The sequence below is a fragment of the Budorcas taxicolor genome, chromosome 2, assembly GCF_023091745.1.
Source record: "Budorcas taxicolor isolate Tak-1 chromosome 2, Takin1.1, whole genome shotgun sequence".
Taxonomy (NCBI): domain Eukaryota; kingdom Metazoa; phylum Chordata; class Mammalia; order Artiodactyla; family Bovidae; genus Budorcas; species Budorcas taxicolor.
Window position 1 is genome coordinate 112,670,298 of NC_068911.1, and position 144,179 is coordinate 112,814,476.

Below are 144,179 nucleotides of genomic sequence, written 5' to 3' on the forward strand. Positions count from 1 at the left end.
TCTATTATCCTAGTTATGAACTGCTTCAGCCTGCTTTTCTGTGACTCAGGGAAGGCCTGGAGAGACTACAGATCTTCTACAAACAGGAGACAGGGGACACAGAAGCATTTTTGTACCTGGAAGGGCCCAATGGGGTCCTGCTCGGTTTCACTTTGACCAACATCTCCCAATTTTCCCCACCTTCCACTTCATAGCAACCTGAATTATGCTAAACAGAATAAACCAGACAAAGTATGAGTATCATACAAAATACCATGTAATGGCCAGAGAGTAAGGTCAAGTTCCAAATATGGGCGATTCTCTTCTATCTGTTGTTTTTTTTCTGAGCTAAGCATACCTAGGCATACCCAGACTTATTATTCCTCTTATAATTCTTAACCTACTGACAAGTCACCCATCCCCTAGTATCAGAGTTTAAGTATTTCATGTGTTCACTTTCCTCTAGGTAGATAATTCAAACCAGAGATATAACTGTACATCCACACATCTTAGATTAAGGGCAAAACAGTAAGTATTAGTGTATCAGAGAGTTGTGAGACAAGTAGCACATATAGTGTCAAGTATAATCTTTTGCAGCTTCAGGATACATAAACAATGTATAATCTGGGACTTCCCTGATGGTTCAGTGGTGAAGAATCTGCCTTCTAATGCAGGGGATGCAGGTTTAATCCCTGGTAAGGGAACTAAGATCCCATGCACCTAGACAAAGTTCTCCTTGACACCCTAGTCACCCCTCTGGCCTAACCCCTGAACACATCCCTACCTTGGCCCCATATAAGGAACCAGCTCACCCTCCATGCCACCTTAGGGAGCCATGCAGAAAGCCCATGAGCAGCAACTAAGACCTGACAGAACTAAATAAATATGTTTTAAAAGCAGTGTGTAAAGTCCAAAACAGAAATCACAGGAAAGTTGCAGTTAAACCAAACTGACAAAGGAGACTCTGAAAGCAGTCACTACAGAGTAACTGCTAATAAACTAATAAGGGTGTCAGCCTCTAGTTTCCTCTGACGTGTCATCCTTAAGTGATACCTAAGAAGAATCTTGAAGTAAGAGTAAATCAGCAGGATTTTCCTCCCACAGTATAAACTCTGCTGGCTAGGATGTGGGGGAGGTGATAATGACTCATTTCCATGTCCAGCTTCATGGACTGTAGCCCACAGGACTCCTCTGCCTGCAGAATTCTCCTGACAAGAATACTGGATTGGGTAGACATTCCCTTCTCGAGGGGATATTCCCAACCCAAGGATTGAACCCAGGTCTCCCACATTGCAGGCAGATTCTTTACTGTCTGAGACTTGCATGAGTGCTAAAGTTAAGGAGAAATGCTCAAATTCCTTGGTGGATATTGGTGTACAATAATCATCATGATATGAAACTGCTCATCCAAATTATTAGGGTAATCAAAAAGATAATTTGTCTTTTGCACATGCACAAAAAAATAAACAGAATAAAAAGTCAATTGACAGAATGGGAGAAGATGTTTGCAAATCATACATCAGATAAAGGATTAATAGCCAGAATATATAAATAACTCTCAAAACTCAACAAAAAGTCAAACTGAAAAAAAATAGACAAAGGAATTGAATAGATATATCTTCATAAAAGATATACAATTGGCCCATAAACACATATATAATGTATTTAAAATAAAAATAAAAGGCAAATCACAGCAAGATGCTATATCATACTCATTAGGATGGCTATCAGAAAAATAAATAAATAAGTAAAATAACAAGTGCTTGTGAGAATGTAGAAAAATTGGAACCCTTAGGCATTATTGATGGGAATATAAAATAATGCAGCCACTGTAGAAAACAGTAGAACTAATTCTGAAAAAAATTAAAATTACTATAGGATTCCCTGGTGGCTGATTCCCCGGTGGCTTAGACAGTAAAGAATCTGCCTGCGTTGTGGGAGACCCAGGTTTGATCCCTGGATTGGAAAGATCCCCTGGAAAAGGGAATGGTAACCCACTCCAGTATGCTTGCCTGGAAAACTCCAAGGATAGAGGAGCCTGGCAGGCTACAGTCCATGGGGTCACAAAGAGTCAGACATGACTGAGTGACTAACAAATACACTCATAGGATTCAGCAATCCCACTTCTAAGTATTATTAGAAGGGATAATCTTTTCTTCTACCTCCTTAGATTTGGAGTCTAGGGACTAGCAGTTTAAACTAAAAGAAAGATTAACAAGAGAAAAGACATACAACTTGTATGATTATTTTACAGGCACAGACATTATGCAAAAGAAATGAAGCTCAGAGTAGTTAGATTTGGCCAGTTATTAGAAAATCTATGGGAAATCTAATGAAAGATATGAGATTTTTTAGAAAGGTTTATTTATGCAGACTCATGCTGGTGCTGACTCTGTCTCTATACCTGACTCTGGTATAGGAAAGCAGTGGGTACCTTCAATAAGGAAATTTATGCCTCATTCAAAAAGGGAAACCAGCCCTACTTCAGGCAAATAAAGGGAAAACAGAACTCCTCTGTATCTGCTGATTTTCAGGTTCCTTAATCTCAAAATATTCCTTATGTCAAAGTGTCACCTCCTTAACTGCATTCACTAAATTGTGCAACAAATTTCCAGAACTGTTTTCCACTTGCAAATCTAAAACTCTATGCCCATTACAAAGTAGCTCTTCATTTTCACCCTTTCTCCAACCCCTGGCAATCACCATTCCATTTTTTATATGTCTTAATTTGACTCCTTCTATGAATACAATCATAAAGGATTTGTCTTTTCATGACTGGCTTATTTCAGTTTAGCATGGTGTCCTCAAGCCCCATCCATGTTTTCAGAGTTCCCTTCCTTTTTAATTTGCTTATTCACATTTACCTGCTTGCTGTCATCTCCCAGTGAATATATATATCACATTTTGTTTATCCATTTATCTGTCAGTTAACATGTAGGCTGCTTCTACCTTTTAGGTTATTGTGAATAATGCTACAGTGAACATTAGTCCAAATATCTGTTGGAAAGTCTTCCTTTAATTATTTAGGATATATATATGTATATATGCTACATTAAAGAAGTCAGTCACAAAAGACTGCATATTGTATGAGTCCATCTATATAAAATGTTCAGATTAGGCAAATCAAGACTGATAGAAAGTCTATTTGTGTGTTTCTAGGGCAAGAGGGATGGAGTGGCTGAGGAGACAGATATGGGGTTTATTTGTGGGGGGTGATGAAAATGGTCTAATATTGATTCTGGTGATAATTTGCTTAACTCTGTGAATACAATAAAAATTATTGAATTAGACACCTCAAATGGGTGAATTTTGCCTATATATATATATATATGTATATTTATATATGTAATTTAATTTTCTCTTTCTTTTTTAAATATACACACACAAATATATATATATACATATATATGTACATATATATATATATATATATATATACACACACACACACACACACACACATACATATCATGCTTTCCTGGTGGCTCAGAGAGTAAAGAATCTGCCTGCAATGTAGGAGACCCAGGTTTGATCCTTAGGTCAGGAAGATCCCCTAGAGAAGGGAATGGCTACCTACTCCAGTATTCTTGCTTAAAGAATTTCATGGACAGAGGAGCCTGGCATGCTAAAGTCCATAGGGTCACAAAGAGGTGGATATGACTAAGAAGCTAGTGCACATGTACATACATATATTTGGGTTTTTAAAATGATTTCCTAGCATCCAATGTAAAATACATTACATATATATAGATTTCTGATAATAAATGCCTTACAGCAAAGCTGTCATCAGTGGGTCTTCCTGGGCCCCATGAAACTATAATCAAGGGAGTATGAAGCTAAGTTCCTATTTTCCTTTCATCCTTCTGATTGTAAACTGAGATGTTTCACACTTGCAAATTCTCACTAGTGGGGCTTTCTGAGGTGGCACAGGGTTCAACCAACCACAGGCTGGTTTGAAGACTGGGTTCTGTAGGAAACACATTGCACGTAGCATGCAGTCAAAGTGGCAGTATTTGCTCCTGGAAAGTCATGTTACTACTGAGAATGAAGGTGAAAATTATAACATGGAGAGAGTGCGTGAATCTCCCCTCTTACCACTTACCACATTGTAAGGGTGTGGAGCTGGGAAGCACAGAAGAAAAGAGGAGAGAATGCAGGAGATATTATGGCAATTTGCATTCAATCAAAGTTTGTGGAAAACAATGAACTTTAATAGAAGACACCAGGGCTTTCTCCTATGGCAGGAGCCAAGGATGATAACCAGTTATGGGTCCTGTAGACCCAGCCTAAGGAAAACTTCAGCCTTACCTGGGTGTAATTTTAACTAGGATCCCTTTCATATACTCAGCAGTAAAGAATCTGCCTGCAATGCAGGAGATGCAGATTCGATCCCTGGGTCAGAAAGATCCCCTGGAGGATGAAGTGGCAACCCACTCCAGTATTCTTGCCTGGAAAATTACGTGAACAGATGAGCCCAGCCCGCTGCAACTCATGAGGTCATCAAAGGTCAGACATGATTGAGTGACTGAGCGCTTTCATATAAGAATTATTTTCCAGGGAAACACATAGGATTAGGATTTAGAAATGGAAGCTACCTTGATACTTTCATGAGTCCTTTGCACCATGACTTCATAGCTTGTCACATATTATTTTGCAAAAATGTGCTTCTTCTAAGTGCCTGATGCTTTGTAAATCTAGTTAAAAGTATAGTTAAAAGCTGACATTATTAGGTCAACCCAGGAGAAAAATAGTTATGGCTGGCTGGACTGTAGAATGTCGCCTTCTATAAATTAATGAAGAAAAAAACACTGTGACTTTCTCTAAGCTAATAATTCAGCTGACAAGAGCAAGTCTGACAAGTTTGGTAGTAGAATTTTCCTCTCAGCAGTCATTACTGTCCCTTCAAATCTAGATTGAGGTCCCAGGATAAAAATGGCAAGAAAGATATGAAGATTTTTTTAGGATTTTGGTTGGTGTTCACTTTTGCTTATATATATATTTGCTTAGCTACTACTACAGACAGAAAATTTTATCACAATGAAACTGTGGTTTAATAACAGGTGCTTCTAGAAACTTCACCATCTCTTCACTCATGTAAATTCCTTTATTTTTTAGATTTTTTAAAAATGTGGATCATCTTTTAAAACTTTTATTGAATTTGTTACCATATTACTTCTCTTTTATATTTTGGCTTTTCAGCTGTGAGGCATGTGGGGTCTTAGGTCCCCGAATAGGTGTCAAATCCATACTCTTGCATTGGAAGGTGAAGTCTTAATCACTGGACCACCAGGGAAGAGGGAAGTCCCATAAATGCTTCATCTATTGAAAAAAGAAAATACAAAAACCTTAAGATTCTGTTTTTCATGGAGACTATTACTACCAGCCCTAACAGATCTTCACTTTCTCCGAACATCTTAATATTTGCAATGAAATATTAAGTTGTTATGTGTTCTTTTCTAATGATGTCTTCTCCATGAGTCTGTTTCTGTTTTACCATTGTAATAGAATATCCCTTTATTTTATAAATCTAGATCACTGATGTGCAAATCAGGGAACTAGAATCCTATGAGAGGAAAATGTGTGCATCCCTGTTAACATGTTTAGTTCAGTTCAGTTCAGTTGCTCAGTTGTGCCCGAGTCTTTGAGACCCCATAGACTGCAGCATACCAGGCTTCCCTATCCTTCACCAACTTCTGGAGCTTGCTCAAACTCATGTCCATCCAGTTGGTAATGTCAACAAACCATCTCATCCTCTGTCATCCCCTTCTCCTCCTGCCTTCAATATTTCCCAGCATTAGGGTCTTTTCCAATAAATCAATTCTTCACATCAGGTGGCTAAAGTATTGGAGCTTCCACTTCAGCATCAGTCCTTCCAATGAATATTCAGGACTGATTTCCTTAGTATTGTCTGGTTTGATTTCCTTGCAGTCCAAGGGACTCTCTGGAGTCTTCTCCAACACCGTAGTTCAGATGCATCAATTCTTTGGCGCTCAGCTTTTAAAATCCCATGGACCGAGGAGCCTGGTGGGCTACAGTCCATGGGGTCACAAAGAGTCGGACACGACTGAACGACTTCACTTCATTTCACTTCACTTTCCTTATGATCCAACTCTCATATCCATACATGACTACTAGAAAAACCATAGCTTTAACTAGACAGACCTTTGTTGGCAAAGTAATATCTCTGCTTTTTAATATGCTGTCTATATTGGTCATAGCTTTTCTTTCAAGGAGCAAGTGTTTTAATTTCATGGCTGCAGTCACCATTTGTGGTGACTTTGGAGCCTCCCAAAATAGTTTCTCATTGTTTCCTTTGTTTCCCTATCTATTTGCCATGACGTGATGGGACTAGATGCCATGATCTTAGTTTTCTGAATGTTGAGTTTTAAGCCAACCTTTTCATTCTCTTCTTCACTTTCATCAAGAGGATCTGTATTTCTTCACTTTCTGTCATTTGGGTGGTGTCATCTGCATATCTGTGGTTATTGATATTTTTCCCAGCAATCTTGATTCCAGCTTTTGCTTCATCCAGCCCAGCATTTCACATGATGTACTCTTCATATCAGTGAAATAAGCAGGGTGGCAATATAGAGCCTTGACTTACTCATTTCCTGATTTGAAACCAATCTGTTGTTCCATGTGAGTTCTAACTGTTGCTCGTTGACCTGCATACAGATTTCTCAAGAGGCAGGTCAGGTGGTCTGGAATTCCCATCTCTTTAAGAATTTTCCACAGTTTGTTGTGATCCAAACAGCAAAGGCTTTGGTGTAGTCAACAAAGCAGAAGTAGATTTTTTTTTTTTTTTCTGGAACTCTATTGCTTTTTCAGTGATCCAAAGGATGTTGGTTATTTGATTTCTGGTTCCTTTGTTTTTTCTAAATCCAGCTTGAACATCTGGAAGTTCATGGTTCATGTACTGTTGAAGCCTGGCTTGGAGAATTTTGAGCACTACTTTGCTAGTGTGTGAGATGCGTGCAGTTTTGTGGTAGTTTGTACATTCTTCATCACTGTCTTACTTTGGGATTGGAATGAAAACTGACCTTTTCCAGTCCTGTGGCCACTGCTGAGTTTTACAAATTTGCTGGAAAATTGAATGCAGCACTTTCACAGCATCATCTCTTAGGATCTTAAATAGCTCAACTGGAATTCAATCACCTCTACTAGCTTTGTTCGTATTGATGCTTCCTAAGGCCCACTTGACTTTGCATTCCAGGATGTCTGGCTCTATAGGTGAGTGATCACACCATTGTGGTTATCTGGGTCATGAAGATCATTTTTGTATAGCTTTTCTGTGTATTCTTGACACTTCTTAATATCTTCTGCTTCTGCTCAGTTCAGTTCAGTCACTCAGTCATGTCCTACTCTTTGCAACACCATGGACTGCAGCACATTAGGCTTCCCTGTCCATCACCAACTCCCAGAGGTTGCCATTTCTGTCCTTTATTGTTCCCATCTTTACATTAGCATGGAGGAAAAAAAAAGTGTGTTGTTCTAGTGTTCATCAATTCTGTCACATTTCACCTCCATCTCTATATCTTTATTAACCAGCTTTTAGGTTAATCCCATATTTTAAGTCCTGGGAATCAACTCTTAGACTTAGTTTTATTTTTGTTTTTCAGTTTTATTTTTACCCTAACCACTTTCCCAAAGCTTTTCTTTGTAATCTTTCTTTGTTCTGGGTTGTCTTAGCTATTGTCTAACTTTCAAGCCCTGGTCTTTAGTCCAGTGTCAAGATTGGGTTAATTGACTAGACTTTCTGTCCAAAACAACTTGACTTGTGGCAGGAAAACTTTTATTACATGTATAATCTTCATGCTGCCAACCATAATAATTTTGAGCATATAATGACAACTTGAAATATTTTCATTTAATTAGGTGTTTGAAATTCAATGAAGCAAACCAGGAAACCAAACAAGCAATTTTGTTTGCTAGGCTTCAAAAGTAGTTTTAATAGATTCTTATTCTTCTGATGAGTTGATTGAATTGATCAGTGGCCCTGGTTGTGTGTGGATATAACCTTAATGAACCTGGGTACTTAGTGGATCATTGGCATGGAAAATCCTTTGTTGTCTCTTGAGTGTACAGGAAGAACAAGGAAAGAGCAATAGAACATTGCATACAATGTTGCATCTGCTACTGTAATTACATGTTGTCATGACTGATGCTGGTTTTCGAAGCCTCTGAGAGACTAGGCAAAAAGAATACACATTACTTCAAACTTAATATGTGGTGAGAAGCAAGGTCTCCCCTCTCCAGAGAGCAGCTATTTTTCCTTTCTGTCACTTTTTAGCAAGCATTTTGTATTTCTTTGAGGTAGCAATTGTCATTGTTTGTTTTACACTTACCTACTTGATAATAAAACAAGTGCCCAGCTAGGTATCCTAGCAACACAGTACCTTTTTTATTTCTCTCTGGTGCTTATTTATTAGATCACTGGAGCCTTTTCTCAAGCTATTAAGGGACACATGTGGCTAATCTACAGCAACACACTTCATCTTGGTCTAACTTACTGGAAATCAATATTCATTACCAAGGATTTTCACCTCAAAACGGGACACTCTTGGCCCTGAAAGATATCATGAGGCTGGAAATAACTCCAAAATGGTGTTAACATAGACACCTTGAGGAAAGCAAGGCCAAGTTAGAAAGGGGTGATGTCTCATTCTCTCCAGGGGCCTGCCTCTCATCACCTTGGCTGTAGGTGGCAATCCCAGGTCTAAGGATGTAGGAATCAGTCCAATTAAAATGGCCCCTGCTCTGTCATATTAAAAGATGCTTGTTCCTTGGAAGAAAAGCTAGGACAAACCTAGACAGTGCTTTAAAAGGCTGAGAAAGGTCTGTACAGTTAAGGCAGTGGTTTTTCCAGTACCATGTATGGATGTGAAAATTGGACCATGAAAAAGGCTGAGCACAAAATAATTGATGCTTTGAAACTGTGGTGCTGGAGAAGAGTCTTGAGAGTCTGTTGGACTACAAAGAGATGAAACCAGTCAATCTAAAGGAAATCAACCCTGAATATTCATTGGAAGGACTGATGCTGATGCTGAAGCTCCAATACTTTGGCCACCTGATGTGAAGAGCTGACTTACTGGAAAAGATCCTAATTCTGGGAAAGATTGAAGGCAGCAAGAGAGGGGGATGACAGAGGATGAGATGGTTGGATGGCATCACTGAGTCAATGGACATGAGTTTGAGCAAACTCCAGGAGACAGTGAAGGTCAGGGAAGCCTCATGTGCTGCAGTCCATGGGGCTGCAAAGAGTCAGACACTACTTAGCAACTGAATAGCTCTATCACTAATAAATTCTATGATTTTCAAAAAGTAACTTAAGGTTATCTTAAGTTACAAGTATCTTAAGCTCAGATTATGCATGATTTAGTCCAAGAGAAGGCAGTGTCAGTCATCTGAAGAAACTGACTGGACAGCCTGGCACCCTGTGTATCCTCTGAGGTGTTGACCAAAATCCCAAGACAAAAACAGTCAATGGTAGAGAATATCTATACATAGGACAGATAAATGCAAAATGAAAATGTAAGAATGATAACATCATTTGGCAAAAAGTGCTTGGGCAAGGAGATTTTAGAATGACCCAAATCTCAGGTTCCAGAGAGAATGGTTCTTTTTTCAGTACCAGAGGAAAACAGAGGTAGTCCTAGACTTTGAAAAGTGTAGGAGAGTGGCTGCTATTACTTTATATAAGCGCCACTTGTGAAGTTTTCAGAAATTTTGCTAACTTGTTGTTAAATCTATCATTGTTAAAATTAAATTTTATAAACTTACAGAAAAAATTCATTAGAACATGACACCAAATGCTGTTGAGGATATGGAACATTGCTGGTAAGAATGCAATATAGTGCAGTCAAATTGGAAGACAGTTTGTTTGTTCTTAAAAAATCAAATATACTCTAACCATGAAATCTAACAGTCACACTCCTTGCTATTTAGCCAATGGAGTTGAAAACTTATGTGCCTGTGCTAAGTCACTTTAGTCATGTCTGACTCTTTGTGACCCTATGGACCATAGCCCAAAAGGCTCCTCTGTCCATGGGATTCTCTGGGCAAGAATACTGGAACAGGTTGCCATGCCCTCCTCCAGAGGATATTCCTGACCAACGAATTGAACCAACATCTCCTAAGTTTCCTGAACTGGCAGTGGGTTGTCTACCATTAGTGCCACCTGGGGTGAAAATGTATGACCCCACATAAATCTGCACATGGTTGTTTGCAGCAGCTTTATTCATAATCCCCAAACTCTGGAAGCAATTTAGATGTCCTTCAGTAGGTGAATAAAGAAAATAAGTTGTGGTGCACCCAGTATTCAAAGGAAAGGAGGTATCATGCCATGACAAGCCATGGAGGGGTCTTTAATGTATATCACTAAATGAATGAAGCCAATCTGGAAAGTCTATATATTGCATGATCCCAATCTTATGATGTTCTAGAAAAGACGAAGCTATGGAAACAATAAAAATATCAGTGGTTTCCATTGCTTAGAGAGAAGAGAAAGATAAATAAGCAGGGCACAGAGGATTTTTAGGGCAGTGAAAATACTGTGTACAACACTGTAATGCTGGATACATGTCATTACACATATGTCCAGACCCAAAGAATATACAAGTCTTAGAATGAACCCTAAGATACTAGGGACTTTGGGTAATTATGATGTGGCAATGTAGGTTAATTCTTGGGAACAAATATACCACACTAGTGGGCAATATTGATATTGATAACAGGGGAGGCTATACCAATGAATGAAGACAGGGAGCAGATTGGAAATTTCTGTATTTTCTGCTCAGGGTTGCTATAAACCTAAAACTGCTCTTTAAAAAGTTTAAAAAAAAAATTAAACAAAAGTAACAAATACTCAAACTAATCAGTCCTTTATAATTTTATTTCAATAATATATATGTATTGGTGTTATTTACACTGTGTGTGCTTGTGTGCTACATCACTTCAGTTATGTCCAGCTCTTTGTGACTCTATGGACTGTAGCCCTCCCGACTCTTCTATCCATAGGATTCTCCAAGCCAGAATCCTGGAGAGGGCTGCCGTGTCCTCCTCCAGGGGATCTTCTCAACCAAGAGATTGAACCCATATCTGTTATATCTTCTGCATTGGCAGGTGGGTTCTTTACCACTAGTGCCACCTGGGAAGAAATACTAGAAATCAGGGTTTTGGGAAGACAAAAATGTATTGATTTCAGAGCACTTTTCACACATCTTATTGAAAGGTTGTTGCTGAACCACGAAAGAGGTCAGGATTCTTGGCCTCCTGAGGAGAAGAATTCAATCCAGGGCCAGAGATGAGGCTTGATCACTCAGAGCTTTTGTGTGATAAAGTTTTATTAAAATATAGAAAAGAAAGAGAAAGCTTTTGACATGAACCTCAGAAGGGGGCAGAAAGAGTTTCCCCCTGCTAGTCTTTATCTGGATGTTATATAGCTGCTAGCAATCTGCTAATTAAAGAAAAGAAATGTCTCAAAACTCAGAGAATGGCACCAGTTGAGTCATCCAGGGCCATAAAATGATTGACATGAATCTTGAAGAAAAGCAGATTTCCATACAAATATATAGTTTCATTAACATAGATTAGGAGAACAATGTATGAGTATAACATACTGGTTTGTCAAATTGGTTCTGAGGGTTGTGAGCCTTTAGGTGGAACCAACTTGAAGACAGAGTCTAGTATAAATGCATAGCACATTAACATAGCTTAAGACAAACATTTCCATATGAAAAATGCATCGGTTAGCTCAAGGTTTGAGGAAAGTTAAGTTCATGTGGAACCAGGTGTCATTATGGCAACACAAAATTTTAAGAGAAAACTTTTAAAATTTGTATAGAGACAGGGAAAAATCATAACACTAGTTTGTTTCCTCCTGCCACTTAAGAGAGAGATAAAAAAATGTCTGACACTTACAGCCTATTTCCTCCATTTGGAGACCCCTGGCCTTCCTGCCTGTTATCCTCTCACTGTGAGGCAGTCAGTCGATGTGATGCCCATCATCATCTTATTACTGATGTAGAAGTTAATTTATGTGACTTGTTTGAGTCATATCATAAGCAGCTGCACAGAGATGGAATCCTAAGTCTCCTGATTCTTAGTCCACAAATATAACTTTTCCATGTCACACTCCTTTTGCTTTTCTTTTCAACAGAGACCTAAAAGTAGACCATTGGTGATTTCATGCCACTCATTGAGGTTGTTTAGAAGAATATTATGTTACGTCATCGTCTGCTGCTGCTGTTACTAAAGTGCTTCAGTCGTGTCCAACTCTGTATGACCCCATAGACAGCCCACCAGGCTCCACTGTCCCTGGGATTCTCCAGGCAAGAATAGAGGAGTGGGTTGCCATTTCCTTCTCCAATGCATGAAAGTGAACAGTGAAAGTGAAGTCACTCAATCGTGTCTGACTCTTTGTGACCCCACGGACTGCAGCCCACCAGGCTCCTCCGTCCATGGGATTTCCCAGGCAAGAGTAATGGAGTGGGGTGCCATCACCTTCTCCGTCATCTGAGACATGCCTAATTCTGTGTTACTCTCTGGGTCATATAGTCCACTTTCCTCAAGTGTAATAATATCTCTCCTATCTACCTTACAGGTTGATTGTGAGAAAGAAGTGAGAAATGGACAGGAAAATACTTTGGAATAAATATAGTGCTATTAAAAATTTGGGGGTATTTTTATTAAATGTTCTTGACTTCCATTATCATCTCCCAGCTATAAGAATTACATTACTAATAAAAAGACACAAATGGTATTTATTGCTGGGAGTGAAAAAGAAAAATAAATTGGATACATGAACTTTCTGCCACATTCTGTCTTCCCTCAAAATATTACTCATTTTGCAGGTAGAGTGAGTTTGTTGCTCAAGCTGAAGGAAGTGGTAGAGGTAAACAGAAAAAAAAGTGGGTAATTTGGTCGTTTTTATTAAATTAAATAAGTAATTTAATTGAAGGTTATAACAATAAGAGAAAAAGTGAATAGTAAATTAAGCTGTGACCAATATGGAAGGCAAATGTTTCTTAGCAATATTAATTGTTCCTTAAGGGGAAGCTGTAGGGAAGAGTTCAGAAGAAATATAGTATGTGGTTAAGTTGTCTAGGGCTTGTAAAACTCAAAATTGACCTCCATTAATCTGAATTTCGGTAAGAGGAAAGAAATTGTACCCAAAATACAAAATTTCACCAGGTATCTGTATTATCAGATAAGGGTATCACAGATACAAGAGAAGAAACCTTTACTTTGACTCAACCGTTTCAGTTATCCTGGTTGGATCTGAAAATCAAAGTCACAAAGACAGATTAACAGGAGAAAAACACAGAGTTATTTATGCTTTACATGATACCAGAGGCTTCAAAATAAAATAAAGATCCAAAGATACAATTAGAGCTGAGAAGTTTTTATATGTTGATGAAGCATTGATGGCTGTGAAGGATTTTAACAGCAAAGGACAATGAGGGAAATTTACCAAAACCTCTTTGGATTCTGCTTAGCATCCCTTTGTTTCCAAAGACATGGAAGCATTTTCCTCTGTGTAGGGAGAGCATCTCTTAAATAAGGCTTTTATGAACTGTTTCAGGAGAGAAGGTTAGGGAGGAAGTTCAGAGTAACCTCCTCCTTCTGCTGTTTTCTGAGTTTCTTTCAGTTTAAATTCAGTATGCCAAGGTGCCATATTTCATGGTACTCTGTCTTGAGGCCCATCACAGGCTAAAGCTGAAAAATGTCAATTTAAGCAGAAAAAAAAAATCAGCTTTAGTTCTGATAACCTTCACAAAATTGTGGATTTGGAATAAAGGAGGGAAATTTTTGTTGATAGTTTTCAATATCAAAAGAACATTTTTACATTTCCTTATTGAGCTTTTTCTTTCTTCCCCTACTTTTATGTCCGTTGCATGTATATCTTCATTAACATCTATAGCTTCATATATTGTTAAATACTAGCAAAGTTTTGGGATTCATAAATCAATTTTCAACCTCACATATAGGCAGTATAGATTATAATTGAAGATATAATGGCCAAATTTCCCCTCCCCCAAATTAATAGAAGTCAAGAAAATACATACCCAAGAGACTCAAAGAGTACATCAAAATGAATATAAAAACAGACTCAAATACACACACACACACACACACACACACACACATACACACCCTAGAACTGTCATTGCTAAGGGGCAAAAATAAAAGATAAAGAGAAAAATCATCATTGCAGTCAAAGGTGGGGAAAAAAGAAACACTGCAAGTAGAATAGCAAAATTAAGAATTGCAAAAGTTCCCATCAGAAGAAAATGAAATGACTTTTTTTTTTTTTTATTCTGAAAGAAGGAGAAAAAAATCTATCAACCTTCTAAACTGATAAAAAAAAAAATCTTTAATAAGTGAAAGTGAAATAGTGAATTTTCCAGACAAAAAAAAAGCTGAGAGATATCAGTCTTATCAGAACATTCTTCATGCAGAATGCATATGATACTAGACCAAAATTTAGTTATACACAAAGAAATGAAGAGCACAGGGTATGGTGAAAAATAGGGTTCAGTTCAGTTCAGTCGCTCAGTCGTGTCTGACTCTTTGCGACCCCATGAATCGCAGCACACCAGGCCTCCCTGTCCATAACCATCTCCCGGAGTTCACCCAGACTCACATCCATCGAGTCCGTGATGCCATCCAGCCATCTCATCCTCGGTTCTCCCTTTCTCCTCCTGCCCCCAATCTCTCCCAGAATCAGAGTCTTTTCCAATGAGTCAACTCTTTGCATGAGGTGGCCAAAGTACTGGAGTTTCAGCTTTAGCATCATTCCTTCCAAAGAAATCCCAGGGTTGATCTCCTTCAGAATGGACTGGTTGGATATCCTTGCAGTCCAAGGGACCCTCAAGAGTCTTCTCCAACACCACAGTTCAAAAGCATCAATTATTTGGTGCTCAGCTTTCTTCACATTGATATTTATCCCAGCAATCTTGATTCCAGTATGTGCTTCATCCAACCAAATGTTTCTCTTGATGTTTCTGCATATAAGTTAAATAAACACAGTGACAATACACAGCCTTGATGAGCTCCTTTTCCTATTTGGAAACAGTCTGTCGTTCCATGTCCAGTTCTAACTGATGCTTCCTGACCTGCATACAGATTTCTCAAGAGGCAGGTCAGGTGGTCTGGTATTCCCATCTCTTTCAAAATTTTCCACAGTTTATTGTGATCCACACAGTCAAAGGCTTTGGCATAGTCAATAAAGCAGAAATAGATGTTTTTCTGGAACTCTCTTGCTTTTTCCATGATCCAGCAGATGTTGGCAATTTGATCTCCAGTTCCTCTGCCTTTTCTGAAACCAGCTTGAACATCAGGGAGTTCACAATTCATGCATTGCTGAAGTCTGGCTTGGAGAATTTTGAGCATTACTTTACTAGCATGTGAGATGAATGCAATTGTGTTGTAGTTTGAGCATTCTTTTGCATTGCCTTTCCTCCCTTCATTTTTGCTTTTTGTCACACATTTTATTTAATATACACTAAAAATTCCTCAACATATTATTACTACTTTGGCTTTGTGGAGTCTTTAAAGTCATTACACATAATAATAGAAAAATTGAAATTTGTATATTAACCCTATATTTAAAAATATATATTTTTAAAATATTTACTAGCATATGAGATGAGTGCAATTGTGTGGTAGTTTGAGCATTCTTTGGCATTGCCTTTCTTTGGGATTAGAATGAAAACGGACCTGTGGCCACTGCTGAGTTTTCCAAATTTGCTGGCATATCAAGTGCAACACTTTCACAGCATCATGTTTCAGGATTTGAAATAGCTCTACTGGAATTCCATCAGCTCCACTAGCTTTGTACCCAAGGGAAAGGTAAAGCTACTTCTTTTATGCACATACACTCATGTGTATTTTTGGACAACTTATTGATGAACATTACTCTAACAGAGAATACATAGACACCCAAATCAGTGCATTAGCAGTAACATAAAAATAGCTTCAACAATCCTTTTAATTAGACATCTTCTGATTTTATGGATGAGAATGGGCAAATTTAATTCATAAGACCATTATGTCTACTACTGTGCACAAGAGTCTCATAGAAGAAATGGAGTAGCCCTCATAATCAACCAAAGAGTACAAAATGCAGTAATCAGGTGCAACCTCAAAAATGATAGAATGATCTCAGTTCATTTCCAAGGCAAGTCATTTAATATCACAGTAATTCAATTCAACACTACCACCAATGCTGAAGAAACTGCTGTTGATCAGTACTATGAAGATCTAGAAGACCTCCTAGAACTAACACCAGAAAAAAATGTTCTATTCATCATTGGGGATTGAAATGCAAAAGTAGGAAGTCAAGAGATACCTGGAGTAACAGGCAAGTTTGGCCTTGGAGAACAAAATGCAGCTGAACAAAGGGCGATTTAATTCTGCCAAGAGAATACACTAGTCATAGCAAATATCCTCTTGCAACAATGCAAGAGATGACTTTACACATGGCCATCACTTAATGGTCAATACCAAAATCAAACTGATCACATTTTTTGTAGCTGAAGATGGAGAAGCTGTATACCATCAGCAAAAATAAGACCTGGAGCTGACTGTGGCTGAGATCTTCTGCTTCTCATAGCAAAACTCAGGTTTAAACTAAAGAAAGTGGGCAAAATCACTAGGCCAGCTATGTAAAACTTAAACCAAATGTCCTATGCATTGGAGGTCACAAATAGATTCAAGGGATTAGATCTAGTAAACAGTGTGTCTAAAGAACTTTGGATGGAGGTCCATAATCTTGTACAGGAGGCAACAAACAAAACCATCCCAAAGAAAAAGAAGAGCAACAAGGCAAAGTGGTTATCTGAGGAGGATTTACATATAGCAGAAGAAAGAATAAAAGTGAAAAGAAAGGGAGAAAGGGAAAGGTACATCCAAGTAAATGCAGCATTCCAAAGAATAGCAAGGAGAGACAAGAAGGCCTTCTTTAATGAATAGTGCATAAAAATAGACAAGAAAAAACAGAAAGAGATAGACTAGAGATCTCTTCAGGAAAATTGGAACTATCAAGGGAACATTTCACACAAAGATGGGCACAATAAAGAACAGAAACCATAGAGACCCTAGTAAACTTAGAAGAGATCAAGAAGAGATGGAAAGAATACACAGAAGAACCATACAAAAAAAGATCTTAATGAACCGTATAATTATGATGATGTGGTCTCTCACCAGGTGCCAGACCTGGAGTGTGAAGTCAAGTGGGTCTTAGGAAGCACTGCTGTCAACAAAGCTAGTAGATCCAATGGAATACCAGTAGAGCTTTTCAAAATCCTAAAGGATGATGCTATCAAAGTGCTGCACACAATATGTCAGAAAATCTGGAAGACCCAGCTGTGGCCACAGGGCTGGAAAAGGTCAATCCTCATCCCAGTTCCCAAGAAAAGCAGTACTAAAGAACGTGCTAACCATCAGACAATTGTACTCATCTCCCATGCTAGTAAGGTCATGCCTAAAATCTTGCAGGCTAGGTTTCAGCATTATGCGAAACATGAACTTCCAGATGTCCAAGATGGGTTTAGAAAAGGAAGAACTACAGATCAAATTGCCAACATTTGCTGGATTATAGAGAAAACAAGGGAATTTCAGAAAAACATGTTTCTCTGTTTCACTGACTATGCTATAGCCTTTGACTGTGTGGTTCATAACAACTGTGGAAATATCTTAGAGAGATGAGAATATCAGACCATCTTACCTGTCTCCTAAGAAACCTATATTCAGGTCAAGAAGCAACAGTTAGAACCCTGTGTGGAACAACTGATTGGTTCAAGACTGAGAAAGGAGTATGACAGGGCTGTCTGTTGTTACTCTGTTTACTTAACCTATACACTGAGAACAGCATGGAAAATGCCAGGCTGGATGAGTTACAAGCTGGAATCAGGATAGATGGGAGGAAACGTCAGCAACCTCAGATATGTGGGTGATACCACTCTAATGACAGAAAATGAAAAGGCACTAAAGAACCTCTTGAGAGGGTAAAGGAGGAGAGTGAAAGAGCTGGCTTAAAACTATATATTGAAAACAAACAAACAAACTAAGATCATGTCATCTGGCCCCATTACTTCATGGTGAATAGTGGGGGAGGAAGTCGAAGTAGTGACAGATTTCCTCTTTTTGGGCTCCAAAATCACTGAGGACAGTTACTGCAGCCATGAAATCAGAAGACAATTGCTCCTTGGCAGGAAAGCTGTGACAAACCTAGGCAGTGTGTTGAGAAGAAGAAACATCACTTTGCAGACAAATGTCTGTATAGTCAAGGCTATGTTCTTCCCAGTGACTACGTACAGTTGTGACAGCTGGACCATAAAGAAGGCAGAGCACTAGAAATTGATGCCTTTGAACTGTGGTGCTAGAAAAGACTTCTGAGAGTTACTTGGACAGCAAGCAGATCAAACCAGACCATCTTAAGGGAAATCAACCCTGAATACTCATTAGAAGGACTGATATTGAAGCTGAAGCTCCAGTAATTTGGTCACCTGATGTGAACAGCTGACTCATTGGAAAAGTCCCTGATGCTGGGAAAGACTAAGGGTAGAAGGAGAAGGGCATCAGAGAATGAGATGGCTGGATGGCATCATTGATGTAACACACACGAACTTTAGCAAACTTTAGGAGATTGTGAGGGACAGGGAGACCTGGCTTTCTGCAGTTCATAGGGTTGCAGAAAGTTGGACATGGCTGTGAAACTGAACAATAATCCTTTTAATTATGGTTATACAGTGACAGCTGTACTGGAGAAGACTTAACTCTTAAAATCAAAGTCCTTGCCCAGAGAACATTCAATCAGGCAGACTGTTTACACTATAGAACTTCTATGTTGTTTTGTTTGACCAGAGTGTCCAGTTTTATAAATGTTCTCCATGGAGAGGCAGAATGGGAAAAGGAACAAAACTAAGACTAGCTATGGAACACTGAGTAGAATTGAGAGGCTTTGAATTATAAAGTTGGGAAAAATAAAGTTGGATGGATAAAGTGCATCGTATTGGAACAGATGCTGTTAATGTGCACTTCAAATATCAGGTGATATAGTGAGGAAGAGTGACCATAACAGATAAGATTAGAGAGAATATTTGAGAGAGAAGGATATTATGAGAGAAAAATGTTTGGTTCATTTTTTTATTTATTAATTCACTGAGTCAAGGGAATGAGCTAGATACTCCTCTAAATTCCAGGAATACAAAATTAACACACCACAGAACTTTTCTTTGAGATTTAGGAATGAGACTACTATACTTGACTAGTCATCAGAATTGATTACAATGAAATATATCATTCAGTCTAAAATGATTAAACCCTAAATAAGATTGTTCATCAAATCATATTTTCATCAAGAGTCTATCTTGATGTCTTTTATTTTTTATGTGAATTCTGTAGGAGATTAATTTTTGACATCTGACTCTCTCTTCCCCAGCAGACATTGGAAGAAATGTCTTTGGCTTCAAATAAGACTAATAAAAATGGCATGCAGAAAAATTGTTGCCTCGAGGTCGATTTTGTCCCAGAGATGAAGAACAGTGACCTTATCTTTGTTCTCTATTAGACAGAACAGTCCTGATATGACCACTCCCCACCTCCCCATTTCACCATGAAAGTCAGTGCAAAATATCTGGTTAGAAGTTAAGTTATATTCATGTACTGCAAAATATAAAACACTCCCCAGAAGTATAATAATAAAAATCTATTTTTTAAACAAATGGGAAAAGACTCTTCCTCAGTTGAATTGAATTACCTGCCAGAAAGTTTCAATTAAAAAGTCGTGTTCAATATTTAAAATGAAAAATAAGGACTAGCACTAGAGAATTAATGTTAGGAAATGGAGACCATATAAGACATGCTTTGGTTTTCATGGTGGAATAATCAAATCCTCACAAACAAGGGTCTTCCAATCATTGACTTTCATTCTCATCTTGGTTAAAATTTTCCTTCAAGACTTCATGTGAAGCAGTCACTAACAAAGCTTTCAAAACTATTTTAAAAATTATTTAAACACACACACACACACACACCCAGAGAGAAGAGACTGACAATAAAGCCAGCAGATAGATTGGCAAGAAAACTTATTATCAAGGAAAACTTCTATATAGATGAAGACTCACATTTACCCACATGGAAGAGAAGCTCACTAAAATTATGGAAAAATTTGAATTCAGTCCTAGTCTCTATTTTGGTCAATAACCTCATATATTCTTCACTTAATTTGTGCTACTCCAAGTCGGCTCTTGCTGATGTGAAGTGCTGATGATCAATGGCTTCTTCAATGATTCCTTCATAAACATCTGTACATATGTCCTAAGTCGCTTCAGTTGAGTCTGACTCTTTACAACCCTATAGACTATAGCCCTCCATGCTCCTCAGTCTATGAAACACTCCAGGCAAGAATACTGGAGTAGGTTGCCCTGCCCTCCTCCAGGAGATCTTCCCAAACCAGGAAACAAACTCACATCTCTTATGTCTCCTGCACTGGTAGGCAGGATATTTACCACTAGAGCCACCTGGGAAGCCCTTTATAAACATGCTTCACACTAAAATTGTCAAGTTCCACCCACCCCGCCCCCACTCCAGGGGGTCTCTCCTATAACATAGTAAAACACATTCTGTCTGGTAAAAAAAGAAGAGCAGTGGAGTCAATGGACTAATGTTTGTAATTGCCTACGTTTCATTCTTAAGGGAGATCTTAAATTCAAAGTGATTTATTTTTATTGAGGTGAAATTCCCATGCCACATAATTATCTATTTTGGTATTGTTGAAGGCATGCTATCAAAGGCAGAAGCATTTAATGCATTCATGATGTTGTGCATCCACCATTTCTATCTTGTTCCATGCATTTTCTTTAGCACAAAAGGAAACTTCATTAAGCAGTTGCTTTGAATTATCTCCTAAGCCTAGCCCCTGGCAACACTCAATTTGCATTCTGTCGCTATGGATTTACCTATTCAGAAAATTTTATATAAATGAAATCATACAATATGTCATCCATCTCTGATTTCATTCACTTAATATTTTTGAAGTTCACCCATATTGTAGCATGGGTCAATACTTCATTCTTTTTATGGCTAAATAATATTCATCATTTGTATATACTGTGATTTATTTGTCCATTCTTCAATTGATGGACATTGTCCTGCTTCAGCCCTGTAGCTCTTATGAATTTTGCTGCTGTGAAAAAGTGTGCCCATGTTTTCAAGTATCAGTTTTTAATTATTTGGGGTATATACATAGAAGCATAGCTACTGGGTCGTGTAGTAATTTTAGGGGCTTCTCTGAGGGCTCAGATGGTAAAGAATTTGCCTGCAGTGCAGGAAACCCAGGTTTGATCCCGAGGTCCAGAAGATCCCTGGAGAAGGGAATGGCAACCCACTCCAGTATTCTTGCCTGGAGAATCCCATGAGAGGAGCCTGATGGGCTACAGTCCATAGGGATGCAAATTCCATGTTTAACTTTTGAGAAACTGAAAAACTGTTTTCTACAATGATTATTTTACATTCCCACTATTAACATACCAGGATTCTAATCAATTTCTCCATCACTTTATCAAATCTTGTTACTTGCCTTTTTAAAAATTATAACCAACTCACTGGTTGTGAAGTTTCACCTCCTTGTGGTTTTAATTTGCTTCCCTAATGACTACTGATGTTGAGAATCTTCTTACATGTTCACTTGTCATTGTATATCATTTTCAGAGAAATGTTTATTCAAATTTATCTGTTGTGAATGTCCCAGTTTATATTACTGTTCACTTCTCCTCTCTGAAACTCTTATGATAATGCCTCATCATTTACACATGATCGGTTACTAGCTCCATTCCAGCCCCTCTCCCCTTCCTGAAAGATGGAGGTGGAGTGGCCCAAACTTTTGCACTTCTAATCATGACTTGATCTTTCTGGTGAGGAGGGCCCATCCAGGAGCCCACCAGAAGTCACTTTATTAGAACAAAAGATGCTTTGATCACACAGGAAATTTAAAGAGATTTGAGAGCTCAGTGTAAGTTGCTTTTATCATTCAGAAATTAAAAATGTTTCAGGAGCTATGTGTTAAGAACTGGAGTCAAACACTAAGTGTTAAAACATGATTCTTTAGCTCTGCTACAGGAAATGGAGGTGGCAACTCAAATATACATTTCTCACATCCAGATATATAATGATGTTTAACATTATCATCATTCACAAGTAAGGTAACAGTGTGGGTAGATTTGCCCATGGAAATAGCAGAACGATAAACAAACGTGAGTACTAGATTGAATCCACTCATTAAATACATAGTTCACAAGCAAAATGGCAGAACTCTTAACACCTGGAGATAGGACATTTGTTTCATTAAGGCAGTAGTATCCAAACATGGTAAACCACCTGGTGAGATTTTATTAAGTAAAATCTCCCAGATATATCCCCAGATACACAGTCTTTGGATTTCTATAGAAAGGATTTAAAAACCTGTATTTTAGAGAGCCCTCCAGTTAAGGGCTTCCCTTGTAGCTCAGTTGGTAGAGAATCCTCCTACTATACAGGAGACCTGGGTTTGATTCCTTGGTTGGGAAGATCCCCTAGAGAAGGAAATGGCAACCCACTCCAGTATTCTTGCCTGGAGAATCCCATGGACTGTAGCCTGCCAGGCTCCTCTGTCCATGGGATTGCAAGAGTTGGACACGGTTTAGTGACTAAACCACCAACCAACCACCACCAGTTAAAGCAAACTACCAGGAAGTTGAGTAATGCTCATTATACTCTGATTGGCTACGTTAAAATTTCTGTTAGAACAGAAAGGAATGTCTTCCTCTCTCTTTTAACTCTTCTAACTAGTGACTCACAAAGTCCCTTTAATTATTTAATAATCATAGCCAGAACAACAGTGTAAGCCTATGGAAAGAACTTTATCTGTGTTAGTTTCATTCTCACAACCAAGAAACTGGCTATCAACTTTTTAGTTTACAGATGAGAAAATAAAATTTAAGTGGTTGAGTAGATGTCCAACGTCAAAATGAATACATTTTAGAACCTTAATTCATTGTCTGATGTAGCAGACAGAGATACCCTCCCTTCACTCTCCTTCAAAAGAAGATTTATTGCCACAAGTGATGGGAGTGCTGACAGCAGACAGTATTCAGTTGACAGCTTCAGGGCTTGTCTCAGCTGTGACCCAAGGGCACACTTCTCCTAGAGCTGCCCATATCTGACCATTGATGAAAGCATAAAAGAGACTGATCATTCCGGCAAAAGTTAGACAATGCTCCAGACACTCCAGTGGGATTGGCCAAGGTGTTGATCCCTAATAAGTAGCATTCATGTCAAATTCTGTCCCAGCATCTGTTCTGGAGGTAACGATTGGTTAACACCAGGCAAGCCTGACTTCTGAACCCACTGTTTCAAACTTCATGCCCCTCTTGCTCTTTCACCTTTCTCTTATTCTCCACTGGGCTGACCATAAGTAATTCAGAAATAAACCCTGAGAAATAAATTGGTACCTAGGAGATGTACTAGAAAGTATGCTCAAGATCAACACGTGTATCCTCAAGGGGGAACAGGACTAAGTAGAGAGAGTCATGATAGGCAGTGCAATCACAATAAACTTCAACTGAACCCACAGAGCTCAGGACCTGGAATAATGGATCAGAGTCCTCTGTGTTGAGGAAAAGGGGCCACACCATTAAGATCCCTCAGTAAGAACCACTTTCAGGCTGGTTCACTACCCTGCCTAGAAAGAGAGCAAAAGTTGCTCAAGTCAATTGAGGGTAATTTCCAAAGAGGGCATAAGCTGAGAATTATCAGATCACCAACAGTGCCATCTGCAGGTAGACTACAAGCTTCAGGTCTGTAAGGCGGGGTGGGGTGGAGATCTGGGTGGTCTAGACATGGGCGGTCTATCAAAAGAATGCTCAATAATCCACCCTTACTCTACTTGAATTCACTAGACAGCTTAAGCTATTTTAAGAACAGCTAGTTTTCAGGAGTCTGATAACCTCTTTCATAGGAAAACTTAGAAGAAAAAGTTTAGTGGATCAACTATAGCCCTTTTTCACTGCATTATATATTATTTGCTTATTTGTTTTAAGGAGAAGATTTCACTTTCAGAGGTTTTTATTTCTTAGCTAATTCTCAACATACTTTCTTTTCTACCAATTTTTCATTATCCTCATCATCAGCTAGAAACTCTAACGAGGAGACCCAGACCTTCATCCATTAGGTCAGCATAGCTTTCTCAGGCCATAGCTGCTAAATTTACCTATCTACCATCATAATTAGGCTAGGGAATAGGAAAACCCCCCAGTGTACATCATCTGGATACCAACGATTTTCTTCCCTGCACCTACCAGGTAACAACCTTCTCTTGGTGATCAGGGTTAATTACACCTGCCAGGGTGGTGATTTCTTTCCCTGCTAGATAGTCTCTTGGTACAAGGAGCTCAAAGGGACCAAGTAGAAGCTATGGCTTAAAGTGTAAGAAAGTTCTCCCACTGTGAAACATTTCCTTCTGGAAATTAGGATCTCTAAATTCACAAAGTCCAGAGTTGTGGGGAAAATGCACAGATTCCCCAAGAGTGTCACTGAAATTTATGGTAAATAAAGACATTTCTATTTTTACTCTTTGATCTGCTGACCCATCTATTTTTTTCTATTGTTAACACACCATCATTGATTTAGGATAGATACTGAGACCTGGAGAATGGCAACATATCTACATAAGATAGGATCTCCAGTTGGGTTCTCAGCCATTAGTTAGATTGTACCATGTATCTGTCTAGCTAGCTGCTTCCGAATGATATAACAAGGCAATATCTTATCATACCAGTAGACTCCATTGTCTAAAGTCTATTGCTACACTGTGCTGCCTACTGTGGTTTATTTATTACCTGCTACCCTTCTCTTGTTTGATCTTAGATGTAATATTTTCATCTTAGGTCATGTTAATCGATTCTAACAAAGATATAGCATATCTGTCACAGCAGCTACAATGGGAACTACTAGTAGGTTGCATTTTCAGCAATCCACTGTCAACCTCCAGGCTCATTTAATTTTGGGGAGACAGATTGCTGATGCAAATGGAAACATTGTTATCACTATTTATGCACATTTTGTTTCCAGGTGGCTCAGTTGTAAAGAATCCACGTGCCAGTGCAGGAGAGGCAGGAGACAAGAGTTTAATCCCTGGGTTAGGAAGATCCCTTGGAGTAGGATGGCAACCCACTCCAGTATTCTTGCTTGGAAAATTCCATGGATAGAGGAAAATGGTGGGCTGCAGTCCATGGAGTCACAAAGAGCTGTACACAACTAAGCACGCACATATTATGATGTCAAGGCTAACATCAAATTCAGCCATTCTACCTGGAATGTCGTATATTTTCTGAAGATTGACTATCTAGACTGAAGGGTAGTCAGTTTCATAGGGGAGCTCCTACTTAGCCTTTTCTACTATAATTGTACTCAGTCACTCTTACTACAACTTACATCAATCAGGTTTCAAAAGAAACAGATCTAAAAGACTTTATACACACAAACAAGTTGCAGTATATATTAATATATTGCTATGAAGATTCTAAATTATTGAGTCTCAAATTACATTTTTATTTCCATGTTACCTAGAATACAAGAGAAATATTGCATGGCTTTAAATGAATAAATATGTTTATTTTAAATATAAAGTTATATTCTGTCTGTATATTGACTCATTTATTTTGGGTATTTTTCATTTGATCTCCAAGTCATTAACCTTGCATTTAAAATACCCACCCTCTTACAACATCATTAAGAGGTAATTGTACCACTGGACTTTGGAATGCTCAAAACTTAGCTGATCTTTTAAACCATTTAAGGCCTATTCTTTGAAAGGAGCACTAAAAAGCTAGAGTTAAAATGAGGATACAGGCAAGAATGGTGAAACATCAAACATAATAATCAGAGGAAAGCAATAGGGGCTCATTAGCCTGAAGATATTGCATGTTATTGGGCAAGGGAGGACATGAAAGAAAGATAGGTTTACATCTTTAAAGAGTTCCTTCATGTGTTTTGAAAGAGTAAAACTAGGCTCAAGGGAAAGATGCAGAGAGAAAGCTTGAAGTTTAGAAGGGGAAAACTATCCTAAGGAAAAGCTTAAAATAGAATGGCTGGCTCAAATTTAATTTTCTCATTCATTCATTCTTTAAACGTTTGTATTGATTGCATACTTTGTACTAAGCCTTTGTTAGAAAGACGGGACACAGAAATGAATCAAGTTTGGCTGATTTATACTGTTAAGGTCTTCATAGTCTCTAAGAGTGAAGCATACAGATAAATGATAGCAAGTGAGTACTGTGCATTTAGGGCTTCCCAGGTGGCGTTAGTAGTAAAGAGCCCCACCTGCCAATGCAGGGAAATTAAGAGATGCAGGTTCAACCCTGGGTCAGGAAGATCCCCTGGAAGATCCCTGGAGGAGGACAAGGCAACCCACTGCAGCATTTTTGTGTGGAGAATCCCATGGATAGAAGAGCCTGGTGGGCCACAGTCCCCAGTGTCGCAAAGAGTCAGACACAACTGAACCGACTTAGCATGCTTGCACTGTACATTTAATAATAAGAATTGGGCAAAGTTCATGATATGTGGGTTGGGGATATGAGGTAGGAGTGATTTGCCCACTAAGGAAAAATTTCAGGGGGTGAAATATTTGCAATTAGAGGCAAAATGATTAATTACAGGCAAAACTCCCTTCAGGAGTTATTGAATCAAAGCTGAAAGCAGCCTCTCTAGCCCACTATTTTTTTCCATTTTATTCCTAGAATTGATAACTAAATGAAATTATCTCATACATGTTTATTAATATACTTATTACTATTCCCTTTCCTTGCTAGGAAGCAAGCTTGGTCAGGGCTGAAGCCTCTGGTTCACAGTTCACTCATCAGTGTCCAGATCACTGCCTGGCAAGTATTGGTGCTCAATAAATGCCTGTTGAATGAAAAAATAAGAATCATTTCAGATTTTCCTATGACTAATAGTCTATAATTCTATGGTCTTTTGAAAAAGGTGTATCTATTAATTTTCATAGCAACAGTCAAAAATACAAATTTAAAAACTCCATTCTGAACAGCAGTCACATCAGGGTGTTTAGATTAAAATGTGTCATTTTAATTCAGTGGCAATTAGACTTAAAGCTTGGCAAAGTTGATTAAAGAGCAGCAAACTGCAGCTCTATGGTCATAGCTATTAAGCATTCAAGCCAAGTAGTCATGATTAATTGGAAAACAGCCTGTGGGTCTATGTGTCCTTAGGCTCAACTACTTAGACAGGAATGCAGGTTTTCATAGGGAGGCACGTGTTTCTCTTTTTTTTTTTTTTCAACTCTCAGTGCAACATTTTATTTTCATACCAAGAAGATATGCCACCAAATTAGATTTCTTCCAAAGTCACAAATAAAAGATCTTTCAGCCTAAAGCACCTCCCACAAAGGTATCTGGACAAACTATCCTTCCCTGGGGGTTAGACAATGAAGAATCTTCCTTCAATGCAGGAGACCCCAGGTTCCATCAGTTAGTTGGGAAGATCTCCCGAAGAAGGGAATGGCAATCCACTCCAGTATTCTTTTCTGGAAAATTCCATGGACACAGGAGCCTGGTGGGCTACAGTCCATGGGGCCGCAACTAAGCAACTGAGCACTATGGAATTCAACCAATGAACAACTTGTGGATTTGGAAAATTTGGTGAATGGCACAGAAACTGAGTACTGTCTATAGTTCTCTAAATTCCCTGATAGATCCAGAAGCAGTTTCAAAAGATGGTTTATTTACTTTCTTTAAGAAATATGTATTTTTTAATGATTGGGTAAGTGGGAGTTTCTGATATACTTATGTTCTATGTGTGCCATATGTCTTAATTTACAACTGTTCAAGCACAGAACCTTGGAAATCAGCATTTCCAAGCATACAACACAGCCTGATTGACCTCCTCTGGCTTGGTTCCATGTTGCTAATTATTTGGCTCCCAGAAACAGCATGCAACAACCCCCAAATGAGACTGTATCAGAGGAGGGGGCAGTTCAAGATGGTACCCATACAGTAGTAGCCACGATCTAATTGTATTCTCTCACTGATTTGGGAAGGGGAAAAAAAAAAAAAAAAAAAAACACCTGCCAATGATTACAATTTAAGATTTTCTTCTTTCTAAAAGAGTTCTTACTCAGGACCAGAAATCTCTCTGACAAAGTGTTGATTCAGCAAAGTAGACATGTTTCACAGGTCTATGATTTCTGCATTGGTCCTCTCCTGAAAGTGAGTTATGCAATTTCCTCTTCTATTTCAAACATTCTTCATGGTCATTCTCTTTTTCAAGGAGACCAAAATACTTCTGAATACCTCGTCTCTGTCTGCTCATGTACTACTTGATTCAGTCCTGGCTTTCTACTGAGGTAGTAACTTAGGTCATTTATCTCTTTGATGTATTCCCAGATAAGTATATTAGATCTACATAGTCTACAGGCAAGAGGCTTAGGCGAGAGAGCTTTAATTATCTGTATATTTCTAGTATATGTTTTTTGGAAGCAGCATATTATAGTGAAAATATTATGGGCTTTAGTTTTCAAAATGATTTGAGTTTAAGTTCCACTTCTGCCTTTTTCTAATAGCCCTATGTTGGTTATTTATTTAACCACTTGAGATTTGTTTAGTTTTTCATATAAATTACTATATCCCATATAAAGCATTAGATACACAAACTTAAGTCAAGCATGCTCTTTGTTTTCAAAGCATCCACAATGCAGTGAAAATAAAGACACATAAATATTTTAATATAATAAAATTCTAAGATATTTGCAGGCATTAGGATATAGTAGAATATGGGAAGAATTTTCTAAGTAAGACACTTTTATATAAGCTTAGTTCTTAATTCACAGAATAAAGATGCTCTCTATATGTATTTTCTTTCAATAATATATAGCATCGACTCTTCAAGACTGCAGTATAAGTGTGTTCATCCTTCAAAATGGAGTTACAGTTAACTGTTCACCATGAAATCTATGTGGTCTTTTCTTTCTGCATTTCTAACTCCTTTCTTCCAAAGCCATTAACACCACACCAGCAGTAACTCATGTGAATTTTATCTCTTATTCATATGCTGCATTTGGATTTATGTTAACTGCTCCATCTGTCTTTTCTCTACAATGAAATTAAAAGTTTCTAGAAAGCATAAGCACACATGGAATTCATTTCATCTTCTTCCACTGTACAACAAATAATGGGTCTAGGAAATGCTTATGATAATTAGAAAGAAAATTGGTAAGAAAATAGAGAAGCTGAAAAACATTACAAACCAACTAGCTATAATTGACTGTATATAGTGAACAGTTAGTTACAAACAGCAGAATATATATTCTATTCAATATACATTGAACATCCTCCTGGATAAGCTTTATATTAGGGCACAACACAAGTGTCAATAAATTTAAAACAATTGAAATGAAATGACCTTTCAAATGACAATTAGATGAATGTAGAAAAATAAAAATTAAAATTAAACACAGATGTATGGAAATTAGCCAACACATTTTTAAACTCCAGTGGGTCAAATAAGAAATCATAAAAAGTTATAAAATAGAGAAGAATAAATTAAAATATAGTAAACCATAATTTATGGGATGTAGTGATATCAGTGCTAAGGGAATTTATAGCTATAAAACATAAGAATAAAGAACATCTCAAATTAACTGTACACCTAAAGGAATAAAAAAGAGAAAACAAAACCCAAAATGATTAAAAGAAAAAAAAATAAAAATTAGGGTAGAAGTAAAAGAAATAGACATTATAAAAGTAATAGAAGGGATTTAAAAGTAAAAATCTTGTTCTTTGAAAAAATCACAAGAATTGACCTTTAGCTAGATTGACTGTAAAAATGAAATAAATAAATAAATAAACAAAGTGTAAGTCGAGTGTAAGTTGCTCAGTCCTGTCTGACTCTTTGTGATCCCATGAATTATACAGTCCATGGAATTCTCCAGGCCAGAATACTGGAGTGGGTAGCCTTTCCCTCTAGGCAATCTTCCCAACCCAGGGATGGAACCCAGGTCTCCCACATTGCTGGCAGATTCTTTACCAGCTGAGCCACAAGGGAAGCCCAAGAACACTGGAGTGAGTAGACTATCCCTTCTCCAGGCAATCTTCCCGCCCCAGGAATCAAACCAGAGTCTCCTGCTTGCAGGTAGATTCTTTACCAACCGAGCTATCAGGGAAGCCCTATAAAAATGAAAGGCACCAAATAACTTATTAGAAATGAAAATAGGGTCACTATTACTAATCAGTAATACTGATTATAAGAGAAGACTGTAGATAATTATATGCCAACAAATTAAATAAGCTAGATCAAATGAATAAATTCTTATGAATGTATATTTACCAAAACTGATTCAAGAAGAAATAGAAAATTTTAAATGACCTATTACAGGTAAAGTGATTGAAATGGTAATCAGCAACTTCTTAAAGAGAAAACACAGGATAAGTTGGCTTCACTGGTAAATTCTACCAAACATTTGAAGAAGGAGTAACACTAATCCTTTCCAAATTCATCCATATATATATATATATATATATAAGAGAACCCTTCCTAACCCATTCTGTGAGGTCAATATTACCCTGATACAAAAGCAGAAAATGAAGGAAAGTACAAGAAAACTACAGATTAATATCACTAATAAATTTAGATGCCCAAATCCTCAATTAAAACATTAATTAAACCCTCAATTAAAGCATTAGCAAACTAAATCCAGCAACATATTAAAGCACTATATACTCCATGACTAAATGAAAGTCATAGCAAGAAACAGTATTTTAGTGTTAAAAAATCAATCCATGAAATGATGGGTGGAAGGGAAAGGCACAGGGTTAATTCAGTTGATGCATTAAAAGCATTTGACAAATTATAACACCATTTTGTGCCTAAACACACACATACTGTAAACTAGGAAAAAAAGAAAACTTTCTGAACATCATAAAAAACATTTATGAATTGAAAATCATACACAGTAGTATATGATTAATATACACAATATCTAAATCACATCTAAAATTATACACAGTGGTGAAAGACAGTGCTTTCTCTTTAAAATCAGAAAGCAGTCAAAAATGGCTGCTTTCATCACTGCTATTGACATCAGTATTTAATACTGTATGTAAATACAGTAGGAATAGACATTATTCATTGACTCAAAAATATGGACTTCTACTCACTGAGGCCACACTTGGCTATGGCCTCTGTTCTGACACCAGCAGACACCAGTGCTGAGCACTTGATATGACACCATCCCTGGGGTGATCAGTCAGTTACTGGTGGAAGGTTGGCTATACTGAACCACTTTCATTATGACAGGGACAGCATTTTGTTGTTACTGGAATAGACACTTACTTTGGATATGGACTTATCCTCCTTGCGCTCAATGCTTTCACCAAAACTGCCATCCATTGACTTAACAGTATGGCTTATGTACCACTAGGGCATTCCATACAGCATTGTTTTGAATCAAGGACTTCACTTTACAATAACAGAAGTGCAGCAATGAGCCCATGCTCACAGAATTCAATGATTTTAACATGTACCCCACCATCCTGAAGTAGTGGGACTGTTAGAATAATGAAATACCATTTTGAAGACTTAGTTACAATGCCAGATATGTAGTAATACCTTGCAGGGATGATGCAAGTTTCTCTGGAAAGTTGTATATGCTTTGAATCATCACAATTACAGTAGAATTAAGTTACAAAAGTGAGGGGGCTTCCCTGATAGCTCAGCTGGTAAAAAATCCACCTGTAATGCAGGAAACCCCGGTTAAATTCATGGATTGGGAAGATCCCTTGGAGAAAGGATAGGCTATTCACTCTAGTATTCTTGGGCTTCCCTTGTAGCTCAGCTGGTAAAGAATCTGCCTGCAATGTAGGAGACCTGGATTCGATGCCTGGGTTGCAAAGATCCTGTGGAGAAGGGAACAACTATCCACTCCAATATTCTGCCTTGGAGAATTCCATGAACTGTCTAGTCAATGGGGTCACAAAGAGTCAGACATGACCGAGTGACTTTCACAAAAGTGAGGACTATAATTGTTATGAGGATTTCCTCCTTATCTTGTCACACACCCTGGTGGCTCAGCCAGTAAAGAACCCGCCTGCAATGCAAGAGACCCAGGTTCAAACCCTAGGTCCTGAAAATCCCCTGAAGAAAGGAATGGCAACCCACTCCAGTATTTTTGCTTGGAGAATTCCATGGACAAAGCAGTCTGGTGGGCTACAATCCATGAGGTCGCAAAGAGTCAGACAAGACTGAGCAACTAACACTTTCACTATATACATATTCCCTGGTGGCTCAGAGGTAAAGCCTCTGCCTGCAATGCGGGAGACTCAGGTTTGATTTCTGGGTCAGGTTAAGATCCCCTGGTGAATGAAATGGCAACCAACTCCAGTACTCTTGCCTGGAAAATTCCGTGGGCTAAAATCCATGGGGTCACAAAGAGTTGGACACGACTGGGTGACTTCACTTTCACTTTTCATATGAAAAAGTGAAACTTTTTTGCTTTTACTTTGGGCTTCCCTGGTAGCTCAGCTGGTAAACAATATGCTGGCAATGCAGGAGACCTGTGTTCAATCCCTGGGTTGGGAAGATCCCCTGGAGGAGGACATGGCAACTCACTCCAGTATTCTTGCCTGGAGGATCCCCATGGACAGAAGAGTCAGGCATGCTGCAGACCATGGGGTCGCAAAGAGTCGGACATGACTGACTAAGCACATATGTATATGTCAATTTTATATCAGAGTATCTAACTTATGGGATATCAAGAATAGCAGACATCACTCAAAGACTTGCCTTTACTCCCCCTTCTAGAGAATGAGTTAGTATACTTTTGGTTGGATGCAGGATAGATGTAGTGTATTAGGCAACATTATTGCTATTTCTTTATTTGTAAATTAAGTATGGTTTAAGGAGATACATTAAAAGGACTTCCCAGGTGGTGTTAGTGGTAAAGAATCCACCTGCCAATGCAAGAGACATAAAAGACATGGATTTGATCCCTGAATCAGGAAGATCCTTTGGAGGAAGGCACAGCAACACACTCCAGTATTCTTGCTTGGAGAATCCCACAGACAGAGGAGACTGGAGGACTACAGTCCATGGGGTCACAAAGAGGCAGATAGTACTGAAGCAAATTACCACACATGCATGCAAGGAGATGCATATGGGTGGCAAGTTGACAAGGGGTGGACTTATAATTATTAATTGTATATGTCAACTTGACTGGCCACAAGGTACCCAGATTAAATGTTATTTCTAGGTGTGTCCATGAAGATGTTTCCACATAAGATTACGTTTGAATCAATGAACTCAGTAGATTGCCCTCTTCAACATTGATGAGCATCATTCAGTCCACTAGCACCTTACTAGAACAAAAGGTGTAGGAAGAATTTGATTCTTTTTTTTTTTGTCTTGAGCTGAAACATCTCATCTCATTTTCTCTTTCCCTAGGGTTTGTACTAAATTACACCATCTGTTTTCCTGGGGGTCTCTAGCTTATAGATAATAAATTGTGAGACTTCTCAATCTTCATAAATGTGTGAGTCAATTTCTCCTAATCTCTCTCTTTCATATATATTTGTATATACACATACACGGGGCTTTCCCAAGTAACTCAGTGGTAGAGAATCTGGTGCATACAACAATTTCTTCTACTTCTTTGGCTTTGGAGAACATTAAGATTTTTAATCATTTTAAGTCTGCAATAATTATCACAGTCTCTCCAATCTAATGCAAACAATATATAAATTATGTGTCCATGGATTATAATTACACAATTTATTTAGAGATATTTGATCCAAGATATAGTTTCTCAGATTACAAATATTATTGATGTTCTCTTTAAAGTGCTATTATCTATAGATATTTTAAGCCTAAATATGTCTCTCTCTCTCTCTCTCTTTTATACACACACCCCTTTAGAAAGCCAATGAAATTATGGTATCAATATATAGTAGTAGTATCTTCTCCAATTGTAGAAAAAGTAAAACTACCTACAGAAGGCATTATTCTAGTATAAAGAAATGTGAAGGGAGTTAGCATCAAATGATATGAGGTGAAAATATTTTCACATTCAGCTGAGGAGCTGAAGGGCAAATAACTCCATTTGTGGAATTTGATGAGCCCTAAAATGTGAGTAATTTCCTTTTATCTCTAAAGAGAGCTGTGAAAGTCTCACATAAGTCTAGCTTCCATTTGGTCCTCCTGTCAACATGATTAACTGAAGTCTTTAAGTGGTTATTATGAGTTCTAATAAGGAGTCTGTGAGTGAATATTTTGTCTTTTAGAGTAACACTTCTGCTTACTCAACTCTGAAGCAAACATTACAAGGCAACAGACACAAGATTGCTAGTGAAAGTTAGTTTTCTAAGATATCACAATCCACTCCTTGAACACAGAGTGTGTTATTGAGAGAAGACTGTTTTTGCCTGGAAAATTCCATGGACAAAGGAACCTGGCAGGTTACAGTCCATATGGTCACAAAGAGTCAGATACAACTGAGTGACAAAACACACACACACACACACACCCCTGATACCTTTCATTTGTGGGTGTTTCCTCCCAGGTCAGGAGATTCACGTAAGCAGCTGAAATCTCAAGGGCTCCTACAACCACTTGGGTTACCATGATTCTCAAGGTATGTGTTGCCTTCAAACACTCATTCCCAAAGCCTGCACTGCATCTTGCTGAGTTTATACACCACACATTATTGAAAATAACTGAAAAATAGTAAGCAACTAGTGAAAAATCCAAACTTTAATTTGACCAGCCCAGGGAGTGTTCTGTGTATCTCACCTTCTAAATTGAAATTCCTTATTTTAAAATAATTAGATATCAGTTCACTCTCTTTAAGTTTTTCAAACTTCTTTAGCTAAAACTGAAGGTTCATTCGTTTGTTTCAAAAAGGAATTTGAGTATGTATAGTCTTGCAAATTATAAAATTCCATTTTTATCTTCTATTTTTGCATTAATCTTTTTATCAAATGAATTATATTTAATACTATCATTAAAAATATATTTACACAGATATACACCTACACACATATGCACACACACCCACTACAGATCAACCCAAGAACAGCTGTCATGTTAATTTTCAACTTTATTCCACTCTTAGCTTTGTACTTGAAGCAACTGATTAACATAAGGTGCAATATACTGCAGTGAAACATTGAAATAGTTTTAGGAAAATGATGGCCTCAAAAGAAAGAGTAAAACCAGCATTTGCATATCATAACATTTTAGCATCTTCTTTTCTATATTCTTATGTAAAAAAAGCCTTTTTTTCCTGATGTTTCTTTTAAAATATCTTTTTATTATCTTTTTTGGTAGGTAAACTGATTTACTGGCTTGCTACCTAAGCACTCCAATAATACTTTGGCCACCTGATGCAAAAACCTGACTCGTTGGAAAAGAACCTGATGCTGGGAAAGACTGAAGGTAGGCGGAGAAGGGGATGACAGAGAATGAGATGGTTGGATGGCATCACTGACTCAATGGACGTGAGCTTGAGCAAGCTCCAGGAGTTGGTGATGGACAGGGAAGCCTGACATGATATAGTCCCTGGGGTCACAAAGAGTCAGACACGACTGAGCAACCGAATTGATTGACTAACCTAAGCACTGCTACTGGTGAATGGACCTTATCTATGGCTTAAAATATTGAACAATATTTTCTGTTGTTATCATTCTTTTGTTTTTTACTTTATTTTGATTTTAGACACCTGGATCTCCTTGTCTGTTAATGGGAGTGACAGGAAAACATGAAATACAGAAACTATTTTATACAGATATTTTAGAACTTGTGTATCTTTAGAACACGTATAAAAACATAGTGGAAAGAAGTAAAAAATTTTTTGAAGGAAGGTTTATGATTTTTTTTTTCTATTCAAAACAGAGCAAAGGGAGATTTGACCAATATTTATCCTATCTGATATTATCAGTCTTACCTGATTTCATTATACCATGTATTTCCAATTGCACACATGAATCTGAAGCATTCTATGATTTCCCAAAGTAGAAGCCATATTATGAAATTAAAAGGCTTTCATCAGGTTACCTTTCCTGATAGCTCAATTGGTAAAGAATCTACCTGCAATGCAAGAGGCCCCAGTTCGATTCCTGGGTCAGGGAGATCTTCTGGAGAAGGGATAGTCTACCCACTCCGGTATTCTTCAGCTTCCCTTGTGGCTCAGCTGGTAAAGAATCTGCCTGCAATGGGGGAGACCTGGGTTTGATCCCTGGGTTGGGAAACTCCCTGGAGAATGGAAAGGCTACCCACTCCAGTATTCTGGCCTAGAGAACTCCATGGACTGTATAGTCCATGGGGTCACCAAGAGTTGGACATGACTGAGTGATTTTCACTTTCACTTTCATCAAGTTACTATATCTATCAGTGAACATGCTGAAATAAAATCATTGCTTTCTAAGTGAGGTCAAACCTCACCCTGGCAGGCAAATCACCTTGCCAGATCTGCATCACATAGTACAGATGTTTCAGATGATACCACAGTGAAGAGATGGCATATGGTCTGATCTGCTTTGGTAATGAATTAGCCCAACTCTAGAATGTATTTACAGTCTATACCAGTCTAAGAGACTGTGGATGGTAAATGAGAAAAAAATTGAATTAAAAGAATTTAGTTATGATCTCCAAAGGTCCTTCAATACCTGGGTTATATGATTCTAAAATTCTTGCCAAGAAAACGTCTGATTTAATTGACCAGATAATTTAATTGACCAAATGTATCTGTCTATTCAAATCAAAAGATACAGCAGATGTGAGTCCTGCACTGGAGAATTGATAAGGTTAATTATGTGTGTGTTTTCTTTCCAGACAGATCATAAAGAGAGTTAATCATTAAAAGCTTTTTGAAAGTGGAGGATATGGGATAATACAGCCTAATATTCTACCTAAATCACAGTATTCTTGAATACAATTAATATTAGCTTTTTTCCGTATACCCTCTCATATGATTTCATTAGCCAAACCTGATCAGGATAGAATCCTTCTCATGTTTTTAATCATGTTAAGTTTTAAAAGAAGCATCTATAGTATATAAATAAAGCTTTATATACATTCAATATTTAAGGGTAAAACGACATTAACAATATCTATTTTATATCTAACACCTCTCACTACTTTTGCCTGATGTTTTCAACATCTTTTAAAAATATCTTTTAATCCTTAAATTCTGGTTTCACCCTGCATTTCTCCAAGTAATATATTTGGAGAAGAAAACAAGTAATTTATCCTGTATAGTTTCCTGTAGTCTGGAGATACTAATTTTTACTAAGTACTCAACCAAAATGCTTTTAATACAATGCCATATGTGTATTGCATTGGAGAAGGAAATGGCCACCCACTCCAGTGTTCTTGCCTGGAGAATCCCAGGGACGGAGGAGCCTGGCGGGCTGCCGTCTATGGGGTCGCACAGAGTCAGACACGACTGAAGCGACTTAGCAGCAGCAGCAGCAGCATATGTGCATTGCATGCATGCTCAGTTGTGTCCTACTCTTTGTGACCGCATGGACAGTAGGTTCCATTTAGCATTATATTTCACTTGTTATATTTCCAAAGTTCTTTTATGGGATCTGATTTAATCTGTTTGGTCCATGCATCTCAAGTAAAATTATTAATGAAAATGTCCCCTGTAGGGAACGATAATGAAATACAGGGTTAAAGGAGCCAGGTCAATACATTGGTTTAGATTTATGGCAGGCCTGTCCCCTGGGCCTCTTATAGGGTCCCATGCCAGAGCAAACTGGCCCTGAACCATTGCCTGGCCCTGCCCATAGGCTGCATACACTAGAGTGCTTTGACAGAGGGAAAAAAAGAAAAAGAAAATAAAAAAGTATAAACCAGGTCAGACTGATCACATGTTTACACTGAGTTGCTTAAGGCTGAGTCTAAAGACTGAGTTGCCATCAAGGTGAAACCCCGGGTATCCTTATCAAACTTCAGTGACCATAAGCAAGGCAAAATTATTTTAAACAAAAATTAATATTAAAATTTAAAGCCATAGAAGATGTAATTTCAACAAGATGCAGATTGTGGGAAGATTTTAACAAGCAATTTAGGAGAGGATATAGCCAGTACCAGTATATTAGAAACTTAATTTTATGGGCTATTTCCTCTAAGGCCAAATTTGAAGGTTTATATAAATCATAGTGAACTGAGCCTGAGGGACAGGGAGGCCTGGCATGCTGCACGCCATGAGGTTGCAAAGAGTCAAACATGACAGGGTGACTGAACAACAATAACAATGAACTGGTCACTTATTATATTACCTTGGAAATTCAAGTATTATTGTCTTAATTTTATGAAGAAAGTATTAAGTTCAGATTGATTTTTTACTTGAGTGATTATTTAATTTTAACATTATTTAATTCTTTAACATACTGTTTTTAAATGATCTTACTGTTTTTAACTCTAAAACATCCTATGTTGTCTAGACCAAGAAAAATATTAGTTTCAACAAATAGAAGAATCCCTAATAAAAAGTTTTATACTTACAAAATCAACTAAAATAAAACGTTTTTTTTTTTTTTTTTTATTCTGAGTTTGTTAATCAACCAAGTTGGGAATCCACTGCTTAGCTTATATCACACCAAACCTCACAGTTCTACCTCATTCTGTTTTATTGTTTGTTGACATATTTAAATGATAGAGATCAGAGGTAACAAGATGTACAAGAAATTTTTTTCTCACTTTGGAGTTAACCTCGTTTTTCAACCATGGGCAAATCAGCTTCTTCACCTTTCCTTTTCTTTAAAATAGAAATTTAAATACCCATTTTGAAGATGAATATTAAATTGAATAACATAAGAGATTGGATGATAGAAAATACTCAGTAAATACTACTGTTCATTCTTCTTTTAATCAATGATGCATTGATTTAAAAAACAAGTGCACTAATGGCTACATTAAATACAGGCATAATTTTGCTACAAATTATTTGTAAAAATAAAAGAATCAATGAGTAGATTTATTTTAATTCATTTTTAACATATAGGTCTTGCTGTTGAGTTTATTAATTCATGTATTTATGTTCAGAGTAAATAAACGTCCTCTAGAGAATCAAGGGGTATTTTCTTTATTCAATAATGAATCATATCTAAAAGGGGAACTTAAAAAGCATCTGTAAGCTTTGAAGATTATAACATTTGCTGTTGTGAACATGGGAGGAAACATGTAATATTTATTATAAGTGGCCTGTTGGTCAAAGAAATAAGAGTGCTCCCAGAGGTAAAATAACCATGAGAAGCACAACTAACAGGGAATAAGTAAGGAAAGAATTTTCCATGTCTCTTCTAGTCCCATCTAGTGTATTAATCACTTAGACAATGAGACACACACTGAACAGCTGGTCTGAATATCCTGTGAAGTCCTGGAAATTTTGTAATTGGTATTGGCTCTCAGCACTAGCCCAGGGATATTCAGGATGGCACAGTGAACGTGGAGATGCAAAAGATTTCTCCATTTATCTGACCCTCTGGGGAATCATTTGTTTAGAACTTGGAACCAACTGGGCTTTTCTGTTCTCCAAGTAGCATTTGGGTAATTCAGGCATCCTCAGCATGGGTCGGGCTTGCCAAGGAAAACCACCCTGCTACAAATTCTAAGATTCTCCTTGATACTTAAACTTCACATCTGGTAGCAAATTGGAAGTTTTCCAAACCCTACACAATTTTTTTTTTTTTTTTTCTGGAAAAGGAGACTACTCACCACGTAATTCAAAGTAATATTATCCTTTTCTACAGAATTAATGAGAAACTATAATTGCCAACACTGTTTACCTGCTACTCTGGGAGTATATTTCCAAGGCACATGAATTAGCCATCGCCAGCTTTCTAATTAGCCTGTGACAACTTTAATTCTAAAGGCATGTTTAATCAACAGCAACAGATGGAAATGCGCCTGGTGGTAAGTCATTGCGTTCACCGCTCCTAAGGGCACGTTTGTCCCAATGGCTCTGAATTATAAGCTATTTAGCATAGTAAGTGCTAAATTACTGGTAATGTTCTCCATCTTTTTTAGGCTATCAAAGTTACAATACACGAAAGTAATTATTATCACTGACATATATGAATACTTACTACATACTAAACACTATTATTAATTTAACTTAATGAAGCCTCTAAATTTTAACCCCTCATGTTAGGGAATTTTTATATTCCCATTTTACAGATGAGGGAATTGAGCCTCAGAAAAATCAAAGTGATTCACCAAAATTTACACAGGTCTTAGCAGGAAGGTTGAAATTTAAATTAACCATGATCATGTGGTAATAAAATCTTTGCTGTTCTTAGTCATATGTGGCTCTTTACTGTAGTGGTTTTAGACTTTGCTGACAAAATTTGTTATTCTGTGGATCTTGTGATTATAAGATCCAATTTTTCTAACTTTTCTCCTCAAAAGAATCAGTAATATACACAAAGAGCAGAAGCTGTCTGCTTGGTCCTTTTATTAATTTTACAAATATGTATTAATTCAGAGTGAGTCACTATACAAAGTTTGGACTCACCATTATCTATTTTAAAAACAGCTCAGAAACTTTCAGACAACTCTCTCAGTGATGTTCAGAGGTTCACTGGAGGTACCTTCACCAAGACACCCATAAGTATACACTTGATGACTTTACCTCCAGCACCCATCAGCCAGCCTTTCTAGAATTTCATCACTGCCAGAGAAAGACAATCCAACAGGCTCCGATTGCCTTTTCTTAAAGTTCCTTGATTTAATATATCAAGGTGGGTTGCCATGCCCTCCTCCAGGGGACCTTCCTGCATTTCCAGTGTCTCCTGCATTGGCAGACAGGTTAGTTACTACTAGTGCCATCTGGGAAGCTCAGATGAAGGGAAGAGATGCCAGTTTAGAAATTTGGAACGCCTTGACCTGTTTCTTTCAAAACTCGATTTCTTCTTTGCCTCTCTATCTTAATGGACAGTTTAAACATATCTAGACCTGGTATTTGAGGAATCTAAAATAACTTCAGCATATGTGTCCAAATCGATACTGGTTATTCAAAATGTCTTGAGGTGAGATCTGCACATCTGTCACTGAGAAAATGTCCCATGTAAATGTCATATACAGCTAGGGTTGGGATGTATAGATTTAGACATTCAAGCCTTGACCACCAGATATGAGGAGCCTACTGATTGGTAAAGACTCTAATGCTGGGAAAGAATGAGGGCAAGAGAAGAAGGGGCAACAGAGGATGAGATGGTTGGATGGCATCACCGACTCAATGGACTTTAGTTCGGGCAATCTCAAGGAGATGGTGAAGGACAGGGAAGCCTGGTGTGCTGGGGTTCATAGGGTCACAAAGAATCGGAAATGATTTGTGATTGAACAACAACAATTCAAGCACAGAGGGTTCTTCAATGTTTTTCTAAAGAAAAAAGTTATGGGCTTATATTAAATCCTAAAACTCACTGATAAATTGCCTACACCATTCATTTCTTAGGCACAGAAAGTGGAATCTGGAAAGGTTCTGGCCTCTACAATTGCTGGGAGACAGCATGGGGAATCCCGCCCGTGGCAAAGGTCATGAGGAAGGGGGCCTGACAAAACGCAAAGGTGGGATCAGGTCTCAGGGGTTCCCCCTGGATTTTCTCGAGCATCTACCCCCAGAACCAAAATCTGTCTGCTTTACTATATTATGTCTTTCACCAACTCCTCTGACATTAACAGGGAGCTGTCCCCCCACCACCTTTATCTGGAAAAAGTTAATTTAGAGGTTTTAGATACTAGGTCTCCTGGGTATAATAAGAGTATTTCAATCCAAAAACCCCTCTGATGGCTTTCTAGCCTGCCTGACAGGTTTGTCTGGACTCTTATAGCTGCATATGTGATTGCTTGTGGCCTCCCAACTGCGAGAGGCACAGGAAGTTTAAAACATCCTAGGAATGTAGGGGCTTCCGAGGAGTCAAAATCATTAGAATAGGGCTGATTAAGGGTTTGATTTGTTGAGCCAATACTTGCTGCCAAGTTTTTGTATCTTTTATTTTGTTGATATAGCTTGTATGTAGAACAAACAGGTAGTAGCCCTGGCATTAGCAACATTAGATCTTTGAGTTAAGTACTTTCTTTATTATAACCTACTGCACATTTTTTCTATAGGAATGTAACTTTATTTAGTACTTTGAGGTGATGCAGATTAAGAAAAAACACTTTAAGGGAAAATGAGTTTTCTGGTTGATAGACATTTATCTAGAAAAAGAGCCATAAAAATGTTAACAGGCCCCCTGGCCAGAAGATGATGTAAAACCACCTGAGACCTTTTGTATACGGGAAGGTATGCAAAAGGAAAGCCTAGTCTCAATAAGGGTCAGGACTGCTGCTCCTGCATAACTCTGCATATGCCATTATTTCTTTATGTACAACTTGGGGTATATAAACTGCTTTTGAAAATAAAGTTGTGGGTCTGGCACCAATGCTTGGCTCCCCCATGTCGTCCTTTTCTCCCCTTTTAGGCTGAATTCCCATCTGGAGCACAGAGGCTCTCCATGTCTACTCATTTGCCCTGGCTTCTAAGACCCACGCGAGAGGGAGCCCAAGGAGGGGCACCCTCTGTTATTCAAGTGGGCGCTGGTGGCCTAATGTAGACGGTGCAAGCTCCTTGTCTCGGAGCTTTATTAGTCTCCTGTGTAAACCAAGTTATTCAGCCTCTTTTCTCCACTAATTTTCCTACTACAATATTCTTTCCTAATCTCTCTTTATAAATAAGTCTCTCCTCGCTGTCTCTGTCCCCACTTCGAATTCCCTGGATCCACCAGGGCTGGACCCCAGCATACAATGATTCTGCATTGTTTTGTCCCCTCTAATTTGGAATGTATTATTGTTGGAGAAATGACAACTGTGATATGATCTGAACAGATACCACTTTCATTTCTTTGTAATTAACCCCAGAGAAGACCTTTATTCATTCTGGAAATGTAGAAATATCTAGCTGCCAAATATGGTTTAATCATCTAAGAATTAAAAAAGAATAAATTAGACTTTTTCTGTTCCTCAGTCATCATTGGCTTTTTCTCTTTCATTTGGTTAACAGATAGTAACTAAAAGAGGTTCAGGTCTACTCTTGATCTTTCTTTCCATCCTAAGTGAAATTCTTTAAAACAGGCACACATGCACACACATGTACACACACACACACACAAGCCATACCATGTTAGTAACAAAGGGCCTTTAGAGACCTTTAACTTACAAATGGGGAAAGATCCACTATTATTTCAAATCAAATAGTTATATTCACTCACAGTCACACATATAATAAGAATTTTTCAGTTTAAACTTAATTGGATTGATTCACTGAAAGTCAGGTATATGTTAGTAATACAACCTAAATGCAACTGTCAATGTAGCAGGTAGTCTTCTTGAATTTGAATAATAAAACACCCTATACATTACTAACTGGCCTACGGATTAAATTAGTCTAGTCTAAGATTATAAAATGACTATTTCATCTTAAAAATAAAATATATCATGAAATCACTATTTTGTGCCATGCACTCAACTAATCTGTCCCTGTGAATTAGTTTGCCCAAACTAATTCTATCTGGTCACATGGGATAATGCACAGGCATGCATTTCTTTATCACAAAACACTAAAACTTTTATACAGCTAAAGGAGGAAATAATCACAACTATAACAATAATACAAATAATATTATTTCTACAATGTGTTGTTAGTTTTTTTAAAGGATGAAAGGATAACTTGACTTAGATCTTTTGACATTGATCCTTTCTCTCCAAGGCCCCCTTTATCTCTCTTTACTGCACAGGTCCCTGTACGCCAAAGGGTCCATTCTTGGTTCAATACTCTTCTGTCATCATCTTAAAATTCTTAATATACATAAAGACCTTGTATTGTTATTTTGCATAGTCCCTACAAGTTGTGTAGCCATTCCCCTCCATCCCTGCTGTTTAGTCTTGCAACGAGCAAAGAACAGCTCATGCTGTCTCTGATATTTCTTGGTTAAGCTCAAAGCTTGGTGGCAGAACTTGACTCTTGACTCTCTCAGGTAAGGTCAACACTTATTTTCCCTTGCTCTGTACTCCTGATTGCTCCTGATATTCTCACACCTCACCAACCTCTGGAGACCGGAGGACACAGACCAGAGTCAGGGCTCTGACCTGTAATGTCTGCTGGGTTTGCTCAAACTCACCTTATCACCCACCCAAGCCACTGATAAGATCAAGCCCCCAATTAAAAACTGGAAATTATTCCTTACAAAAATACAGACCGCAAAATCACATCTATCTATTTTCCATGCTTTTCTTTTAAGGCATTACACCTACACTGAATCTTTGTAGTTAGCATCCTTGTTTCTTTGACAATACACCAAGAAGCCATCTCAGAATGAGCCCATTCTGCTCCCTTTAATCTTAATTCTCTTAGTGTCAGTGTCATAAAATGACACGTTCTTGCTTTTTCCTCAAATTCTAGTCAGATACTCTGTTTCCAATGTTACTATACACAGACAGCACACATATGCAGTCACTCTAAAGGTTAAAACATTTTCTCTTTCTATGAAAAGAGGCATTTTTTTTTTTTCTTGTTAAAAAAAGTAATTTCTTGAAAGGCAACCAGCTCTTTGGATTGGGGCAACTGAAGTATCTTTACCCTAACAAAATGACTTACACACACATACACACAGGCACATTCTCCACTTGGAAAATTAATGTAGTCTTTTTAAAAAATCTTTAGCATTTTCAGCCATGCTGACAAACTGAGTTATCAAGGGCAGAGCTGAAAACAAGAAAATCATCCCATAGCACCTTTATTAATATAAAGAAACACTTCAATATGTGAATGGTCCCAATTTCAGAAAGAGTTTGTAAATAATTTTTCAAGGAAATTATTTGAATCCCATGAAGATATGTGTAAGAAATAAGAGTAAATGGCAGAGGATACAGGGTTTCTGTGAATAATATCCAGGTTGCAAGCATGTTCCTATGTCATTGATAATGCATTCAAAGTGAAATTTACTATTCCCAAAATGATTGGCACTTTTTTTCTTGGACTATACACCCTTTTTTTTTTTTTTTCCTCTCATCAAACTGCTAATATCATAAGAATTAAAAAAAAAAAACTTTCTAATGTTATTAAATTGAAAAGCTAGCTTGTATGCAAATAGTTGGGTGTGTCTGAGACCATAAAAGTGGTATCTACAGAGTCAGTTTCTATGGTTTAAAACTCTGAAATTGTATTCATTTGTTTTGTAGTGTATGTGTATATCCTAAGTGCTCATATATTCAAATCCTCTGTTATATTGCACAAGTTTTTATTGCTAAGATGGTCTTATTAAATGATTCAAACAAGCCAAATTCAATTGAAAGACAGCCTTTGAGCACTTCATATTGATGTGGTCAGGAATTAGGACAATTCTCTAGGAAAAGACACTTATCCCCATGTTATAGTCATTGTGTCTCTCAAGTTCACAATTGCTGGCCAGACTCTGAAAACGGGGGAGGAAAATAACATGAATCTAGGTATTGTTTGAATGACAAGATTTTATTAATTTTTAATTGATACATGGACACACAATCAAAGATATGGTCAATCTTACTAACTTGCTTAACTGCCATTTAGCACATTGGTCAAAAGCTATGTTTGAATATTGACTTTAGAAGCAGGATAGTTTAATAAGCCATGTAAGTCAAGGTTTGGAAGAGAGAACCAGAAATGACAGTAACAAAAGTGTTTTTTACTACAAGTCATTATGTTAAGAGGTAAATACATGTTTATTTTTAAGACCTCTGAAAATAAGGTCAACTGGTGTGACTGACATTTACTCTGAATGTGAGAAAGCAAGACAATAACTGTTAATGAAGAATAAAACAGAATCACCAGCTACCTCTTACAGAACAACTGCTTTATCAGTCTACCTTACTTTACATGAAATATTGCCTGTCCAAATATACCATTTTTCCCACTAAGGATTATTTTAATTCATAAAAATAAATAGTGCTAGTATTAAGACCAAGCAACTTTCTAAGTGTTACTGACAATAGTACACTTTTGTTTTTACAAGGAACTTCAGAATTACAGCAGTCTAGTAAAAAAGCATAACTTTTTATAACTTAAATACCTAGGAATTTAAAAAACTAATTCATAAAAATTAAATTCCCCAGAGGAAAAGGTTGTACTTCTGCTATCTTACTTAGCATGTAAGATATTTTTTATGTTGTCCTCATCAGTAGGACAATATTCTCAATATTCTCCTCAATGAATATTGTCATTCATTGGGAAGGATTTACATTGAAAGGATAGCTTGAATTTATGTAAAAGTGTGATGAATATGAAAATGATCAAGCAATAAAATTCTGTTCTCATCTTTAAAATATATATACTTACATAGCATGTGCTGTGCATTTATTATTTTTATTTAAGTTATTAAATCCCATAAGTTTGAAACACAGAAACATGCACACACAAACAGGGTGTCAGAATGCTTTAGGCAAGTTCAACTTATTCTGTATGCTCACCTATTATGCTTATTCACAAAGAAAATGGGAAGAATTACCCTAGAGTAATTTCTGGATTCATTTGTTTACCATGAATCTTCTTAAATTTTACTGTTATTCTAGCAACATGTACTAAATAAGCCAGAATATGTCATAATATGTTAATGAATAATTATAAGGCAGCATGGCAACTGTATAATTTCTTGGTAATAAAGAATGAAAATAATGAAAGCAACAGGAAAACAGAGCAGAAGGAATTTGAAAATATTTCCTTTCTGATAAAACATGGGCCCTTCGCAATTATATACATATTTAAATTCACGTTCTGTTCTCTTATTAGTTCTGAGAACTGTTACAGTTGGATACAGAGTTGAATATACCTGATGAACTTGCAATCAATTAGATAGTGTTAAATAATTTTAAATTGGCTAAAACATTTACATTATAAGTACAGTGTAAACCACGAGGCTATGAGAACTACAGAATGGGTTTAAGGAAAATTCCTTGAATAGATGTGATGTTTTAGCTCCTCTTGTAGAGCAAGTGGGATAAAATAGCTTAAGGATGCATGGATGTTGGTGAATCACAATGTAATTACTTAATATTGGGCTTCTCAACTAGACCCTAAGATCTCCAAGCTGAGGACAGGACAAATATCACTCCTATCCTCTCCTGCTTTCTTAATGCTTGGCAAAGAGTAGATGTTTAATATCATCTGTTGAATGGATAAATGAAATGCAATAGTCTGCATTTTTATGTCAAAAGGGAGAGATTCGGTATAAAATTTTTCTGGAAGCATAAAATTTGATGAAAATCCTGTTGTTTGTGGAATAGAAAGTTTAGAGCCTTTGGTTTCTGAAGGTTAAATTAAATATAACACAGAGATTGGGAGTTGGTGCTACCATTAGTATAAACAGTCAGGAGAAAGGTTTGTCTTGAGTCCATAGGAGAAGAATTTAAGTTAAGGAGGTATCAAATTGAGAAATGCAAAGTATCATATATTACAAACTGTTAGATCAGTAGTTCAAAATGCACTCCTGGATGCCTGAAGAGAGAGCTACCCTTTAAATGATAGATTTTTGGAACTCCAATTGCATACAACTATGATAGATAGAAAGATAGGGATTCAATTCAATTCAATTCAGTCGCTCAGTCATATCCGACACTTTGCGACCCCATGAACCGTAGCACTCCAGGCCTCCCTGTCCAGTACCAACTCCTGGAATCCACCACACCCGTGTCCATTGAGTTGGTGATGCCATCCAGCCATCTCATCTTCTATCATCCCTTTCTCCTCCTGCCCTCAATCTTTCCCAGCATCAGGGTCTTTTCCAATGAATCAACTCTTTGCATCAGGTGGCCAAAGTATTGGAGTTTCAGCTTCGGCATCAGTCCTTCCAAAGAACACCCAGGACTGATGTTCTTTAGGATGGACTGGTTGGATCTCCTTGCAGCCCAAAGGACTCTCAAGAGTCTTCTCCAACACCACTGTTCAAAAGCATCAATTCTTTGGCACTCAGCTTTCTTTATAGTCCAACTCTCTCATCCATACATGACCACAGGAAAAACCATAGCCTTGACTAGATGGACCTTAGTTGGGAAAGTAATGTCTCTGCTTTTGAATATGCTATCTAGGCTGGTCATAACTTTCCTTCCAAGGAGTAAGAGTCTTATAATTTCATAGCTGCAATCACCATCTGCACTGATTTTAGAACCAGAAAAATAAAGTCTGACACTGTTTCCAGTTTCCCCATATTATTGCCATGAAGTGATGGGACCAGATGCCATGATCTTCGTTTCTGAATGTTGAGCTTTAAGCCAAATTTTTCACTCTCCACTTTCACTTTCATCAAGAGCCTCTTTAGTTCTTCTTTACTTTCTGCCATAAGGGTGGTGTTATCTGCATATCTGAGGTTATTGATATTTCTCCTGACAATCTTGATTCCAACTTGTGCTTCTTCCAGCCCAGCGTTTCTCATGATGTACTCTGCATATAATTTAACTAAGCAGGGTGACAATATACAGCCTTGACGTACTCCTTTTCCTATTTGGAACCAGCCTGTTGTTCCATGTCCAGTTCTAACTGTTGCTTCCTGAGCTGCATATAGGTTTCTCAAGAGGCAGATCAGGTGGTCTGGTATTCCCATCTCTTTCAGAATTTTCCACAGTTTACTGTGATCCACACAGTCAAAGGTTTTGGGCATAGTCAATAAAGCAGAAATAGATGTTTTTCTGGAAGTCTCTTGCTTTTTCAATGATCCAGCGGATGTTGGCAATTGATCTCTGGTTCTTCTGCCTTTTCTAAAAATAGCTTGATTATCTGGAAGTTCACAGTTCATGTACACTAAAAGATGAACTCTCCAGGTCGGTAGATAGGGATAGAGATCCAGAAATTATAAACTCAGATTTAGAGGTTGGTATAGGTCTAAATATAGATTTCCATTGATTTAGCTACATATCCCATCACTTCATGGCAAATAGATGGGGAAACAGTGGAAACAGTGAGAGACTTTATTTTTGAGGCCTCCAAAATCACTGCAGATGGTGATTGCAGCCATGAAATTAAAAGACGCTTAATCCTTGGAAGGAAAGTTATGACCAAACTAGACAGAATATTAAAAAGCAGAGACATTACTTTGCCAACAAATGTCTATCTAGTGAAAGCTATGGTTTCTTTAGTAGTCATGTGTGGATGTGAGATTTGGATCATAAGGAAAGCTGAGCACTGAAGAATTGATGCTTTTGAACTGTGGTGTTGGAGAAGACTCTTGAGAGTCCCTTGGACTGTAAGGAGATCCAACCAGTCCATCCTAAAGGACATCAGTCCTGGGTGTTCTTTGGAAGGACTGATGCTGAAGCTGAAACTCCAGTATGTTGGCCACCTGATGCGAAGGGCTGACTCATTGGAAAAGACCCTGATGCTGGGAAAGATTGAGGGCAGGAGGAGAAGGGGATGACAAAGGATGAGTTGGCTGGATGGCATCACTGACTCAGTGGATGTGAGTCTGAGTAAACTACGGGAGTTGGTGATGGACAGTGAGGCCTGGCCTGCTGCAGTCCATGGGGATGCAAAGAGTCAGACACGACTGAGTGACTGAACTGATCCATTTTAAATGTTTAAACACTTCAAATCCACATGCTCAGTCAGTTCAGTTCCATTCATTCACTCAGTCGTGTCCGACCCTTTGCAACCCTATGAATCACAGCACGCCACACCTCCCTGTCCATCACCAACTCCCGGAGTTTACTCAGACTCACGTCCATCAAGTCAGTGATGCCATCCAGCCATCTCATCCTCTGTCGTCCCCTTCTCCTTCTGCCCCCAGTCCCTCCCAGCGTCAGAGTAATGAGTCAATTCTTCGCATGAGGTGGCCAAAGTACTAGAGTTTCAGCTTCAGCATCATTCCCTCCAAAGAAATCCCAGGGCTGATCTAAGAGGTAATAATTAAAACTGATGGAATGAATAAAATTTCTAAATAATAGAAATTATTTGGAATACAATTTATAGTAAAGCCTAATGTTATGATTAAAATAACATAATAATTTAATAAACTATTTTAATATGTGTAAGTAAAAAATGGTATAAAGAACATGCAAGTATCTTATAATCTTATAGAATTAAACACATTTTCCCTATTTTATGAAGTGATTTTTTGTTGTTGTTGTTCTTACCTAAGTCTAAACTAAAAAGTTAATATGATGGAGAAAAACAGAAACTAATTTTTCCTGACAGTGGCAGTTGATATTTTAAATCACCAGCTTTTGATTTATTGATTCAGGTTCACTCAAATTGTTTTGAGCTCATCCTATTAATGAAAGATTAATTGTTTAAGAACACAAATGGCAACGTATATGACTTTTTCATTTCTTTTTTTCCCCTTTATTTAGGAAGTGTCCTTATCAAATAATTTCTTGCAGAAGAGCAGCTCCAACAAGCTAGTGATTATTTTTGCTTTCTACAATAAATTATACTATAAAATGTCACCTCAGGACATAAAAGAGGACTTTAATAACAGTAAACATGCTCCTGTTCTGGATTAGAATATTTACTACTTAAAATTGTTATGTCCACACCAATCAATCTGTGAAGGAAATTCAACTGAAATCAAATTTCTAAAAATGTTTTCCCATTGTTTAACTAGTCAAAATAGTCCTAAAGGTTTGTAAAATAAAAATATTAACATCTTAAGTTGAAATATAAAGGAAAAAGGGACTTGCCCTCTCTTAATTTAGACCATGTACTTACTAAAGTATTATTACATGAATAAAGGAATGAATCAGTTAATTAAAAGAAAAGCCAGGAGAGTTGCAAGATTCTTGGTAAGACCCTTCTGATACAGAGTGCAAAGGGAAGGCCTAAAGATCATGATGTGATATAGAGAAAAATCGTATGGCAATATAGTTCCCACACCAAACATGGGGTATGTAGATAAACGTAAAAGTAGTGGACCTGCGAGGGCAACCACAATAATATTAAACCTCAAACCCAACCCAATTCCCAAAAAAACTTAAAGCAAAGCCCATAAAAAAGGCAAAGGAGATAGAAAGGCATTCTGCCTAATTATTAGGTATAAGATCTATTTACCTTAGTCACTACTGTCCCATTCTAGAGGTCTCCATTTAAAGAACAAAGATTATAAAGCACATGAAAAGACAAAGCAAGAAACAAAACCAACTGAAAAACCCAATAACATACTGCCAAGAGACAAAGTGATCAACTAAACACTCTCATGTCTTATACAAATATTAAGACTCTGACAAGAAATTTAAAATGAAAGATTAAGAGTTTAAGAACAAAAATAGAAAAGTACTTGAGACAAGATCAGATGGGAAATTTTAGCAGACATAACACAACTACATGAAATTATGATTTTTCTTAGGGTAAATGAACAGTAATGGAATTGTTGGGTCACATGACCTTTTTATATGTACCCCAGTGTTCATTGAAACACTATTTACAATAGCCATGGCAGAAAGCAACTTAAATGTCCACTGACAAATGAATGGATAAAGAAGACATGGTACATATATACAATAGAATATTACCCAGCCATTAGAAGAAACAAAATCAGGTCATTTGTAGTGATGCGGATGAACTTCACATCATAAAGGAAATATTTGAAAAAACAAAGAGGAAGAATTCTAAAAAAAAATATAGCCAGATAGATCCAAGAACCTTTAAGTTAAGCAAGCAAGCAAACAAGTTATATGATTTTTGTAAGTTTTATCACTTTGGTATCAGATACATACAATTTTTTTTAGGCTTATATACAACTTCTTACCCTTTTAATGCTGTGACTAAGAATATGCAGATTTCACTTCCCAGACTCCCTTGATACCCGCTTCTTATTAGCTACCACCAATGAGAGGCATTGATGGGAGATCAGATAGCAGTAGCATGAGGGAAGCCACTTTCTTCGTCTCTATTTTGGCTGGCAGCATTTCTAGATGTGTGCATCTGCTAAGAATTTCTAGTTTCAATCACAAGATTTAACTTTTTTTGTTCCACCAAAATGGTAGCTGCACTCTCATAATTCCAAAACTGGCCATGTGTCACCTCCTTCTATGAAAGCTCTCACAACTTGTCATGGGATGTCAACAGCCACTGGGTGTCACTGGTAGGGTTACAGGGGCCAGTTGGCTGCTACTTATCAAGATACTAACATCCAGGTTAATTTGTTGCGCCCTTCTCTCTCTCTCTGAACTTTCAACATGCAACTGATATTCTTTATAGTTGTTTCAGTTTTCCTGACAGAATACTGACTAAAAAAAAGAAAAATCCACAAAAGTATTAGGTAGTTTCCTGCTCTTGCTTGCTCAGTTGTATGTTGTTAAAACCAAATACATGGCTTCCCAAAGGGAGCAGTGGTCTGCCTACCAATGCAGGAGATGCAGGAATGATCCCTGGGTGGGAAAGATCCCCTTGGTAGGAAATGTCAACTCACTTCAGTATTCTTGTCTGGAAAATTCCATGGACAGAAGAGCCTGATAGGATACAGTCCATGGGATCGCAGAGTCAGACATGACTGAACAACTGAGCACTAAAGCCAAATTCAAATATAAGTGATTTCTGAGCAAAAAGCAAATGCTAAAATTAATCATAAATTGAATATGAGTGTGTGCTTCTGTTACAAGGGAGATGTGAGTTAAAATACTTAGTGTGGTACTAAAAGCATATTATCATTGTGTGTTTACAAAAAAGCATGTAGATCTCCACATCTCAGTTTGAGAAGGACTTCCAGACTTATTGGTGGGAAGTACCCTGTGATTCTAAGCCACCCTAAGCAAGTGCTGCAACCGGTGCACTAAGTGCAGCCTAGAGGATCTACCCCACGTCCGAGGTTAGGGGCAGAAGCCAGGAGGATCCCATGCCTGAAGAGCAGCAGCCAAGAGGATTTACCCCATGTCCGAGGTCAGGGCACTGGCCAACAGTGCCAGGCTGCAGTGGCACAGGAACGGCCGAGAGGAGCTACCCCATGTCCAAGGTCAGGGGCGGTGGCCGGGAGGAGCTACCCTGCAACCGAGGTCAGGGGCGGTGGCCAGGAGGAGCCACCCCACATCCAATGAGAAGTGGGCTCAGAAGGGCCTAGAGGAGCTATCCCACATTGAAGGTCATGAAGGGAGGTGGTGAAGAGATATCCTTTGTCCAAGGTAAGGAGCAGTGGCTGCGCTTTGCTGGAGTAGCTGTGAAGACATACCCCACGCCCAAGGTAAGAGAAACCCAAGTAAGATGGTAGGTGTTGCAAGAGGGCATCAGAGGGCAGATACACTAAAACCATGATCACGGAAAACTAGTCAATCTAATCACACTAGGACCACAGCCTTGTCTAACTCAATGAATCTAAACCATGCCTGCGGGGCAACCCAGATGGGCAGGTCATGGTGGAGAGGTCTGACAGAATGTGGTCCACTGGAGAAGGGAGTGGCAAGCCATTTCAGTATTCTTGCCTTGAGAACCCCATGAACAGTATGAAAAGGCAGAATGATAGGATACTGAAAGAGGAATCCCCAGGTCAGTAGGTGCCCAACATACTACTGGAGATCAGTGGAGAAATAACTCCAGAAAGAATGAAGGGATGGAGCCAAAGCAAAAACAATACCCCGCTATGGATGTGACTGGTGAGAGAAGCAAGGTCTGATGCTGTAAAGAGCAATATTGCATAGGAACCTGGAATGTCAGGTCCATGAATCAAGGGAAATTGGAAGTGGTCAAACAAGAGATGGCAAGAGTGAACGTCAACATTCTAGGAATCAGCGAACTAAAATGGACTGGAATGGGTGAATTTAACTCAGATGACCATTATATCTACTACTGCAGGCAGGAATCCCTCAGAAGAAATGGAGTAGCCATCATGGTCAACAAAAGAGTCTGAAATGCAGTACTTGGATGCTGTCTCAAAAATGACATAATGGCCTCTGTTCGTTTCCAAGGCAAACCATTCAATATCACAGTAATTCAAGTCTATGTCCCAACCAGTAACGCTGAAGAAGCTGAAGTTGAACTGTTCTATGAAGACCTACAAGACCTTTTAGAACTAACACCCAAAAAATGATGTCCTTTTCATTATAGGGGGTTGGAATGCAAAAGTAGGAAGTCACGAAACACCTGGAGTAACAGGCAAATTTGGCCTTGGTATGCAGAATGAAGCAGGGCAAAGACTAATAGCGTATTGCCAGGAAAATGCACGGGTCATAGCAAACACCCTCTTCCAACAACACAAGAGAAGACTACACATGGACATCACCAGATGGTCAACAATGAAATCAGATTGATTATATTCTTTGCAGCCAAAGATGGAGAAGCTCTGTACAGTCAACAAAAACAAGACTAGGAGATGACTGTGGCTCAGATCATGAACTCCTTATTACCAAATTCAGACTCAAATTGAAGAAAGTAGGGAAAACTGCTAGACCATTCAGGTATGACCTCAATCAAATCCCTTATGATTATACAGTAGAAGTGAGAAATAGATTTAAGGGCCTAGATCTGATAGATAGAGTGCCTGATGAACTATGGAATGAGGTTCGTGACATTGTACAAGAGACAGGGATCAAGACCATCCCCATGGAAAAGAAATGCAAAAAGGCAAAATGGCTCTCTGGGGAGGGCTTACAAATAGCTGTGAAAAGAAGAGAAGCAAAAAACAAAGGGGAAAAGGAAAGATATATGAATCTGAATGCAGAGTTCCAAAGAATAGCAAGAAGAGATAAGAAAGCTTTCTTTAGTGATCAATGCAAAGAAATAGAGGAAAACAACAGAATGGGAAACACTAGAGATCTCTTCAAGAAAATTAGAGATACCAAGGGAACATTTCATGCAAAGATGGGCTCAATAAAGGACAGAAATGGTCTGGACCTAACAGAAGCAGAAGATATTAAGAAGAGGTGGCAAGAATACACAGAAAAACTGTACAAAAAGGTCTTCATGACCCGGATAATCACGATGGTGTGATCACTCATCTAGAGCCAGACATCCTGGAATGGGAAGTCAAGTGGGCCTTAGAAAGCATCACTACGAACAAAGGTAGTGGAGGTGATGGCATTCCAATTGAGCTATTTCAAATCCTGAAAGATGATGCTGTGAAAGTGCTGAACTCAATATGCCAGCAAATTTGAAAAACTCAGCAGTTTTTCCAGGCCACAGGACTGGAAAAGGTCAGTTTTCATTCCAATTCCAAAGAAAGGCAATGCGAAAGAATGCTCAAACTACCACACAATTGCACTCATCTCACATGCTAGTGAAGTAATGCTCAAAACTCTCCAAGCTAGGCTTCAGCAATATGTGACCCATGAAATTCCTGATGTTCAAGCTGGGTTTAGAAAAGGCAGAGGAACCAAAGATCAAATTGCCAACATCTGCTGAATCATGGAAAAAGCAAGAGAGTTCCAGAAAAACATCTATTTCACCTTCGTTGACTATGCCAAAGCATTTGACTGTATGGATCACAATAAACTGTGAAAAATTCTGAAAGAGATGGGAATACCAAGCCACCTGACCTGCCTCTTGAGAAATCTGTATGCAAGTCATGAAGCAACAGTTAGAACTGAACATGGAACAACAGACTGGTTTCAAATAGGAAAAGGAGTACGTCAAGGCTGTATATTGTCACCCTGCTTATTTAACTTATATGCAGAGTACATCATGAAAAATGCTGGACTGGAAGAAACACAAGCTGGTTTCAAGATTGCTGGGAGAAATATCAATAAGCTCAGATATGCAGATGACACCACCCTTATGGCAGAAAGTGAAGAGGAACTAAAAAGCCTCTTGATGAAATTAAAAGAGGAGAGTGAAAAATTTGGCTTAAAGCTCAACATTCAGAAACGAAGATCATGGCATCTGGTCCCATCACTTCATGGGAAATAGATGGGGAAACAGTGGAAACAGTGTCAGACTTTATGTTTTGGGGCTCCCAAATCACTACAGATGGTGATTGTAGCCATGAAATTAAAAGACCCTTACTCCTTGGAAGAAAAGTTATGACCAACCTAGATAGTATATTCAAAAGCAGAGACATTACTTTGCCTACTAAGGTCCATCTAGTCAATGCTAGAACCCTGTGATAAGCCTTTAGATATTCATACCAGGGGAAATTGGTGGAGGGGGGAAGTCAACTAATTCTAATTGAGTTTTTTTATTTTTACTAGAGTTTCATGCATATTTGATTTAATTGTACCACTCTCTCACATATAAAGAATTATATTCTAATCCTCTTTTGTAGACTTTAATATAATTAAGTGTGTCTCTTCAATGTAACTAGATTCTGCATGACTTCAAATTTCATGTTGCTTCTATTATAACATTGATTTTTGATTAGTTCTATAGCTCTTCTGGCTTTGGATGAACCATTCTGCAGACAAGTAATGTCAAAGATTGTAGAAAACACACACAATAAGATAAAAGGTCTAAAACTGCTCTTTAAACATGGTGAACATGAGTTCCATGTAGCTATTTAGATTTAAAGTGAATTAAATTTGTGTTTGTCTGTGTACATGCTCAGTCATGTCTGACTCTTTGTGACTCCATGGACTGTAGTCTGCCAAGCTCCTTTGTCCATGGAATTTTCCAGGCAAGAATAGAGGAGCAGGTTAACATTCCCTCCTCCAGGGGTCTTCCTAACTCAAGGATGGAACCCTTGAGTCTCCTGCATTGGCAGGCGGATTTGTTCCCACGGATCCACCTAGGAAACCCTAATTAGATTTAGGAAATATGAAAAACTTAGATTCTGATTAGTACTAGTCACATTTCAGGTATTCAGTCGGTACATGTGGCTCTTGACTACCACATTGACTAACAGTACAGTTATACATTTTTTTTCCCATCATCAGAAAATGCTATTGAATAACATTGATTTAGAATATAAGGCACTCAAGGAAAAAATGCAAATACGTCCTGTGTACTTTTTAATGAATTCTACATCAGTTCCAGTGTCGTTCTTCAATACATTTCAAGGGCATGTGACAGAATTTCTAAAATTAATTTTCAAGTGATAAAGTAAAAATAATAAGCTTCTAAGGCCAGATGCCCTCAAAACCTAAAATCCAATATTTCATGAAGTTTTCTTGAACGTATTGACAAATAAACAGATAGAGTAGTCAGGATTCAGATACTATTTCTCACATTGGAAACAATAAATAAAATGCAGAAGAAGGTGAACACATACAAGAAATTATTGTCTAGAATCGGTAAAACATGAAATAGTAATCATTGCCTTAAAGACATAGGAATAAATCATTTAAATCACTTTGATTCCAGAGTAAGAAAACTGTTCTTAAGAATGTTAAAAGTCACCTTCAATCCTAGTAGGTTGGTATCATGCTTAGAATAATCACATTGAAGAATGCTTTTAAAAGACAGATAAACAGTGCTGCGATGAACATTGGGGTACACGTGTCTCTTTCAGTTCTGGTTTCCTTGGTGTGTATCCCCAGCAGTGGGATTGCTGGGTCATAAGGCAATTCTATTGCCAGGTTTTTAAGGAATCTCCACATTTTTCTCCATAGTGGCTGTACTAGTTTTCATTCCCACCAACAGTGTAAGAGGGTTCCCTTTTCTCCACACCCTCTCCAGCATTTATTGCTTGTAGACTTTTGGAACGCAGCCATTCTGACTGGCATGAAATGGTACCTCATTGTGGTTTTGATTTGCATTTCTCTGATAATGAGTGATGTTGAGCATATTTTCATGTGTTTCTTTGCCATCTGTATGTCTTCTTTGGAGAAATGTCTATTTAGTTTTTTGGCTCATGTTTTGATTGGGTCATTTATTTTTCTGGAATTGAGCTGCAGTTGCTTGTATATTTTTGAGATTAGTTGTTTGTCAGTTGCTTCATTTGCTATTATTTTCTCCCATTCTGAAGGCTGTCTTTTCACCTTGCTTATAGCTTCCTTTGTTGTGCAAAAGCTTTTAATTTTAACTAGATCCCACTTATTTATTTTTGCTTTAATTTCCAATATTCTGGGAGGTGGGTCATAGAGGATCCTGCTGTGATATATGTCGGAGAGTGTTTTGCCTATGTTCTCCTCTAGGAGTTTTATAGTTTCTGGTCTTACGTTTAGATCTTTAACCCATTTTGAATTTATTTTTGTGTATGGTGTTAGAAAGTGTTATAATAGCCAGGACATGGAAGCAACCTAGACGTCCATCAGTAGATGAATGGATAAGAAAGCTGTGGTACATATACACAATGGAATATTACTCAGCCATTAAAAAGAATACATTTGAATCAGTTCTAATGAGGTGGATGAAACTGGAGCCTATTATACAGAGTGAAGTAAACCAGAAAGAAGAACACTAATGCAGTATACTAACACATATATTTGGATTTAGAAAGATGGTAAGGATAACCCTGTATGCAAGACAGCAAAAGAGACACAGATGTATAGAACAGTCTTTTGGACTCTGTGCGAGAGGGAGAGGGTGGGATGATTTGGAAGAATGGCATTGAAACAGGAATAATTTCATATATGAAACGAATCACCAGTCCAAGTTTGATGAATGATACTGGATGCTTGGGGCTGGTGCACTGAGATGATCCAGAGGGATGGTATGGGGAAGGAGGAGGGAGGGGGGTTCAAGATGGGGAACACGTGTATACCTGTGGTGGATTCATGTTGATATATGGCAAAACCAATACAATATTGTAAAGTAATTAACCTCCAATTAAAATAAATAAATTAAAATAAATAAATGAATAAAAGACAGATAAATTCTTACCATGAACAACTGAAAAACAGCTGCCACTTTTCTCTAGCAATAAGTATCAATACGTGGATTGACAGCAATATGAAAGATGAGAAAGTTATTAGTCATACCCAAGTTAATAATGGCAGCACCAGGAACTCCCTGGTGGTCTAGTGTTAAAGGGGCTTCCCAGGTGGTGCAGTGGTAAAGAACCCTCATGCCAATGCAGGAGGTACAGGAGATGTGTGTTCAATCCCTGGTTGGGGAAGACCCCTTGGAGGAGGAAATGACAACCTGCTGTAGTATTCTTGCCTGGATAATTCCATGGACAGAGGAGCCTGGCAGGCTACAGACCATGGAACCACAAAGTTTTGGCCATGGCTAAGCAACTGAGCATGCAGGAACAGAAGAGAACCAGTGGTTATAACTCCAGGCTTCTGTTGCAGGAAACATGGGCTCCATCCCTGTTCAGAGATATGATCCCACAAGAGGTATGGCCAAAATATTAATAGTATTAATGGCAGCGCCAAGGGAGGCAGGATGACCACTGCCATCCACACAGTGTGAAGCAAGTGACACTTGATTCCACCTTGAGGGGAGGAGTTCCACCTTGTGGAATATAGCAAAAAGCATAATAATGACTACCAGCAGTCTCAGGATGGTGACCCCACCACAAGGCTTGCAGGTTCAGAGGCTGCCATAACAAAACAGAATTCACACAGTACTGGGTGGGACAATACTTTACTCAGAGAAAAGGCAGAGCAAGATAAACATCTATAGTGAGTTTGGTCCCTCATGGCCAAAAAGTTCCATCCTTCAAGCCAATTCAGGGAGTTGGTCTCAACACACCATTCATGGGCTGCAGGCAAACGGTAACTGTCAGCAACAGATAGATATAGCAGTGGAGTTAGCCCCATGCCATCATAACACAGGCAGAACAAAGACATACACATCAACTGTGATACAGAAAAAAGATGATAATCCCAAACAAGGTAAAATGCCCAGCACAAGCTCTGAAGACTCTTTATATCCACTTAAGAGAATGTTCCAGAGTGGTAGCACAATCTTATGCAATCATACAAGAGTGCCAGGCTCTGTATACTGCCTTTCTCACACACAATCTCGAGTTGCCTGCTTTTCTTCTTTTCCTTAGTTTCTGTATGTGTTTTAGGAAGATAATGCCATATATATATATATCTTAGATTATATGTCTGTGGTGTGTGTGTGTGTGAGAGAGAGAGAGAGAAATCACTTCAGTTGTATCTGACTCTTTGTGACCCTATGGACTCTAGCCAGCCAGCCTCCTTTAGCCATGGGATTCTCCAGGCAAGAATACTGTAGTGGGTTGCCAGCCCTCCTCCAGGATTTTCCTGACCCAGGGGTCAAACCAAGTCTCTTATATCTCCTGCACTGGCAGGTGGATTCTTTACCACTAGCATTAGCTGCTAAGCCGCTTCAGGTGCACCCAACTCTTTGCAACTCTATGAACTGTAACTTGCCAGAATCCTCTGCCCATAGGATTTCCCAGGCAAGAATAATGGACTGGGTTGTCATTTTCCTCTTCCAGGGGATTTTCCTGATCCAGGAATCGAACCAACTTCTCCTGCAGCTCTTGCACTGCAGGCAGATTCTTTACTGCTGAGCCACTGGGGAAGTGTATACACACACACACACACACACACACACACACACACACAGTACAATAAACTCAAATTTTTCAAACCAAGTGATGCCATTTTAAAACAAGCTTTTGTTATGAGTTCAAAGTTTCAATTGGGCAGTTTCTTGTTAAGAATATAAATGTATCAAAAGTAAGGTGGCAATTGAACCTACTCATCACTGACTAATATGTTTACTTTCCTGATTCTTGTCATCCATTGGCAACTTTCTTCCTAGACTAAACCTTCAGATGGATATTACTATCTCTATCATACAATAAGGAATCCTTGCTTTATAATAGTATATATGTACAAAAGACACATACATATCTCACTTCTAATTTCAGGCTCTTTCCAAAAAATTACTGACTCAGGGAAACTGCCTTCATAGATTTAACTACTTCTAGCTATCTCTTCAAATTTTACCAGAGGACCTTGATTATAATTTCCTACTGGAAAAAAAAATGTAGAAAGTTAATTAGCAGGTTTATTTGAGAGAAGCTAAAATCAAAGGAAAAATGAAACTATGATGAAGAAAGTGTACACAAAGCAGATTACTGACGTCAGTGGTAGACAGAAGAAAAAAAAGTAACAAATCTAGATAAATAAGATTGTATCTGATAGGTGAAAAATTTAAATGAAATAAATAAGAGCTTACATTTGGCAATCAATGCTATTTATAAAATGCAATATATGAACTGGTAAGTCTATAAAAAATTGGACAACAGCACTATTTAGAATAAAAATAAAAGTGGCCACTTGCAACTTTTATTTTGAGGATCTATAAAATGGAATTGAAAAGGGGGTTTCAAGCTACAAAAAACACCATCTAACTTTTATAATGTCCATTGCAATTTATGTTGGAGAGAAAATGGTACAGATTCTCTTACCTGATCAAGCTGGAGTTATAGTCACAGTACTCAGTGATGGGGGCCGGGTACGATGTGTGGAGAGAAGGGACAAATTTTGCCCAATATAAAAATACATTGCTTTTCATGGTTACAAGGTAAGATATTTTCCTATTAAATGGTATGGTATTTCAACATGAACTACCTCTTTATGACTTGTTATCAAGGAACACCACAGGAGTACAGTCTTATACACAAAAGGATGAAATAAATTTAGAGAGAAAATTAAATTCTCAGTAGTTTTTGGAGGAAAATGTAGATTTATCTGCTAAAAAAATGTATTACTTTTGTCTTGAAAAATTAAAACAAAATGATTATTCCTTGGAACCATCTCAAAATGAAATATAACATTTTGTAATCTTGAGACTTGTGTTCAATTTTGAAAACCACCCCAACAAGTCCTAAAACTTTGAGCAAATAACCCCTTTAATTCATTACAGCCTGTACTCCAATAGTAGTACCTTAGTGGTCTTTTGAGAAGTTTGTGTGATACAATGTTAAAAGACAGCAACAGCAAGTTTGAAAACTATAAATCATTTGTATATATATCATTATTATTTTCCATTGAAAAACCAGTAGTTGAGGATTACCTTACCTGACGTTTGAAGAATTGGCAAGATTTGCCAGCCAAAGACCCAAGGACCACATCTGGAGTCAATAAAAGCCAAGTTTCCTCAGCTTGCCACAACAAGGGATAGAGGAGGCATGTGGAGCGCACACACTGGGGAACTTTGGGCCATTTTGATAAGATAGAGTTGGGAAACTGAATAATTTTTTAAACAACAGGTTAATTGTATATATGTACCACATCTTCTTTATCCATTCCTCTGTCAGTGGACATTTCAGTTGCTTCCATGTCCTGGCTATTGTAAACAGTGCTGTAGCGGACACAGGTGCACATGTATCTTTTATAGTTATGGTTTTCTCCAGGTCTATATGTCAAGGAGTGGGATTGCTGGGTCCTCAATGGGAAGAAATTCCAAAACAAGAAGGGATATATGTATATGGAGAGATGCTTCACTTTGATGTACAGCAGAAACTGATATACAACATGTAAAGCAACTATACACCAATAAATTTTTTTTAAGTTTTATGTATAGTCTGCTGTTGCTGCTGAGTCTCTTTAGTCTACATATCACAAAATTCACCCTTTTAAGCACACAATTCAGTGATGTTTAGTATATTTAGCAAATTGTGCAACCATCGCTACTCTGCAATTTTAGATCGTCTTCATTACTCCAAAATGTATTAATAACTTAAAAACTATTAGCAGTCAGTCCCTACTTCCCAAGGTACTTAAACCCTGGCAACCATAAATTTGCTTCTGTCTTTATGGATCTACCTATTCTATTCATTTCATGTCAATGTTATCAAACAATATGTGAACTTTTTCTAACTAGATTCTTTCAATTAATAACAGTTTCAAGGTCCATACATGTTATAGTATACTTCATTATATTTTACTGTGAATAATATTCTATTGAGTGGATAAATAACAGTTTGTTGATGTAAACTTGGGTTGTTTCCACTTCTCAGTTCAGTTCAGTTCAGTTGCTCAGTCATGTGCTACCCTTTACAACCCCATAGACTGCAGCACACCAGGCTTCCCTGTCCATGATCAACTCCCAGAGCTTGCTCAACCTCATGTCCATCAAGTCGGTGATACCATCCAGCTATATCATCCTCTGTCATCCCCTTCTTCTCCTGCCGTCAATCTTTCCCAGTATCAGGGTCTTTCCTAACGAGTCAGTTCTTCACTTCAGGCGGCCAAAGTATTGGAGCTTCAGCATCAGTCCTTCCAATGAATAGTCAAGATATCCTTGCAGTCCAAGGGACTCTCAGGAGTCTTCTCCAACACCACAGTTCAAAAGCATCAATTCCTCAGTGCTCAGCTTTCTTTATGATCCAACCCTCATATCCAGACACGACTACTGGTAAAACCATAGCATTGACTATACAGACCATTGTCAGCAATGTGATACCTCTACTTTTTAATATGCTGTCTAGGTTTGTCATAACTTTTGTTCCAAGGAGCAAGTGTATTTTAATTTCATGACTGCACTCACCATCTGCAGTGATTTTGGAGCCCAAGAAAATAAAGTATGTCACTGTTTCCATTGTTTCACCATCTATTTGCCCTGAAGTGATGGGTCCAGATGCCATGATCTTAGTTTTTTGAATGCTGAGTTTTAAGCCAACTTTTTCACTCTCCTCTTTCACTTTCATCAGGAGATGTTTTAGTTCCTCTTTGCTTTATACAACAAGGGTGGTGTCATCTGTATATCTGAGGTTTTTGATATTTCTCTCTGCAATCTTGTGCTTCACCCAGCCTGGCATTTTTCATGAGGTACACTGCATATAAGTTAAATAAACAGGGTAACAAATACAGCCTTGACTTACTCCTTTCCCAATTTGGAATCATTCAGTGTTCCACGTCCACTTCTCTAACTGTTGTTTCTTGACCTGCATACTGATTTCTCAGGAGGAAGGTAAGGTGATCTTGTATTCCCATCTCTTGAAGAATTTTCCATAGTTTGTTGTGATCCACACAGGCAAAGTCTTTAGCGTATTCAATGAAGAAACAGCAGATATTTTTCTGGAACTCTCTTGCTTTTTCTGTGGTCCAACGGGTGTTGGCAATTTGATCTCTGGTTTCTCTGCCTTTTCTAAATCCAGTTTGAACATCTGGAAGTTCTTGGTTCACGTACTGTTGAAGCCTAGCTTGGAGAATTTTGAGCACTACTTTGCTTGTATGCGAGATGAGTGCAATTGTGAGGTACTTTGAACACTCTTTGGCATTGCCTTTCTTTGGGATTGTAATGTAAACTGACCTTTTCCATTCCTGTGGCCACCGCAGAGCTTCCCCTCCTATGCTTTAACAAATACTGTTGCTATTTAACAATCATGTACAATTTTTTTTGTGTGGACATGTCTTCAGTTTTGTGTGTATATGTTTGGACATGTTTTCAGTTTTCCTGAATGAATATCTAGGAGTAGAATTGTAGGTCATATGATAACTCTATGTTTAACATTTTGAGGATTTGCCAAATAGTGAATCATCAGGTTTTCAGTTATCATGCATGTTATATTTCTATTTCAAAAGTAGCTTGTCTTTTAAAGAGTCAGAAAGAGTACCATTTCATAGGTTCTTTTTGAAAAAATGGCCATATGTTCTGAACTATGAAAATTTCTCTGTCAGTAATTTAAGAAAATATGACATTAATTTATTGAAAAAGTTTTCTTACAAAATACTTTCCTCAAATGAATAAATACAATATATGAAACTGAGAAGGTCTCTTAAAAAATATGTGACATATAGACTTTCAAATTAATGAACAATACATCCCCTTGACAGGTAATATGACTCAACAGTCTGCCCTGAAGTCTTGTTAGCATATGCCCAGAAGTTTTTATCTGTGAAAAATACTAAAACATGGAATGATTTTCAGTAGTCATCATAGTAAGTTCAGTTTTTCTTTCTCAGAAAAAATCAGTGTGTGATATTAAGGACTTATATGTTTGGGAAGCCTGAAATGACTAGAATGGACATTTAGCAACTTATCCAATGCATCCTAAATCATTACTTCTGTTTGGAAGTTAACTTATCTTTCCAAATGCCCAGGTTAATATCCAGCCATCTTCACATTAAGAAGAATTGGGAGGTCGGTATGACAACTGATGAAATATACAAGAAGCAAAGCTGATTCAGCAGAACACTGATTGGACAAAGGTTATTGAAAATTGCTTTCCATGGCAATGTTTTCCAAACCAAGCTATTTCTTTAACCTGTAAGCCAGTGTACCTTAGTATATGTATTGCCAATCTGTAGCATAACTAAAACACCAATTAAGCCTTACCATCTCTCATTATTGTATTTTGTAAATAGGTGGCAGCAACAAAGAAGTTATTTGCTAAAACAAGATCTGTTATATTCACCCTTGCCCTCATTTGACCCATATTGCTAACACAATTCTCCTCTCTTTGTTGCCATTTCTTTCATTACACTGTAATTTGATTTAAGCAGGTTCAGTCCCTAGGTTGGGAAGATCCTCTGGAGGATTGCACGGATATCCACTCCAGTATTCTAGACTGGTGAATCTCATGGACAGAGGAGCCTGGTGGGCTATGGTTCATGGGGTCGCAATAGCATGCACACACATACTTGTATCTCATGGTCAAACTGAAGTTCATCACAGTTTATTAGGAATTCTATTAGGCATTACCGCTCTCTCAAGCACTCTTTCTTTTGAACATCTATATATGTTTGATGATGTCTCTCATTTGCTATTTACCAAACAGTGCCAGATAACATTCCATGAACTGTCATTTGATAGTTAAATTTTGTTTATGTGAGCATATAAATTGACACTGAATTCAAAATAAAATTATAAAATGCAAGGAGTTAGAGCCTGTGTTTATTTTTTGTGGTCATATGTTCAATATGAGAAAATTAAGGTCTAGATATATAAATTATTCTGGTTGTAGCACTGAGACTGGAAGAAAAGGAGCAAATGTGGATGTAGGAAAGACCAAATGGAGGTTAATTTATACGATTGTCAATAAATCTTATATCAACAGATTATATATCTAAGATTAATATAAATTCTGGACTAACTAAAGAATTAAATGCAAATGGAACCATAAGAAAAACATGTTAAAGTGTATTCAAGCTAGGTAAATGCACTAAGATACAACATAAATTCCCAGAAAATTTGAGCACCACTTAAAAAACAAAAGCCTAATAAAACACTCTAAATGTAACCATAAAACTTAAATAGGATGACACATTCAAAATGAAAATGTTAATATCCCTGATGAATGGAAAACTTAAAAAATCTACAGTAAAAATACTAAATATCATTAGAGAAAAATTGTCAAAGAATGTGAACAAATGTTATACAATAAAAATATAAATGGCTAATTAACATGTGAAAACATTCAATATCACATATATTAATATTTTTTAAAAAATCATGTTAATATACCAATACTTTACTGATGGGAATAAATTAGTACTAATTGCATGGAAGTTGATTTAGCAAAATCTAACAGAAACCTTCAAAATATTGATATCTTTCCACCCAGTAAATCTACTTCTATGAATTTCTTCTGAGGAAATAGCAGAAATGTGTACAACATTTTAGGATAATAATATTCATATAAGTATTTTTAATCATGGTGGCTTCCCTGGTGGCTTAGCAGTAAAGAATCTCTTTGCCAATACAGGAGACATGGGTTTGGTCTCTGGGTCAAAAGATCCCCTGGAGAAGGAAATGGCTACTCACTCCAGTATTCTTGCCTGGGAAATCCCATAGTAGAGGAGCCTGGTGGGCTTGAAAAGAGTCAAGCATGACTTAGCAACTAAACAGCAATAACATTCTTAATCATAAACAAAAATGTGAAATTTCACTAGTATAAGATCCACAAAACAATCAGTGTATCCATGTGATGGAATGTTACATGTCAGTATAATCATAGTTGAGAGAAATATTTAATGATATGGAAAAATAGGAAATATGAAAAAAATATTGATAATTCAAAATTATAGAGAATATTATCCCAACTGAGTATATGTACTATATTGACAGTGACTTTATTTTTATATTAATCTCTATACTTCTCCTTGTTTCCTAAAACCATTAAATTTAACCTGTTACTTTCATTATGAGGAGTTCAAAAATGTTGATTTGATAGATGAAATCAGTTTTTGTAAATTTATTTTTTTAAATTTTACTTTATTTTACTTTACAATATTGTATTGGTTTTGCCATACATCAACATGAATCTGCCACGGGTGTGCACGTGTCCCCAATCCTGAACACCCCTCCCACCTCCCTCCCCATACCATCTCTCTGGGTGATCCCATTGCACCAGCCCCAAGCATGCTGTATCCTGCATCGAACCTACACTGGCAATTCATTTCTTATATGATATTATACATGTTTCAATGCCTTTCTCCCAAATCATCCCACCCTCTCCCTCTCTCACAGAGTCCAAAAGACTGTTCTATACATCTGTGTCTCTTTTGCTGTCTCGCATACAGGGTTATCGTTACCATCTTTCTAAATCCCATATATATGCGTTCAGTTCAGTTCAGTTCAGTTCAGTTCAGTCGTTCAGTCATATCCGACCCTTTGCAACCCCATGAATCGTAGCACGCAAGGCCTCCCTGTCCATCACCAACTCCTGGAGTACACTCAAACTCACGACATCCAATCGGTGATGCCATCCAGCCATCTCATCCTCTTTCGTCCCCTTCTCATCCTGCCCCCAATCCCTCCCAGCATCACAGTCTTTTCCAATGAGTCAACTCTTCTCATGAGGTGGCCAAAGTACTGGAGTTTCAGCTTTAGCATCATTCCTTCCAAAGAAATCCCAGGGCTGATTTCCTTCAGAATGGACTGGTTGGATCTCCTTGCAGTCCAAGGGACTCTCAAGAGTCTTCTCCAACACCACACTTCAAAAGCATCAATTCTTCAGTGCTCAGCCTTCTTCACAGTCCAACTCTCACATCCATACATGACCACAGGAAAAAACATAGCCTTGACTACATGGACCTTAGTTGGCAAAGTAATGTCTCTGCTTTTGAATATGCTATCTAGGTTGGTCATCACTTTTCTTCCAAGGAGTAAGTGTCTTTTAATTTCATGGCTGCAATCACCATCTGCAGTGATTTTGGAACCCAGAAAAATAAAGTCTGACACTGTTTCCACTGTTACCCCATCTATTTTCCATGAAATGGTGGGACCAGATGCCATGATCTTTGTTTTCTGAATGTTGAGCTTTAAGCCAACTTTTTCACTCTCCACTTTCACTTACCTCAAGAGGCTTTTTAGTTCCTCTTCCTTTCTGCCATAAGGGTGGTGTCATCTGCATATGTGAGGTTATTGATATTTCTCTTGGCAATCTTAATTCCAGCTTACTCCAGTCCAGCATTTCTCATGATGTACTCTGCATATAAGTTAAAGAAGCAGGGTGACAATATACAGCCTTGACGTACTCCTTTTCCTGTGTGTTAGTATACTGTATTGCTGTTTTTTTGTTTTTGTTTTTTTTTTTCTGGCTTACTTCACTCTGTATAATAGGCTCCAGTTTCATCCACCTCATTTGAACTGATTCAAATGTATTCTTTTTAATGTCTGAGTAATACTCCATTGTGTATATGTGCCACAGTTTTCTTATCCATTCTTCTGCTGATGGACATCTAGGTTGCTTTCATGTCCTGCCTATTACAAACAGTGCTGTGATGAACATTGGGGTACATGTGTCTCTTTCAATTCTGGTATCCTCGGTGTGTATGCCCAGCAGTGGGATTGCTGGGTCATAAGGCAGTTCTATTGCCAGGTTTTTAAGGAATCTCCACACTTTCCTCCATAGTGGCTGTACTAGTTTTCATTCCCACCAACAGTGTAAGAGGGTTCACTTTTCTCCACACCCTCTCCAGCATTTATTGCTTGGATTGTAGCCATTCTGACTGGTGTGAAATAGTACCTCATTGTGGTTTTGATTTGCATTTCTCTGATAATTAGTGATGTTGAGCATCTTTTCATGTGTTTGTTAGCCACCTGTGTGTCTACTTTGAAGAAATGTCTATTTATTTCTTTGTCCCATTTTTTGATTGGGTCATTTATTTTTCTGGAATTTAGCTGCAGGAGTTGCTTATATATCTTTGAGATTAGTTGTTTGTCAGTTGCTTATTTGCTATAATTTTCTCCCATTCTGAAAGCTGTCTTTTCACCTTGCTTATAGTTTCCTTTGTTGTGCAGAAGCTTTTAATTTTAATTAGATCCCATTTATTTATTTCTGCTTTTATTTCCAGTATTATGGGAGGTGGGTCATAGAGGACCCTGCTGTGATTTACGCCAGAGAGAGTTTTGCCTATATTCTCCTCTAGGAGTTTTATAGTTTCTCGTCTTACATTTAGATCTTTAATCCATTTTGAGTTTATTTTTGTGTATGGTGTTAGAAAGTGTTCTAGTTTCATTCTTTTACAAGTGGTTGACGAGTTTTCCCAGCACCACTTGTTAAAGAGATTGTTTTTAATCCATTGTATATTCTTGCCTCTTGTCGAAGATAAGGTGTCCATAAGCATGTGGATTTATCTCTGGGCTTTTTATTTTGTTCCATTGATCTATATTTCTGTCTTTATTCCAGTACCATACTGTCTTGATGACTGTGGCTTTGTAGTAGAGCCTGAAGTCAGGCAGTTGATTCCTCCAGTTCCATTCTTCTTTCTCAAGATTGCTTTGGCTATTCAAGGTTTTCTGTATTTCTATACAAATTGTGAAATTATTTGTTCTAGCTCTGTGAAAAATACTGCTGGTAGCTGGATAGGGATTGCATTGAATCTATAGATTGCTTTGGGTAGTATACTCATTTTCACTATATTGATTCTTCCGATCCATGAACATGGTATATTTCTCCATCTATTAGTGTCCTCTTTGATTTCTTTCACCAGTGTTTTATAGTTTTCTATATATAGGTCTTTAGTTTCTTTAGGTAGATATAAAATAGACCAGTTAGACCTAATTGATATCTATAGTACGTTTCACCCCAAAACAATAAATTTCACTTTTTCTCAAGTGCTCACAGAACCTTGTCCAGGATAGATCACAACCTGGGCCATAAATCTAGCCTTGGGAAATTAGAAAAAAAACAAAATTGAAATTATCCCAAGCATCTTTTCTGACCATAATGCAGTAAGATTAAATCTCAATTATAGGAGAAAAACTATTAAAAATTTCAACATATGGAGGCTGAACAACATGCTTCTGAATAACCAACAAATCACAAAAGAAATCAAAATATGCATAGAAACAAATGAAAATGAAAACACTCAAGCCAAAACCTGTGGGACACTGTAAAACAGTGCTAAGGGGAAAGTTCATAGCTATACAGGCATACCTCAAGAAACAAGAAAAAAGTCAAATAAATAACCTAACTGTACACCTAAAGCAACTAGAAAAGGAAGAAATGGAGAACCTCTGGGTTGGTAGAAGGAAAAAAAATCCTAAAAATTAGGACAGAAATAAATGCAAAAGAAACAAGAGAGACCATAGCAAAAATCAACAAAGCAAAAAGCTGGTTCTTTGAAAGGATAAGTAAAATTGACAAACTGTTAGCCAGACTCATCAAGAAACAAGGGGAGAAAAATCAAATTAATAAAATTAGAAATGAAAATGGAGAGATCACAACAGACAACACAGAAATACAAAGGAACATAAGAAACTACTATCAGCAATCATATGCCAAAAAAATGGACAACATGGAAGAAATGGACAAATTCTTAGAAAAGTACAACTTTCAAAACTGAACCAAGAAGAAATAGAAAATCTTAACAGACCCCTCACAAGCATGGAAATTGAAACTGTAATCAGAAATCTTCCAGCAAACAAAAGCCCAGGTCCAGACAGCTTCACAGCTGAATTCTACCAAAAATTTAGAGAAGAGCTAACATCTGTCCTGCTCAAACTCTTCCAGAAAATTGCATAGGAAGTTAAACTTCCAAACTCATTCTATGAGGCCACCATCACCCTAATACCAAAACCTGACAAAGATGCCATAAAAAAAGAAAACTACCGGCCAGTATCACTGATGAACATAGATGCAAAAATCCTTAACAAAATTCTAGCAACCAGAATCCAACAACACATCAAAAAGATCATACACCATGACCAAGTGGGCTTTATCCCAGGGATGCAAGGATTCTTCAATATCTGCAAATCAATCAATGTAATTCACCACATTAACAAAGTGAAAAATAAAAGCCATATGATTATCTCAATAGATGCAGAGAAAGCCTTTGACAAAATTCAACATCTATTTATGATACAAGCTCTCCAGAAAGCAGGAATAGAAGGAACATACCTCAACATAATAAAAGCTATATATGACAAACCCACAGCAAACATTATCCTCAATAGTGAAAAATTAAAAGCATTTCTCCTAAAGTCAGGAACAAGACAAGGGTGCCCACTTTCACCACTACTATTCAAAATAGTTTTGGAAGTTTTGGCCACAGCAATTAGAGCAGAAAAAGAAATAAAAGGAATCCAAATTGGAAAAGAAGTAAAACTCTTACTGTTTGCATATGACATGATCCTCTAATATTTCACCAGAAAATTACTAGAGCTAATCAATGAATATAGTAAAGTTGCAGGATATAAAATCAACACACAGAAATCCCTTGCATTCCTATACACTAATAATGAGAAAGTAGCAAAAGAAATTAAAGAAACAATTCCATTCACCATTGCAACAAAAAGAAAATCAATTTTATTGTTAAAAAATATTTGTGTTTTAACTAAGCTAAACATTTGTTAGTTCTAGCGTAAATATATTATGTAGCTTGAGAGTATATTAGGAAAAAAAAGACAATTGAATGTGCATTTTTTTTTTGAGCTTGCATGTGTATTTTTAAATTTTATTAACATATAGTTGATGTACAGTATGTTAATTTAGTAAATGATTCACGATTTTAAACATTATACTCCATTTATAATTATTATAAAATATTGGTTATATTTCCTGTGCTGTATAATATATCCTTTAGATCATTTATTTTAAACATAATTGTTCGTACTTCTTAATCCTGTATCCTTATCATGCCCTCTCTCTCCTCTCTTCCCACTATACCCACCAGTTCTCTGTATCTGTGAATCTCTTTCCTTTTTGTTATAGTCAATGGTTTGCTTTATTTTTTTATATTCCACATATAAATGATATCTACAGTGTTTGTCTTTGTCTGACTTTTATCACTTAGCATGACACCCTCCAAGTCTATCCATGTTGGTCTTAGATAAATTCTTTCATCCTCTCCTGACTTCCAAATTTCTAGACTCCATAAAAGCAACCATGGTTTGATATATTTTTTTTTTCAGTTTTATTTTTATTTTTACTTTATTTTACTCCACAATACTGCATTGGTTTTGCCATACATTGACATGAATCTACCATGGGTGTACATGATATATTCTTCATTTAGGCAATAACACAATTTATTCTGTCACAAGTTTCTTTAACTACATGCCATGTATGCTAATGAACTGAATTAGAATTTATATTTACCATATTCACATCACTAATTCATTTGTACACCATTTCTTTTTTTTTATTTTTATTTTTACTTTATTTTACTTTACAATACTGTATTGGTTTTGCCATACATTGACATGAATCCACCATGGGTGTACATGCGTTCCCAAACATGAACCCCCCTCCCACCTCCCTCCCCATAACATCCCTCTGGGTCATCCCCGTGCACCAGCCCCAAGCATGCTGTATCCTGCATAGGACATAGACTGGCGATTCGATTCTTACATGATAGTATATATGTTTCAATGCCATTCTCCCAAATCATCCCACCCTCTCCCTCTCCTTCTGAGTCCAAAAGTCCGCTATACACATCCGTGTCTTTTTTGCTGTCTTGCATACAGGGTCATCATTGCCATCTCTCTAAATTCCATATATATGTGTTAGTATACTGTATTGGTGTTTTTCTTTCTGGCTTACTTCACTCTGTATAATCGGCTCAAGTTTCATCCATCTCATCAGAACTGATTCAAATGTATTCTTTTTAATGGCTGAGTAATACTCCATTGTGTATATGTACCACAGCTTTCTTATCCATTCATCTGCTGATGGACATCTAGGTTGTTTCCATGTCCTATACACCATTTCTTAAATTGAGTTACTTTCCTGAGTTGTTACTAAATTTTTGTTGAATTTGTGTTAAATTATCACTGAGAACAATTTTGCATTAAATATTAGGAGAGTTTACTAATTAGATACCAATTCCAACTCCTCTTCCTAACACACCAACTTATTTTTTATCTCAAACAAGGATCAATCTGAGACTCAAGCAAGACTGAGTCTCCTAGATATTGTCCAATGGATTAAGTTATATGAAAAAGTTCCTTTACAATACTAAAATTGAGTCTCCCTTGTGAAAGGCAATATGTATTAGACAAAATGTAAGAGTTTCAAGCTAAATATTTCCTTCACCTTCAATTTAGTATGGACTGCAGACTCCTCTGTCCATGGGATTCTCCAGGCAAGAGTACTGGAGTGGGTTGCCATTTCCTCCTTCAGGGGATCTTACCCACCTGGGGATTGAACCTGTGTCTCTCAGGTTTCCTGCACTTACAGATGTGTTCTTAACCACTAGCGCCAACTGGGAAGCTATAAACTTAAATAACTTAATTAAAATTTAAGTCTCAATTGACTCATTCATTAAGTAGAAATAATACCTCCCTCAATAAGCTGTTAAGAAGTTTAAATCATGTAAAAGCAGTAAGATGTCTAACAGATTTATCTGCTGCATTGCACCTTCATCATTCAGAATACTTACACTAGTTATACCTGTGTAATTAAATTAAAATGACCAAAAGTGGTATGAATAACTAAAAATGTTTCTTTGGATTGTTTGGGAACTTTATATTTAGATGAATATCATTATCACTTTACGCTATATATTGTGTAGAAATTCCCAATTGGTTATAAAAGGTCTCATCATTTTTTGGAGGAAAAAAATAAACATTGAAAAGTGTGGGCTGAAAGAAGCCAGGTATTAGATAAACAGGTCCCTAAAGCAATTTTCACAAAGTGGTGTCACATTCTGACAGGAAAAAACATGCCTCCCTGTTGTCTTGATGTGTATGTCAGACAAGCTTTGTTCCTGCACTGGTACATTTTCAGATCTCTCCATGCCACTCTTAATCACATGAAATCTGCTACAATACTGAGTTATAGTTTAGACCACAAAGTACAAAACAGAACATATAAAATACAGACAACCCAGAAAAAGCAAAATCAAAATCTTACATAGTAAGATTTGTCTTTTTTATAGGTTTCTGGAAAGCATGCTGTAAATCTTCCCAGTAACCAGCCACTGGAGTCATATTTCCAAGCAACATTTATGGAGTAAAAAGTAATGCATGGTAGTTACAGTACACATGAAAGATAACTATTCCATCTCTGCACAATATCATGTTTGTACTATGAGGATAATCAAATTATGACAACATTTGCAGGGTAATGGTGAGTGAGAGCAATAGAACATCAGACAGATTATCAGTGATGCCATAATATGTTTTACAGTGGAGGAAATGTGATAAGATCATAGAAGGAGATAGCTAATTTGCCATGGCAATGCAACTGTCAGTGGATAGGGGATGGGTGGAAGGAGAATGATTTAGGATCAAACTAACAAAGATTCTGTTGCATTCCCATGTGATTTGTTCACACCAAAGAAATTTTGTCCCTCTCAAGTTCCTGATAAAAAAGTAACTTTTCAGAGCCAGACACAAAAGAAAAATCTGGCCTAGATACAATTTAAACTTCTTGGAAAAATGCCTAAGTGCATCTTACTATAAGGGGAAGTTAGAAGACATTTCACATTTCTAAGTATTGGTAATTCACAGATCTAGATATATATATATATATATAGTGTCTGAAGACTCACTAATCTAGTATTCAGTAACTGAAGTGTTATGCTATAATAAGGACCACATCAATCAGGTCATTTGCTCAGTATTTAATTCTTACAGTGAACTTTCTGGCATATCTTCTGTCTACAACAACAGTATTCTAATTTTATTAGATAACTTTCTGCCCATTTACATTTCTCCTACACTGCTCCACTGACTGACAAATATTAATCATTCTTTAAGACTCAGTCCATGTGTCATTTTCTTCATGAAAATCTCCTTAATACCTGCAAAATAAATTACTTACCTCCCTTGTGTGGCTGTGACATCTATCCACACAAGTCTCTGTCTATATCTCCCATGATACTGTAAATCTTCAAGGACAAAAAGGACCACATGTATTAACGTCAGCCCAATGCCTCCTTGCTCTTTGACAAACGCTGTAGCTTAGATAGTAAAGGATCTGACTGCAATGCAGGAGACCTGGGTTTGATTCCTGGGTGGGGAAGACCCCCTGGAGAAGGGAATGGCAGCCCATTCCAGTATTCTTGCCTGGAGAATCCCATGGACAGAGGAGCCTGGCAGGCTACAGTCCATGGGGTCACAAAGAGTCAGACATGACTAAGACTAACACAAGAACAAGTGCTAATAATTAAAAGCTATTTGCTAATAAGAACTGTTATATGTTTCAACTGATCTATCAAATAGTTAAATGGGTAGAATTTTATAAGTTGGAGTCAGAATGAGAGAGTGGCTCCATGATCTACTGAGGTTCTGGGGATCACTCTGACCTCCACACTTTCTGCCCAGCCACCCAGGGAGAGTTCTGATTCCAGGCTCTCAGCAGTCCCAAGTCATCTGAGGAAAAAGAAAGCAGAAAAGGGATGACCTTGAAAATAGAAGCAAAACAAACGGATGAGGAGGAGGAACTTGACAAAGAGGACAGACTTTTGAATAAGTCCAAGAGGGTTTGTAATACTAGCTCAAGGAAATTTAAATCAAACACAGTCCATTCTAACAAAATGTTAGAATCTATATAGGAGATAAACAAAGGCAAGGGAAATAAATAATTGCTATTTTTAAAAATAGGGTAGTGTAAAGTATATCAACTCTTTCTTTTCTTTAAAGAAAAGCCTCCTGGCTTTAGCTGTAATATAAGCATAATGAATGATGACTTGCATCCTTTATCTTATGGAAGAACCTGAGTGGCAGAATGTTTGGGAGATTTGGAGAGAAATGTATATTTAATTTCTAGCTCTTGTAGCAAAATTCCTTTAGGAAATTTACCTATTTTTCCTTATTCTCAATTTAAAATTCTTCAAATTGAGAAATCAGGAGCTGTGTGAGGATTCAGTGACATGTTATGTGAAAGGAGCTCAGCACATGCTGGTGTGTTTTCCAGAGCTAAGATTTTCTGGCTTCCTTGCTCCTCCTTTCCTTTTCACCCCTCCTTCCTTTTGTTTTCTTCTTCCTTCATTTCATCTATTGAAATATTCATTTGTTTGTTTGCTAATTTTACTGACTTGATAGATAAACATGGTTCAGAAAAATGAATGATTAAATTTATTACTACTTAAATAGCTATGTTAGATATTAAAATATTCTGAAATCACATTGTTTGTACCACATTATAAGAAAACATTGGTGATTCATTAAAAGAAATTGGACCAACAGAAAGATTTCTGTAAATATACCTTGACTGTTGCTATGGCTTGGTTTAAACAGAACATCAAATGTTTGAGGCATGTATAATATGTGATTGTTGTTATTCATATAACTTCCATATTGTTGACTCTTGAAGCAGTCCCTTAATAACCACTTTGTTATTTCATATGTCTTTCAAACATTTCACTTGGAAGCATCAGTTTTGAAGATGGTCCTTTTAACATTTCCAGAAGTAAACATATAATCTCCAAAAACATTACCATTTCCAAGTTATCTATTAGAGTATTAAAGTGGTTTCATTCCCTCAGGTTTGACATTGTGGCATCATCTTTGTCTCTTTCTTTTCCTCAGTTCTCATTGAATTTTTCTCCTTAATCACTTTCTGTAACTCACCTTTTTTCTTCTCCAATCAATGACTACTACTAGCCTATGTTCCCAATACTTTTTTTTTAATATGTTCCAATTTTTTTTCATTCACGCCACTTGCCAAATACTGCTTTACTGTTTAGTATATGTCAGATACTCTTCTGATTGTTGAGGAAACAGCAAACAATAAGCTAGACATGATTTCTGCAGTCAAGGAATTGAACTAGAAGGTAAGATTGTAGTGGGAGAGGAAAGACTTTAAATAATGCCGAATGCTGATTCATGCCATAAAACTGGGCTTCCCTGATAGTTCAGTTGGTAAAGAATCTGCCTGTAATGCAGGATACCCCTGTTTGATTCCTGGGTCAGGAAGATCCACTGGAGAAGGGATAGGCTACCCACTCCAGTATTCTTGGGCTTCCCTCATAGCTCAGCTATAAAATCATTGGATAGCAAGTACTTAAGCAGAGGAAGGAGATGGTGGAGAGACAGACAAGGAAAATCTTTGAAGAGATGGGTTCTGAGCTGAGACTTGAAGAAAACGGGCCAGGAAGAGATGATTAGGCTGGGTGAGACTGAGTTGAAGGAGTTGGCCCTCTGGTTCTCTCTAATTGATGTCACCTCAGGCTGGCTGGAGATCCTGCCCCACCATGTCTTCTCATGACTAATGATGATGGCTCTGCTACTGCTATTATCTCCACATTTTTGTACTATCTCTTGTGGTTTCCTCACTCCTCACTCATACCTTTGTAATTAGTCACTTTGTAAATAAAACCTCCTCAAATTATCCTAATTTCAGCATACCATCTGTTTCCTGCTGGCTCCCTGACTGATGCAACAATTTGTATAGAAATGGCCTTGGGAAAGAGGGCCTCAGAATTGGATTCTGGTGTTGTGCTAGTCATATATTAGAGTAATGCAGGATTACAGTCTTGCTGGGTGAGGGAGGAGGTAAATGGGACATAGGTGGGACACAGGTGATCTACAGTATGTTCTGGCTTCAGGATTACTGAAATTGTCACTGCTGGTGGCATGAGATGAAGTGCACATGAGGTCAAAGCCTAGGGAAATCAAAGCTCTGAGTCATTTAGTTGCTACCACACATAGTGATTATGGAATCACCTGGATTTTCATATTATACCTTAAAATGTACATAAGAAGAAAATAATATGAGCCATGAACACAAATTAAGAACACCAGGGAAGAAACACAAGCCCACTATGGCAACTTCAAATCATGTTCTGTATGTAGGACAAATATGAATGAGGTCCAGACCCTGAATCTGTTTGGAACATGAGCAAAGTTGCAGGGCTATTTCAATCCTCAAAACACCAATATTTTTCATGCTAAAGTGAGAAGTGAGCAAGGAATGGGACACTGAGCCATAGAATAAAACTAGTTAGGCATATACAAGGCAGGGCTTCTCTGCCTTGCTGTTGTTTTTCAGCCACTAACTCATGTCTAACTCTTTGTGACCCTATGGACTACAGCACAACGAGTTTTCCTGTCCTTCATTGTATCCTGGAGTTTGCTCAAATTAATGTCCATTGAGTCAGTGATACTATCCAACCATCTCATCCTCTACCAATGCCTTTTCCTCCTGCCCTCAATCTTTCCCAGCATCAGTGTCTTTTCCAATGAGTTGGCTCTTTGCATCAGGTGGTCAAAGTATTGGAGCTTCAGTATCAGTCATTCCAGTTTGGTTTGATCTTTGGTTTGATTTAATTTAAATGGCACACAAGTTATTACTGACCCTTCTCAGAACATAGTACCGCTCATTGCCTCTGAATCTACAAAACACTTGGATATAAAGAAACCTACTTGGGAGTAAATAGTTTATAATCCAAAGAGTTTTTTTTTCTTTCTTTTTAATCTTGCTATTAATATTGGCAAGGACCTAGAAAATAAGTAGAAAGAAGAGTTTATGGATGTTATACCAAGAGAGAAAATAGAAAATTTAATGGGGCCAAATCCATTCATATTGACATGAATATCTTTGTCCAATACTTCTGAAGTGATGGATTGCTTAAGAGCCTGAGAATGAAGCTATGTTGGTGTTATGAACTGAGAGTTGTGTCCCTTCAAAAATGTGTGTTGAAACTCTATGCCTCACTATGATTGGTGTTAGGAGATGGAACCTTTGGAAGCTAATAGGATTAGGTGATTAAGTCATAAAGATGGAGCCCTTAAGAATATGATTTGTGCTCTCATAGGACTCCCAAGTTTTCCCTATCTGACAATGCTGGCACCTTTCTCTGACTTCCAAACCTCCAGACTTGTGAGAAATAAATGTTTGGTGTTTATACCATCCACTCTATGATATTTTTTTTATAGCAGCCTGAATGGACTAAAATGAATAGTAGTATTCTGTACTCAATGACATTCTACAATTAATGGAATCAATATGCTTGAACTTATCTGCCACACTGTATAGGATGGATGTCAAATTTCAGTAAGTGGTGATGCTGGAATAGATCTATTGTGTGAAAGGCTCAAGGAAAAAAAAAAACAAAAACAGTCCTTGCATCACAACATTGAGGCATACAGAAATCACTGGCAAGGGAGCCATCATTGTCCTTGAAGGTGGTCATGGAAGGCTGCAACTACACAGTTAGGTTTCCTGATTTCAATATGAATCATCGCATTCAAGAGCAGGGTGGTTTGTAGCTGTCAGAAACTATGTAGACAATAACTACAATAAACCAGAGGAATGGAATGGTATAAAAATTATTTTAAAGATTCATAAAGATTTGTTGTGAAGACATTTGTTGGGAGGTCACTAGAAATGGAACAGATGGGCAACCTTATAAGGAATTGCTTGTAATATATGGAGGATGGGAGGGGAAAAAATCAATAGCATCTGAGGAGAAGATAACTTGAATTTCCCAAGCAAAATTTTATGGCTTCTTGTGCAAAAGTTCTCAAAGGTAAGTTCATTCTCTGTTCTGAAGTGCCTTTACTAAGGAGTCGATGAGGGTTCTGGGAAAAACCATGCAATGTGGTCACAAGGGTATCTTGTGAATTTCTCCCAGACTATTATTATTTTCCCCCAAGATTTGTCATTATTTTTCATCTTGTCATAATAGAGGAAGCAGAATATTGATCATCTAGGTATCACATATAACATCATGTGGATCTATTACATTAGTCATATTATACCAATTGAAACTGGCACACAGGAAGCAGAAAGCACTTTTGATCCCTTAGTAAAATATTACATGATAGAATGCTAAAAGAAAACTCTATGAAGGCTCAAGAAATAGCACATTAGCGAAATGTCTGAGAATTCAGAAACAAAATATCCAATCTAAAGGGAGATTTATGTCACCGTACTTTGTGCTATCTGTTCCAAACAAAGAGACACAAAGCTTAGTGGACTTCTTTGGATGTGGATGCTTTGAGTGGGACATAGGCCCGTGACTCAGCAACCCAGTGATGCCAGCAGTGACTATTTCTGAAGGGAGAGTTATATAGAATCTATGCTTGACCACAATAGGAAAATCATAACCCTGACCCCACATGTTTTGGCCCCTGAAACAACAAATGGAAATGATACTCTTGGCCTACTGCTAGTCCTGTTAGAAGCTAAATCACACACCATAAGAGATCAAGTGACTATACTACTCAAATTTAACATCATAAACTGTATATCAAAGCTACCAAAATGTTGTAATAATATGTGTATAATAGCATTTCATTATAAAATAGAAACACTGTGTATAAGATATGCTCAAACAAATACAAAAATCACCAGATATCTGTAGAACTTATTTTTATGGCTGTGAGGGAGAAACCACATGATGTTTCTCTCTTAGCCTCTGGTGGTTGCCAGAAATCCAATTGCCTTGACAATCCTTGACTTATAGAGATATCATTTCATTTTCTGTTCCCATCTTCACATCACCTTCTGGGTATGTCTCTGTGTGTCCGTCTCGTCTAAGGATAGTCTCATTCGATGGAGGGCCCACTGTAATCCAATATGATCCTATTTGAACCCTTGACTAATTACATTTATAAGACTTCTATTTTCAAATAACTTCAGTTTGAGAGGTTGGGTGGATGAGAATTTTGAGTAGATGCTATTCAACTTACTATATTAACAAAGGAGGGGACACATTTTATGGCAAAGAAAATGCATCAAATATCTGAATTCCATGGAATTCACTAGGTTTTCATGTTCCCCATCATTCAAGAACATCTGGCTTGATAGAATGGTAGAAGAGTGTCACAGAGATGGCTAATAAGTAACACTCCATCCATTGAAGGTATTACCCACAAGATTTGCTATATATTGCCTCTCATATACAGAGAAGGCAATGGCACCCCTCTCCAGTACTCTTGCCTGGAAAATCCCATGGGTGGAGGAACCTGGTGGGCCATGGAGTTGCTAAAACTCAGATACGACTGAGCGACTTCACTTTCACTTTTCACTTTCATGCATTGGAGAAGGAAATGGCAACCCACTTCAGTGTTCTTGCCTGGAGAATCCCAGGGATGGGGGAGATTGGTGGGCTGTCATCTATGGGGTCGCACAGAGTCAAACAAGACTGAAGCAACTTAGCAGCAGTAGCAGCCTCTCATATAAACAGAGAACATAGGCCTGGGAAACAAGAACCTTGTAAGTATTATACTTAGTTACCCAACAGATAGATACTTGATTCATATCTCTGTGACTTTGGGCTAAATGCATTTTTATCATTTTGAGTCTGAGGCAAGAATGATTTTAACAGAGGCCATAGAAATGAATTAAAAATTAAGATTGCCACATGATCTTTTTAGACTTTTTAAGCTTCTTCACTGATAGGTACAGAAAGAAATTATTGTCATGGTGACTGAGTCCAATTTCCAGAAGGAAATTGGGTTTCTCAGGAATTTGTATAAATTCAGGGGATTCTCTGGGACACAGCCAGGATTACTTCTTATGGTTGATCTTGTGTGTCCACTTTACTTGGCCATGGGGCCCCAGATACTTGGTTGAACAGTCTGGGTGTGTCTGTAAGGATCTTTGTGGTGAGATTAACATCTGAATCTGTAGACTGAGTAAAGCCTTCCCCATTGTGAGTGGGCCCCATTCAATCCATTGAGAGGCCCAAATAAAATTAAAAAGTGAATAAAAGTTTTTTTTTAATTTTTATTTTTTGTCTCTGCATGCCTGTCTCTGACCTAGTACATCAGCATTCCCCTGCCTTTAGACTCAAACTGGAACTTAACAGCATTAACTCTCTTGGTTCTCAGGCCTTTGGACTCAGACAAGATTATTTGCTGTCCTGGGTCTCTAGCTTGCCTTAATTCAAATGTTGGATTTCTCTGTCTCCATAATTGTATAAGCCAATTTCTTAAAAACAAAACAAAACAAAAACAAAAACAAGACTATATGTCTATACATCTTTGTGTCTGCATCTCTATATCGATATCTAAGGTTTACCAATAGAAAACAGGTAATGTTAGAAGCATAGATATAGGTATAGCTATAGATATCTCCTATTTGTTCTGTTTTTCTTTAGAATCTAGATTAACACTTTCATATCATATCATTCAAATATAACAAAAATGTTTAATAATCCAAGAAAGATAAAGACAAGACAACCAAGGAGACAGATCCTGTAGGAATGAAGATTTTTTTTTTTTTTTAGATGAGGGGCTCATAGAAGGCTCAGTAACTGTAAAATTATTGATGGAAAAAGACCACTTTTATTTTCAGTTTAGTCCTTGTGATCAATTAGGGAGAGAAAAAAAGATAGCAGCTATGTTTCATGTGACTGAATTGTGTCCTTTCTCAAATTTTTTTTCTTTATGTGAAGAACACAGTTGTGTCCAATATTTTAGGTTTTGTTTGAGAGTGACTGTGAACTGCCATTATCTCATGATTTGGAGACATCGTGCATCATCTGAGTTAGGATCACGTTTTCACCATTGTGATACAGGAAAAAAGTGGTAGATGATGGACAAAATATAGACACTGTATCAGGCATGCTCAGTCACTTCAGTCGTGTCTGACTTTTTCTGACCCCATGGACTGTAGTCCCAGGCTTCTGTTCATGGGGACTCTCCAGGCAAGAATACTGGGGTGAGTTGCCATGTCCTCCTCCAGGGGATCTTCCTGACCCAGGGACTGAACCTCCATCTCTTATGTCTCTGGCATTGGCAGGCAGGTTCTTTACCACTGGCACCACCTGGGACAGATATCTCCCATTGATCCCAGTGATCCTATAGATTCACTCCCTACCTATCTCTACCTTCCTTATTGCCTTGCAAGGCTGACCTATATGGGCTACGTTGTTGCCTGTATAGCCTGACTTCCAGTTATGTTTGGCTAGTGAAGATTTCAGACAGAAGAGTGCAGGAAGGTGACTGACTGAGATCAGGATGCTTGCTCATTCCCTGTGAAGGTGCCTTGAGCTGCTGTTTTATTGACATTGTTCTTAGGGTAGATACTGCGTGTGAATTTCTCTCCTGTCTCCAGCAATTTCTGCCTCTACCCATCCTTTTGAGGCTAAAGATAGTAACAGTTCTGCAGTTTCTCCTATCCCTATGTTCCTCTAGTTCTGTTGCATTGTCCTTTGTGATCCCCCCCCCCCCACATTTATAATGAGTTTCTTTTAAGTGAACCCTCCACAATAATTTTAATGTGATTGTACCCTCTGTTTCCTGTTAAGACCCAGACTGATACAACTATGTTATCTCTTAGTTGATGCTGACACCTAAACTAATGATAAGACAAGCTGGGGAGTTCTGTTTTTTCCCCTAAGGTAATATTTCTGGCCTCTAATTAGTTTCATCTTCTCACTTAATAGTGCACCGCTGACAACAAACAGGGTCTTGGCAATCTTTGCAGCTAAATTCTATGATTCAGTTTTTTATCTCCTAGGAGATAAATGCCACCCCCCCCCCCCCAATTAGAAAGAGATGGAAGTTAAAAAATGCAGAGGCTAATAAAGAAAACAGGTAATGGCAGATATAGAAGATAAAGTTGGACTGGCAAGTAACATAATGAACAAGGCAATAAAATGGTAGAATAAATTATTAGAAATGAGTAGTGATTGTTGGGACAAAAAGTAAGAAAGCTAAAGACTTACTACTGTGTTGTTCTGTTGCTACCCAAGAATGAGATGTAGAGATAAGATGATAATCTATGTATGCCCTCCTCCACCCTTATCTTGGGAGTTTGGTTGGTCAACATAGCATGAACATATATACACAAACAGATAGCTATGTAAATATTATTCACCATAATTCTTTAAATACATATCAACTCTTTTTAAACCATTATACTGATATTGTCCAACATTAAATAATTCAAAATGCAGGAAGCCTGATTTTCTCTTAGGCCATTTCCCATATTAATATAAATGGATAAGAATATAAAAATAATACTAAAATAATTTTGAAGCCACAGGAAATCTCTGTTGGACAAGGGTCCTGAGAATTGGGTCAGGCATTTGGAGTCACTCATCCCTGAAGGCATTTACCAGTTCCAAAGAAGCAGCTGAGAGACCAAAAGCTCTGAAAAGCTCTTGGAAGAATTATAGGGCTGAAAGAACAAAAGCTAGATTCAGGGCTGGCAAAGGAAGAATGGCTCTAATAGATATACCAGAATTCTAGTGAGGACCCAAAGGTGTATTTTCTAAGAGTAAGCTAAGTCAGGAATTGACAAGATTTCTAAGGAAATAAAGCCCAGTTTTCACTTTAATTGGATTAATATTAATATAATCATAGAAGAAAATGGGATAATTACAGATCTGCATATGTATGAACAAATGATTTATAAAATGATTGCACTGGGAGCAGTGGGCAAAGTATGATACGTTTTTCCCCACTGATTTTTTAAACTTTTAATTGGAAAATAATTGTTTTACAATGTTGTGTTTGGTTTGTGCCATACAAACTGAATCAGTTATAAGTATACATGTGTCCCCTCCCTTTTGAGCTTCCTGTGCTATACAGCAACTTCCCACTGTATGATCCTTCTAATAAATGATGATGGGTCCTTAGAATACCCATAGGAAAAAGAAATTTAACAGTGACACTAACTGAAGCATATATTAAATTAATTCCACATAGAGAGTAGATCCAAGTGTAAAAAATAAAACAAGAAAAATTCTAGCAGATAATTTAGGAAAATATATTATAATTTGTGTTAGAAAAGATATCTTCAACAATAAAAAAGCACTAACATCGAATGGATAGATTGATAAATTGGACTACATTAAAATAAAGAAGTCTTCCTTAATTGAAACACGATTAAGAGACTGAAAATGTAAGATACTAGGTTAAAGGTATTTGCAAAATATGAGACAAAGATTATTTACATCATTAAGCAAAGACTCCTATAAATCAGTAAAAAATAAAATAAAATCAGACAATAGGAAAAAGGCAAAAGTATAAACAGCATATATAAATGGCCAATAAACTTATGATAAAGTTACATATTAATAATAACAGATAAATAAAAATTAAAACCACAATGAGATACCACTACTTACCCACCAGAAACGACTAAAAAATGAAGAATTCCATGTTTGTGGAAAGATAAGAGTTTAGATTCCTCCTACAGTCCATGGGGTCACAAAGAGTCAGACACAACTGAGCGACTGGACTGAACTGAACTGGACACTGTTGGTAACAATGGAAGTATCTGCTAAATCTGGATATATTTATTTCTTATGACCTAGAAACTCTTAGGCATATACTCAATAAAAATTTATTCATGTGTACATCAAATGGCATTCATGAGAATGTTCATAGTGGTTTTATTCATTGTAGCTCTAATACAGGTTAATTTATGTCACCCAAAATGAGATACTGAAGTTCTATCCCATAGTGCCTCAAAATATTACCTCATTTAGAAATAGAGTTGTTGAATATATAATTAACTAAGCTAAGATGAGGTTATATTGGAGTAGAGTGGGTCCTTAATTCAATATGGCTAATGTCCTTCTAAAAAGAGACACACAAGGGAGAAAATGGCCATGTGATAATGAAGGCAGATGTTGGAATGGAGAATTTACAAGCAAAGGAAAGACAAAGATTGCTGGAAAACATCAGAAGCTACAGGAAGCAAAAGCCTTTCCTTCTTTAGGTTTCAGAGGGAACATGGCCCTGTCCACACCTTGATTTCAGACTTCTAGACTCCGGAACAGTAAGCAATATATTTCTATTGTTTAAGCCACACATTTTGTGGTTTTTTGTTACAGAAGTCTTAGAAATCTAATTTCCAAAGGGAAAACAACCCAAATATTTATCAAGTAAAATAGATAAATAGATAATGTCATATTTACAAAATGAAGTACTATCCAACAGCAAAAAATATTGCTACATGCAAAAATATCCATAAATTTAAGTGAAAGAAGTCCAATACAAAAACATATATATGATATGATTCCATTGATTTGAAGTTCAAAAACAGCTAAAATAAATCTATGGTGTTAAATGTCCAAATAGTGATTATATTAGGAGATAAAAGAAGGTAAATTGATTAAGAAAGGGCACAAAGATGACTGATTTCTGATCTTTCTCTTCTTAACATGGATGATGACTATGTACATGTGTTCAATTTGCAATTCATTATACACATATATTTGTACATTTGTACATTTATATTATATAATTTAATAATAGGTTAGTAAATAAACTTATAGTACATGTAAAATATCATTCACAAAAGAAAATAAACAAAAGGCTTGGCAAGAAGAAAGATAAATGGATTTAGTTATCAAACTTCCAGCAATCTTTTCCTTGTTGCACTGAAAATAAGCAGTCATACTACTGACTGTGTGGATCACAACAAACTGTGGAATATTCTTAAAGAGATGGGACTACTAGTCCACCTGACCTGCCTCTTGAGAAATCTATATGCAGGTCAGGAAGCAACAGTTAGAAATGGACATGGAACAACAGACTGGTTCCAAATAGGAAAAGGAGTACATCAAGGCTGCATATTGTCACCCTGCTTATTTAACTTATATGCAGAGTACATCATGAGAAACACTGGGCTGGAAGAAGCACAAGCTGGAATCAAGATTGCTGGGAGAAATATCAATCACCTCAGATATGCAGACAACACCACCCTTATGGCAGAAAGCAAAGAAGAACAAAAGAGCCTCTTGATGAAAGTGAAAGAGGAGATTGAAAAAGTTGATTTAAAACTCAACATTTGGAAAACTAAGATCATGGTATCCAGTCCCATCACTTCATGGCAAATAGATGGAGAAACAGTGGAAACAGTGATAGGCTTTATTTTGTGGGGCTCCAAAATCACTGCAGATGGTGATTGCAGGCATGGAATTAAAGGACGGTTGCTCCTTGGAAGAAAAGATATGACCAACCTAGACAGCTTATTAAAAAGCAGAGACTTTACTTTGCCAACATAGGTCCAGCTAGTCAAGGCTATGGTTTTTCCAGTAGTCATGTATGAATATGAAAGTTGGACTATAAAGAAAGCTGAATGCTGAAGAATTGATGCTTTTGAACCATGGTGTTGGAGAAGACTCTTGAGAATCCTTTGGACTGCAAGGAGATCCAACCAGTCCATCCTAAAGGAAATCAGTCCTGAATATTCAGTGGAAGGACTGATGCTGAAGCTGAAACTCCAATACTTTGGCTACCTGATGCAAATAACTGACTCATGGGAAAAGACCCTGATGCTGGGAAAGATTGAAGGTGGGAGAAGAAGGGGTGACAGAAGATGAGAGGGTTGGATGACATCACCAACTCAATGGATATGATTTTCAGTAAACTCCAGGAGTTGGTGATGGACAGGGATGCAGTCCATGAGGTCACAAAGAGTCAGACATGACTGAGTGACTGAACTGACTGACTATCAAGGTAATAGAGAAGAAAAGTTTGGGATCAACTGTCTATTGGCTAGTCCGTCCCTAGCTGATGCTACACACGATTCTTACCTCTAAATGAAGAATCCCATTCTGGTTCTTTTGAAGAGTGGTTTATCAGGCTGAACCAAGATTCTGGCACCATTACTTAGTAAAGAAAAATAGAAGTTATAGTAGTTCAAATTTGAAGAATTGAGATTCTTCATGACTTTGAAGCTAATTGCCTCTAAATAAATTAGTTGGTAGATACAAGTTAAACATCCCTGAAAAAATATTGAGAGATCTTGTCAAAGATTGTGAGGAGAAAGTACTGAGGGTGATGAAAGGGTTAAGAGCAGTCTAGAGCCAACTTTCCTTGGTTTCAGATTCTTGTTCTACCATTCAATCTCTATGTGAATATAGGCAAGCTACTTAATCTTTGACAATATCTTCATATAAAAAAAAAAAAAGAATCTGCACTTAAGGCAGCTTGCTGCTAAGTCGCTTCAGTCGTGTCCGACTCTGTGTGATCCTGTGAACTGTAGCCTACCAGGCTCCTCCGTCCATGGGATTTTCCAGGCAAGAGTACTGGAGTGTGTTGCCATTGCTTTCTCCTTACTTAAGGCAGCTTAAATAAGGCTAATTAGTTCACATAGCAAATTGTGGTGACATAGTTGACACAGTTGAGATTTAATACCAGAGCAATTTAAATCTGAAATGTGACCTTTCATATTGTCATGCGAGGTACAGCTTAGATATTACCTTCTATGATATGCTTTCCCTTGATTATCCACTTTTAACTCCTTTAAGTATTGTGCTTGTCATGCTGTCTTGTTATTTATATGGGACTGATACCACAGATAGATACTAACATCCCTATTGAACCCCAATAAGTGGGGATCCTTCAGGGCAGAGACCTTTTATATCTATATCCTCAGTCACACTGTGCCTTCACAAAATGATCAACGGAGAGGAAGAAATTGAATACACTTGGATGAATTATCAAGTGTTTAAAAATTAAAACATATAGTCTATGAATTTGAAACACGAGCAACTCTTGTCATTATGCTATATTTCTAGGCATGAACTAGAAGTGAATATGTGAAAATATTTTGTCTCTGGTAAGAATTTGATTATATGATACTTTCTGATTTAAATCAATTACTCATCTGCAGAAATGAGTAATTGAGCAGAATTTCCACAAATTTCCAACAAACCTGAAAAACCAAATAATCTATGGAGAACTATATGATACACATTTTTTTTTTTAAAGAAAATCTTCAAAGCAGAAGAGAAGATGAAGTGTGACTCTTTCAGTGGGTTCTGAAAAGGAGTATGGCTTCTAATCTTGTCTGTTTATGAAATGATCAGAAAACTTCCTGATATGAGTTGTGTTGGAGTTGTTAAATATTTCAGTTATCAGAAAAAACATTTGTAGAAAGAAATAAAGAGGGTGGCTGTGAAATAGCATGTAATTCATTTTTAGTGCCTCCTAATCAATGCATTTGCTGTGTTTTTAAGTCTACACTTTGGTTTCTTTATACCAAACTCCAATTTCCAGAATGATGAGAAAACTTTAGTGATGCTTTCTACTTTTCAGCTGCCATCATAAACAATAAAAAGCATTCCCCTAAATGGTCTATAGGAACATTTATCTGAGCTGATAATTCAGTAACCACTAAAACTATTTTGGAAGTTTAAAGAATTATGACCAACGTATACAGCATATTAAAAAGCAGAGACATTACTTTGTCAACAAAGGTTCATCTATTCAAGGCTATGGTTTTTCCAGTGGTCATGTATGGATGTAAGAGTTAGACTATAAAGAAAGCTGAGCACCTAAGAATTGATGCTTTTGAACTGTGGTGTTGGAGAAGACTCTTGAGAGTCCCTTAGACTGCAAGGAAATCCAACCAGTCCATCCTAAAGGAGATCAGTCCTGGGTGTTCTTTGGAAGGACTTATGTTGAAGCTGAAACTCCAATACTTTGGACACCTGATGCAAAGAGCTGATTCATTTGAAAAGACCCTGATGCTGGGAAAGATTAAGGGCAGGAGGAGAAGGGGACGAAGGAGGATAAGATGGTTGGATGGCATCACCGACTCAATGGACATGGGTTTGGGTGGACTCTGGGAGTTGGTGATGGACAGAGAGGCCTGGCGGGCTGCGGTTCATGGGGTCACAAATAGTCAGACACAACTGTGTGACTGAACTGAACTGAATTGCAACAATTCACTAATTCTAGTCTAATGCATTTAGAATAATATTGGATAAATCATTTTAACAATTTTATTTAGGCCCTGCACCAGACTTGTAAATTGTACAAAGGGTTGAAGACAAGATCACTGATACAAACACTTTTGCATCCACTTCCACTTAAACCAGTTTTAAATCAATTTAAACACAGATGTATTCTAAATTTTATAAACATGAATAAGCCAAGAAATAGTTATTGACATTGTTTTTCATTTACCAAGTGTGCACTATAAAATTATGTACAATAAAATTTGTACAAGTAAAGCACTCAAATTTTATCACCTTTAGGTTCTTTTCTCTAAATTAATTGATAGATGCAAACCAGAGGTGAAACTGAAGAAGTAAATGATTTTACTTAATTGGGTAATTTGTCCTGAAATTTTTCTGTTATTTCTAAATGTATACTTTTTCTGTTGCTAAGAAACACATGAAGATCAGAAAAAGCCAACGGAATATGTTTATAAAGGATATTTTGAAAATATCTGAGTATTTTAACCATTTAAGAGACTGTGTGTATTTATGTGTTTGGAATCAATTGTAATGCCAGTATGTTTGGGATATAGTAATTATAACCATTAAAAAAATGACAAGAGATAGTCATCTCTACTTAAGGTTGACTTAACTGAGAAAACTTCTAAGAAGATATTAACCAAAAATAATTTTGAGGAAAATAAATTAAATAAAATATTTTAAGATCACTTTAGCTATTACTATAAGAGAAATAAACTTCAGAACATCTCTTGTAACATAGATATCATTCTTGGCTCCAGCTGAATATGCTAATATTTAATATCTAATAACAATATATCATGGTCAACAGAAATGCAGTACTTGGATGCAATCTCAAAAACGACAGAATGATCTCTGTTCGTTTCCAAGGCAAACCATTCAATATCATGGTAATCCAAGTCTATGCCCCAATCAGTGACATTGAAGAATCTGAAATTGAACTGTTCTATGAAGACCTACAAGACCTTTTAGAACTAACACCCAAAACAGATGTCCTTTTCATTATAGGGGATTGGAATGCAAAAGTAGAAAGTCAAGAAACACCTAGAGTAACAGGCAAATTTGGCCTTGGAATGCGGAATGAAGCAGGGCAAAGACTAATAGAGTTTTGCCAAGAAAATGCACTGGTCATAGCAAACACCCTCTTCCAACAACACAAGAGAAGACTCTACACATGGACATCACCAGATGGTCAACACCAAAATCAGATTGATTATATTCTCTGCAGCAAAAGATGGAGAATCTCTATACAGTCAACAAAATCAAGACCAGGAGCTGACTGTGGCTCACATCATGAACTCCTTATTACCAAATTCAGACTCAAAATGAAGAAAACAGGGAAAACTGCTAGACCATTCAGGTATGACCTCAATCAAATTCCTTATGATTACACAGTAGAAGTGAGAAATAGATTTAAGGGGCTAGATCTGACAGATAGAGTGCCTGATGAAGTATGGAATGAGGTTTGTGAGACTGTACAGGAGACACGGATCAAGACCATCTCCATGGAAAAGAAATGCAAAAAAGCAAAATGGCTGTCTGGGGAGGCCTTACAAATACCTGTGAAAAGAAGAGAAGCAAAACACAAAGGAGAAAAGGAAAGATATATGAATCTGAATGCAGAGTTCCAAAGAACAGCAAGAAGAAATAAGAAAGACTTCTTCAGTGATTAATGCAAAGAAATAGAGGAAAACAACAGGATGGGAAAGACTAGTGATCTCTTCAAGAAAATTAGAGATACCAAGGGAATATTTCATGCAAAGATGGGCTCAATAAAGGACAGAAATGGTATGAATCTAACAGCAGCGGAAGATATTAAGAAGAGATGACAAGAATACACAGAAGAACTGTACAAAAAGGTCTTCATGACCCGGATAATCACGATGGTGTGATAATTCATCTAGAGCCAGACATCCTGGAATGTGAAGTCAAGTGGGCCTTAGAAAGCATCACTACGAACAAAGCTAGTGGAGGTGATGGAATTCCAGTTGAGCTGTTTCAAATCTTGAAAGATGATGCTGTGAAAGTGCTGCATTCAATATGTCAGCAAATTTGGAAAACTCAGCAGTGGCCACAGGACTGGAAAAGGTCAGTTTTCATTCCAATCCCAAAGAAAGGCAATGCCAAAGAATGCTCAAACTACTGCACAATTGCACTCATCTCACACGCTAGTAAAGTAATGCTCAAAAATCTCCAAGCCAGGCTTCAGCAATACTTGAACCGTGAACTTCCTGATGTTCAAGTTGGTTTTAGAAAAGGCAGAGGAACCAGAGATCAAATTGCCAACATCCTCTGGGTCATGGAAAATGCAAGAGAGTTCCAGAAAAACATCTACTTCTGCTTTATTGACTATGCCAAAGCCTTTTACTGTGTGGATCACAAGAAACTGTGGAAAATTCTGAGAGAGATGGGAATAACATACCACCTATCCTGCCTCTTGAGAAATCTTTATGCAGGCCAGGAAGCAACAGTTAGAACTGGACATGGAACAACAGACTGCTTCCAAATAGGAAAAGGAGTGGGTCAAGGCTGTATATTGTCACCCTGCTTATTTAACGTCTATGCAAAGTACATCATGAGAAATGCTGGACTGGAAGAAACACAAGGTAAAATCAGGCTTGCCGGGAGAAATATCAATAACCTCAGATACGCAGATGACACCACCTTTATGGCAAAAAGTGAAGAGGAAGTAAAAAGCCTCTTCATGAAAGTCAAAGAGGAGAGTGAAAAGGTTGGCTTAAAGCTCAACATTCAGAAAACAAAGATCATGGCATCTGGTCCCATCACTTCATGGGAAATAGATGGGGAAACAGTGGAAATAGTGTCAGACTTTATTTTTTTGGGCTCCAAAATCACTGCAGATGTGATTGCAGCCATGAAATTAAAAGACGCCTACTCCTTGGAAGAAGAGTGATGACCAACCTAGATAGTATATTCTAAAGCAGAGACATTACTTTGACAACTAAGTTCCGTCTAGTCAAGGCTATGGTTTTTCCTGTGGTCATGTATGGATCTGAGAGTTGAACTGTGAAGAAGGCTGAGTGCTGAAGAACTGATGCTTTTGAACTGTGGTGTTGGAGAAGACTCTTGAGAGTCCCTTGGACTGCAAGGAGATCCAACCAGTCCATTCTCAATGAGATCATCCCTGGGTGTTCTTTGGAAGGAATGATGCTAAAGCTGCAACTCCAGTACTTTGGCCACCTCATGTGAAGAGTTGACTCATTGGAGAAGACTGATGCTGGGAAGGATTGTGGGCAGTAGGAGAAGGGAACGACCGAGGATTAGATGGCTGGATGGCATCACCGATTGGATGTCGTGAGTCTGAGTGAACTCCGGGAGACTGTGAACAGGGAGGCCTGGCGTGCTGTGATTCATGGGGTGACAAAGAGTTGGACACGACTGAGTGACTGAACTGAACTGAATAATAATATAAGACATAGCAAGCATGAAATTCATAACTTTCCTTTTAACCATATAAAAGTTGCTAGAATCACTACTTTAAGAAATCCATATGGCTTCCTATTTCAGATGTTAAAGCATGCTGCTACCTTGAGAGGTGTCATCTTGGGTAAGTTTCCTCTTTGAAAATTATCACAGATGTTCTCTAATAGAGAAAAACACCCATGGAACACAACCAATGTCTTAATATGAAATTCAATTTATAACAGGACATTCTATTAAGTGCCACAGCACAGTTTTCATATTATTATCTAGTACATGATTTAATTATTCAGAAACAATAATTTCTGATAACTTAAATATCATAGTTTATTGACATTTCTTCAGGAATAGTTCAGCACACATTTTAGTCTTCTTGAAACAGTAACAGTAGTTTTACAAAAAAAAAAATTATTCTTTTTCTCCTCACAGTGTTTTGGGGAGAGGAAAGGTGGAGCCAGACAGAGATATGGAATTAAGAGATACATGCTAGTATATATAGGTAAATAAGCAGCAGGGGTATTCAACTACTATGGGTGCACTAGTAGGTGGGGCCAGACCCTGGCCTGATTGGCTAAAAACCTGTGGTTTGTGCAGGAGCTGTGGCCACCTGGAGTGCAGAATTTGTTTCCCAGGTAATTGTCTGTACAGTCCAGGGAGGTGCACAGGAGTGCCACAGACTTCTTGGTTTCCAGGGATAGATTCACACACAGCTGTTTGTGCAGTTCAGGTAGGCATGGCTCTGGTACCAGCCTGTTGGAGGGTGAGACTGAGTCCCTGCACACTTGTGTCCTCAGCTGTGGGAGGGCATAGGGCTGGTTCTGGCCCCTATAGGATAGGGACGGGGGAGGATTCCAAAATAGTGCTGACCAAGTCTCATGTTATTGCTATAGGCTCCCTCAAATGGCTACTGCCCTCAATCTTCATAACAGCATTATTTACAATAGCCTAGACATGGACAACCCTAATGTCATCCATAGATGAATAAAGAAGATGTAGCATATGTATATAATGGAACACTACTGAGTCAGAAAAAGGAATGAAATCTGATTTGTGACAGTGTTGATGATCATAAAGTGCATTCTTGTTCATTTACTCGGTCATGTCCAACTCTTTATGTCTCAGGGACTGCAGCATACCAGGCTTCTGGGTCCTTCACAGTTTCCTGGGGTTTGCTCAAACTCATGTCCATTGAGTCAATTATGCTAGGTGAAATAAGTCAGAGAAAGACAAATATTATATTATTTCACTTATATCTTAAGACTTAAAAACAATCTTAAAAGCAAAATAATAAACAAACATAACAACACAGAAACAGTCGTAAATACAGAGAACAAACAAGCGGTTGCCAGAAGGGAGGGAGGCAAGGAGAGGAGGGAAATAGGTGAGGGAGATTAACAGGTACAAGCTTTCAGTTGAAAAATAAATGAGTAATGAATATGAAATTCATGGTGTGGGGAATATAGTCAGTAACTGTGCAGCATCTTTACATAGTGACTTACAACTAAACTTACCCTGGTGATAATTCCCAAGCATATCAGAAATATTAAATCACTATGTCATGCAACTCTGGAGAAGGCAATGGCACCCCACTCCAGTACTCTTGCCAGGAAAATCCCATGGACAGAGGAGCCTGGTAGGCTGCAGTCCATGGGGTCGCCAAGAGTCGGACAGGACTGAGCGACTTCACTTTCGCTTTTCACTTTCATACATTGGAGAAGGAAATGGCAGCCCGCTCCGGTGTTCTTGCTTGGAGAATCCCAGGGATAGGGGAGCCTGGTGGGCTGCTGTCTATGGGGTCGCACAGAGTCAGACATGACTGTAGTGACTTAGCAGTAGCAGTAGTATGTCATGCAACAGGAACTAACATAGTGTTGTAGGTCAATTATACATCAGAAATAAACAAGAACATCAACACACTCATAGGAAATAAGATCAGATTTGTGGCTACCAGCAGAAGGATGGGCAAAGGGGAATTAGATGGAGGCAGTCAAAAGGTATAACCTTCCCGTTGTAAGTACCAGGGACATAATACTAGGGATGCAATGTACAACATGAAAAATATAATTAACAATGCTGTATGCTATATATGAAAGCTGTTAAGAGAGTAAGTAAATTCTGAGTTCTCAGCACAAGGAAAATTTATTTTTTCTATTATTTATTTTTTATCTCTGTGAGATGATGGATGCCCACTAAAGTTATTGTGGTAATCATTTTATATTGTATTTAAGTCAAATCATTATGTTGGACATCCTAAACTAACACAGTGTTAAATGCCAACCATATCTCAAAACAACTGGAAGAAAAAAGGAAAAAAATATAAGGTGATGACAAAGACATCATTGAATACTGAACAAATACCACATATATTTATAAAAGTTATAATATTTAAAACATATTAAAGCATATTATTACATCTTGATTTCTCTCAAATTTTTTCATGTATCATCAGTTGTGTAGATGTTTCTTAATGCTATTCAAGAACTTTACTACATTCAAAATAATAACTATATCATTTATTTTTAATTAAACACGATTTAATTTAATATATGAATGTAATATCACTGTATTTAATCAATAAATTTCTATATCCTTTTAAAGGCACCTACACCTGATGTGCTGAGATTCATGGGGTTGCAAAGAGTCTGACACGACTGAGCGACTGAACTGAACTGAATATTATTAAAATTCATTTCATGTATTAAGAGCTACCCTGAAAAGTAAGACTAAATTCACAAATCCAGAAAGAGGTACATAATGATGAGGACTTCTAGTCATCATAGCAGGGAACACACTGTGATTCATGGGGTCGCAAAGAGTCGGACACGACTGAGCGACTGAACTGAACTGAATGGGGAACAGTATGAAGTTTTCTTAAAAAAGTAAAATAGAATTACCATATGATGCAGCAATTCTACTCCTAGGCATATATCTGGAGAAAATCATGATTCAAAAACATACGTGTACCTGCAATGTTTATTGCAGCATTGTTTACAGTAGCCAAGACATGGAAGCAACATAAATGTCCATCCTCAGAGGAATGGATAAAGAATATGTGAGACATATATACAATGGACTATTACTCAGCCATTGAAAAGAATAAAATAATGCCATTTGCAGCAACTTGGATAGACTTAGAGATTATCATACTAAGTAAAATCAGACAAAGACAAATATCATACAATGTCACTCACATATGGAATCTAACGAAAGAATATAAATGGACTTATTTAGGAAACAGACTCACAAATTTCAAAAACAAACTTATGGTTACCAAGGGGAAAATGTGAAGGGGTGGGATAAATTAGGAGCTTGTGTTAACATACATATGTTACTATATATAAAACAGATAACCAACAAGGACCTACTGTATAGCACAGGGAACTCTACTCGGTATTCTTTAATAATCTACATGAGAAAAGAATCTGAAAAATGATGACTATGTATAACAATCACTTTGCCGTATACCCAAAACTAACACAACATTGTAAATCAACTATATCTAATAAAATTCTTAAAAGATTTGAATTAATGTGAAATAAATAAATAAATTGCATCCTCACCATGCTTATAAGTTATTTGACAAGACACATCCAGACTCTTTTCTTTATCTTTACACTATCTTTGATTTTTTTCACAACAAAGTAATTGACCCTTATTCCATTGTTAATTCCCATTTCAAATGTGTTTCCCATGACAATTAGACTGCTGTCAATTAGCTATATTCAAGGACCATATTAAAATATATTTATGTATAACTGATTCACTTTGTTGTACTCCTGAAACAAATACAACATTGTAAATCAATGTACTTGAATAAAAATATAAAAAATTAAGCATGACACAAACAAAATTATCTCTGAAACAGAAACAGATTCACAGATACAGAAAACAGAAGTGTGACTGCCAAGGAGAGGGGGCAATGGAGGGATGGATTGAGAGTTTGGACTTATCAGACACAATCTATTATATATAGAATGGATGATAAACAAGGGCCTACCGTATAGTATAGGCAACTATATTCAATATCCTGTGATAAACTTTAACATGAAAGAATATGAAAACATTGGGACATAGTGGAATCAGAGGAGCCTGGCATACTTCAGTCCATGGAGTCACAAAGAGCCAGACATGACTTAGTGACTGAACAAAAACAAAGAAGAAAGACAAAGTCGCCACACAGAACTTTGTTTCTTCATCACAAAGAAAGGTATTAAACAGACTGTACTTTTTTTTTTTTCTTTCAAAACCGAGATTACATTTGGAACTAGCCCACCTGAAATCCAGGATGCAGACAGGCATATTTTCAGTTCTTCCTTAACTCACCTACTCTATTATCACTTTCGGTCTCACCACAGACCATTATATTGCCCACTGAAGCATCTGTTCTCAAATCTGTCTTCTGCCTCCGAATTGCCAGGAAATCTCCATTTGTGAGGTTTATTTTTTGATTCTCTATCTTTTTTATAGTAGTTTTGGTTTTATACTCTTTCTTGGGGATGATCTCGATCACTGCCTCCTGTACAATGTCACAAAACTTTGTCCATAGTTCTTCAGGCACTCTATCAAATCTAAACCCTTGAATCTATTTGTCACTTCCACTGTATAATTGTAAGGGATTTGATTTATGTCGTACCTGAATGGTCTAGTGGTTTTCCCCATTTTCTTCAGTTTAAATCTGAATTTGGCAATAAGGAGTTCATGATCTGAGCCAGAGTCATCTTCCAGGCTTGTTTTTGCTGACTGAGCTATTAGGCTTAATTATGGGGGTGTTGGGAGGAGAGATCAGAGTAAATCTTCAGAGACTGAACTGTACTTGAGGACACTGGATATTTGATCTAAATGATCAAAAGTGAAAGTTCTATTTGAAAAGAATTCTCTGCTCAAACTCAAGCTCAAGAATTCTATACTGAGTGAATTTAATCCAGATGACCATTATATCTACTACGGTGGGCAAGAGTCCCTTAGAAAAACCTATGAGTAGCCCTCATAGTCAACAAAACAGTCAAAAATGCAGTTCTTGGGTGCAGTCTCAAAAATGACAGAATGAACAGAGGTCATTCCCAAGGCAAACTGTTCAATATCACAGTAATCCAAGTCTATGCCCAAACCAGTAATTCTGAAGAAGCTGAAGATGAATGGCTCTATGAAAACCTACAAGACTTTCTAGAACTAATATCCCAAAAGTTGTCCTTCTCATCATAGAGGACAGCAATGCAAAAGTAGGAAGTCAAGAAACACCTGGAGTAACAGGCAAATTTGGCCTTGAGTACAAAATGAAGCAGTGCAAAGTCTAACAGAATTTTGCCAAGAGAATGCACTGGTCATAGCAAACACCCTCTTAAAACAACACAAGAGAAGACTCTACACATGGACATCACCAGATGGTCAATACCAAAAACAGATTGATTATATTCTTTGCAGCCAAAGATGGAGAAGCTCTATACAGTCAGCAAAAAACAAGACCAGGAGATGACTGTAGCTCAGATGATGAACTCCTTATTGCCAAATTCAGACTTAAAGAAACTAGGGAAAACCTCTAGATCATTCAGGTATGACCTAAATAAAATCCCTTATGATGCTACAGTGGAAATGAGAAATAGATTCAAGGGATTAGATATGATAGACAGAGTGCCTGAAGATCTATGGACAGAGTTTTGGGACATTGTACAGCAGGCAGTGATCAAGGCCATCTCAAGAAAAAGAAATGCAAGAAGGCAAAATGGTTGTCTGAAGAGGCCTTACAAACAACTGAGAAAAGAAGAGAAGCTAAAGGCAAAGGAAAAAACGAAAGATATACCCATTTGAATGCAGAGCTCCAAAGAATAGCAAGGAGAAATAAGAAAGTCTTCCTCAGAGATCAATACAAAGCAATAGAGGAAAACAATAGAATGAGAAAGATTAGTGTTCTCTTCAGGAAAATTAGATATACCAAGGGAAATTTTAAGGCAAAGATGGGAACAATACAGGACAGAAATGGTATGGACCTAACAGTAGCAGAAGATAAAAAGAAGAGGTGGCAAGAATGCACAGAAGAACTATACAAAAAAGATCTTTAGAACCCAGATAACCATGATGGTGTGAACACTCATATAGAGCCAGACATCCTGGAATGTGAAGTCATGTGGGCCTTAGGAAGCATCACCAAGAGCAAAGCTAGTGGAGGTGATGGAATCCCAGCTGAACTATTTCAAATCCTAAAAGATGATGGTGTGAAAGTGCTACACTCAATATACGAGCAAATCTGGAAAACGCAGCAGTGGTCACAGGACTGGAAAAGCTCAGTTATCATTCCAATCCCAAAGAAAGGCAATGCCAAAGAATGTTCAAACTACCACACGGTTGCACTCATCTCACATGATATCAAAGTAATGCTCAAAATTCTCCAAGCCAGGCTTCAATAGTACATGAACCATGAACTTACAGATGTTCAAGCTAGATTTAGAAAAGGCAGAGGAACTAGAGATAAGATTACCATCATAGAAAGAGCAAGTGAGTTCCATAAAAAGCATCTACTTCTGCTTTATTGACTACACCAAATCCTTTGACTGTTTGCGTCACAACGAACTGTGGCAAGTTCTTCAAGAGATGGGAATACCAGACCACCATATCTGCCACCTGAGAAATCTGTATGCAGGTCAAGAAGCAACAATTAGAACTGGACATGGAACCACAAACTGGTTCCAAATCAGGGAAGGAGTGTGTCAAGGCTGTATATTGTCACCCTGCTTATTTAACTTCTATGCAGAGTACATCATGCAAATGCTGGGCTGGACAAAGCACAGGCTGGAATCAGGACTGCTGGAAGAAATATCAATAACCTCAGATATGTGGATGACACTACCCTTATGACAGAAAGCAAAGAACTAAAGAGCCTTTTGATGAAAGTGAAAGAGGAGAATGAAAAAGTTGGCTTAAAATTCAACATACAAAAACTAAGATCATGGCATCTGGTTCCATCACTTCGTGGCAAATAGATGGGGAAACAGTGGATACAGTGAGAGACTTTATGTTTTTGGGTTTCAAAATAACTGCAGATGTTGACTGCAGCCATGAAATTGAAAGAAGTTGCTCCTTGGAAGAAAAGCTATGACCAACCTAGACAACTTATTAAAAAGCAGAGACATTACTTTGCCATCAAAGGTCTGTCTCATAAAAGCTATGATTTTCTAGTAGTCATATATGATGTGAGAGTTGAACTATAAAGAAATCTGACCGCCGAAGAATTGATGCTTTTGAACTGTGGTGTTGGAGAAGACTCTTGCGAGTCCCTTGGACTGCAAGAAGATCCAACCAGTCCATCCTAAAGGAAATCAGTCCTGAATATTCATTGGAAGGACTGATGCTGAGTGGAAACTCCAATAGTTTGGCCACCTGATGTGAGGAACTGTGTCATGGGAAAAGACCCTGATACTGGGAAAGATTGAAGGCCGCAAGAAAAAGGGATTACAGAGGATGAGTTGCTTGGATGACATCACCGACCCGATGGACATGAGTTTGAGCAAGCTCCATGAACTGATAATGGACAGGGAAGCCTGGCATGCTTCAGTCCATGGGGTTCCAAAGATTCGGACATATTGAGCAGCTGAACTGACTGACTGATGCTCAAGCTCATCAGATTTAAAAGCAGTATTGAAATCAAATGTTTAATAATTCAAGCTCTAAAATTATATGAGAAAACTATCTATTTCTTCCATGAAAAGAAGGGATGAGCATGAGTTTTGTTTCATGAGGGCAGCATTTTCTTTTGTTTTCCTTTTTTTGATTTTTGTTAAACTATAATTGATGTACAATGCTATGTTACAGGTGTATAACATGGTGATTCAGCATTTTTAAATGTTTAACTCATTTACAAATACTATCAAATATTAGCTATATTCCCTGTGTTGTACAATGTATCCTTGCAGTATATTTTTTACATAATATTTTTTACTTCTTAATTCCTTATCTTGCCCAGCTCCCTTCCCTCTCCTGACTGGTAACCACTAGTATGCTCTCTATATCTGTGAATATGCCTCTTTCACTAGTTTGTTGAATTTTTAAAATTCAAGATATAAATTATATCATATAGTATTTGTCTTTCTGTCTCTGGCTTACTTTGCTCAAAATACTGTCTTCCAAAGCCTTTCATTTCATGTTGCTTCAAAGCAAAATAAAATAAAATGTTGCCATTTGAAGGCAGTTATGAAAGTCAAAGGGAGATGAGGATGTTTGGGCAGAGGGTGGTGACCTGGGAGATTGAAGGTATTCCAGCTAAGGCTGGGTGACCACCTGATGTCAATCTGGTGACAAGATTTCTGCTTTCAGAGCAAGTTGGCTTGGATGAACTTAATATTGACATCATCTGTTTGCATGCAAACAATTACATTTAAATATATTCTATCAGAAAGGTATATACGGCTTTAGAAAATTACAAAGATAAACATGTGCTTAGGGGTTCTTAAATACATGTCTTACTGGGCTGTTAAAATCCAAGTTATATTTGCCAATCAGACCTCCTACTGGCCTTTCATCATAAGTTATAGAATCACACAACAAATATTCATGGAGGACATGAAGACAGCCAGCATGAGTGAAGTGCTGATTGTGTAGACTGGTGACCAAAAAAACATGAGATCCTGACCCAAGACAGCAAATTCAACAGGAAGGACAGAGTCATGCCCCAAAGTGTGACTGGTAACAAACAAAAAATCAGTCACTTAATAGACTAGTGAAAAGTGTACGAGCACCAAAGACCCAGAACCTAAGAATGTGAAGCCTTTAAAATATTTGAAAATTATATAAAAGTTGTAGCTAACATGGACTCTGCAATCTGAAGGCCATATCTTAAAATAAGGCTAAAGCAAGTAGGGGTCCAGGCTTGTTGTAAACAACCAACACCACTAGACTCACCAAAAGCCTGGAACAAAAATAGGGGTTAACAACAAAGTTGTTGCTTTTGGTATTGAAGGTTTGTATTCCTTGTGGTGTGCTGGGGGTCAGTGCCTTTGTTGTAGGCAGGGAGAAGCAGAGCCCTGTCCAGATGGACTATAATATCTGAAAGTTTCTTATTCTAGGGCTTCCCTGGTGGCTTAGATGGTAAAGAATCTGCTTGCAATGCAGGAGACCTGGGCTCGATCCCTGTGTTGGGAAGATACCCTGCAGAAGGGAATGGCTACCCTCTCCAGTATTCTAGCCTGGAGAATTCCATGGCCTGGCAGACTACTGTCCACGTGGATTTGCTGTAGGCAGGGAAAAGCAGAGTCCTGTCCAGATAGACTATGACTTCTGAAAGTTTCTTATTCAAACATATTCTCAAATATATATCCTTTTTCCACTCTGTACTTCATATTATTTTTCCTCTATCTTTTGCAGCCAAAGTAAACTGTGGTAAAAAGTCCATACAATCATTCCCAAAACTGATGAATACAGAAACCTATGTCATTTTTATAGTATTTTCTAAGCAATTGCAGTCACTGAGGAGTGATGCTATAAATAAATAGCATCACTATTTATTTATGACATTTTATTATTGAGGTTTTAAGAGTTCTGCTTCCTTTCCATCAACACTCTTCTTTATTGTTTCAGTCTGTCAATTTGTTCTTGGTTTTCTGCAGCTAAACTTTAGCTCATTTAGCCATAGAGTACCTGGTATATTATTTTCCATTAGCCTATTATCTGTATACATGATTACTTTAAATGCAAAGACCTGGGCCAGGGAGACAGATGTCCTCTCCATAGCTAGCAATTTGAACTTTAAAGTAAGTTTTTGATTGGTACACATGATCATTCATAAAAGGACTCTTGACTTCCATGATTCCCCAAAGGAAAGAAATTGAACTTGAACATCACTTTTATAGGGTACACACATGTATATAACAAATCATGTGAAAATTACTTAACTGTGTGAAACAGAAGATGAAATTCAATCTTAAAAAAGATTTTTAAAAGTTCATCATGTATCTAAATAAATTCTCAGGACTTAACCTTCCTGTTGCCTGCAAGATAAATGCGGACACACATACACCCAATAAGAACCACATCCTAAAAATGAAGGCAAATTAAACACAAAAGAAAACACACAGGCACACCTTTCTCTAAAAGTAAATTTTCAATATAATCTTTTCTTCTGGTTTATTCCCTCATGATTTTTCTGAGAACATTTATAACATCTTTCTCAGACTTACTAATGACCTGTTAATGAACTGACACAGACTGTACTTATGTAAATTATGGAGTTGTTGAAGCTAGTGTTAAAGTCTGGTACACTTCAAGGATATAAAATCAATCATCCCAATATTAATAACTGTCACTAGACTGCCCTTCACATCTGTGCTTCTTCTTGGTCCCTCTATCTTGACAAGTGTCATAGGTGACTTTGGAAGCCCATAGCAGATTAAACTATTCTCTCTATGAAATGGTTTCTAAACTCAGTTTTCTCTAAGGCAGTTATTTTTGGTTAAAAATGCCCAAGTGTGCAGATCATTGTGGTCACTGAAAACTGAGGTTAGAAGTAAGGAGAAAGAGGAGTTATTCCTGAATAGGCTATAGCTTCTGAAAATGAAGATGGTAGCATCATTTGCCAGCTTAGAAATATGGCCAAAGGCTTTGCAGAACTTGTAAAAACTAGACTTGGCCATCTTGATCTTTCAGTTTCTCATAGCTTCTTTGAATTTGCTCTTTCTCTCCTCTCTCTTTTTCTCTCAGTCTCTCTCATTTCCCTTTTAGAATTGCATGTGAAAAATTGTACTAATTCATTTTTAACTGATCAAAGAAGGGCTGATAAATTGAGATTAGAAGGCAGTGAATCTACAGAGAAATTGTAAAAGGAAGTCCATTGTATACTTTCTGATTTTTCACCAGTCAGCAATGGAGCCACTTTCTGTACATCCTCCATATCCCACCTATTTTCATTTATCCATCTTGCTTCACTTCACTCCCCCATCTTTAGAACCGCACTTTACTCTTGCTCCTAAAGTTTATATTCACTAGTCATCTCTATACATCCTTTATCTTTTTTATAATGTGAACTAAAAAAAAAAATAGAAATTTTATATGAAACTTACCAAACTGAGTACAGCCAATTTTCCCATGAAAGTAAAGAAAGATGTTGGTGCCAGAATAACACACCTTTTCCATCCCAGGACCATGCCAGGAGAAATGTGGTGTGACATTCATTACCACTTCCCCAAAGCCAGCAGAAGTTCACCACCCTGGCCTTCCTGGGTCTGGCTATCATGACTTTCTCCTGGTACACAATCACATTGACAAATGGAATCAGCAAATGGTGAGCAAAGTTTAGGGTGTATGTGAAAGAGCGCAGTGAAAGTATGGTCGACGGTGGTACGCTGAGAAAGGCAGACAAAGGTGAGATTGCTTAATTATTAAAATGCTGATTCCAATACCATAGCACTGTTTCAAATCCTTGTTCTGCCATTTACAGCTCCATGACCTTGGGCACATCACTTATAACTTATGTCTCAGTCTCCTAATCTGTGAAATAAGATCAATAGGGCCAAATTTATCCTTGTGTTATAAAGATCAAATGATAAAGAGTGCTTAAAACTTCAGCACATAGTTAGATCTTTGTCAATGTATATTATTTTAACATATGAAACTACAAACATACAAATATATTCAAAAGTTTTTTGTTTTATCATTTCAATTAGGCTCAATAGAATAGCTATGTTCTTAACAAAGGCCTTAAGTATTAAAAGAATATTAAACAATGGTTAGTACCCTTTGTTTAATATAGTAGGACAGACAGAACTATTTTAGAAACCATTTTAGAAATAGTTTCTCAAAAGAGAAGCTTAAACAAAATACTTTTTTTTTTTTTTTTTCGTTCAGGAGATATGCTGATTTCCTTTGGGGAAAAATAACTTATAAAGCATAGCTCATTTCCTATGTTGGACAAATAAGCAGTGCTACATATAAAGATACAAATGAGAGAGAAGTGAAAACTCCATTACTGCCAAAGTGAAGATGCACTGATAAAATGTGCTTATATTTTTACAGGAGATACTGAGGTAGTCTTAAGGAATAGCGATCCTTAGTAAGGTAAGAGTACATTGTGAACTTCATTTTTGCAGACTTCAAAAAATTTGCAATCAATTAAAATCTTATTTCACCAGCTGTGAGTTAGATGTTATATTGAGTACTAGGGACACAAAGATAAATAATACACATATTCTGTATTTAAGGAATTGTTAAGCTGGTAGGGAGAAAAAGTATAAAATATTATGATACAATGTAATAACTGTGAAAACAGATTTATACTAAGCACTGATGTGACTCAAAGGGAAGAGTAAGCAATTTTTCCATGGAAGGTGGCAAACTCTGATGACAGATAAACTGGGCTGAATAGTGTCCCCACCTCAGTTCATGTCTATCCAAAAGGAAACTATTGAATGTGACCTTATTTGACAATAGGCTGTCTGCAGATGCAATAAAGATGTAGGTTAAGGTTATAATAAATTAGAGTGAATTCTAAACCTATCCACTGGTATCCTTATAATGAGACACACAGAGACACAGAGGCAAAGATACACACAAAGGGATAGGGTCTTGGAAAGACAGAGGCAGATTGGAATTATGTTATCAACCAGGGTTCTTGGCCTTCCACAAGCAATAAAAGTTCAGTGGAGGTCAGTCAAGAAATTCAGGCAAGACTTTATTGGGGCCCTTGGTGCAGCAGGGGGAAGTGAGAACAAATAACATGTTCCCTTTCTTGTTAGCACCCCAAAGGGGAGGAGAGCTTGTTCTCTAGGGGTCTGACTGGAGGGGTGGCTTAGGCGTTTTGCCCACCTTAGGTGGTGTTGTGTGCAGGGAGCATGCACAGTACCCTAGTTTTGCTCCAGGCTCTTCAAAAGTAGCAGTTGGGATTTTTAGTCTATTTGTATATTTAGGGGTCCAGAATTTGCCCTAACTGTGCATGTGTGTTAGGGCTTCTCTGGTGGCTCAGATAGTAAAGAATCTGCCTGCAATATGGCCAATCTGGGTTCAGTTCCTGGGTTGGGAAGATCCCCTGGAGAAGGGAATGGCAACCCACTGCAGTGTTCTGGCCTGCAGAGTTACATGGACAGAAGAGCCTGGTGGTCTACGTTCCATGGGATCACAAAGAATTGGACACAACTGGGCATGCATGCAAGAATATTGAAGTGGTTTGCCATTCCCTTCTCCAGTGGACTACATTCTGTCAGACCCCTTCACCATGACCTGTCCTTCTTAGGTGGCCCCACAGGACATGGCTTCGTTTCATTGAGTTAGACAAGGCTGTGGTCCTAGTGTGATTAGATTGACTAGTTTTCTGTGATTATGGTTTCAGTGTGTCTGCTCTTTGATGCCTTCTTGCAACACCTACCATCTTACTTGGGTTTCTCTTACTTTGGACATGAGGTATCTCTTCACAGCTGCTCCAGCAAAGTGCAGCCACTGCTCCTTACCTTGGATGAGGGGTATCTCCTCAATGCCGCCCCTCCTGACCTTGAACATGGAGTAACTCCTCTAGGTCCTCCTGTGCCTGCACAGCCACCACTCCTTGGACATGGGGTTGCTCCTCACTCATCTCACACACTAGTAAAGTGATGCTCAAAATTCTCCAAGCCAGGCTTCAGCAACACGTGAACTGTGAAATTCCTGATGTTCAAGCTGGTTTTAGAAAAGGCAGAGGAACCAGAGATCAAATTGCCAACATCTGCTGGATCATGGAAAAAGCAAGAGATTTCCAGAAAAACATCTATTTCTGCTTCATTGACTATGCCAAAGCCTTTGACTGAGTGGATCATAATAAACTGTGGAAAATTCTGAAAGAGATGGGAATACCAGACCACCTGACCTGTCTCTTGAGAAACCTACATGCAGGTCAGGAAGCAACAGTTAGAACCGGATATGGAACAACAGACTGGTTCCAAATAGGAAAAGGAGCTCGTCAAGGATGTATATTGTCACCCTGCTTATTTAACTTCTATGCAGAGTACATCATGAGAAACGCTGGGCTGAAAGAAGCACAAGCTGGGATCAATATTGCTGGGAGAAATATAAGTAACCTCATATATACAGATGGCATCACCTTTATGGCAGAAAGTGAGGAGGAACTAAAAAGCCTCTTGATGAAAGTGAAAGAGGAGAGTGAAAAAGTTGGCTTAAAGCTCAACATTCAGAAAATGAAAATCATGGCATCTGGTCCCATCAGTTCATGGGAAATAGATGGGGAAACATTGGAAACAGTATCAGACTTTATTTTGGGGGGCTCCAAAATCACTGCAGATGGAGACTGCAGCCATGAAATTAAAAGAAGCCTACTGCTTGGAAGGAAAGTTATGACCAACCTAGATAGCATATTCAAAAGAAGAGACATTACTTTGCCAACAAAGGTCCGTCTAGTCAAGGCTATGGTTTTTCCAGTAGTCATGTATGGATGTGAGAGTTGGACTGTGAAGAAAGCTGAGTGTCGAAGAATTGATGCTTTTGTACTGTGGTGTTGGAGAAGACTCTTGAGAGTCCCTTGGACTGCAAGGAGATCCAACCAGTCCATTCTGAAGGAGATCAGCCCTGGGTGTTCTTTGGAAAGAACGATGCTAAAGCTGATACTCCAGTATTTTGGCCACCTCATGTGAAGAGTTGACTCACTGGAAAAGACTCTGATGCTGGGAGGGATTGGGGGAAGGAGGGGAAGGGGATGGCAGAGGATAAAATAGCTGGATGGCATCACGGACTCAACGGACGTGAGTCTGAGTGAACTCCAGGAGTTAGTGATGGACAGGGAGGCCTGGTGTGCTGCGATTCATGGGGTCGCAAAGAGTCGGGCACGACTGACCGACTGAAATGAACTGAACTGAACTGAACAGAGCATGCAGGCCGTTATTTTTAGCCCCATAATTTTCCTTTGTATTTTGTTGCTCAACAAGTGGTGTGTCCAGGTGCAAGCATTGCAGCAGAGTCCCAAGTCCTATCCAGTCTCAGTTATGGCAAGCCTAAGAATTTGAGAAGTGCCCAGAAACTGGAAGAAACTAGGAAGGACTCTCACCTAGAACCTATGGAGGGAATGTTCTTGCTGATACTTTGATTTTAGACTCCTAACCTCTAGAACTGTGAGATAAATACATTTTTGGCTTTTTAAGTTATCCAGAAATTGCAGCCACAGAAGAACCTGATAGGCTACAGTCCAATTGCAAAGAGCCAGACATGTCTGAGTGACTGCACACCCACATGAGACTAGTACAGGTAAATTTGTCACCTGCTGAGTTCATTTCACACTTTCATATTCAATAAAATCTGACTAAAAGTATTCAGAAGAGGAAAAATAAATAACTAGCAAAACAAGCCTCAAAAACCTCCTCATATATTTCTCCTCAAAGCTTCTGGTGTTACCCTAACTTATTTGTAAAACTTTATGGAATTTGGCAAGCTTATACTTTCTTCTTATGAATAAATATATAGGATATTTAAAAGTAAAGGAAATAATAAAATTGTTTTTTTTCTTGCCAGATAAAATATGAAGAGTTTCTACTGAGAAAGAAACTGAAGACAGCTGGTAATTATCCTCTCATTGTCAAGTTCTAATAATTGACCTACTAACATTCTAAAAATTAAGACAAACCAAATTAGAAGGTATCTTTTCAAAAAGTTCCACAGATTTGTTTTTTGTTAGTTTGTTTTTTACTATTATTAACATACTTGTCATCAGTACATTTTCCATTTTTCACTTTTTGTGTGATGATAGTTAAGAAATGGATAATGAAAAACTTTATAAAATGGTCAATAGCATCTTGCCATTTAATCACCTAGGCTGCCAACAGTAATCTTAATTAGCAATTTAGTTTCAGATTTTGTTCATATCAATTCATTTACTATCATTATAGGTGAATGAGGCATAAGTTCATTTTTTAAAGAATATTCTTACTACCTGGGCCAGTGCTTTGTATTTCCTGATGTATTTCACTGTAAGGAAACTTTAGGTGTCAATGAAGGGCTGAGGTGGGATAAAAAGTCAGAAGAACCATACCGAAGAATTCAAGTTGTTTTTTTTTTTTTTTTTAAAGCTAATTTCATTTATTCTGCAGCTTCTGGACAGAGAAACAGGGGAAAGAGATCTCTACAATTCATCTTGCCCTGTCCTCTCTCTTCATCCTCTCAAAACCTTCCTTGTTAAGGCTTCCTACAACAGACCTATGTTAAAGGTGCTTTGGGGAATGATGCACAGGTCAGAGATCACATATAGCAGAATATTGAGAGAGAAAACCCAACATGGTGGGAAAGAACACAGTACAGAGAAGGCGGTGGAAGGAGGAATTCAAGTGAACAATGAGAACGAGCACATGTAGAAACGTTTAGACATCTTGGGAAGGGTTACATCTTGGAAAGGACTATGCTTGCTCCTGGAAGAAAAGTTATAACCAACCTAGACAGCAGATTAAAAAGCAGAGACATTGCTTTGCCAACAAAGGTCCATCTAGTCAAACTACAGTTTTTTCAGTAGCAGTGTATAGAGGTGAGAGTTGGACTATGAAGAAAACTGAGCACTGAAGATTTGATGCTTTTGAACTGTGGTGTTGGAAAGGACTCTTGAGAATACCTTGGACTGCAAGGAGATCCAACTAGTCCATCCTAAAGGAGATCAGTCTTGAATGTTCATTGGAAGGACTGATGTTGAAGCTGAAACTCCAATACTTTGGCCACCTGATTGGAAGAACTGACTCATTTGAAAAGACCCAGATGTTGGGAAAGATTGAAAGTGGGAGGAGAAGGGGATGGCAGAGGATTAAATGGTTGGATGGCATCACTGACTCAATGGACATGAGTTGGATTAAACTCTGGGAGTTGGTGTTAGACAGGGAGGACTGGTGTGCTGCTGTCCATGGGGTCACAAAGAGTTGGACAGGACTAAGTGACTGAACTGAACAGATTGAAAACAGAATGAAGAATCTGAGTGTTTTTGATTAAAAATTAAAATTTGGAATGAATCCAAAAAGACAAAGAACTCACAGGTATTGGAGCTATATATGGATAATTTTATAATACAGAAGTATGTAAAAAATAGGAATTTCAGAAAACTATCCTCTTACCGAGAGAAACCCATTAAAATGTTCATGTTCTAAATTTTTATATTTTCCAAATTTTTATGTAATAAATCACAAAAATGTTATAATAAAAGAATGCAGAAGAAGTTCATTAGAGCTTCAGGATTCCCCTTGATTTGGACCATGATACATGTCTTAACATTTAAACAATCATCAGACTTTCCTAATATGTTCCAATAGCCTCCCTTACTCCCTGGATAAGTATCCAACTCCTCAGTTTGAAGAAGAAATGAAATAAACATGAAAGTCTTATGAATATCCCTGCCAAGGCCAGCTCCCAGGAGAAGATAAACTAACAATATCTATCTGAATTATTCTATTTTTCTGTTGTTTCTCAGGTATCTTGACATTTAAAATACTTAAATATTTGTGAGCAAAGGTTTTGATATTCACATTGTCTGAGAATAGGAAGGACAAGAGAGAATGGGCAAAGGACAAGTGTGGAGACAGAAATTGAAAACCACAAAATAACTGAATGCAAATGATAAGTGAAGGCATATGAAAAATCTATTAATGACCTAAATCCATTAAAAAAAAAGGTTAGTGTGGGGCAGAGATAAGTATGATTTGAGAGTAGTGTTGTTATTGTGTAGTTTTTACTGAGTTATATGTAATTTTACAATCAGTTCACTTCAGTCACTCAGTAGTGTCCTACTCTTTGCAACCCCATGGACGCAACACACCAGGCTTCCCTGTCCATCACCAACTTTCAGAGTTTACTCAAATTCATGTCCATCGAGTTGGTGATGCTATCCAACCATCTCATCCTCTCTCGTCCCCTTCTCCTCACACCGTCTATCTTTTCCAGCATCAGAGTCTTTTCCTCTTTTACTTCCATCAAGAGGCTCTTTAGTTCCTCTTCACTTTCTGCCATAGGGTGGTGTCATCTGCATATCTGAGATTACTGATATTTCTCCCAGCAATCTCGATTCTAGCTTGTGCTTCATCTACCCTGGCATTTTGCATGCCAGATCACCTGATTCACCTCTTGAGAAATCTGTATTCAGGTCAAGAAGCAAAAGTTAAGACCGGGTATGTAACAACAGTCTGGCTCCAAATGAGGAAGGAGTATGCCAAGGCTGTATATTGTCACCCTGCTTATTTAACTTTTATGCAGAGTATATCATGAGAAACTCTGGGCTGGATGAAGCACAAGCTGGAATCAAGATTGCCAGGAGAAATATCAATAACCTCAGATATTCAGATGACACCACCCTTATGGCAGAAAGTGAAGAGGAGCTAAAAAGCCTCTTGATGAAAGTAAAAGAGCAGAGTGAAAATGTCAACTTAAAACTCAACACTCAGAAAATTCAAATCATGGCATCTGGTCCCATCACTTCATGGCAAATAGATGAGGAGACAATGGAAACAGTGAGAGACTTCATATTTTTGGACTCCAAAACCACTGCAGATGATTACTGCAGTGATGAAATTAAGACACTTGCTCCTTGGAAGGAAAGTTATGACCAATCTAGACAGCACATTAAAAAGCAGAGACATTACTTTGCCAACAAAGGCCCATGTAGTCAAATCAATGGTTTTTCCAGTAGTCATGTATGGATGTGAGATTTGGACCATAAGGAAAGCTGAGCACTGAAGAATTGATGCTCTTGAACTGTGGTGTTGGAGAAGACTATTGAGAGTCCCTTGGACTGTGAGGAGATCCAACTAGTCCATCCTAAACAAAAACAGTCCTGACTATCTACTGGAAGGATTGATGCTGATGCTGAAACTCCAATACTTTGGCCACCTGATGCAAAGAACTGACTCACTGGAAAAGACTCTGATGCTGGGAAAGATTGAAGGTGGGAAGAGAAGGGGATGATAGAGGATGAGATGGTTGGATGGCATCACCTACTCTATGGACATGAATTTGAGTAAACTCTGGGAGTTGGTGATGGACAAGGAGGCCTGGCATGCTGCAGTCCATGGGGTTGCAAAGAGTCGGATATGACTGAGTGACTGAACTGAACTGAACTGAACTCTGCATATAAGTTATATAAGCAGGATGACTATATACAGCCTTGATGTAATCCTTTCCCTATTTGCAATCAGTCTGCTGTTCCATGTCCAGTTCTAACTGTTGCTTCTTGACCTGCATGCAGATTTTTCAGGAAGCAGGACAGGTGTTCTGATATTTCCATCACTTAAAGAATTTTCCAAGTTTCTTGTGATCCAAAAAGTTTGGCATAGTCAATAAAGCAGAAGTAGATGTTTTTCTGGAACTCTCTTGCTTTTTTGATGATCCAACAGATGTTGGCAATTTGATCTCTGGTTCTTCTGCCTTTTCTAAATCCAGCTTGAACATCTGGAAGTTCAAAGTTCATGTACTGTTGAAGCCTGGCTTGGAGAATTTTGAGCATTACTTTGCTAACATGTGAGATGAGTTCAATTGTGTGGTAGTTTGAACATTCTTTGGCATTGCCTTTCTTCAGGATTGGAATGAAAACTGACCTTTTCCAGTCCTGTGGCCACTGTTGAGTTTTCCAGATTTGCTTGGATATAGAGTGCAGCATTTTTACAGTGCTGTCTTTTAGGATTTGAAATAGCTCAGCTGGAATTCCAACACCTCCACTAGCTTTGTTCGTAGTGATGCTTCCTAAGGCCAACTTTACTTCGAATTCCAGGATATCTGGCTCTAGATGAGTGATCACACCATCGTGGTTATCTGGGTCATTAATATCTTTTTTGTATAGTTATTCTGTGTATTGTTGCCACCTCTTCTTAATATATTTTTCTTCTCTTTTAGGTCCATACTATTTCTGTCTTTTATTGTGCCCATCTTTGCACGAAATGTTCCCTTGATATCTCTAATTTCTTGAAAAGATCTCTCGTCTTTCCCATTCGATTATTTCCCTCTATTTCTTTGTATTGATCACTGAGAAAGGCTTTCTTACCTTGTTATTTTCTAAAGACCTGCATGGATGCTTTGTGGTGGTGGTTAAGTGCTAAATTGTGTCCCATTCTTGAGACCCCTTGGACTGTTTCCCACCAAGCTTCTCTGTCCATGGGATTTCTCAAGCATGAGTATGGAGTGGGTTGCCATTTTCTTCTCCAGGGGATCTTTCTGACCCAGGGGTTGAACGAGGGTCTCCTGCATTGCAGGCAGATTCTTTTCTAACTAAGCCACCATACAAGCCTACAGGGAGGCCTGTTTGTCCATAATTGTCACAGAAGTCAGTTGAACTTCCAGGCATGGTCTCTCCATCCAGCTGCAAAAATAATCTTGAGCATCTTTATAACCATCTTTGAGGGATACACAGGAGCATGTAGAGCCTTCTCACTCTAGCCAGGAGTTGGAATGCATCCTGATGACTTCCTGGACACAGTGCTGTCCTTGTTCTTTCTCACAACTCCAGAAACTCCTCTCCTACATTCTTTTAGTTGTGGTACACAATATATTCAGTCTTCGTTGTGGCATGCAGGATCTTCAGTTACAACATATGGGATCTAGCTCTCTGCCCAGGGATAGAACCTGGATCCCTTGCATTGGGATTGTGGAGTGTTAGCCACTGGACCAACTGTCTTCCTCTATCTAAGGAGCTTTCTATCTCAGTCACATTCCTGCTGGATACTTCATGCTCATCATTTCATCCAGACCTGTCCAGATGTTGGGTTTTTGTTCTAAGCCACAATCTCTATATTCATTCCTGTCTTGCCACTGAATAAGTCTTAGTAAGTTATGGAAGAAGAAACAAATACCTGGATTCCTTTGGAAAGTCAATATAGCCTGTATGGGGAAACAAAGGGAGAATACAGAAATAAATATATATAAGGGCTATTTTCTAATCATATTTTGAGAGGAAGGACTCAAGTGATAATCTTTCTCTTAAAAGTGTCCTATACAAACTCTTTTCGAAAATATTATATTTCAAATCTAATGAGCAATATGTGCTCGGTTGCTCAGTCCTATCTCACTCTTTGCCACCTCACAGACTCCTTAGGCTCCTCTGCCCATGGAATTTTTCCATGCAAGAATACTGTAGTGGATTGCCATTTCCTTCTCTAGGGGATCTTCTTGACCCAGAGAGACTGAACCTGCATCTCTTGAGTCTCCTTCAATGGCAGGTGGATTCTTTATCACTAGTGCCAGTTGGGAAGAAAATGCATGCCAAATAACAGTACTCCTTTCAGTTCAGTTCAGTTCAGTTCAGTCACTCAGTTGTGTCCGACTCTTTGCAACCCCATGAATTGCAGCACGCCAGTCCTCACTGTCCATCACCAACTCCTGGAGTTCACTCAAACTAATGTCCGTTGAGTCTGTGATCCAATCCAGCCATCTCATCCTTTGTCGTCCCCTTCTCCTCCTGCCCCTAATCCCTCCCAGAACCAGAGTCTTTTCCAATGAGTCAATCCTTCACACGAAGTGGCCAAAGTACTAGAGTTTCAGCTTTAGCATCATTCCTTCCAAAGAATACCCAGGGATGATCTCCTTTAGAATGGACTGATTGGATCTCCTTGCAGTCCAAGTGACTCTCAAGAATCTTCTCCAACACCACAGTTCAAAAGCATCAATTCTTCTGTGCTCAGTTTTCTTCACAGTCCAACTCTCATATCCATACATGACCACAGGAAAAACCATAGCCTTGACTAGACAGACCTTTGTTGGCAAAGTAATGTCTCTGCTTTTGAATATGCTATCTAGATTGGTCATAACTTTTCTTCTAAGGAATAAGTGTCTTTTAATTTCATGGCTGCAGTCTCCATCTGCAGTGATTTTGGAGCCCAGAAAATAAAGTCTGACACTGTTTCCACTGTTTCCCCATCTATTTCCCATGAACTAATGGGACCAGATGCCATGATCTTCGTTTTCTGAATATTGAGCTTTAAGTTAACTTTTTCACTCTCCGCTTTCACTTTCATCAAGAGGCTTTTTAGTTCCTCCTCACTTTCTGCCATAAGGGTGGTGTCATCTGCATATCTGAAGTTATTGATATTTCTCCTGGCAATCTTGATTCCTGCTTGTGCTTCTTCCAGTCCAGCATTCCTCATGATGTACTCTGCATAGATGTTTAATAAGCAGGGTGACAATATACAGCCTTGACGTACTCCTTTTTCTATTTGGAACCAGCCTGTTGTGCCATGTCCAGTTCTAACTGTTGCTTCCTGACCTGCATATAGGTTTCTCAAGAGGCAGATCAGGTGGTCTGGTATTCCCATCTCTTTCAGAATTTTCCACAGTTTATTGTGATCCACACAGTCAAAGGCTTTGGCATAGCCAATGAAGCAGAAATAGATGTTTTTTCTGGAACTCTCTTGCTTTTTCCATGATCCAGCGGATGTTGGCAATTTGATCTCTGGTTCCTCTGCCTTTTCTAAAACCAGCTCGAACATCAGAAAGTTCACGAGTCATGTATTGCTGAAGCCTGGCTTGGAGACTTTTGAGCATTAATTTACTAGCATGTGAGATGAGTGCAATTGTGCAGTCGTTTGAGCATTCTTTGGCATTGCCTTTCTTTGGGATTGGAATGAAAACTGACCTTTTCCAGTCCTGTGGCCACTACTGAGTTTTAGCCTTTGAGAAAGAAACATAACTTAATTCTAGGTTAAGGACAAATTTATTCAATGTTTTTTATTTGCCTTAGGGTTAACTATATGAGAACTTCCCTGGTGGCTCAGATGGTAAAGAATTGCCTCCAATGCAGAAGACCCAAGTTAGATCCTGGGTTGGGAAGATCCCTTGGAGAAGGGCATGACAACCCACTCTAGTATTCTTGCCTGGAGAATCTCTTGGATAGAGTGGCCTGGCAGTCCATGGGGTAGCAACTTCCACTAACTATATGAAGCCCAAATGTTAAGAGAAAAATATCAAATATTCAGGAATTTTTAAATATATTATCAAGAAAATTATTTATTTTAAGTAAGATTGGTCAAGTCCACTGACAGGAACTCCATAACCAAGACCATCATGGTAAGACCTAAGTTTTTTTAAAGGATTAAAATTCTTCATTTTTCGGTGTTCCATTTCCATTTTACCATTAGTGGTGAAACTTAGAAAACTCAAAGAGCTTGTGTGCATGTGTTTTTAAGAAATAGCAATGAAAGCATCATGGGATAAGTGGACTGTACATCATTCAGCACTTCTTTAAGGTTACCAAGAATCCCAAATGACAACATAGCGGCAAGACTAAGAGTTAAAGCCCATATCGTCAGTTTCTGTACTTGTTCTAGGACTGAGGTGTGATTCAAGTCTATATATCTCTAGGTCTAATATAATGCTAAAAAAAGAAAACCCAAACCATATTTCTAAATGCACACTCTATGGAAGTACCCTACTGTTAGCATCCCTGGAGAATATTTTTATAGACCCTTAATGAATACTTTAGTCATGCAATATGCCCCAAATTAATTATTTGTTCTCATCTCTTTGTCAAGTGCTCCCTTTCCTTTTCTCCCCAAACTTCAATTCTGTCAAACCTGTCTTCATAAGTTAAAGAGATAGGAAAACTGAACTGTGTTTTTATAATATATTTGCTCCTCAGATGGTGGTTATCTTTAATTCACAAATGATGTGTGTGTGTGTGTGTGTGTGTGTGTGTGTGTGTGACTATTGTGCTATTAACTGAAGATTACTTGGCATAAAAATTGACATTTTATTTATATACCCCTATATTAAAAATACTGTGAAACAAAGAATATCTTTTTAAAAATTTACCTCAAGCAACCAGATTTTACTCTTTTATGTTTTGTTTATTTACTTATTTTTACTATTCTGGTGTTACCACATGCTTATCATTCTCCCAACTTTTTTTTTCCTTTTTTAACATGTGTGTGATCTAAAAATAATACAAACTGTCTGACGCTTAAAAATCACATTATTTTGAACACAACAGAATGATTGCTAGCAAATATTTTTTCAGTATGTTGTTACTGAAATACCACATACAAGTTAGATGTTGTGTAATGCATATGTCAGGACAGAACCTTATGTTCACAGACTGTGAAAATATAATTTCTAACTTCAACAGAATAGTAACAAGATACCTATTTTCAGAATGTAAATTCATATGGGAGCACTGACAAGATGACAGATATTAAAATGGGTCCTGTATTCCAAAGTGACAGACTTGGCTAACATAGAACTTTTAAAGTCAGGACAAATCACTAGGAAATATTGACTTTTTTTTTTCTTTCCATTATTTCTTCCAATATGTTCTACATGATATTTTAAAAACCAAATCTAAACAAATTTTTATGCTATTATTTTCATGCTGATCTTAGTAAATATAGTAATTCAATAATTAATGTGTACATATATAAGAATTCTTATTAGGCCTTGAATTATACAGACAAAAATAGAAAAAACCTTCCATCAAAGAGCTTAACACACTGGTCTCATCAGTTTAGCATATTCACTCTGTTTTTTATTTTTTTAATGTGTTTATTTTTAAAATTCCCAACATTAATAGTTCTTATTTGCCACTATTCTGAAACTAGTAATTCACATATTGTCCCACCATAGGAGTTAACTTTGATCCAATCATTTCAACACACTTTTGAATTTGGATGCCTTTATTAACATAAAAATATCTGTGGAGCCCCACATCACAAATGAACACAATTCCTCATTTATTCAGAATACATGTCCAAAAATTATTCAGAGGTCTTTTCCCAGGATTATTATTTCTAGGCAAATGCTTTCTATCATTTTGCCCAGGGTTCTGTGGTAATAATTGCTGGTGTTGTCTCTGTAGCAAACTGATATGATTAATTAAATTTTTACCTATTATGTTCAGGTAAGATGACCACATATTTATGGAAATTTGGCTGCTTCTCTCCAATTACTCTAGAATATTTACTAAATTAATATATGTATTACTGTATATCTTAAAATATGTAAGTATTTTAAAATTTAAATTGACATATATAAATATATACTATGTGTTTTAATATCTATACTTAAATATACATATGTTTGAAAACTTGAATTGGCATCAAAATCTATACATAGAAACCTGTGTCTGTGTGTGTGCTTAGTTGCTCAGTCGTGTCTGATTCTTTGCGATCCCATGGACTGTAGCCCACCAGACTCCTCTATCCATGGGATTCTCCAGGCAAGAATAGTGGAGTGGGTTGCCATTTCCTCCTCCAGGGGATCTTCCCAACCCAGGGATTAAACCCAGGTCTCCCACATTGCAAATGGATTCTTACCATCTGAGCCACCAGGGAAGCCATAAAAACCTACCGAATAGCAAAATCAGGAAGCAGTTATGCTAATGGCCATTATACTATTATGAGACTAAAGGAAAAACAATCATAATATAAACTTTGGGTACCTTCCAACTTTGCTTATTCCTCTCCAGAGCAAAAACAATGAATATTCAGAACTTATATGTGACCCACTGTGAAATATCCTGGAAAGAATGAAAAATAATGTTTTATTAAATCCAAGTCCACTTCTGTCATATGATAAATCAATTCTCAACATATATTTCCTTCATTGAGTCTGATTATGGAAAACTCCATAACATAGGGAAAGATCACAGAATTTATGAAGAATTATTCTAATTACATCATTACAAGGGTATTTGCATAATTGAAAAGAAAATATTAGAAAATATATCTGATTTATTCCCTCAGTGAGAACCAAGAGGACAAAGTTTACACAAAATTATTTCCAGTAGACATGAGAAAGGGAGAATTATAGGAAAGAATTAAATTTAGAGACATAAAAGCCACAAAAATAAATTTCTTAGACTCTGAAAAAGCTAAATTCTATAGATTAGCCAAATGATTAAGTAAAGGATAAATTTGAAATTTCTATGCCATTCATGAAATGACAAAGAGTTCAAGATATCAAGGAAGTATATAATTTACATGGGAGACCAGATATTAAGGTTCAGAGCAGTAGACTCTTAGTAGACTTATAAGAAATTTCAAAGTAAAAACTGCTCAGAGTCTTGTGCTGTTATGTGCTGTGGTTAAGTCACTTCTGTTGTGTCTGACTCTTTGCGACACCCTGAACTGTACCCTTCCAGGCTCCTGTGTCCATAGGATTCTCTAGGCAAGAATACAGGAGTAGGTTACCATGTCCTCATCCAGGGGATCTTCATTACCCAGGGATCAAATTGGAGTCTGTTGCATCTTCTGCACTGGCAGTCGGGTTCTTTACCACTACCAACACCTGGGTCTTAACAGTGCTAAAAAAAGGAAGCCCATATAGTTCATATAAAGCTGTAGATGTAAGATGCTTATTCATAAAGGGTTACTCACTCTTCTAACTTGTAGAAGAGATATGAAGCTAGTCTTTAATTAACTTTGTCCATATTTACAAACAAATTATAAAGAATTACAAGCTGCATAGGTTTGAAGGAAAAATGTGATATATTTTTATTTAAAACTCAATTAAACTTTAATTATTACAGAAAGATCAACAAACAAAAAAGCCTGATAAATGCAAGTGCTCAAAAATGAACCAAATAATGAGCTTCTTGAATACTAGTCTTGTGTTAAATAAGAGTAACAAGCAAGAGGGTATTAAAACAAATGATTATATTTTAAATTGCCAAAAATTAAAGAAATATAAAATGACTTTAAATAATTGGTTCAGACTTCTAAATTCCTTTATTAAAAGGACCAATTCAGGACTTCCCTGGTAGTACAGTGGATAGGACACCTGGATTCCTCTGCAGGAGGCACAGGTTTGACCACAGGTCATAGAATTTCCCCATGCTGTGAGATGTGGCCAAAAAAAAAAAAAAAAAAAAAAAAGCTACTGAAAGGGTCAATTCAATTAGACATTTTTTTTTTTTAAGAGAGAAAGAGGAAAAGGTCATTGGCAATCTACTTCTAAATATATATATATATATATATATATAAAGCATATATATGCTTCCCTGATTGCTCAGTTGGTATAGAATCTGCCTGCAATGCAAGAGACCCTGGTTCGATTCCTGAGTGGGGAAGAGCCGCTGGAGAAGGGATAGGCTATCCACTCCAGTATTCTTGGGCTTCCCTGGTGGCTTAGTAGGTAAAGAATCTTCCTGCAATGTGGGAGACCTAGGTTCAATCCCTGGATTGGGAAGATCCTCTGGAGAAGGGAACAGGCTACCCACTCCAGTATTCTGGCCCAGAGAATTCCACTGACTGTATAACCCTTTGGGTCACAAGGATTGGACACAACTGAGAAGCCTTCATTTTCAATTAGAAAATTTTTTTAAAGAGAGAGGAAGGAAAAGTTCAATGACAATCTACCTCTAAAAAAAGCAAACAAACAAAAGCAACTTAAATATTTGCAGTGGGTGTACATGCACCGGTGGTGGATTCATGTCAATGTATGGCAAAACCAATACAGTATTGTAAAGTAAAATAAAGTAAAAATAAAATTTTAATTAAAAAATAAATAAATAAATAAATATTTGCAATGGTAATGAGCAAGTGGAAAAGGAGTAAACTACTTCTGCAGGCTAACAAAACCAAAAATGTTTCCAGTTCAGACACAAGTATTGTTCTCTTTTCCCTGGTAAAATACCACTAAAATTACACTGCATTATTGACTTCATTTTTTTTTTTTTTTTTTTTTTACCAAAAAGATCTATGAGATGGGCCATAAGTTGCACAAGATATTTCAATAAATTTATACTAAAACGAAAGATAGTAGAAGTTTTCTAACATGAAATGGAAATTAAACAGTAGTCTGACAAGAAACAGTATTCTTTACAGAATATCTGGAGTCTTGAGCAGGCCAAACGGAGAGTTGGAGTGAGGAGATGGGGATAAGTTAATTCAAAGCTATATGTTTAAGTTCTATGATAGTTGCCTCCCCACAACAATGTGCAATCTCTCTGCTTACCTCTTCCTGGATTTCTAAGTATATTGTATCTGAGGTAAAGTGGAAGGATTATTTTTCAAAAAAGCAGAAGCATCTATACAGAAGAGAATTTGATAGCTTAGATATATGAAAAATGAAAGAGACACGTGTACCCCAATGTTCATCGCAGCACTGTTTATAATAGCCAGGACATGGAAGCAACCTAGATGTCCATCAGCAGATGAATGGATAAGAAAGCTGTGGTACATATACACAATGGAGCATTACTCAGCCATTAAAAAGAATGCATTTGAATCAGTTCTAATGAGGTGGACGAAACTGGAGCCGATTATACAGAGTGAAGTAAGCCAGAAAGAAAAACACCAATACAGTATACTAACACATATATATGGAATTTAGAAAGATGGTAACAATAACCACGGATGCAAGACAGCCAAAGAGACATGGATGTATAGAACAGACTTTTGGACTCTGTGGGAGAGGGAGAGGGTGGGATGATTTGCGAGAATGGCATTGAAACATGTATAATATCATATAAGAAACAATTACCAGTCTAGGTTTGATGCAGGATACAGGATGCTTGGGGATGGTGCACTGGGATGACCCAGAAAGATGATATGGGCAGGGAGGTGGGAGGGGGATTCAGAATGGGGAACACGTGTATACCCGTGGCAGATTCATGTTGATGTATGGCAAAACCAATACAGTATTGTAAAGTAAAATAAAGTAAAATAAAAAAATAATAAAAAAAAAGTCACCAAGAGGTTTTAATAGATATTCAATCAAATTCCACTCATATGAAAACATTTTGTATATAAAAATACAAAGAAACATACCTCCTAGTTATTAATAATAAATAGTGTTCAAAGAAGTGTTTGTGTCAGCACAAGATTGAAACATAATTAAAAATTCCAAATCAAAGGAATTATAGTTGCTTTGGATGGTTGGTTGGTGATCACTGACACCTCTGAATGATGTACCTAATTTGAAGTAATGTCGTTCTTAGAGCAGTGTAGGGATAGGGCCCCAAATCTTAGTGGCCTAATACGTAAAAGTTTGTTTCTGACTCACAGACAGTTGAATGTAGGTGATTTGTGTGTGACCTTCTATTTTATGACTCCAGCAACTCCATCTAGTAGGATCTCAAAATTTTCTGTTGGATTTCCTGTGATATTTTGGATGATAGCAACACATCAAGACTGATGCATCATATGAAGCTTTTATTGGCTACATGTACCTGCTATACATACCTGTAATCTATTAGTTATAACTCTCATTATTATACCTATCTTGGAAATGAAGCATATTTTTGTGCACAAGTAAGCAAAAAAAAAAAAAAAAAAAATGGTAGAAAAGAATCTAGTTTCTATTACAGTTACAAAAAGTAAAATTATTAACATCTTTAGTAATTGTGATTTGTAAAATTGATAATTTGAAGCAAAAAAACTGGGCATAAAGCTGCAGGTTAAACTAGCATATACTACTGGTAAGAATACTTATTGCCATTCCCTTATATTATTTAAAGAAAGGTCTTGACATTAATACCTTTCTGTTTTCAACATTTTTAGAAATTTAAATAATCCCCAGCAGAATTTTAGAAGCAAGTGTACTTTCCAAGACATGACAAGAAAAATCTATGCAAAACAGTACAAATGAGAGACAACAATAAATATAAACTAGCATTAAAAAAAGCAACACCTCAGAATGCTAAAACCTGAAAATCTGGAAGCAGTTCAAGATGTCAGCATAAGAAGAACCCAGACCTGCTTCTTCCCATCAACACAACAAATACACCCTACATTTGGATTAATTCCCTCAAAGGAACCTGAGAACTAGCTGAAGAAAGGATGAAAAGGACCACACTGAGACAAATAGAAGAGGCAGAGAAACATTCTCACCAAAACCTTACACCCTAGCATGGTAGCACATGGTAGGGAAGGATCTCAACCATGCCACTTCTCCCAGAGGAGCCAACAGATCGGTGCCTCACATTGGGAACCCTGATTCAGAGGAACTATACCAAAAAGATGAGGCATAAATCATCTGTCTTAGAACACCGATGAAGCTAATGTCTGAGGGTCCCAAAGTGCTATAGGAAATTAAGACTCCTCCCTAAAGGGCTGGCATGTAGTCTCACTTGCTCTAAGACCCAGCAAAATTGCAAGAGTTTGAAAAATTTCAAGATTATATGTGAAGCAGAGACATTTGAAAATCTAAAATCACATGCTGAAGGGGCAGGGGATGTTGAAGACACTCCCAGGAGATGGAGACACTGGAAGCTGCACTCCCCACCTAAGCTGCTAGCACAGCCAGGTGAGCTCGGATGGGGCCAAGCAAGCAGAGCACTGACCTGTGGCACTGCTGAAGCCAGAGATCTCCCATGGTTGTAGCTCTCCCTGCTTCTTGGCTGGGACAGGCACAAACAGTCTAGCATGCTCCTGCTCTCTAGCTAAACTCTGAGTTTGAGCAGCTGCAACACTCCTCTCCCTCTGGCAAGCCAGACAACGGTCCAAAATACATCCTCAATCTTCCTGTGAAAAAGGCCTATTTGCTTATCCTGGAGCTTTACCCTGAAGGACAAGCTTTAGGTCACCACACATCTAAAGGATAAGGTGTGTGTGTGTGTGTGCACTCAGTCATGTCCAACTCTGTGTGACCCCCATGAACTATATAACCTGCCAGGCTCCTCTGTCCATGGGTATTTCCTGGCAAGAATATTGGAGTGGGTGGCCATTTCCTCCCCCATGGAATCTTCCTGACCCACAGATCTAACCTGCATCTCTGTATCTCCTGCATTGGCAGGTGGGTTTTCTATCAATGCCAACCGTGCCACCAGGGAAATCCAACACATATACACACACAGGATAAAGAGGCACTCTCAGGGAATGTAAGCAGGGGGACACCATCCTTGTGTCTGAGACACAGGCTGAGAAAGAAAAGCCAGAGCCCTGATCAAAACTCACAACTCACCATTCTTTTGCAACATTTTTTCCTCGTATAAATTAATAATCACCCTTCCTGGAGCACTTCTCTCTCTTCATCTGTGGGATACAAAGAGCTTATGGTCAAGTATACATAGTTCCTTATCCATGATGTCCTTAGGCATTTATATCCTTCTGTTATGGACTGAATATTTGTGTTCCTTCAAATTTCATATATTGAAACTAAATCAGTCCCCAGGCTCTCCAACACCTTCCCTACATGAAGGTATTTAGAAGTAGAGCCTTTGAGAAATAATTATAATCAGATGAGGTCAGGAGGGTGGAATGGGATTAATGCCTTTATAAGTGTTACTGAAGAGCTTACGTTTCCTTTTTTCTTTCTTTCTTTTTTTTTTTTTTTTTTTTGCTCTCTGCCAAGCAGCAGGTTCTGCCTGGAATATGAAGGACTTCAAATATTGTTATACAAATGAAGGAATCACCAAATTAATCATGGAGAAATACCCTTTCAGATCACGATTTTTATTTTGAAATATCCTTTCCATTGACTCTATAATTTTTGGCATTCTTTCAGATTACAAAGAAGGGCTCAATAATTGTAGTCAGTTTCTTTGTTCCACATAATAGCTGACTGGAAGGTCCTCTTCCACTGAAAAAAGAATCCCTTCTGGGCAGCTAAGACATAATACTGGAAGAATAATACTTGATGGTGAAACAACAGGGCTAACGTTAAAGCCAATAATTCATTGACACAGACATTTAAATGTAGAGTGTAAATTATCAGACCTCTTTTTGTCATCCTCTTCAATAGGAGTGAGAATGCAGGTGTTAGAGTATTGAAGCAACTCTGCAGGATTTAAGGGCACAAAATAATCAATTGAAATAACAAAAAAGCTAATTGACTGGGTGCTGTGACTATAACCAGATAATGAGGGTTATTTTTGTTTAATGAATTGAATTCACATGGTTACAAAAATACAGAAATCTCAGAAGTATCTCCAGTATCTCTCTCTTACCTGATGTTCTAATTCGTCTATAAGTGGTCAACGAATTTGTGTTCCAACACCTCCACTTATGATGCCACATTATCTCTTGAGACACTGCCTTCTCTTTTTGGTCAACTCTAAGAACAATAAAATTCTTAAAAAATTGTAATTAAATTTTTCCATTCCATCAAGCATTAAACTTATCTTTATCCCTTTGAATCACAAAAAGTAAAGTAAGTGACTCTTGTTTCTCTTTGCTTTCTGCCATTGATGAGGGTGAAGAAGGAGAGTGAAAAAGCTGGCTTAAAACTAAAAACAAACAAACAAACAAAAAAAGCTAGGATCATGGCATCCGGCTCCATTGTTGCTGCTGCTGCTAAGCCGCTTCAGTCGTGTCTGACTCTGTGTGACCCCATAGACAGCAGCCCACCAGGCTCCCCTGTCCCTGGGATTCTCCAGGCAAGAACAGTGGAGTGGGTTGCCATTTCCTTCTCCAATGCATGAAAGTGAAAAGTGAAAGTGAAGTCGCTCAGTCGTGTCTGACTCTTCGCGACCCCATGGACTGCAGCCCATCAGGCTCCTCCGTCCATGGGATTTTCCAGACAAGAGTACCGGAGTGGGGTGCCATTGCCTTCTCCATTACTTCATGGCAAACAGAAGGGGAAAAGGTGGAAGTAGTGAGAGATTTACTCTCTTGGGCTCTAAAATCACTGTGGATGGTGACTGCAGCCATGAAATCAGATGAAGATTACTTCTTGGAAGGAAAGCTATGAAAAACTTAGACAGTGTGTTGAAAAGCAAAGACATTTTTACTTTGCTAACAAAGGTCCATACAGCCAGGGCTGTGGTCTTCCCAGTGGTCATGTGCAGTTGTAAGAGCTGGACCATAAAGAAGGCAGAGCACCAAAGAATTGATGCCTTCGAACTGTGGTGCTGGAGAAGACTCCTGAGAGTTATCTGGACAGTAAGGATACCAAACTAGTCAATCTTAAGGTAAATCAACCCTGAATACTCATTGGAAGGACTGATGCTGAAGCTGAAGATCCAGTGTCTTGATTATCTGATGTGAACAGCCAACTCATTGGAAGTCCCTGATACTGGGAAAGATTTAAGGCAGAAGGAGAAGAGGGAGTCAGAGGATGAGATGGCTGAATGGCATTTCCAGTGCAATGGACATGAACTTGGGCAACTTTGGAAGATGGTGAGGGATAAGGAGGCCTGGCATATTGCAGTCAATGGAGTCATAAAGAATCAGACATGACTGGGCAACTGAACAACAGCAATGACTCTTTTGGGCAATAGCTTCCAAAGATATTTGCTAAAACAATTCTCCAAGGTGATCATTAGTGTTATCCTGTATTTAAATGCAGTAAGCCTTGGGGCTTCCCAGGTGGCCTCAGTGGTAGAGAACCCACCTGCCAATGTAGGGGATAGAGACAGAGGTTCAATCCCTGGGTCAGGAAGATCCTTTGGAGGAGGGCATAGCAATCCACCCCAGTATTCTTGCCTGGGCGTGGTGGGCTATATTCCATGGGATCAAAAATAGTGAGAAGTGAATGAAGTGATTCAGCAGCAGCAGCAAGCCTTCAGTTCAGTTCAGTTCAGTCGCTCAGTCGTGTCCGACTCTTTGCGACCCCATGAATTGCAGCACGCCAGGCCTCCCTGTCCATCACCAACCCCCACAGTTCACTCAGACTCACATCCATCGAGTCAGTGATGCCATCCAGCCATCTCATCCTCGGTCCTCCCCTTCTCCTCCTGCCACCAATCTCTCCCATAATCAGAGTTTTTTCCAATCAGGCAACACTTTGCATGAGGTGGCCAAAGTACTGGAGTTTCAGCTACAGCATTATTCTTTCCAAAGAACACCCAGGGCTGATCTCCTTCAGAATGGACTCGTTGGATCTCCTTGCAGTCCAAGGGACTCTCAAGAGTCTTCTCCAACAACACAGTTCAAAAGCATCAATTCTTCAGCACTCTGCCTTCTTCACAGTCCAACTCTCACATCGATACATGACCACTGGAAAAACGACAGACTTGACTAGACAGACCTTAGTCAGCAAAGTAATGTCTCTGCTTTTGAACATGCTATCTAGGTTCAAGACCATCCCCATGGAAAAGAAATGCAAAAAAGCAAAATGCCTGTCTGGGGAGGCCTTACAAATAGCGGTGAAAAGAAGAGAGGTGAAAAGCAAAGGAGAAAAGGAAAGATATAGGCATCTGAATGCAGAGTTCAAAAGAATAGCAAGAAGACATAAGAATGGCTTCTTCAGCAATCAATGCAAAGAAATAGAGGAAAACAACAGAATGGGAAAGACTAGAGATCTCTTCAAGAAAATTAGAGATACCAAGGGAATATTTCATGCAAAGATGGGCTTGAGAAAGGACAGATTTGGTATGGACCTAACAGAAGTATAAGATATTAAGAAGAGGTGGCAAGAATACACAGAAGAACTGTACAAAAAAGATCTTCACGACCCAGAAAATCATGATGATGTGATCATTAATCTAGAACCAGACATCTTGGAATGTGAAGTCAAGCGGGCCTTAGAAAGCATCACTACTAACAAAGCTAGTGGAGGTGATGGAATTTCAATTGAGCTGTTTCAAATCCTGAAAGACGATGCTGTGAAAGTGCTGCACTCAATATGCCAGCAAATTAGGAAAACTCAGCAGTGGCCACAGGACTGGAAAAGGTCAGTTCTCATTCCAATTCCAAAGAAAGGCAATGCCAAAGAATGCTCAAACTACTGCACAATTGCACTCATCTCACATGCTAGTAAAATAATGGTCAAAATTATCCAAGCAAGGCTTCAGCAATACGTGACCTGTGAACTTCCTGATGTTCAAGCTGGTTTTAGAAAAGGCAGAGGAACCAGAGATCAAATTGCCAACATTCGCTGGATCATGGAAAAAGCAAGAGAGTTCCAGAAAAATATCTGTCTGCTTTATTGACTATGCCAAAGCCTTTGACTGTGTGGATCACAATGAACTGTGGAAAATTCTGAGAGAGATGGGCATACCAGACCACCTGACCTGCCTCTTGAGAAATCTGTATGCAGGTCAGGAAACAACAGTTAGAACTGGACATGGAACAACAGACTGGTTCCAAATAGGAAAAGGAGTACGTCAAGGCTGTATATTGTCACCCTGCTTATTTAACTTCTCTGCAGAGTACATCATGAGAAACGCTGGGCTGAAAGAAACACAAGCTGGAATCAAGATGGCCGGGAGAAATATCAATAACCTCAGATATGCAGATGACACCACCCTTATGGCAGAAAGTGAAGAGGAGATAAAAAACCTCTTGAGGGAAGCAAAAGAGGAAAGCGAAAAAGTTGGCCTAAACCTCAACATTCAGAAAACAAAGATCATGGCATTCGGTCCCATCACCTCATGGGAAATAGATGGGGAAACAGTGGAAACAGTGTCAGAGTTTATTTTTTTCAGCTCGAGAATCACTGCAGATGGTGACTGCAGCCATGAAATTAAAAGACACTTACGCCTTGGAAGAAAAGTTATGACCAATCTAGATAGCATATTCAAAAGCAGAGACATTACTTTGCCGACTAAGGTCCGTCTAGTCAAGGCTATGGTTTTTCCTGTGGTCATGTATGGATGTGAGTTGGACTGTGAAGAAGGCTGAGCGCGGAAGAATTGATGGGTTTGAACTGTGGTGTTGGAGAAGACTCTTGAGAGTCCCTTGGACTGCAAGGAGATCCAACCAATCCATTCTGAAGGAGATCAACCCTGGGCTTTCTTTAGAAGGAGTGATACTAAAGCTGCAACTCCAGTACTTTGGCCACCTCATGAGAAGTGTAGATTCATTGAAAAAAACTCTGATGCTGGGAGAGATTGGGGGCAGGAGGAGAAGGGGACGACAGAATGAGATGGCTGGATGGCATCACGGACCCGATGGGCATGAGTCTGAGTGAACTCCGGGAGATGGTGATGAACAGGGAGGCCTGGCGTGCTCTGATTCATGGGGTCGCAAAGAGTCGGACATGACTGAGTGACTGAACTGAACTGATCTAGGCTGGTCATAACTTTTCTTCAAAGGAGTAAGCGTCTTTCAATTTCATGGCTACAATCACCATCTGCAATTATTTGGGAGCCCAAAAAAATAAAGACTGACCCTGTTTCCACTGTTTCCCCATCTATTTCCCATTAAGTGATGGGACCGGATGCCATGATCTTCATGTTCTGAATGTTGAGCTTAAGCCAACTTTGTCACTCTCCTCTTCACTTTCATCAAGAGGTTTTTTTAGCTCCTCTTCACTTTCTGCCATAAGGGTGGTGTCATCTGCATATTGAGATTATTGATATTTCTCCCGGCAATCTTGATTCCAGCTTGTGTTTCTTCCAGCCCAGCGTTTCTCGTGATGTACTCTGCATAGAAGTTAAATAAGCAGGGTGACAATATACAGCCTTGACGTACTCCTTTTCCTATTTGGAACCAGTCTGTTGTTCCATGTCCAGTTCTAACTGTTGTTTCCTGACCTGCATACACATTTCTCAAGAGGCAGGTCAGGTGGTCTGGTATGCCCATCTCTCTCAGAATTTTCCACAGTTTATGTGATCCACTCAGTCAAAGGCTTTGGCATAGTCAATAAAGCAGAAATAGATGTTTTTCTGGAACTCTCTTGCTTTTTCCATGATCCAGCGAATGTTGGCAATTTGATCTCTGGTTCCTCTGCCTTTTCTAAAACCAGCTTGAACATCAGGAAGTTCACGGGTCACATACTGTTGAAGTCTGGCTTGGAGAATTTTGAGCATTACTTTACTAGTGTGTGAGATGAGTGCAATTGTGCAGTAGTTTGAGCATTCTTTGGCATTGCCTTTCTTTGGAATTGGAATGAGAACTGACCTTTTCCAGTCCTGTGGCCACTGCTGAGTTTTCCAAATTTGCTGGCATATTGAGTGCAGCACTTTCACAGCATCATCTTTCAGGATTTGTAATAGCTCCACTGGAATTCCATCACCTCCCCTAGCTTTGTAATGATGCTTTCTAAGGCCCACTTGACTTCACATTCCAGGATGTCTGGATCTAGATGAGAGATCACACGATCGTGATTATCCGGGTCGTGAAGATCTTTTTTTTGTACAGTTCTTCTGTGTATTCTTGCCACCTCTTCTTAATATCTTCTGCTTCTGTTAGGTCCAGACCATTTCTGTCCTTTATTGAGCCCATCTTTGCATGAAATGTTCCCTTGGTATCTCTAATTTTCTTGAAAAAATCTCTAGTCTTTCCCATTCTGTTGTTTTCCTCTATTTCTTTGCATTGCTTGCTGAAGAAGGCTTTCTTATCTCTTCTTGCTATTCTTTGAACCTCTGCATTCAGATGCTTATATCTTTCCTTTTCTCCTTTGCTTTTCACCTCTCTTCTCTTCACAGCTATTTGTAAGTCCTCCCCAGACAGCCATTTTACTTTTTTGCATTTCTTTTCCATGGGGATGGTCTTGATCCCTGTCTCCTGTACAATGTCATGAACCTCATTCCATAGTTCATCAGGCACTGTATCTATCAGATCTAGGCCCTTAAATCTATTTCTCACTTCCACTGTATAATATTAAGGGATTGATTTACAGAACTGTAAATATGTTTCCAAGTCTATATATCTAGGTATTTTCATATAGATGCTGGAGCCTAGAGCTATTGGTATTGTTACTTGATTGCATTCTGTGAATCAAATGGTAAGAAACATAAACTGCTTTGTCTTCTCTTTGCTCAGTCTATCTTGGTTACAGTAAGAATGTGTTTCATTTGCCAGGTAAACTGGCAGTGCTGGTAACTTCCAGCGAGATTAATATGGAGATAAACAAGGATAAATACAATCACAATGGTAAATATGTAAACGGTTTGGAGATAAATTTTTTAAAATAAGAGATTCAAGAGGGCATATAGCAGGATTAGTTGAACATTCTATGGAGCTCAGACTCTAAAGTGGGTAATCTTGTTTGAGGGACAGTAAGTTCTAGTGTTTGAAAATAAGAGTTGAAGGCAGAGAGCTTCAAACTGGGTGAAAACACAAGAATCTCACAAGCATTGCTAATAAAAAATACTGATACTTAGAATAAGTATCCACTGAATTATTTGAATGGGGTCAGTCTTTAGAACAAGAAGCTGTTGAATTATTTCAGTGGAGTGACTCAATCATGCTTACATATCCAAAGTGTCATGGACACAATCATCCAATGCTGTTGGAAGATCACTTTAATGTGCCTTGCTGTTTCATTTTGCTTTGTTTGGCTTGTACTCTGGGGGTGGTGCTGAATTATGTATGTATTAATAAGCACTACAGGTGATTCTGATTCCTGCTAACATGGGAGAACCACTGAAGGAGGCTTTTATTTACAGCATTTGGTATCAATCCTGGCTGCACACTAGAACCCTGAGGAAGCTTCCTGAGCTCTCTTTGGAAAAAGACCACTAAACCTATCTAATTGGTCTAGAGTGGAACCTGAGCATCAGAACATTAAAAAAAAAAAAAAAAGGATATTAAAGTGTAGACAGCTTTGAAAACTACTAGGTCAGCCCATCAAGGAATTATAGAGTTGGCTGAAATGATCATTTGAGTTTTTCCATAAGATGTTATGGAAAACCCAGATGAACTTTTTGGCCAACCCAATAACTCTAGTTGATCTGACAGAAAAGGATTTCTTAGCCTGGCAAGGCAAAGAGGTAATAGATTATGGGAACTGCATCCAGTTCTCATTCAAATTCTCGGGACACAAATGAACCTCAGAGGAAAGAATTGATGCTGGCACATTCAGTGAGAGTATTGCAACATTGATAGTAATTGAGAATATTCCTGATGGCCATGCTGTAGGAGAAATGAGTCTTCTGTGATTGTCTGCATTGGCACACTAGGAGCTCTGCTTTATATGAAAATCAGGGAGGGATGATGTACAACAACTGGAGAAACAGCAAAGGTGGGTCTACTATGGGTATGGCCTAAGGACCAGGCCCTTCACCAATTCCAATACAAAACACCTTGAGATGCTCATGCAGTATCATTATGGCAAGGGAAGTGCCAATTAACTGGAATTAGATAGCCCATAAGCTAAGAGCCTAGTTCTCTAGTTTCTAAAATCAAGGTCCAGAAAAGTAATTCTATGGTTTAATAGGCCCAGTGTGCAAACTTAAAGAGAATGTGAATAAGTCTAAATGGCTGAGATGTTATAGAGACTTGTGTTTGTCAAGGGGGAAGGAGAAGGTGGGGGGAAAGATTGTGAACTTGGGATTAGCAGATGCAAATCATTATGTCAACAAGAGTCTACTGTATAGCACAGGAAACTATATTCAATATTCTGTAATAAACCATGATGGCAAAGAAAATATGTATATATGTATAACTGAGTCATTTTGTTGTACAGCAAAAAACAAAGACAGCAATGTAAATCAACTAATAGTCCAACAAATTTTTTAAAGTTATCTTAAATATGCTGCAAAATAACTAGTTGTTTAATTATAGCAGGTTGAGACTCTGATGATGGGAGGGATTGGGGGCAGGAGGAGAAGGGTACGACAGAGGATGAGATGGCTGGGTGGCATCCCTGGCTCGATGAACATGAGTCTGAGTGAACTCCGGGAGTTGGTGATGGACAGGGAGGCCTGGCGTGCTGCGATTCATGGGGTCAGAAACAGTCAGACATGACTGAGTGACTGAACTGAACTGAAAGTTAGTATTTAAGCATTTTTTGTTCATTTATGAAAATAATGCATAAATTAAGAAATAAACTATCAAAAACACTTTTTGTCATCATAAACTAGAAACAATTACAACAAAACAACTGTGATATTTATATTTTGTTTAGTGCTTATTTTCTTCAGGCAGTGGTCTAAATGCTTTGAAGCTATTATCTCATAGAAATCTGGCTATTATGATATTACTTTACAAATTAATATATGTAAGGAAATGATAGAATAAATAACTTGCTAAGGTTCATGAATTAATAAGCCATAGAGACAGGATTTTAAACCAGACAGTAAAACAACTAAGCTATCACTACTGAGTTATATAATATTCTAGGTAGAGATGTGTATGATGTGCTTATTAATTTGATCATGAAAGAAAGAAGAAATATAAATGATTCAAAATATGTATATTTATAATAATAATAATGCTCATTTTAATTTAGGCAAAATAATTTTAACAGAGCCAATTGAAAAGTCAATATTTAATGAATGAATGATATATTTGAAAGGGATACTTTCACAGGTTTCAGTTCAGTTCAGTTCAGTTCAGTCACTCAGTCATGTCCTACTCTTTGTGACCCCGTGAATTGCAGCACGCCAGGCCTCCCTATCCATCACCAACTCCCGGAGTTCACCCAAACTCCTGTCCATCGAGTTGGTGATGCTATCCAACCATCTCATCCTTTGTTGTCCCCTTCTCCTCCTGCCCTCAATCCCTCTCAGCATCAGAGTCTTTTCCAATGAGTCAACTCTTCACATGAGGTGGCCAAAGTACTGGAGTTTCAGCTTTAGCATCAGTCCTTCCAGAGAACACCCAGAACTGATCTCCTTTAGGATGGACTGGTTGGATCTCCTTGCAGTCCAAGGGACTCTCAAGAGTCTTCTCCAACACCACAGTTCAAAAGCATTAATTCTTCGCTGCTCAGCTTTCTTTACATTGATATTTATCCCAGCAATCTTGATTCCAGTATGTGCTTCATCCAGCCAAATGTTTCTCTTGATGTTTCTGCATATAAGTTAAAAAAGCACGGTGACAATACACAGCCTTGATGAGCTCCTTTTCCTCTTTGGAACCAGTCTGTTGTTCCATGTCCAGTTCTAACTGTTGCTTCCTGACCTATATACAGATCTCTCAGGAGGCAGGTAAGGTGGTCTGGTATTCCCATCTCTTTAAGAATTTTCCACAGCTTATTGTGATCCACACAGTCAAAGGCTTTGGCATAGTCAATGAAGCAGAAATAGATGTTTTTCTGGAACTCTCCTGCTTTTTCCATGATCCAGTGGATGTTGGCAATTTGATCTCTGGTTGCTCTGTCTTTTCTAAAACCAGCTTGTACATCAGGAATTTCATGGTTCACATATTGCTGAAACCTGGCTTGGAGAATTTTGAGCATTATTTTACTAGCATGTGAGATGAGTGCAATTGTGCAGTAGTTTGAGTATTCTTTGGCATTGCCTTTCTTTGCGATGGGAATGAAAACTGACCTTTTCCAGTCCTGTGGCCACTGCTGAGTTTTCCAAATTTGCTGGCATATTGAGTGAAGCACTTTCACAGCATCATCTTCCAGTATTTGAAATAGCTCCACTGGAATTCCATCATCTCCACTAGCTTTGTTCTTAGCGATGCTTTCTAAGGCCCACCTGAGTTCACATTCCAGGATGTCTGGCTCTAGGTGAGTGAACACCATCGTGATTATCTTGGTCATGAAGATCTTTTTTGTACAGTTCTTCTGTGTATTCTTGCCACCTCTTCTTAATATCTTCTGCTTCTGTTTGGTCATAGTTTAGCAGTAGCAAAATGAGTATATCAAACTAACCCAGCTAAAATGTAGAAAGTGAAGGAGAAAGTCACTCAGTTGTATCCAACTCTTGTGACCCCATGGACTATATAATCTATGGAATTCTCTAGGCCAGAATACTAGAGTGGGTAGCCTTTCCCTTCTCCAGGGGATCTTCCCAACCCAGTGATAGAACCCAAGTCTCTTGCATTGCAAGCAGATTCTTTACCCACTGAGCCACAAGGGGAGCCCAAGAATACTGGAGTGGGTAGCCTATCCTTTCTCCAGCAGATCTTCCTGACCCAGGAATTGAACCAGGATCTCCTGCATTGCAGGTAGGTTCTTTATCAACTGAGCTATAAGTGAAATATGTAGAACTAAATATCAATTGAGTCAAGGATAGATTAAGATACGATATTCCAATATTTATTTTATAGTATTTTGGAGGGAATGGAGGAGAAAAAAATTATCTGAACAGCTAACTATTGAGAAATTTCCAGAGCTGAACACTGAAATATGAGAAATAAATAGAATGCATATTAAAAATAGTCATCTTATTAAAACTATTGACATTGATGTATAAAGATACAATTAGTTCCTTCAGAAAAATGAAACAAGATTATTTCCAAGCTGTAACTTTATGGTCAACATATACACACTTCTTTTGGTACAGGGGATTAACATATATACATTACTACTCATAAAACAGATAATCAGCAAGGACCTACTACAGAGCACAAGGAACTCTACTCAGTATTTTGTAATAACCTATATAAGAAAGATATCTAAAGAATGGTATATGTGCATGTATAACAATCACTTTGCTGTGCACCAGAAACTAATACAACGTAGTAAATCAACCACGTGTGTTGTGCTGTTGCTTCAGTTGTGTCCAACACTTTGCAGCCCTAGGGACTGTAGCCTACCAGGTGTCTCTGTCCATGGGATTCTCCTTGGTGCCCTTCTCAAGGGAATCTTCCCGACCCAGGTATCAAACTAGCATCTCTTAGGTCTCCTGCATTGGCAGGTGGGTTCTTTACCAGTAGCAGCAGCCTGGAAGCCCCAAATCAATATATGTGTTTGTGCCTGCTGAATCACTTCAGTCATGTCCGACTCTTTGCAACCATTTGGACTGTACTCTGCCAGCTTCCTCCAATATAAAATAAAAATTAAATTAAAAAAATACAGTAAGGTCCATGATATATTCTCATTAGCAGCAATAGAAGTCTGAAGATATTAGGGTGATACCTTAAAAAGCTAACAGAAACATATTCAACAACATTGTTGTGCAAGAATAAGTATAAAATATGATCATTTTTACACACAAAAGATGAATATTTTATCATTGATATAACAGTATTGTGAACTGTTGCACTTCAAAAAGAAGGAAAGTGACTCCAGATGAAAGAGATGCATTACTAGAAACATGAACCCAGAAACTAGCAACACACCATTGGTTTTTAAAAGCCATAATATCTTTGTATATTTTTTCAAAGGGATAAAGCAAAAAGTCTACACAACAATAGTAAGATATAAAGCAGGACATGAAGTCTTTGATGATTAAACTAAAGATTTTTACCATTGTCAAAGAATAGGTATAACAATGGATTTGTTTGAACAAACTTATTACAAATCATCTTAAAATATATATAATCACAGAAACCAAAGAAATGCAACTAATATACTAAGTATCAGAAGGAAAAAAAAACTCAATAAAACAGAAGGCAAAGTAAACATTAAAAAGCAAAGAAAACAGATGGTAGAGATAGAATATAAAATAAATAATTAGAAAATGTATTTCTGTATTAGTAAACACATTAAATGCATGCAGATTATTGAGTTAGATAAAAATAGCATAACGTAAAACAATTTTTCAACACTATGTTGCTTACCACATACCCATCTGAAGGAGACCTGCACAGTTCCTCTTATATTATATATATATATATATAAAGAGGAGATGATGGAATAAAGATACATTAGCAAAATCCTAATTACACAATCAAAAAATATGGTTGCTAATACTAATATCAGAAAGAATGCAAATTAAGGCAAAAAGCACTAACAAGAATCAAGATACCCCCCTATAAAATGATTGAGAGCAGTTTATCAAGATGATTTGGAAATCTTATGTACTGAACCTATCAAGTAAATATTTTAAATTCCATAATTTTATTAACACATTTTTTACAATAAACACATAGATCAAGTAACAAAATTGAACATAAAAGGTGTTGGATAATAATAAATTAGCATGATTTAAAAGATGAAAAGTCTTCATATAAGATTTAGAGAATAAATAATTTTGCTCCATGTTTTGTATAAGATTTCACTGAAAGAATTATATGCTAAACATAAAGGAACTCCCTCAAATATATTGCAAACTTCTTGTTTTGTACCATTATTCTTTTTTTTTTTTTTTTTGCATGAATATACTCTTTGGAATGAATTCCTTATTCTACAATTTGTTTTACTTTTAAGTTGTTAGTATACACAAAAATACAACAAAAGATCTCTCATTTACCATAAGCAATCTGTTCTTGATGAAAAAACTAAACAAGAGCCTTCTTGCTATCATTTGAAGCATTAGAAAGTAACCCTCCAAGCTCTCAATAATTTCTAAAATAACACTGAGATACAGAAAACATTTGTGTCTATACATAGGTAATCTCATGAAAGAAAGAAAGTTTTGCTTCTATCATTAGAAGTTTAATGTTATATAATTGGGGATTCACTTTAACACTGAGTATTTAGCAAAGGAACATTTAGCATTAAGAACATTCATACACAATATCCCTTTATAGGCATGGAATTTAAGATCCATATAGGTGATTCTAGGTTTCTCAGGTGGCACTAGCGGTAAAGAACCCACCTGCCAATGCAGCAGACAAGAGATGTGGTTTTGATCACTGGATCTGGAAGATCCCCTGGAGAAGGGAATGGCTACTCACTACAGTATTCTTGCCTGGAGAATCCCATGGGCAGAGGAGCCTGGCAGGTATGGTCCATAGTGTTGCAAATAATAAACTACAACTGCAGTGACATAGCATGCACACATAGGTGATTTTGATGTTCTGTCTCCTCATATTTGGAATGTTAAATCTTTTCCAAGCTTTTCGTTATCTTAAAATGTTTTATTGAGAATGAAAAGTGAAAGTAACTCAGTCGTGTCTGACTCTTTGCAACCCCATGGACTATACAGTCCATGGAATTCTCCAGGCCAGAATACTAGAGTGGGTAACCTTTCCCTTCTCCAGGGAATCTTCCCAACCCAGGGATCCAACCAAGGTCTCATGCATTGCAGGCAGATTCTTTACCAGCTGAGTCATCTGACACAAATATCTCTTTCCTGTATGATGTGTGTTAAGTTTGGATGTTAACATCCAAAAAGTGTTCCCTGTTAGTCACTCAGTTTGTCCAACTCTTTGCAATCCCATCTACTGTAGCCCCCCAAGCTCCTCCTGTACATGCAATCCTCCAGGCAAAAATACTTGGGTTCCCTTCTTCAGGGGATCTTCCTGGCCCAAGGATTGAATTCAAGTATCCCATGTTGGATTCTTTATCATCTGAGCCACCAGGGAAGCCCCGAAAGTATTCAATAGGCAAACATTAAGCAGATAGTGGTATGCCTTTAGTGAGTAACGTGTGTGCTAAGTCACTCTAGTCATGTTTGACTTTTTGCAACCCTATGAACTGTGGCCCACAAGGCTCCCTTGTTCATGGGATTCTCCAGGCAAGAATACTGGGGTGGATTGCATGCCCTCCTCCAGGGGATCTTCTTGACCCAGGGGTTGAACCCATGTGTCTTAAGTCTCCTACATTGGCAGGCAGGTTCTTTACCACCAGTGCCACCTGGGAAGCCCAATGTGCCTCTAGTACTCTTTACAAATACAGTACAACTTGTATCATATTGGATGTAATTTACTCAAAAAATATATCAATATTCAGTTCAGCTCAGTTCAGTTCAGTTCAGTCGCTCAGTCATGTCTGACTCTTTGCTACCCCATGAATCACAGCACGCCAGGCCTCCCTGTCCATTACCAACTCTTGGATTTCACTCAAACATCCATCGAGTCAGTGATGCCATCCAGCCATTTCATCCTCTGCTGTCCCCTCTTCCTCCTGCCCCCAGTCCCTCCCAGCATCAAGATCTTTTCCAGTGAGTCAAACTACTCCTAATATTTTTCAGTTTATGATTTTATATGTATTAAGGGATCAGTAGACTATTGTCTGAAAAGGCAATGGCATCCCTCTCCAGTACTCTTGCCTGGAAAATCCCATGGATGGAGGAGCCTGGTAGGCTGCAGTCCATGGGGTCGCCAAGAGTCGGACACTACTGAGAGACTTCACTTTCACTTTCCACTTTCATGCATTGGAGAAGAAAATGGCAACCCACTCCAGTGTTCTTGCCTGGAGAATCCCAGGGACGGGGGAGCCTGGTGGGCTGCCGTCTATGGGGTCGCACAGAGTCGGACACAACTGAAGCGACTTAGCAGCAGCAGCAGCAGTAGACTGTTGTAGCATATTCATATTTTTTACATTTAGTGTGCATGCAGAACTTATCCCCTATGTGATTCTTATTTAGAAAAATGGTTTTTGCATCAACAAATATCTTTCCCATTTAATCATTTTAAAATCACCACAGGGTGACTGGTGAAAACAATATGATTTTTTTTTTAATCTTATAAAGTTGACATATTAATGCGAGACATTTTCTTTCAGTTTAAATATGCATTTTAAATATTTGTGTGTCCAAAACATTGATATTTATATTTAAATATGACAAATTGAACATACACATATTTCTCTGCTTGCTTGATTAATTTTCACTGAAAAGACAGCAGAGGAATCAGCTGGACAAATCAGCAAGGACATAAGAACTGAGGAGAGGTTGGATGGCAGATAAAAGCTGTCAAAAAAGTTGTAGAAGATAAAAACTGGATGCAGAAAACCTGTGTTGGAGCTTTTCTACACAGTTGAGTGCCTGTGGCAGGATTAACAGCTAATCTGTGGTCTTTCCTCTAGCTTTAGGGATGCCTGAGGCTTTGACCCTTAGATAAATCCTCCTTGAAAGACTAAGTGAAGAAGGTATACCAATCTTCTGGTATACATCAGAAAGTATATATCATTCAAAATAAATGATGCTGCTGCTGAGTTTGCTCTGTACCAGGCTAAGCCCTGGTACCTGGTTGTTGCAATTATTTATTAAGTAATCTCTTACTGATGAGTAACCTGAAATTGATAAATAAGCTGTACTTGAGGAATAATGTATTAGTGATGAGACTGAGTTTCACCAGGGAATGAAAGCTAATCAAGGACCCCAGAGAGAGCTACATGACTAATGAGGTCTAAAGACACCACTGAGTATGGCTTTCCTCAGCTTCACCTCACATGATGACTTGGATTCAATGTGGAATGATAGGGACATTTGGAATCTACTCTTGAGAATCCTGAAAGATCTATTAGCTGTTGTTATACATGGTTTTCTGTCTTATATTATGTTTTAAACTGTGTAACATTGGTACCAATAATTTGGCCACCTGATGCAAAGAACCAACTCATTGGAAAAGAACCTGATGCTGGAAAAGATTGAAGGCAAAAGGAGAAGAGGGTGGCAGAGAATGAGATAGTTAGATAGCATCGGTGACTGAATGGACATGAATCAGTAAACTCTGGAAGACAGTGAAGGACAGTGGAGCCTGGTATGCTGCATTCTATGGGGTTGCAAAGAGTCAGACATGACCTAGCAACTGAACAACAACAGCAACAATATTTGATACTAGATGAATTTTATTGTGTCTCTGGGATTTGTTAACCTTGATCTAAAACCACTGTGACTTGTTCAGCAGAGTTAATGCTAAAGGCTAAAGGAAGGAAGGGAAGGCAGAGAAGCTAATTTGTGTAGCAGACCACCAGAAAATCCAACAAATTGGAAACACTGCCTTTGAAAGTAACAATAAAAAGGCTTGTCTGAAAACCTTTTAAAGAGTTCATATGTGTGCATGCTAAGTTGCTTCAGTTGTGTCCGAATTTTTGCAACCCTGTGGAAAGTAGCCCACCAGGCTCCTCTGTCCATGGAATTCCCCAGGCAAGAATACTGAAGTGTGTTGCCATGCCCTCCTCCAGGGGATCTTCTCAATTCAGGGATTGAACCTGAGTCTCCTGTGTCTCCAGCATTGGCACATGGGTTCTTTACCCACTAGGACACTTGGGAAAGTATATATATATATATATATATATATATATATATATATATATATATATATATATATACCAATATTTACATACTTCACAGGCCACTATCCTTTTCTTAACCCTAGAGAGAGCCTACAGGTTTGCTTTCTGGAAGCAGTGAATTTTGTTTACATAAAACAGTGTCTCTCCCATGGACTTCAGAAAGAAAGCTGAGACTTTGTTGGATATTGGGGCACCAGGAAGAATGAGGCACATTACTGAAAGCAGAGAATTTGTGTAGAAACTGACAGCAAGTTGTGTACTCTGATTTCCCTTTTCCGCTCCTGAAATGTAGATTTTGAGATGAAAGTAAAAATTGTAGGATAGATAAGGGACCTAGGTTTCTTGATATGTAAGAGTTTTTTCCTGAAAAGAACAAAAACAAAACAGAACAAAACAAAAAACAGCTACATCTTATGAGAACATCTCATTCTGTGATCCAAATGTTGAGGAGCCCTGCCCATGCATACAGTTTTAGTTACCTTTAGATTTGATGTGATAAAATTTTCAGATATTTGAAAAAGCATTTGATAAGATCAAAGACACCCCACTCACCCTAAATAAAGGAAGATGCTGATCAATGGAATAGAGGAATAAACTGAAGAAGTGGAAGTCATGGAGTCAATAAAATAGGGCTGGGTACCAACTAAAGAGAGAGAGAAAGGAAATCCCCAGGTTGAAGGGGAGAGGCATGCTAGGACATTTGCTCCATATTGGGCAGAGGATAATCAGCATCTTCTAGAGAAGAGAAGAGAGTAACTAAGGAGAGATTTCAAGGGAAAAAATAAAAATAGTGCAGATGATTGACCTGATGTACTTATTGGTATTAGGGTGAACTTTTAGTTGAGAGCCTGGAGATAAATTAGTGATCATTAAAAAGGAAAGGAAGCCAACAATATAATTACTTAATTATTGACTTGAGAAAAAAAAAACACAAAGTTAAAGTAAATTTCAAGCTATATTTTTAATATAGTTGTAGGATAAAGACAGTAATGTTGATTTAATGGAAACTGTAATATAGCTACAGTGAAAGGCCAAGAGACAAACATTTATTATTTACATGAGGGCACATGAAGCTCAGTCCAATACTCTATTGCAGAAAGTCCATAGATAAAATTATGATCTTATTTTTGAGAATATGGAAGCAAAAACATTGTAAATAGCTAAAAAAGTTAAAAATGGTTGTTTCAACAAGTGGGGCATAAAGATAGACGCAGTGAGGAGTGAAAAAAAGAGCTGCCTTTTTACAGTATATAGTATTGCCTTACTTGTAGAAAACATTTTACTTGATAAAACTAATAAAAAATAAATTACTGTTTAAAAAGTTAACAAATTTCTAAAAAGGAAATACTTCTAATCCTTATAGAAAAAACTTTTTTTTTTTTAACAGTTTGCTGTAAATTCTTTAACCTGTCTAGATCTAAGTCCAGTTTAACACTTAGTACCTTTAAGCTAGTTTTTAAATCAGTTTCCGTAGGTACAGAGGAGCCTGGCAGGCTACGGTCCATAGGGTGGCAAAGTGTCAGACATGACTGAAGCAACATAGCATGCGTGCACGCATATGCAGTTAGGACTTCCTAGGTGACACAGTGGTAAATAATCTCCAATTCAGGAGACAAGGGTTCAATCCCTAGGTCGGGAAGATCCCCTGAGGTTGGAAATGGCAACCCACTCCAGTATTCCTGCCTGGAAAATTCACAGACAGAGGAGCCTGGTGGGCCACACAGTCCATGAGGTCGCAAAGAGTCGGACAAGACTGAATACGCATGCATGACATGGTATGCTGCTGCTGCTGCTAAATCGCTTCAGTCGTGTCCAACTCTGTGCGACCCCATAGACGGCAGCCCACCAGACTTCCCCGTCCCTGGGATTCTCCAGGCAAAAACACTGGAGTGGGTTGCCATTTCCTTCTCCAATGCATGAAAGTGAAAAGTGAAAGTGAAGTCTCTCAGTAGTGTCCGACTCTTGGCGACCCCGTGGACTGCAGCCTACCAGGCTCCTCTGTCCATGGGAGTTTCCAGGCAAGAGTATTGGAGTGGGGTGTCATTGCCTTCTCCGATGACATGGTATACGTGCACTTTATTATTAACTGTTGGGAGGGGCTCATTAGGAGGATGTGATGGATGGTTTACCTGACAGTGGGACTGGGCAATCGGAGGCTTCCCAGCTTCTCCCTGTCCTTGGAATGTGTAATATACCTACTTTTCTTATACTAGAAGCCATTTCAAGGACTCAGACTTGAGAGAGCAATGTTGAGACTATCTGGACTGAACTCTGTCAAGATTTCTATATAAACTTTCAAAATTCTGATGGTTGTGTGGGTGGGTAGATCTTTTCATGTTGCTGCATCCAAGACAAGCCTCATCGGTAAATTTCCTGCTTATTAAAATTACCACCTACCAGTCTGGAGTGGTCTGCTTTTTGCTTCATTCTCTCTTTGACATATAGGTACAGAGGCCAGTTTATGAATCAATACACACCTCATAGTGTTGTTATGAGAAGCTAACAAAATCATACTCAGAGTTGCACAGGGCCTAGAAGAATGTCTCCATTTTGGCTTCACAAATATAGATTTGTTGTGATTCTATGTAACTTCTAATACTTGTTGTCATTGTTGTTTAGTCCCTAAGTTGTGCCAGACTCTTTTGCAACCTCATGGACTCTAGCCTATGAGTCCCATGTGCATGGGATTTCTCAGGCAAATATACTGGAGTGGGTTGCCATTTCCTTCTCAATGGGATCTTCTTGACCCAGGGATCCAATCCATGTCTCCTGCACTGCAGGCAGATTCTTTACCCCTGTGCACTCAGGGAACCCAACTTCTAATATGGAATCTTGTAAAAATATTAGTTTCCTTTCTCGTTTTATCCAACTAAGTATACACAGAACATATTTTTTCCTTTCAGTATAGAGATAGATAAAGTTTGTACAACCTTGGTGATCCTGGCATTTTGTGTGAGATAATTCTTTGCTGTCCTGGGCATTGCAGGATATTCTTGGCCTCTGCCCACTAGATACCTCTATGCTGCCCACTAGCATGACCTCCATATCTCAACAGTGACAACCAACAGTGTCTTTCAGTTCAGTTCAATTCAGTTCAGTCGCTCAGTCGTGTCCGACTCTTTGTGACCCCATGAATCGCAGCATGCTAGGCTCCCTGTCTATCACCAACTCGCAGAGTTCACTCAGACTCATGTCCATTGAGTCAGTGATGCCACCCAGTCATCTCATTCTCTGTCGTCCCCTTCTCCTCCTGCCCCCAATCCCTCCCAGTATCAGTCTTTTCCAATGAGTCAACTCTTTGCATGAGGTGGCCAAAGTACTGAAGTGTCAGCTTCAGCATCATTCCTTCCAAAGAAATCCCAGGGCTGATCTCTTTCAGAATGGACTGGTTGGATTTCCTTGCAGTCCAAGGGACTCTCAAGAGTCTTCTCCAACACCACAGTTCAAAAGCATCAATTCTTCGGCACTCAGCTTTCTTCACAGTCCAACTCTCACATCCA

The 144,179-nt window shown here is 37.9% G+C and overlaps 1 non-coding gene across 1 annotated transcript; it reads left to right on the forward strand.

The window, feature by feature from the left end:
- Positions 1-37,714: 37,714 nt before the first annotated feature.
- On the forward strand, positions 37,715-37,843 carry LOC128044058 (small nucleolar RNA SNORA42/SNORA80 family). Its single transcript, XR_008199037.1, has one exon. It is a non-coding gene; the product is annotated as a small nucleolar RNA SNORA42/SNORA80 family (small nucleolar RNA).
- Positions 37,844-144,179: the final 106,336 nt, after the last annotated feature.